Source organism: Mesoplodon mirus (assembly GCF_964341445.2).
Source record: "Mesoplodon mirus genome assembly, chromosome: 14".
NCBI classification, from domain to species: domain Eukaryota; kingdom Metazoa; phylum Chordata; class Mammalia; order Artiodactyla; family Ziphiidae; genus Mesoplodon; species Mesoplodon mirus.
In genome coordinates this window covers 43,116,759-43,257,036 of record NC_138990.1, presented here as the reverse complement: position 1 = coordinate 43,257,036, position 140,278 = coordinate 43,116,759, and the positions used below count along the sequence as shown (strand labels likewise).

At 46.8% G+C, this 140,278-nt stretch overlaps 9 protein-coding genes and 1 pseudogene across 15 annotated transcripts in view; 3 read left to right on the top strand and 7 right to left on the bottom strand.

Annotated features, from left to right (window-relative positions):
* Positions 1–3,060, top strand: part of WDCP (WD repeat and coiled coil containing) — a 20,846-nt gene extending 17,786 nt beyond the window's left edge. The window contains exons 5-6 of one of the 3 annotated variants that reach the window (XR_014295900.1): positions 1–2,328; positions 2,920–2,932. The exon at positions 1–2,328 is cut by the window's left edge and continues 623 nt beyond it. Coding sequence is in view for 1 of the 3 variants with exons in the window: in XM_082642494.1 (XP_082498620.1) it covers positions 2,242–2,249 (8 nt within the window). In the remaining 2 variants the exon portion in view is untranslated. The other 2 variants (XM_082642494.1, XM_082642492.1) reach the window with 2 other exon arrangements.
* A 4,827-nt stretch (positions 3,061–7,887) lies between these two features.
* Positions 7,888–16,364, bottom strand: LOC309815505 (sphingosine-1-phosphate transporter MFSD2B-like; the record flags this gene model as incomplete). Its single annotated transcript, XM_082642383.1, has 11 exons — positions 7,888–8,483; positions 9,296–9,466; positions 9,855–9,998; positions 10,359–10,468; positions 10,677–10,757; positions 11,068–11,151; positions 11,581–11,702; positions 12,052–12,142; positions 13,996–14,126; positions 14,216–14,294; positions 16,350–16,364. The coding sequence occupies 11 exons, from the start codon at positions 16,362–16,364 to the stop codon at positions 8,459–8,461; spliced, it is 1,053 nt and encodes a 350-aa protein (XP_082498509.1). The 3' UTR covers positions 7,888–8,458.
* A 2,452-nt stretch (positions 16,365–18,816) lies between these two features.
* On the bottom strand, positions 18,817–22,995 carry LOC309815591 (serine/threonine-protein phosphatase 1 regulatory subunit 10-like; annotated as a pseudogene). Its single transcript has one exon. The product of its transcript is annotated as a serine/threonine-protein phosphatase 1 regulatory subunit 10-like (transcript).
* Positions 22,996–32,072: 9,077 nt separating this feature from the next.
* LOC309815504 (sphingosine-1-phosphate transporter MFSD2B-like) lies at positions 32,073–41,297 on the bottom strand (the record flags this gene model as incomplete). Its single annotated transcript, XM_082642382.1, has 11 exons — positions 32,073–33,649; positions 34,462–34,632; positions 35,021–35,164; positions 35,525–35,634; positions 35,843–35,923; positions 36,234–36,317; positions 36,747–36,868; positions 36,985–37,075; positions 38,929–39,059; positions 39,149–39,227; positions 41,283–41,297. The coding sequence occupies 11 exons, from the start codon at positions 41,295–41,297 to the stop codon at positions 33,625–33,627; spliced, it is 1,053 nt and encodes a 350-aa protein (XP_082498508.1). The 3' UTR covers positions 32,073–33,624.
* Positions 41,298–45,329: 4,032 nt separating this feature from the next.
* LOC309815503 (serine/threonine-protein phosphatase 1 regulatory subunit 10-like) lies at positions 45,330–47,618 on the bottom strand (the record flags this gene model as incomplete). Its single annotated transcript, XM_082642381.1, has 3 exons — positions 47,417–47,618; positions 45,619–47,334; positions 45,330–45,551 (listed from the first exon to the last, which is right to left on the bottom strand). The coding sequence occupies exons 1-3, from the start codon at positions 47,468–47,470 to the stop codon at positions 45,330–45,332; spliced, it is 1,992 nt and encodes a 663-aa protein (XP_082498507.1). The 5' UTR covers positions 47,471–47,618.
* A 9,315-nt stretch (positions 47,619–56,933) lies between these two features.
* On the bottom strand, positions 56,934–66,470 carry LOC309815502 (sphingosine-1-phosphate transporter MFSD2B-like; the record flags this gene model as incomplete). Its single annotated transcript, XM_082642380.1, has 11 exons — positions 56,934–58,589; positions 59,402–59,572; positions 59,961–60,104; positions 60,465–60,574; positions 60,784–60,864; positions 61,175–61,258; positions 61,688–61,809; positions 62,158–62,248; positions 64,102–64,232; positions 64,322–64,400; positions 66,456–66,470. The coding sequence occupies 11 exons, from the start codon at positions 66,468–66,470 to the stop codon at positions 58,565–58,567; spliced, it is 1,053 nt and encodes a 350-aa protein (XP_082498506.1). The 3' UTR covers positions 56,934–58,564.
* A 4,252-nt stretch (positions 66,471–70,722) lies between these two features.
* On the bottom strand, positions 70,723–73,129 carry LOC309815895 (serine/threonine-protein phosphatase 1 regulatory subunit 10-like; the record flags this gene model as incomplete). The annotated part of the gene is made up of 3 exons (XM_082642988.1): positions 72,592–73,129; positions 70,849–72,509; positions 70,723–70,726 (listed from the first exon to the last, which is right to left on the bottom strand). Exons 1-3 carry the CDS (start codon positions 72,643–72,645, stop codon positions 70,723–70,725), a joined length of 1,719 nt encoding a protein of 572 aa, XP_082499114.1. The 5' UTR covers positions 72,646–73,129.
* Positions 73,130–82,115: 8,986 nt separating this feature from the next.
* On the bottom strand, positions 82,116–89,626 carry LOC309815344 (sphingosine-1-phosphate transporter MFSD2B-like). 2 transcript variants are annotated; one of them, XM_082642088.1, is made up of 9 exons: positions 89,284–89,626; positions 87,340–87,430; positions 86,870–86,991; positions 86,357–86,440; positions 85,966–86,046; positions 85,647–85,756; positions 85,143–85,286; positions 84,584–84,754; positions 82,116–83,771 (listed from the first exon to the last, which is right to left on the bottom strand). In XM_082642088.1, the coding sequence occupies exons 1-9, from the start codon at positions 89,410–89,412 to the stop codon at positions 83,747–83,749; spliced, it is 957 nt and encodes a 318-aa protein (XP_082498214.1). In that variant the 5' UTR covers positions 89,413–89,626; the 3' UTR covers positions 82,116–83,746. The 2 variants fall into 2 exon arrangements, with proteins under 2 accessions (XP_082498214.1, XP_082498213.1); XM_082642087.1 differs by lacking the exons at positions 85,966–86,046; positions 86,357–86,440 and having other exon boundaries at positions 86,870–87,430.
* LOC309815346 (UBX domain-containing protein 2A-like) lies at positions 86,896–122,159 on the top strand. Of its 3 annotated transcripts, none has more exons than XM_082642095.1 (7): positions 86,896–86,914; positions 99,895–99,949; positions 102,307–102,445; positions 107,595–107,701; positions 110,837–110,974; positions 112,151–112,309; positions 121,564–122,159. In XM_082642095.1, the coding sequence occupies exons 2-7, from the start codon at positions 99,909–99,911 to the stop codon at positions 121,607–121,609; spliced, it is 630 nt and encodes a 209-aa protein (XP_082498221.1). In that variant the 5' UTR covers positions 86,896–86,914; positions 99,895–99,908; the 3' UTR covers positions 121,610–122,159. The 3 variants fall into 3 exon arrangements, with proteins under 3 accessions (XP_082498221.1, XP_082498219.1, XP_082498220.1); XM_082642093.1 differs by lacking the exon at positions 121,564–122,159 and adding an exon at positions 116,445–118,342; XM_082642094.1 differs by lacking the exons at positions 86,896–86,914; positions 121,564–122,159 and adding exons at positions 95,830–95,852; positions 116,445–118,342.
* A 112-nt stretch (positions 122,160–122,271) lies between these two features.
* Positions 122,272–135,791, top strand: LOC309815351 (sphingosine-1-phosphate transporter MFSD2B-like). The gene is made up of 14 exons (XM_082642100.1): positions 122,272–123,439; positions 127,450–127,575; positions 128,743–128,867; positions 129,405–129,528; positions 129,844–129,922; positions 130,012–130,142; positions 131,997–132,087; positions 132,435–132,556; positions 132,986–133,069; positions 133,380–133,460; positions 133,670–133,779; positions 134,140–134,283; positions 134,672–134,842; positions 135,655–135,791. Exons 1-14 carry the CDS (start codon positions 123,152–123,154, stop codon positions 135,677–135,679), a joined length of 1,701 nt encoding a protein of 566 aa, XP_082498226.1. The 5' UTR covers positions 122,272–123,151; the 3' UTR covers positions 135,680–135,791.
* Positions 135,792–140,278: the final 4,487 nt, after the last annotated feature.

The following is a 140,278-nucleotide window of genomic DNA, read 5'->3' as shown; positions in this document are numbered from 1 at the left end:
ACTGTCCCTGGGCAGATTTCAAATGAAATTTCAAGTGCTTTGACTCCCTCTGGACCCCACTTGAGTGTGTCCTGATGTTACTAGTAGAACGCTAAGCATAGGTGAGGCCTACAGCATGATTTGTGCTGTTGCCACTCATGATTTTCTCCCTGATAGGTTACCCACCCCCCATTGTTGGGATCATTAAAATGTCCTATTTTTTTCCCAGTAATCAGCTCCCTTAAATTGTCACTTTAATTTTGATATTTTTCTTCCCCTCACCCCCCGCATTCAAGTCTTAGAGACCAGCATAGAATCTGCGAGAGAAAGTATTTCAGAAAGTTGGAGGTTTCACTGAATCTGAGATAGTTTATTGTAATTATGGGCTAAAGCACCAGCTTAGCATAGTGCAAAGAGCCCTGATTCCAGCTTCAGATAGACTCACCTTTTCTCACTGCCTTCAAACAGTCATAAGCTTCAGTCACTGCAGCATAACGAACGGCTCAGTGTGTAGCTGGTCAGAGCACATCTGCAGACAAATTGTTTCAGCCATAGGAGCTCAGATGCATAAGAGCTCAAGTGCATCTTTTTCACCCTTTCTTTTAAAATCATCTGGAAAGAAATATTTTGTACCCTTGAGGACTCCTGTTGGTCTGTTACAGTTTATGAAGGTGGAGCTGGGATAGGGAAGAAGCGAGGGCCCACTTTGTGATTGAAATGCATTAGAGGAGCTGCTGGGATAATGGAAGTGGAGCCCCCTTGTCTGGAATCAGTTGCCTGAGAGCATTGGCTGAGGACAGTCTGAGGCCTGCTTCCATTTTCAAAGAAAGTGTCCGGGTGGGGTGAAAGCACAGAACTGTGAAGGCTCAAAAGGGCGTCTGGGGTACCCCATAGTAAGATCAGTGTAGGTCGCGCACTCAAGGTGTATGTTATAATCATTTCGCTGGTTAGAATCCTGTGAATGAGTCTTCAATAAAATCACTAATGGTTGTTGTGGCTTTTGTGAATGTTTTGATGGTGTTTGCTTTGTGATTGTTGCTGGTATAAAGGAATGTTCTTTTTTTTTTTTTTTTTTTTTTTTCGCGGTACGTGGGCCTCTCACTGTTGTGGCCTCTCCCGTTGCGGAGCACAGGCTCCGGACGCACAGGCTCAGCGGCCATGGCTCACGGGCCCAGCCGCTCCGCGGCATGCAGGATCCTCCCGGACCGGGGCATGAACCCATGTCCCCTGCATCAGCAGGCGAGCTCTCAACCACTGCGCCACCAGGGAAGCCCTAAGGAATGTTCTTGATTTTACATATGTGTACGTTGTCTTTGTATTTCTTCTGGTGGACAGTTGAGAACATAAATTTTTTTTTTCCGGCAAATCTGATTCCATGACAACTCTCAAACATAAGATGTTTCCTTGGCCTTTACTATTTATAATCATTGGAATCATAGAAGATAATCCAGTATTTGTTGGTTTTGGGAGAGAAGGAAACAAGGAGAGAAGAGCTAAATTCTTTAAATTATTGTTTAATGTTACATTGAGAATATTTTGCATAAAGACATGATTTATAAATCCTATTTTGCGCCCACATTTTTAAAAACTTTGTACGGTATTATTTGATAAATGCAATAGATGTCAGGTGTAGGAAGGCTTAATAATAAAGTGAACCACCTACCACCTAATTTAAGAACCAGAACGTTACTAGGAACCATTCAAACTCCCTGTGTATCCCTCCTGGATCCTTCTGCATAGAGGTGACTCTGCCCCAGAGGTGACTATTCTCTAGATTGTTGTAAATTATCATTTCTTCATTTCTTTTCTTTTTATTTTTTATTCTTAATTTAATTTAATTTTATTTTGGCCCCGCCGTGCAGCTTGCGGGATCTTAGTTCCCTGACCACGGATTGAACCCAGGCCACCTCAGTGAAAGCGCCAAGTCCTAACCATTAAACCACCAGGGAATTCCCTCTTTCTTTTTAAAAGGGAATTTCACCATGATCACGTATGCACATTGGCCTAGATAATGTAATGTTTTGGAGCTTTATACAATGGCATTTTATTGTATGTACTCTTCTGCAACCTGCTTTTTTTTTCACTCAATATTGTTTCTAAGGTTCATACTTGTTATGGGTATGTTCTATTGCTTTCATTGTTTTAAGTTACCACAATTTATCAGTATTCTTGCTGTGCACATTTGGATTGTTCCCTGGTTCTATTTTTGCGATTATAAACAATATTGCTTTGAATATTCTTATTAAATGTCTCCTGATGCAGGTGTTTGAAAAGTCCCTCTAGGGCCTTTAATCTAGACGTGGAATTGCTGGAGCACAGGGTGTATGTAAATTCAACTTATTTTCCAAGGTGATTATATCAGTTTTCATTCCCAACAGCTCTTATTGCTCTAAGGCTCAAGGGTTCTTAATTTATGACCCTCCAATAGTTATAAATGGTTTCTCCTTTAACCTGACTTTTACTTCTGGACCAACAGTGAAATTGAGCATCTTTCACGTGTTTATTTGCCATTCCAGTTTTCTCTTTTGCAAAATGACTGTTCTTGTCTTTTGCCCAAATTTCTATTGGGTTGTCTTTTTCTTGTCGAGTTGTAGGGATTCTCTTCTTTTTTTAAATTGAAGTATGGTTGATTTACAATATTATGTTACCAAGTTGTAGGGATTCTTTATATATTCTAGATGTTGTTAGTATGTGGCTAATATCTTCACCTAGTTTGTGACTTGTCTTTTCTCTTCCTTGATGGTGTGTTTTATTGAACAAACATAGTTAATGAAGTCACGTTTTTTTATTGAAGTATACTTGATTTACAATGTAATGAAGTCACATTTATCTTTCCTTTTATGAAAGTTTTGTCTTTCACATTTCTTTCTTTTTTTTTTTTTTTTTTTTTGCGGTATGTGGGCCTCTCATTGTTGTGGCCTCTTCCGTTGCGGAGCACAGGATCCAGATGCGCAGGCTCAGCGGCCATGGCTCACGGGCCCAGCCGCTCCGCGGCATGTGGGATCTTCCTGGACCGGGGCACGAACCCGTGTCCCCTGCATCGGCAGGCGGACTCTCAACCACTGCACCACCAGGGAAGCCCTACCCTTTCTTATGTTTAAAAATTTCCTTTTCTTCTTGGTTTGTTAAGTACTTTTATCATAAATGGGTGTTAGATTTTTATCAAATGGTTCTTTCTGTATCTATTGAGACTGTAATTTTTACCTCCCTTAATCTGTTAATGTGGTGAATATCACTTGATGGATTTTTCTAACATTAAACAAACTTTGCATTGTTGGAATACACCCAATATGTTCATGATGTATTTATTTTTTAGACATTGCCAGACCCAGTTTGTTAATATTTTCTTTTGGATTCTTGCTTCTATGTTCATAAGTAAGATTAACCTGCAGATTTCCTTTCTGTTTGCTTTTGCTTGTCTAGTTTTGGTTTCGAGCTTATTCTGGCCTGGTATAATGAGTTGCTGAGTATGTCTTTTTCTATTCCCTGGAAAAGTTTTCATAAGATAGGAATAATCCTTGATTGAATGTTTGATAGACTTTGGATCTGGTCTTTTCTTTGTGGGAATGTTTTAAAATACCTATTTTATTCCTTTAATATTTATGGGACCATTTAGGATTTCTGTATATTTACACCCAGACACATATACACTCAGTTCTGTTATAACGTTTGTTTTGAAAACAAATTTGTTCCAACACAATTGTTATATTAGGGAACTACTAGAGCATAACTTGAATTTCCTGTTGCCTGTGTACCAGTTTCGTCCTTAAGAAACACTAGGTGAACACAGAAAACTGTACCCAGCTGAACTGAGTCCCACAGGGATACACAAATATACATACACATATAGACACATCTCAAACACCTAACGATCAGCTACATCAGTTTGCTGTGTGTGTTATGAGCCACACCCATCCATATCTGGTGTTACAACTTTCTGTTCAATTTCAAATAACTTCTACCATTTGATAATGGTAGAACCCACAAATTGCAACACTTTCCCTTGCTTTAATCCATACTCGGTATATATGGGGAATGGGGTGGTGGAGTGAATGGGAGAGAAAGGAAACTAAGAAGACACCAAGTTTTGGGTTCTGGTGACTGGATAGATGCTGATGTGAATTCTCCGAAAATGCAGGAGACAGAACATGGGTGGGAAGAAGGTGAGGAGTCCATTTTGGACATGTGATGTTTTAACTGCCTGGAGGACACTTAGATGGGCATCTGATCTTTGATTCTGGGGACCTGAATGTCAGCAGAGAGCTCAGGGTTAGAAATAGAGTGGGATAGAGGTGGTGGTAATGAATGAAGTCACATGGCCCTGGGAAGCCCAAGATGACCACAGAGCATCAAAGGAAGATGAAGCAACGGAAAAGTCAGAAAATGTATGGTCAGAGATGGTGGAGGAGAACCGGGAGGGAGGTAAGGGAGCCAAGGAGGACAGGGTTTTGAAGAAGCATGGTCAGCATTATGGCTACCTGTGATTGAGGTTTCCTTGGTCAGTGTTACCCCACCTAATCATTAGACCTGTCCCAACACATAGGTAACAGTGTACACATTTCTTTCAAGAAATAAATGGAGGGACTTCCCTGGTGGTCCAGCGGTTAAGACTCCGTGCTCCCAACGCAGGGGGCCCGGGTTCGATCCCTGGTCAGGGAACTAGATCCCTCATGCTACAACTAAGAGTTCACATGCCTCAACTAAAGATCCCACCTGAGGCCCGTGAGCCATGGCCGCTGAGCCTGCGCGTCCGGAGCCTGTGCTCTGCAACGGGAGAGGCTACAACAGTGAGAGGCCCGCGTACTGCAAAAAATAAATAAATAAAAAAATAAAGATCCCACCTGCTGCAACTAAGACCTGGCGCAGCCAAATAAATATTTTTTTAAAAAATGGAGGCTCAGATTTGTTTTAAAAAGTTGACTAAAACCACTAAGAGAGGAAAGCAACATACAAACTCCATTCTCCCTTTCTCTGATGCTGGAGTGCGCCTGCCAGGCTGCACTGTCTCCTCAGTGGGGAGGCAGAGGCCAAGTTCAGTGGGTTAAGGAGGGAATGGTAGGGGCTTCCCTGGTGGCGCAGTGGTTAAGAACCCGCCTGCCATTGCAGGGGACACAGGTTCAAGCCCTGGTCCGGGAAGACCCCACATGCCACGGAGCAACAAAGCCCGTGCGCCACAACTACTGAGCCTGCGCTCTAGAGCCCATGAGCTACAACTACTGAGCCCGCCCGCCTAGAGCCCGTGCTCCACAACAAGAGAAGCCACCGCAATGAGAAGCCTGCGCATGGCAACCAGAGAAAGCTTCGCAGCAACGGAGACCCAACACAACGAAAAATAAAGATTAAAAAAATTTTTTTATTTAAAAAAATCACACGCAAAAAAAGGAGGGAATGGCAGGTGAAGGTCAGGAGACAGGAGACAGCGCTGTGGAGCTGGCTGGCGGGAGGAGAGTAAACATTATTTGAAGAGGAAGAGAAAGTGAAGGGAACAGGAAAGGCTGTTTTTGTTTGTTCGAGGACGAGGGCACCATGGACATTCACTTGTTCAGTTAGCAGACATTTATCCATGTTCAACGTTCACCTCTGGGCACTGAGGATGTAGCCCTCGTGACATTTCTGTTTTAACAGGCGTATCAAGCAGTAAACAAGAAAGCCGTTGATAACTATATAGTTGTATGTGGAGGTGGGTTCTACTGAGCACAAGCAAAGTGGGTGGAGTGTAGAGAGCTGGGGGTGGAGCAGGCGATTGTGGGGAAGCAGGAAAGGCCTCCCTGAGGAAGTGATACTTCAGGAGAGACCTGATCTTGTGACACCTTGAGGGACTGTTGATGGGATGCAGGGGTGAGGCTGAGACGGCCTTGAGCAAGTGGATGGCATGCTCTCCTGGATTTAAGTGGGGATGGAAAAGGTCATGGAGAGGGAAGGGGCAAGGGGAGATGTCTGCCTTTGCTGGCGATAGGCCCTGGGCTGGCCGTGGTGGTAAGGAGAGATCTTCCTCTGAAACAGGAGGACGGGCTCTGAGGAGGGTGGGTGTCAGGAGAGGGACGTGGATATGGGGGGAGCTCAGTGGGCAAATGTGAGCCGAAGGTCGAAGAGTAGGAATAATGGAATTACAGTGGAATCGAAGCATAGCGTCAGAGGCAGGGATGCTGGCGTTTGGTTTCAGAGGAGGAGTGGTCCTGTGATACCGAAGTCCTGGGTCAGCCAAACCTCCAAAAACTATTTTAAGCCCTGGCTAGCTCCACAAGCTTTGGAATCAGGCCAACTTGGGTACAAGACCGTTTCTACCACCAACTGATCTTAGGCAAGTTGCTGAATCTCTCTAAGCCTGTTTCCTCATCTGAAAATGAGAATCTTAGTACCTGCTTCATAGGGCTGCTATGAAGAAGAAATGGAATAATACCTTTTGGCCAGCCCATGATTACCTCCTGTCTCTGAGATCTAACCCCTAACCCCCAACCCCCAGAGGTGGCCCCCTGCAGCTGTCTTTGTACAGTGAAGCTCTGATCCTTGAGACTGCTTTCCTGGGAAATAGCATAGGTAACATAAAAGGTGGCACAAGCTTCTGATCCCACCTGCGTTGCCCAGGTTTCCAGAGCACAGCATAACATAACATGGTAGAAACTACCTGGTCTTCGGTCGTACCAGGTACTGTCCCCATAGGGCCAGTGATTTTCCAGTGTGAAGAAACTGTTCTGTATGTGTGCGTGTGTGTGAGTGTGCAGTGTGTGAGGTATGTGTGTGGTGTGTGCGCCTGTGCACGGGGGGGGGGGGCAGTGAGCAGAGCTTCCTGTCAGCCCCTTCCTGAACCGGTCAGGTGGACAAGGAAGAGACACCGAGCCCAGCTCTTTCTCTGGGGCCCTGTGACCTCAAGGATCAGGTGCCCATGTCAGTGTCACGGGGCCAGAAAGTTCAGGTATCAGACAGACTGGGTCACACTCTGCACTCTCTCTCTGAGGTCAGCTTCCTTCTTGTGCTATAGCATTTGTACAGGAAGCTGAACACTTTAAGCTCTGAGGGGCACATCCTGCCTGAGTGTGTCTGAGCTCTGGCCGTCTTAGACCTCGCACCTAATCTCACACCTAAGAGGCAGCCAGAGGTCTAAAGAGGAAGGGGGCCTAGCCCTGGGCAGTGGGCTCAGGAGGGGACTGAGCTGGGGGCTGGGAGAAATCTGGGGGCAGGTCTGCACCTCCTGGTCTCCCTTGAGGTATCTGGGCTTCTCTAGGAGGAGTTGCTGGGGCATCAGGGTCCCCACACGTTGCTCAACTCTTCCCCAGGCCCCAAACCCACATGAGCCACCTGGCCACTATCGAGTCTCAACTTTTTTCTCTTCCAAAAGAAGGAAGGAACCCACCTCCCACATGGCATCTCTGGTCTGAGGAAATGGAGACTCTGGGACATGTGGCTGATGGGCCACAGCCAGTTTCAGTGACATCAGGCACCCTCCCCTTCCCTCCTCGGGACAGGGCTTTCCCAGGAGGTGGGATGAGAAGGCTGGCCACAGGCAAATTTTACAGACTCAGTAGAAGATAAACCCTTTAATTTGTTTCTGAAAAAATAAATCTCAGTGGATCTTTCTTCCCTAAAGACATGGCCTCTAGAAAACGGTGGTTCCTGTGCTTTTATAAGATAAACTTTCAGGGGACTTCCCTGGCCGCCCAGTGGTTAAGACTCCGCACTTCCACTGCAGGGGGCACGGGTTCCATCCCCGGTCGGGGAACTAAGATCCCGCATGTGGTGAGGCACAGCCAGAAAAACAAAAAGATAAACTTTCAGAAAAATATTTCCACAAAAGTAACTTTTGTTCATAAAAATGCTGGATCTTCGGTGGCTCAATATCAGTCAGTGTCCGCTTCTAGAAACAGTGTCATCCACTTAGCTGTACAAAGGGAAAGAAACACCTCGTGCCCTGCTCAGTGTATCCCCACCACTGGCCCCATTCGCTCCCTCTGGGGTCTTCTGGCCTCGCTGCATCTGTCTCTCTCCTAATTGGACAGCCCAGCATGTCCGTCTGTCCCCACTCTGCCCACTCACGTGCTGTCAGCCTCTCTCAGACATCCAGTGGAACATCAGGGGAAACGAGTTCTGTGTGTCTGTCCTGTCAGGTAGCTTTGCCATCCAAGCAGGTTGGTGGGCCTGGTGCTCCCACAGGAAGTCTGCAGACCAGGCTGGTAGGGGCTTCCTTTTTCCAGGAATAGTTGCTACTGGTATGCTTTCCAGGTCACAGGTTGCCTGGAGCTGGGTAGTCAGGGGCACAGGCCTATCTGAGATGTCCTGCAGTCAACAGGCAAGACATGACAGGTGGGGGTCCTGGAGCCCAGGCCACTCCCTTCAGGAGAGTCACCGAAGACGCCATATCCCAGGGGAAAAGACAGGTCGTGTGTAAACTGGGAAGCAGGGGTGCCGAAGGGCTGAGAAGAAAGGGGGACTTGGAGTCCAGAAGATGCTGCTCCTGCCACTCCAGCTCACACGAGTCTCAAGTTCAAGCGAGGCTGTAGCTGGTCCTCCTGTCGGAAAGGGAAGAAGCCAAAGGGAAGGAGGACGTGGGTGGGGCCCCGTGGAAGTGTCAGTGGCTGCTCCTTGTCTCTCTAGCAGCTCCTCCCCTTCTCAACCCCGTGAATGAAGCTAAAACCCTGTTCTCCCGAGTCCCACCAAGCAGTTCCCCATCCACCTGTTATTCCCCGAGTGTAGCGCATGAGCTCAGTAAGATGGGCTGGAGTCCCAGGCCGTCCACAGCAAGCAGTGAGGGACCCATGACAAAGCCACTTCCTGCCTATCGTGCGTGGTCCTCTGTATCTACATGGACTCGTGTTTGTAAACGCATGAGCGTCGGCAAAAACGTGGACAAGGCTCGTGAACGTCTGCTGGACCAGACGTGTTGATACTGCAGCGCCTGCTTGGCCTCAGGCTCTGGGCTGAGCTCTTGGGACGCAAACATGAAGAAAACAGACCCAGCTTTCAAGGTCCCCCCAGTCCACTGCGAAAGCCAGACAGTGAGCAGATCACCCTCGGGCAGTGGGATGGGGGGTGGTGGTTCGCAGGGGGAAGAACAAGGTCAGAGAGAGCTGCTCGGTGCAGCCTGCGGCGGGGAGAGCGGGAGACGGCTCCCAGGCTGGAGGGTGGTGCCATCCACCGGGCCCGAGGCACAGCAGGAGCAGCGATTGGGGAAGAAGATAAATTCGGTTTGGGGCCCATTTAGACTGACTGCCATGCTTGTGGGACATCAGGTGGAGGTGACCAAATGAGAGCCGTGCACATCTGCATGCCTCCCGGGCGTTGGCAGCCCTCCTGTGTATACCCGTGTGCGAGAGGTGCCTACCTCCCAAGGGAGCGGGAGCTGTTCCGACGTGGCACCTTTGGAGTGGGGCCGACCAGGAAGATGCACAGACCGATGAGGATCATGCAGGTGGGCATGGCACCGATGAGGACTTCGAGGGTCACCACTACCTGTTCCGCCTGCTTGCAGGCTCCTGGCTCATACCCCGCAAAGCTGGGGAAACACCATCCCATGCATCCAGCTCAGAGCCTGGCTTCCTGACGGAGGGGTCCCAAATGCCCAACCACCACGCTATCCTGAAACTTGGATAGTTTCCTGGCCACATCAGCCCAACTATGGGGGACGGAGTGTGAGGGAACAAACAGACCAGGGAGGAGTTCAGAGAAAGCTGAGAATGTGGGAAGCAGAGGCTTCAGAGGGGGTACAGCCACCAAGAAGGGCCCCTCCCAGTCATGTGCACAGAGAAAGCTAGGGTGGAGGTTCCCACACACCCTCCGGACCCACGGGTGACCCCTGGCTGGCTAAGGTGGGGGACTCTGCCCTCTGCTTCCCACGCCGCTAGTCTTTTGCGCCTCTGGTACAGCCCAGCTCTGTGACTCACTCCAGGCTGAGAGTGGAGATGCCCAGGGCGCCTGCACCTGAAAGCTTGGTGAAGAAGACATAGGATGAATAGAAGATGGTCTCCAGCCCTGGGCCGTGCTGGTGCTGCAGCTGGAATTCATCCACCACATCTGGAAGCATGGACCTGGGGGAGGGGGCTGCAGAATTATCCCTTTTATCCTCCCCACAGCCACCAGCCCAGGAGCTCTCTGGGGACAGAGAGTGAGTCAGATTCACCCCTGGGTCCCCGCTGCCCAGGACCGGCCCACAGAGTCAGGCAATATTTCCCCAACACACAGCTGTCCACCATTCCTGCCGCCTGGCGCTCTTTCGGGAGGGCTCCACAGATGGCGCTGGCAGCCTCCATCTCCCGCAAGGCGGGGAGGGCCCCTCCCCAGCGCAGCCTGTGCACAAGGCCTGGGACAGCAGGTTGATGTGAAGGAGGAGGGATACCCAGTAGGAAGGACGTGAGGCTCCCACTCCCATTTCCCTTCACCCAGCCTACCAGGGTAGCAGCAAGGACACGGCAATGCTCACGCCAGATACAAAGGTCACGACGTATGCCACGGGTGCTGTGGGCACAGCAGCCAGCAGGATTGCAAATGGCACCATCCCCTAGGGAGACAGACACACTAGCTGCTCCCTCCACCTGCATCACCCCCCCTCAACGGCTCTTTGATGCACCCACTCACCGCTCTACTGATGACCCCCTGCGCCTGGTCCCCTGCTAGGCACTGAGCACTGCCGGTCCCCAGGAGGCTCAGGCTCCCAGGTCACTGCCCCCCCCCATATCCCTCCAGGCCTTGCTTCCTGCCTCACTCACAAAGATCCCGAAGGCCGACATCCTCTTCCCAAATCGCTGCAGAACCCACTCCCACATCGGGGTGCTCAGCACTGCCGAGACCTGTGAGCGGACAGAATCATCACAGCCCAGGACACGCCCCCTGCGCCTGTGCCTGTGCCAGGCCCTCAAAGCCCTGACATTTAGGAGGGACGCTCGACGTTGACCTTGCACCCTGGCTGGAAACAGTGGCTGTGAACTTTATGACCCTGGCCCCAATTCCACCCTCGGCTGAAATGCAGGTGACCAAGACCACAGCAGAGTCCAGAACACTGACCACCGGAAGTCCGGCCACGTGTGTCACGGCAAGGGTCACACATCCCCAACTCAGGCCCCCGAGCGCCCTTGCCTCTACCGCCCCAGGTCCCCTCACCAGGATGGTTATCACCAGGCTCTGCACATGGTCATGTAGCCGGGAGGCGTGTGCACAGAACAGGACCAGGTAGCCCTGCTCCACCTGAGGAGGTCGCCAGGAAGTGGGCGTGTATGGGAAATGGCAGAAACGTGGAAGTCAAGGGCAAGGCTAGGGTCTCAAGTCTGGCCTCCCCTTTGGGACCTCAAGCGTCCGGTTCCTACCGCCATCACGCAGTCCCCTCCCCAACGAAGGACGCTTATCCCTGACACAGGTATAAATGCCATTCCTAGTCCCCCTCCCCGGCACAGCTGAGAACCACCCGAGACAGCGTCAGCTTCCTGGTGTCTGGGCCCTGACCCTCCCCAGCCCCACAAGCTCTAGGCAGGTTTCTCTCCTCCCAGCACCAGCCTCGCCAGGCGCTTGCCAGCCACTGGTTTCTCTCTGGTGCCGTGGGGACGAGAGACACCTGAACCTACGCAGGGCCAGTATGGCCAGAGCCAAGCCAGTGGGGATCAGCCTGGCCAGAGGTACCTGAACGGCTGCCGAGATGAACAGGAAGGAGATGACCAGCTTCAGGTAGGGCGGGTGCCGGACTGTGAGCCGCAGCCCAGCCAGGAAGCTCAGGCCCTGGCCGGAGGCTCGGGCAGAGGCATCTGCAACACAGGAAGGGGACATCTTGGCTTGGTGGAGTTCAAAACCCAAACCCACGGGCTTCCCTGGTGGCGCAGTGGTTGAGAGTCCGCCTGCCGATGCAGGGGACACGGGTTCGTGCCCCGATCCGGGAGGATCCCACATGCCGCGGAGCGGCTGGGCCCGTGAGCCATGGCCGCTGAGCCTGCGCGTCCGGAGCCTGTGCTCCGCAACGGGAGAGGCCACAGCAGTGAGAGGCCCGCGTACCGGAAAAAAAACAAAAACAAAAAAAACAAAAAACCCAAACCCACGCCCAAGAGGAGCCCGGCCGCAGCTTCCTCTTCCCACACCCTGCCTGCACCCCGCACCTACCCGGTCGCTCCTTCACCCCCAGGCAGAGCAAACTACTGCACACGGGGTACGTCACAGCAACCACAGTGGCTGCAATGGAGTAGAGACGAGTCTGTGGGACAGGACAGGACCTCAGTGGGGGTGATGTCTCCAACCCACGGAGGTGGGGATACCCAGGGGCCGGGCAGGAGTACCTCCCAGTGGGAGCAGAGGGACCCTCAGCCCAAGCCCAAGGATGCGGGGTGCCCCTCCTCCCAACCAGCCCAGCAGGAGAGGGAGATCTAAGGGCCCAGAGTGGTCCTTCTGCTGACCCTCTGCCTCCTGCAGGCATCCATGCCACTGTGGGTCTAAGCCCCCTTCGCCTCTCTCTCTCTCTTTTTTTAAGCAAACGTTCATTGGGGCTGACTTCTGCGTGCTAGACCCTGTGGTTACGGTGATGAATAAGTGATCCTGTGCATCCACAACAAGGGGCTTGGAGTGGGTGGGGAGACAGATCCAGGAGCAGACAGTGTGATGCATGATGACGCAGATAAATGTCAAAACCAGAACGGTGCTACCTAGCATGCAGAGGAAGACACATATGTAATAAAATACATTCAAGGCATGCATGGGAGTAACAGCCACCCAATTCAGGACAGGGGTTGCCTTTGGTGGGTGAGGAAAGAGGGAGATGGGCAGGGCTTCACCAGTGTGGAACCAGCACAGTTGCACAGGGTCCCACATTCAGAAGGCACTGCACTTGGGAGTTAATGCTCTGCTGTCTTGAAATTCGTGATGATTTTATCTATGAATTTGTGTTTCGTAAGTGAAGTCGATGGAACAACAGAGCTGGAACTACCAAGAGGCACCTGAATGCTTCTCGCCTTGGCTCACACGAGGCTCCGCCTCCCGGGAGGGGTTCTCAGCCTCCTGCTCCCTACTTCTTGGCATCCCAGGCCCTGCCCAGCTCCTGCTCTCCAACCCAAGGCCACTGCCACCCTCTGTTCCACCCTCACCCAGACAGTGACCCAGTAGCTTTGGGGAGGGCACTTGTAGAGGCCTCAGTGGGGCCTAGGCATGGAAGAGGGGAGGGTGAATCTGCAGGTCGCAATCCCTCTGATCCCAGGCTCATAGCACCATGATGGGGTTTGAGGGCAGCTGGGCAGAGTCTCTCCCCGACCCTGACTCAGGCAATCCCTAGACTGGGGCCGTGGGCCACGGGAAGGGGAGACTGACTTCCCCGCTCTCTCTGGGGCTCTACAGCTCCACTTTGCACTGTGCTCAGGCACATTCTGTAGCTGGGCTACAGGTGGGTCTGGGGATGGGGGGTACACAAGGACTTCATTGTAATGTTTTCTTACGGGTGGTGAACCATGGGTGTTGGTGGTATTATTCTCATACCATTAATTCCCAAATGTCGGTGGAGGTGAGTGATGTCATTTGCTTAAGGAGAAAGGGCTGGGGGGTGGATAGAAGATGAACTTGATGGATAAATAGAGGCACGTCCCCTAACTGCTGAAAAGGGACCTGCTTTGAGGAGACACGAAGGGGTACTAGCCCTTTCACACCGGGGGTGGGGTTGGCGTTGGCAGTCACCCGTTCAGGGATGGGTAGGACTGGTCATAGGTCAGGTTTTGCCCAGGGCTCTGCCAGGACACCAAACCGTTCTGCTGTCTCTCTCCCCTGTCCCTGCCTGTGGCCCTTCCCCACCGCATCCCTTCTCTGGGGTCCGCCTCCTCCCCTCCAGATGGCCTGCTGATCTGTTGTCTGACTCCATGTTTAGAAGGCACCCAGCAGAAGCAGAGTTAGCAGGGAGGACGGAGGGCCTGGGCTCAGCTACAGGAGCAGGGAAGGAACGAGAGGGCATAGTGTGCAGAGCTGAGCCCCCAAACCACCATGAAGAGACCTGGGGGAGAAACGGCCCTGGAAGAAACAAGTGACCCCGAAGCGGGGGTCCCAGTGGGTCTGGGTAGCCTGGGCACTCACCGCGTTGGGGGAGATGGACACTTGTCCTGGGAGCGCAGTCTGCTTGCACCTGTGGGACCCGTGGGCACCAGACACGATGAGTCCATGGACAGTGGCTCCCATCAGCGTCCCTGCCATCTCCAAGGTCATCCCTGGGACACAGCGTGGAGCAAGGTGACAGCTCGTGGGGCCAGGGGCAGAGCCATCCCACCCCACGCACCCCACGCCTGCCTGCACTCACGGTACACGGTGGCCGAGTCCCGCTCCCTGGGGCTGGGGGTCAAGAGCATGGTCAGTGCCGTGTAGGGCACCTGGAAGAACTGAGGCACCGGGCAGAGCTTAGGATGGCGCCTGCCACCAGACTGCCAACCCAGGCCAGCAGCTTATTGCTTATTGCTTATTGCTTTTTGGCCTTTTCAGTGGACAGAGCCACTATGTATTTTCTTAAGAGAAATGATAACGTTCGTAATGATGTTTCCGATTTAAAATATAGGATGACAGGATTTTTGCTTGGCTTCTTTGATTTTTATATTTCTATCTCTGTACTCTTACTCTGAAAAAAAATCTTGGTTTTCAGGGACAGATCATAATTACTTCTTTGCTTTATCTCCGGGTCTCTCAACTTCAACACTATTAACATTTTGGGCAATACTTTCTTGTGGGGGCTGTCTTGTGCCTTGTAGGATTTTCAGCAGCATCCCTAACCTCATCTACTAGATACCAGTAGCACCCTCCACCCCCGTTGTTGTGACAGCCCAAATATGCCTCCGGCCATTGCCACATATCTTCTTAGGGGCACTGTTGCCTCCTGGTTGAGACCCACTGCTTTATCTTTATACCATACTTTTCATATAAACAATACTAATATATTATTGCTAATAATATGACTACTAGAAACTTCATTTCTCCTCTTTGGGTTCATCCCACTAGGATATATGGTAAAATTACCATGTTTTAAATTTACTTGAAATAATTCCTCTCTGTCAGTTCAGTTAATTCGTTTCAGTTTTACTTTCAGTTTTTAGGGATTGCTTTTTTAAAATTTACCTTTGTTTTATATGTGCATAAAATATTTACATGGGTCCAAAGTTGATCTAAAAATCAAGATACATTCAGAGAAATCCAGTTTCTGCCCTTACTCCCTTCACCCAGTGCACTCTCTCCCACTTTATAAGTAACCTTATTATTTATTTTTTGGTTTACTTTTTCATTTTTCCCTAATGTAAACAAATATACGTATATTCATGTTCACCTCTTTCTTAGATAAACAGTACCATATCATACATATTTTTCTCCATTTTGCTTTTTTCACTTAACAGTACATCCCACTGTGTGGATTTACCATAGTTTATTCAAGAAGTCCCTATTAATGGACAAGTTGAGGTTTTTTACAGGCTTTGCTGTTACAATCAACGCTGTAAATAATACTACAGCGAATAGTCTAGTGTATTCACCTTTTTATATTTTTGGTAAAGTATCATTGGGATGGATTTTTAGATAATGGGATTTCTAGATATACGTGTCAAAGAAAAAACAGAGCTGGACAGTAGTCAAAGCAGAAACTATTGTGATAGGGGAAAAGAGACCTCAGTGTGGAACTGGACTCGATTCTGAATATAACACGGACAGGGGCTTCCCTGGTGGTGCAGTGGTTAAGAATCCGCCTGTCAGTGCAGAGGACACGGGTTCGAGCCCGGGTCCGGGAAGATCCCACATGCCACGGAGCAGCTAAGCCCGTGCGCCACAACTACTGAGCCTGCGTTCTAGAGCCTGCAATCCACAACTACTGAAGCCCACGTGCCACAACTACTGAAGCCTGTGCGCCTAGAGCCTGTGCTCCACAAGAAGAGAAACCACCACAATGAGAAGCCCGCGCACCGCAACGAAGAGTAGCCCCCGCTCGCCGCAACTAGAGAAAGCCCACGCACAGCAATGAAGACCCAATGCAGCCAAAAAATAAATAAATAAATAAAATAATTTTTTTAAAAGATGGACAACTGGGGATTTATAGTCAAAGAGCAAGGTATGGGTCAGTGGATGGAAAATTACTGAGAGATACCTCAAAGGTAAGGTGGGATTCTTGCTAAACTGAACTACAAGATTCTTGCTGAAGGCAGGCCAGGGTGATCAGTATCGTGGCGGGGTTGTGGGGGGAGTGCAGAGTGAGGAATTTGATCAGGTATCAAGGGTGGAGGGATTCTGGGTAAAGCTGCTTAACAGGATTCTTGCTAAAATTGGGCTCTACAGGAACAGAAATGGAAGCCCAAGGTCATGCCTCCTTGAGAAGGTGCCTCAGAGGAGCCTAACTACAGTTTGGTCAAGGAGAGATTCTTTGTCATATGCATAGGTGACTAGATAATGCCACATCCCCTTACCCGGATATGTGCCATTTTGCATTCCCACCAAAAATGGTTGAGGCTGTTTCCCCACACTCTCAGCAACAAAATGTGTTGCAAGACTTGTAAGTTTTTGCCAGTCTGATCGGTGAGAAATGGTATCATGATATAGTTTCAATTGCATTTATTTCATTATAAGTGAGACTGACATCTTTTCACATATTTTAGGGCCATTTGCTTCTCTCTTTCTGAGACGCCTCTGTTCATGTTTGTTGCCTTTTGATTGTTGGCCTTTTTCTTCTCTGTATCAGTTCTTTATATATTAACCTTTTAGTTGTAATGCCAGTTCCCTTTGTTTATTTGTTTGTTTTTGTTTGTCATCTGTGTTTTTACTTTGTAGAAATTTAAAAAAGTTTTTTTATTCTTACATAGTTAAATGTATCAGTCTTTTCCCTTATTGCTTCTGGATTTGAGTTATAGGAAAGTTGTCTTCTCTTCCAGGTTATAAGGGAACTTTACCATGTTCTCTTTAATAATTAAAACGTTTGCCTTTTTTAAGGTTTTTTTTATTGTGGTAAAATACCTACATATATAACATAAAATTTTCCATCTTAACCAATTTTAAGTGTACAATTCAGCAGCATTAATAATATTCACAGTGGTGTGTAACCATTAACCACTGTCCATTTCCAAGACTTCTTCATGGTCCCTAACAGAAACTCTGTGCCCGTTATGCAGTAATTCTACATTCCTCTCTTCTCCCAGTCCCTTAATGTATCAAAACTTCATTCCTTTCTTTCTTTTTTTTTTTTTTTTGTGGTACGCGGGCCTCTCACTGTTGTGGCTTCTCCCGGACCGGGGCACGACCCCGTGTCCCCTGCATTGGCAGGCGGACTCTCAACCACTGTGCCACCAGGGAAGCCCTCATTCCTTTTTACGGCTAATTAATATTCCGTTGTACGTATATACCACATTTTGTTCAGACATTCATCTGTTGATGGACATCTGGATTATTTCCACCTCTTGGCTATTGTGAGTAATGCCTCAACCACCAAATCCTTTTCTACAGCAGCTGTACTGTTTTACATTTCCACCAGCAATATTCTGGTGTTCTAATTTCTCCACATCCCTGTCAACACTTATTATTTTTGTTTTTTTTAAATAATAGCTATTCTGATGTGTATAAAGTGGTATCTCATTGGGACTAGTGATGTTGAGCATCTTTTTCATGTGCTTATTGTCTACTCATATTTCTTCTTTGGAGAAATGTCTGTTCACATCCTTTGCCCAGTTTTGAATTGGTTTGTTTTCCCTGCTGTTTTTGAGTTGTATTTTTCTTGATTCATCATTTGCTTGATAGTTGTAAACCTTTGACTACTTTCCAGAGTTCTAACTTGGTTCTAATAGTTTCTGCTTGTTTTTCAATGTCTCTGTGGGGACAGGAGCTTGGAGCTGCCTATTCTTTCATTTTGCTGACATCACCCTCAGGTTCAATTTTTAAATTTTAGATCTTGGATATATCTGGAATTTATCTTGGTAGTGGTGATTCCATATGACTGTTGAATTTATTTAAAAGTCCATCTTTTCCTGATTTTTTAAGATCTAATAGTATGGACTCCTCATGGGTTTTTGTTGTATTCAATGAGCTATAATCCATTAGTATCATTATTTACTTTGATGTTCCATTTCCCAGACTTGTCCAGTGGGAACCCCTTCAGGTGGCTTCAGTGTCCTTTTGATATGTCTTCATCATTCACTGAACACCATCTTACCTTCTGGTGCAAGATATTTCGGGCTCATTTGTTCTTTCTCTGTCCAACCCTGGAATCAGTCTTTTCTCTAAGGAGCCATAATTCCTTTTCTTGGAAAATTTTAGTTAGAAGCCAAGATGTAGGCTTTTGGTATGCTTATTGCTTCTAGTCTGTCATTGCTTCCAGGACCTCTCAAAGGGCAGATGGGGGCTTCCCTGGTGGCGCAGTGGTTGAGAGTCCACGTGCCGATGCAGGGGACACGGGTTCGCGCCCAGGTCCGGGAAGATCCCACATGCCGTGGAGCGGCTGGGCCCATGAGCCATGGCCGCTGAGCCTGCGCGTCCGGAGCCTGTGCTCCGTAACAGGAGAGGCCACAACAGTGAGAGGCCCACGTACCGCAAAAAAAAAAAAAAAAAAAAAAGGGCAGATGGCTTGGGCTCTTTTAAACATCGATTTGTTTCCTTATTTCTTGTATTATTTTTGTTGTAAGGGCAAAAGAGTATTGCAGAAAGTTTGGGAAAGAGAGAAAATAATCCACAATTTTTTATCCCCCCCCCCGAACAATAACTATTTTCACTCTGGCTTCTCTCCATTTTTTAAAAAACTGATTAATTTATTTTTGGCTGCGTTGGGTCTTTGTTGCTGTGCGTGGGCTTTTTCTAGTTGCAGCGAGTGAGGACTACTCTTAGTTGTGGTGCGTGGGCTTCTCATTGAGGTGGCTCCTCTTGTTTTTTTTAAATACTTCTCTTTCCACTGTTTCTTATTAATGTACAAAATATACAAAACCAAAAGAAAAAAGAAAATACTCATCCTCAAATCCATTGTGGCTCTAACCCAAGACCCTGCACAAAACCCAACCAATCCACTGTTTTCATAGAAAACAACCGATGCTGAGACAGGTGAAGGAGAGGGCTGGGAGAGCGCAGGTCATCTTATCGAATCCACCCAGGAAGGCACCTGGTGGGGATTCAGAGGTGGCTGACAGGTCAAGGGAGCTGGAGGCCTCACACCCACAAGGTTCCAGATGGGGGCCAGGAGCGCGCTAACTCCCAGAGGCAGTGCATGTAGTGTGACTGGCATGCCCAGCACACCGGGCTTCAGTTGAAAAGCTGGTCTCACTGAAGTGTTTTAATTTCCAGAATGAGCTGCAGGCAAGGGTGGACCACCACCAGTGGCCTCACCTATGCCAGCTAAAACTTTTCACCGGATGCCGATGTGAATTTGCCATCATTGAACCTAGCATACCCATGATGCAAACCTGGGTGTTCACGGAAGATTGCAACGTCTTACTTGAGAAAGGACTCAATGTAAAGCCTGTGTCAGGGGAGGAGTGGGGATGATGTATTCCAGAACTCAAATCCAGCCTGATTGAGTCCTGTCAGTGCAGTGGGATACACAATACCCCTTTTACCATCTCCCCACCCCATGAGGAAGCATGAATTTGGCGGGGATGATTTCATAAGTGCAGCTGATCCCGTGTCAGAGTTCTGTGTGCATGTGGAGGACCCACAAGAGGAGAGTAGAGGTGTTCTCCAGGATAACCAGCTTCATTTAGGTTCTCAGGCATAAAGGGTAATACCGGAGAGGCGCTTGGCATAAAGGGCAAATCTCCTCAAAAAGTGAAGCCAACCGGGTCTCCTCTTCAGCAGTCCAGGGTACAGAATGTGTCCAGTCTCTCTCCTCCCCATACTGGAGGAAAATATGTACATCAATGCACACCAGTGATCAGAAAACCTCCAGGAACCCAGGCAGGTGGGCACTGAGGGGGCCGGCTCCTCATCAGCTGGGGAAAGGGGAAAATGGGCCTCACAGAAGCCATAAAAGGGTGGAAGGAGCAAGGCTGCAGTTCACAGGAGTGTGGGCAGGGCGGGCAGGTGGTCCCTAGGGCAGGGGGGGCCCATGGACACCCGGGTGGTAGAAGGCACAGTTGTTCTCATAGCGGCAGTTACCCTCTTCATGAAATGTCGACAAACAGGGCGATTTGACATGTCTCCTCCATGGCTGTGGCCTCCATCATGCCCTCGGTGGCCCCCTCCGCCATGCCCAGCGCCATCATGGCCACGGTGCTCATGAGGGGGTGGCCCTCGGTGGTCGTGGCCTCGGTGACCAGGGCCATCATGAGGCCAGTGGCCATGGGGCCCCCCATGTCCAGGGCCTTCATGGGGCCAATGTCCACCACCAGCACCCATTCCTCCACCAGGGCCTTCATGAGGACGATGGCCACTGCCACCACCCATGCCACCGCCACCAGGGCCTTCGTGGGGGCGATGCCCACCGCCCATGCCACTGCCAGGGCCTTCATGGGGACGATGTCCGCTGCCACTGCTCATGCCGCCACCAGGGCCTTCATGGGGACGATGCCCGCCACCTCCGACCATGCCCCCACCAGGGCCCCCTCGTCCATTTGGAGGTCCTCCTCCAGAGCGACCTCCTCTGGCCCCTCGGAATGGAGGAGGAGGTGGTCCACTCCCGCCTCGGCCACCACGGCCTCTATGGTATGGCACCGGACCTCGTCCCCCACGCATTGGGCCACCCCACATGGGGTCACCTGGGCCATCCCAGAAGGGATCACCCCCCCAGGGAGGGGGTGGGGGACCCAGGAGATGTGGACCCACTGGCCCACCAGGACCCCCAGGGCCCCCATGGGGACCTGGCATAGGTCCGCCAGGCCCAGGGGGGAAGTGCTGCATGCCCTTGGGGCCCCCAGGGCCTCCCGGTGGGAAACCATTGGCTATGGGACCAGGGCCTAAGAGTCCATGAGGCACCGGCATCTCCTTGATCTTGTCTGAATAGTCTGGTTGCTTCAGCAGTTCCTCTGAGGGATGACTGTTAGGGCTACCCATGATGAAGGTGAGGATCTCCTGCACATTGATGCCTCCTCCTCCAGGACCCTGGGGGCTCTTCCCGGCACCCATGCTTCTCATAAGATTGGCCAGAACAGGAGGCAACTTGGAACCGCCCGCCCCATCGGGTGAGCCGCCGGTTCCCCCAGGCTCCAGGGTCTCAACATATGGGGTCTCATCCATGGAACATTCCTCATCTAGGGGGATGAGTTTGGGGAGGATAGGCTCATAGGGCTCAGGATCAGGCTCGTGAGGACTTTCCTTGCTCAGGAAGAGCTCCTGAAGGATCCCCTTCTCCCGCTCAGCCTGGATGTACCGCTCCTGGCTGTTGCTTCCAGGGGTGACAAGAGGCGAGGGCAGCACCAGGGGCCGGGGGCACACCCAGGGCACCTTCTCCTCCATGTTGTCGTGGCTCAGACGCCGGGCCGTCTCAAACTCGCGTCGGTCTGACAGTATCTCTCGCTTAGCTGCCTCGCCAAAGTCCTTGATCTTATTCACATTCACTCGTTCAGTTGCATCCAGTTCAAAATAGAAATGCTCGCCCAGTTTGCCCTCCTCAGGCCAGGTCACAGCTTTCCTCTTCCTGCCTTTCCGGGTCAGCTGGCTAGGATATCCGGGACTCTCCACTGGCTTTGCATCCAGAGCTCCTGGCTCCAAAGAGGCAGTATCCATGAGCTCTGGGACTTCAACAGGGGGAACTGGGGTCCCTGGACGTTCTGTGTCCATAGCCTCAGAAGGAGGTGCTGGCTCTGGGGAAGAAGGTTTGGCTGTGCTCGGTTCTGTGCTCGTTTTCCCTTCAAATGGGCTTGGCTTGGCAGCTGAGGCTGACAGCACCTCCTTCTTCTTCTTAATTTTGATGCCTGGAACAGGGGCTGAACTGAGCGCATACAGAAAGCCCAGGCCCTCCACAGGCTGTGGCGGGATGATCTTCACTTTGATCTCTTTGGTGGCATTGGGTGTTGTGTTGAGTGGCTTGTATTTCTTCTCTGCACGGGGCACAGCAACTCCTGCGGCAGCTGTGGAACTCTGACGCTTGAGGGGGATGGGTTTAAGGTTGTACTTGTCAGAAACCACCACTGCACTGGCATTCTTCTTCACAGGCCCCAAAGACGGGGTCTCCAGCTCTAGTCCGGTAGAGCGGAACTTGGCGTGACTGGGCGCCGTGGTTCGGAGGGACTTGGGCTTCTCCCTCTTCTTCTCCGGGGCCTCCTCGGCCCGAGTCTCAGCCTTCACCTCAGTCAACGGTCGCTCACGAGGGGTGGTTCGACTCTTTCCCTCTTCTTTCCGTTTCTTCTTAGCTTTCTCAGCAGGCCGGGTACTGCTCTGGGAGCGGATCACTGCCATCCAGTCGCTGACAAGGACTGAGGCCAGTTTCCGGAGCTCTTCATTCTCACTTGACTTGCTCAGCTGCTTCACCAGTTTGGCTGTGTTGTTCTGCTTGAGATGGTCAACAGTGAGTGGTAGGTGCTGCAGGGTCAGGAGAATTTGCTGCAGGAGGGGAATGTTGTTGGTTGTCTTTGAATATGTCAGCCAATTGTTAAGAAGCTTGTAACCACCACCATCAATAAACTTGACCAATATTTCTGGTGAACGGGTCTGCAGGAGAATGTTCAAGTAAGTGCATCGGCTCACCATCTTTCGTGCTGCCTTCATCAGACTGAAGATCTTCGAAATCCCATCCACACTCTTGACTTCCCCATCTCGGTTAAGGAAGCTATCCAGGCCCTTGAGAAGCTCTTTGGGGTCTATGGGACCCGAACCCATGATCGAGGTTTTTACCCACCTCGGGCTCACGGGGCGAGGGGGTTAAAATTTTGGAGAAAAAAAATAAAACAACCAACGAGGACCCAAAACTCAATTATTTGGGGGGCCTCATTGGATCAAAAAGTCTCCTTAAAAAAAATAAAGGCCAACTCAGTATTCATTCCCCCCCCCACCCAACTCCATGTAGGGAGGGGGGGGGTCTTAGAAAAAAAGTTCTGAGTGGATTAAAAAAAGGAAACGCTGGATGAGTGAATTTGGGTGGGTTTGGGAAGGGAGGGTGGTTGATTATTCTTGAAGTTATGTGGTGACGGTCCTTCGGCCACAGATTTCAAGTCCCAGGCAGCGTGGGCTGGTGGGGGTGGGCAAGAGAGGTGGGAAGGGCCGGAAGACACAAGTGGTTGCGCTGGTGGCTGCTGTTTTCCCTTCCCCCCTCTCTCGGGATGCTTTCAAGGGCTTAGATGTTGCTGCGGCTTGTTTCTTTTCTCCTCGTGGCCGGCCCGTCTTTCTCCGAGAAAATTCAAACCCTTCGCTCAGCCTCTTCCCCCGGGCACCCTCTTCCGCCTCCTTCCTGGCCTCCGAACGCGTGCGCTTGACCTAGCGGCCTAGCACCTCCCTTTCCTCTGCTTCCACCACTTCCGCCGTCGAGATCATTTCTCACCAACGGTTGGTAGAATCGGACCGGTGCCTGCGCAGTGAGAGAGGATCGCGGTCAAACTCGACTTCAAAACTGCTTCAAGTACAAACTGTAAGAGTGGGATCTAAGAGTCGTAGTGGCTGGTTCAGCAAACACGCAATTGTGTGGCCGAATTCGATTGTGACGGAGTTGAAACTGGCCCCTCCCTACGGCTCCCCTTTCAGGCTTCCGTCCTGACGCAGATGCGCTGCCGCCTTGTGCACTGCGGGGTCGTCCTTGGCCGAGGTGGCTCCTCTTGTTGTGAAGGAGCTCTATTTTATTCCCGTCTTGCCCCTAGGTTCTTCTGACCATTTTTTGGTCTTTTTTTCTTTCTGTTTTATTTTTAGATTCCATATATGTGTGTTAGCATACGGTATTTGTATTTCTCTTTCTGACTGACTTCACTCTGCAGACCTACTAGAGAATGGACTTGAGGATATGGGGAGGGGAAAGGGTAAGCTGGGACAAAGTGAGAGAGTGGCATGGACATATATACACTACCAGATGTAAAATAGATAGCTAGTGGGAAGCAGCCGCATAGCAGAGGGAGATCAGCTCTGTGCTTTGTGACCACCTAGAGAGGTGGGGTAGGGAGGGTGGGAGGGAGGGAGATGCAAGAGGGAAGAGATATGGGGACATATGTATATGTGTAACTGATTCACTTTGTTATAAAGCAGAAACTAACACACCATTGTAAAGCAATTATACTCTAATAAAGATGTTTAAAAAAAGAATATTGACAATAAAAATCATCTACATTGGAAAAAAAAGAATGAGTTTATATTGATTTGATATTTTGTTACTATTGGAGATTGAGTGAAATGTTTACATTCACTTTTGTTTGTTATTAGACCAAAGCATACATTATTTTTCATCATAAATTTTTTTTTTTTTTTTTTTTTTTTTTTGGCCGCGAGCACTTGCAGGATCTTCGTTTCCCAACCAGTGGTTGAACGTGGGCCCTTGGTAGTAAAAGCACAGAGTCCTAACCACTAGACCGCCAGGGAATTCCCCTCATCATGACTTTTATGAAATCTTTCTTTTGTCAGATTATCCAAATCCAAAATTTACTTTTTATTGCTTTACTTTAAGTGAAAGTGACAGCTTTGAGTTAGGTCAATTGTTCTTGAGACCCCTTTAGTGCTACTTTAGGAGTACATAATAACTTAATGGTAAAGAATCTTAATGCATATGTTGGAATGAATTTATTTAAAATACTGTATTAAGAACTTTACCTTATTTTTCTTTTTACTTTTACAGTAAGGCAAAAGAGAATGAAAGAAGTAGATAATCTTGAAAGTATAAAGGAAGAATGGTGAGTTAATTTATGCATTTTCTTTGTTATTAATGCCTTTGTTACTGTCTTTCTCTCTTTTTACGTTTCACTGACTTAGTTAAGTTTTCATGATGATTATCTGTTAAATACCAAATAGTAATGTACTTTAAAGTTTTTTTTTCCATAGCTGCATTCAATGGATTTTAGTCAAGTTTTAAATCTTTTTGTGATTAATTTTTTTAAGTGTTAAATTTCTCTCTGCCCACATATTATTTCTGTTATTTAAGAGGGAAGTTAAAGTAACTATTTATTACTTCATTAGCCTCTTGTGTTATACCATCTTGAAGTCATAGTGGAAATATAATGGCTTTGGAATCAGGTAAACCTGGGTTTGAATCCCATCTCTGTCTTAACACTACTGCTCTGGCATTTGAGCAACTTAGGTAGATTCTTTGAGCTTCAATATCTCATCTAAAAAGGAGGAGGTGTACATAGTTACCTGAAAGGTTTTTGTAAGAATTAGATAACCAATTTAAAGCACCGAGCATCATATTAGCATATAGCAGGCACCCAATAAATGGTAGATGCAAAGTCTGTCGTTCTTATTAATACAAAATTCTTTATTCTCACTTCTCTGAAGTGGAATATTTATTTTTGTATTATGTTCTGTGTTTTAAATACTTGAAAAGGTAAATATCTTTCATTCATAGTCCATTTAAGGAGACAGGTGTTTACAAGTACTTTGTGAACACTTTCTATACCGAACAAATACTATTTATTATTTTTTCACTAGAGTACTTACTGTTTTATATAAATATCTGATACTAAGTATATAATTGTGAGGTTATGTCAGGAGCCCCTAAGACTGCCTCCAGATGTGATGATTTGCTTAGAGGATTCACAGGATTCAGCCTATAGTCATACTAATGACTAAGCTTTATTGCAATGAAAAGATACTTTGCAAGGGGGTGAAGTCCAGGGGAAACCAGGCATAAGCTTCTAAGAGTCCTTGCCCAGTGCAGCCACCAGGACACACACTTAATTCCTCCAGTAATAAGTTATATAGCACGTGTGAGATGTTGTCTACCAGGGAAGTTCATTGGAAATGAGCCTAGGGTTTATACTGGGGACTAGGCACATTTTAAAATTCCATACTCATGAGAAAAGTAAAAAGGATAGCAACAGTTAGGCCTGCTACGTTAACTCTTTTCTACACAGAAATAAGTTGAATGCCTTGCTTATTTATTTATTTACTTACTTACTTACTTACTTGCTTGCTTATTTATTTTTGCCACACCTTGTGGCTTGCAGAACTTCCCCAACCAGGGATCCAACCCGTGCCCCCTGCAGTGGAAGCACAGAGTCTTAACCACTGGACCACCACAGAAGCCCCAGTTGAATGACTAATTTGTTTTTTTAATTTTCATTTATTAATTTTTGGCTGTGTTGCGTCTTCATTGCTGCGCGTGGGCTTTCTCTAGTTGCGGTGAGCAGGGGCTACTCATTGTGTGTGCGGTGCGCAGGCTTCTCATTGTGGTGGCTTCTCTTGTTGCGGAGCACGGGCTCTACATGTGTGGGCTTCAGTAGTTGTGGCTCACAGGCTCTAGAGTGCAGGCTCAGTAGTTGTGGCGCCCGGGCTTAGTTGCTCCACAGCATATGGGGTCTTCGCAGACCAGGGCTCGAACCCGTGTCTTCTGCATTGGCAGGCAGATTCTTAACCACTGCTCCACCAGGGAAGCCCTGAATGACTGAGTTTAAAGAGTAAAATTAACTTAGGACTTCTAACAGTTTTGTGGAGACGTAATTCGCATACCATATAACTCATCCATTTAACTATGATTATGACTGTTCCTCACACCTTACCACCTTTAGTTTCAAGAGTGCTTTGTGTTACCAAAAAGTACATAGTAACCCCCTTTAAAGCCATTTTGAGAGCTTTACAAAGAACACGGTTTTTTACTCTGGACCAGTGGTTTTCAACCTGGTGCAGTTTTGCCCATCCCACCCCCAGAGGCCATCTGGCATTGTCTAAAGATGTGTTTTATTATTATAACACTGGGGGGTTGGGGGTTGTCCATGCTACTGGCGTCTAGTGGTTAACGGCCACAGATGCTGCTAAACTTCCCACAGTGTACAGGACAGCCTGCCCAACAAAGAATTAACCTTCCCCAAATATCAATGGACTGAAGTTGAGAAAACCCTGCTCTGGACCACAAGTGTTAACGACTTCCCGAGGCCACATATCTCCTGTGTTAATTCAGAAGAGAGTCTCAACTGCAGGCGTGGAGGTAGCATGTCAGTTCTAGATCCTTTAACGAAAACAATTTGTGTAAATTTTTAAGAGAATTAATGGTTAATAGTGCTTATTTTTCTTTTTTGTGTGTGTGTATAGGGTTTGTGAAACAGGATCTGACCACCAACCTCTTAGTGATAATCAACAAACAAATAGTGAATATTTTGTTGACAGCCTTTTTGAGGAAGCTCAGAAGGTTGGTGCCAAATGTTTGTCTCCCACTGAACAAAAGAAACAGGTAAGTGTCCATAAATTTTTTCTTTCCCAGTGCTTCTCAACATATGGCCCTTTAGAGGTCAAAACTGTTTTCATAATAATAGTAAGATACTATTTACTGTTTTCACTGTGTTGAGTTTGCACCGATACTGCAAAAGCAGTGGTCGGCAAAACTGGCACCTTAGGAGGAATTGAGGTAGTGACACTACTCTGTACCAGTAACTACTGTATTCTTTCCTTGAACTTGCAGGGGGAAAAAACACTCGTTTCAATTAAAAATTTCCTTGATGAAGCAGTAAAATTGACACATTTCATTAATCCCCAGCTCTTTAATACACATCTTACAATATTCTATGTGATAAAATATGAAGTGTATGTAAAACATTTCTAGAATATACAGAAGTATCTTAAGGAAAAGTACCATTGCTTGAGATACAAGCTGAACACTCTGCTTTTTCATGGTGTACTGTTTTTACATGAAAGTGATTTACAGACAACTAGTTATTCAGTCTTGGATATTCTGCAGACATTTTCTCAAAATGTATGAAGTAAATCTGACACTTCAAGGGAAACAACTTACAGTATTTATTGCAAATGATAAGATACGATTTTATCAACTTTTTTAAGTGAAAGTAAGAATTTTGATAACCTGCCATCATGCACTTGACAGCTTCCCAAAACTTAAAAGATATTTCTGATAGGATTATTGTCATATTAATAAATATACCTTTAAGTTTAAGATTCCATGTTCAGATTCTCAACTAACTATTTTTTTAATAAATTTATTTTTTATTTATTTATTTTTGGCTGCGTTGGGTCTTCATTTTTGCACGTGAGCTTTCTCTAGTTGCGGCGAGCGGGGGCTTCTCTTCGTTGCAGTGTGCATGCTTCTCACTGCGATGGCTTCTCTTGTTGAGGAGCACAGGCTCTAGGCGCGCAGGCTTCAGTAGTTGTGGCACGTGGGCTCAGTAGCTGTGGCTTGCAGGCTCTAGAGCGTAGGCTCCGTAGTTGTGGCACACGGGCTTAGTTGCTCCACGGCATGTGGGATCTTCCCAGAGCAGGGATTGAACCTGTGTCGCCTACATTGGCAGGCGGATTCTTAGCCACTGTGCCACCAGGGAGGTCCCTCGACTTTTTTTTTTTTTTTTTAATTGAAGTACAGTTGATTTAAAATGTTGTGTTAAGAAATTCCCTGGCCGTCCAGTGGTTAGGACTCTGAGCTTTCCCTGCTGAGGGCACAGGTTCAGTCCCTCGCTGGGGAGCTAAGATTCCACAAGCCACGCGGCATGGCCAAAAAAAGAAAAAAGTTGTGTTAGTTTCAGATGTACAGCAAAGTGATTCAGTTTTTTTATATATATATAATATATATAATATATATAATGTATATAAAAATATATGATATATATAATATACATAAAATATATGTGTTATATATATTTTTCAAATTCTTTTTCATTATAGGTTATTACAAGATAGTGAATATAGGTTCCCCGTGCTATGCAGGAGTCCCTTGTTGTTTATCTATTTTATATGTAGTAGTGTTTATCTGTTAATCCCAAACTCCTAATTTATCCCTCACCCCACCTTTCCCCTTCAGTAGCCATAAGTTTGTTTTCTATATCTATGAGTCTGTTTCTGTTTTGTAAATATATTCACTTGTATCATTTTTTTAGATTCTACTTAAGGGTTATCATGTGATATTTTCAACTAACTTTTTTTTTTGCGGTACGCAGGCCTCTCACTGCTGTGGCCTCTCCCGTTGCGGAGCACAGGCTCCGGACGCACAGGCCCAGCAGCCATGGCTCACGGGCCTAGCCGCTCCGCGGCATGTGGGATCTTCCCAGACTGGGGCACGAACCTGTGTCCCCTGCATCAGCAGGCGGACTCTCAACCACTGCACCACCAGGGAAGCCCTCAACTAACTTTTGAGATACTACCACTTACTACATTTTGAGGTAGTATCTTGGAAAAGCTATTAAAATGCTTTTTGCAACTACATATCTGTTTGAGGCTTGATTTTTGTTTTTTTTAATGTACTTCAATCAAAATGCCATATCACAGCAGACTGAAGGCAGCAGCAATTATGAGAATCTCGCTGGCTTTTCGAAGTCAGACATGAAAGAGATCCCTTTACTCTAATTTGCCTTAAAATTTTTTCTAAATATATTTTTTATTTATTTTATTTGGTTGCACTGTGTCTTAGTTGCGGCAGGCGGGCTCCTTAGCTGTGGCATGCAAACTCTTAGTTGCGACACGCATGTGAGGTCTAGTTCCCTGACCAGGGATCGAATCCGGACCCCCTGCATTGAGAGCTCGAAGAGAGTTCTTTAGTTCTTCAGACTGAAGTCTGAAGGGCTTAGGTTGAAAAATAGCAGCCCAGTTCCTCCATGGCCATGATATCTAATTCCCAGAGGTAATCACTACCCAGAGGTAGTCTTAACTATTTCTTCTTGTATAAAGACTGTATTTCTAAGAATATACTAAAAATGATAGTTCTTGATTTTTTAGTTTTTTCAAATTATGTATTGACTTTTTTAAAATAGAAAATGAGAATTTAGCTCTTATTCTTCCTTCCCCTCATCCCCAAACCACCTCCTCTCATTTGACTAACATAATTATATCATAATTAGGGATTAAATCAATTATCATTGTTTATATCTTTATGACTTTGTAAATACTGTCCAGCATCACTGAGTCATGTAGTGTGTGATGACATTTCTTTTCCTGACTGCCTTTAAAATTTTCACTAGAATTAGTAGTTTTTTCCCTTCCAGTTTGCCTTTATTTTCTTTGTGGCTGTCATTAATTTATCCCTGAACTCTGATAGAAGGCCGTATCTATACCTTGGTATAGATTCTTTTTCATTCATTCAATACAGAAACTTGTATTTTACTCTTCTAGGACATTTTCTCATGTTGCTTCTCGATATTTTGCTCCCCTCTGTTTCCTGTCTCTCTAGAATATTTTTACTTAGATAATGGATCTCTGGGACTGAGTCTCATTATTTCTCCTGTTTTCCACCTCTTTGTTGTTTTGTTCTATTTTAATTGTAATATTTCTTCAACCTTATATTCAATCCTTTTGTTTAATTTCCATTTTAAGTTTCTAAGAGCTCTTTTGCTCCCTGAATATTCCCTCCTACTCCCTTTCAAACATCCTCTCTTATATAAGTGTATTAATTATCGTTTTTGCGTTTTTGTTTTTAAGTTTCTTCTGTTTTCCTCAGTGTCTTTTTTTTTTTTGGCCCATGCAGCTTGTGGGATAGTTCCTTGACCAGGGATTGAACCCCGGGCCCTCAGCAGTGAAAGTACCGGTCCTAACCACTGGACTGCTAGGGAATTCCCCTCCTCAGTATCTTTATGTACTCTTTTCCTATTTGTTTTGTTCTCATTCTTTTCTTTTTTTTTAATTAATTTTTATTGGAGTATAGTTGATTTACAATGTTGTATTAGTTTCTGCTGTACAGCGAAGTGAGTCAGTTACACATATACATATATCCACTCTTTTTTAGATTCTTTTCCTGTATAGGTTATTACAGAGTATTGAGTAGAATTCCCTGTGCTATACTGCAGGTCCTTATTAGTTGTCTGTTTTATATATGTGTTAATTCCAATCTCCCAATTTATCCCTCCCTGCCACTTTCCCCCTTGGTAACCATAAGTTTGTTTCCTACATCTGTGACTCTATTTCTTTTGTGTAAGTAAGTTCATTTGTACAATTTTTTTAGTTCTCTTTCTTTTCTGTGAGTACCATGAGAGCAGAGTCTTGGCAGTTTGGTTATAGGTAAAAAAAAAAAGAGGTAATATAATATAGTGGTTAAGAGTATGGATTCCAACCCCAGCTCCACCCTTACTGACCATGTGATATTGGGCAATTTAATTAATCTTTTGTGTTTCTAATTTCCCATCTATAAAAAGGATAATAATACCCACCTTGTGTGGATTTTAGGAGGATTAAATAAATACATGTAGGGAAAGTACTTTAAACAGTGTTTGGTACATGTAAGTGTACACACAAGTGCTCTCCCAGATAAGTACATAGACAGACAGACAGATAGATAGGCAGGCAGGCTAATAATATATGCTATCATTATTGTGATTGTTTTCCCTAACATCTTAGTGGAGTGTCTGTTACATATTAGGCACTCAATAAACATATGCTGAATGAATAAATGCTAGAGACAAGGGAAGGCCTCTAATAGTCTATTTTCTTAAATGGTTTTTTATAAGTCCTTCTGTGTTCAGCCTGAAGCATCCCTGCATCCTACTGTATTTCTGAACCTTTCTGTATTTCTACAGTGACTTCTTTGATTCAATGAGTGAATAAATAATGTTCTTAGGAGATGATCAACAAGATGTTGAGAGATGAAATATTGATAACAGTAACACTGATAGTTTATATTTGAAGGAATAGCCATTAATTACTCATAGTTTTTTTTCCCCCTTTATTCTTCTTAATATTCAAGTCATTTCAGAGTCATTCTCTAAACTGTTGAGAAGTCTGTTCTGGCCAGAAAGCTTTAGTGTCCTCTTAGACAGGGCACAGAATATTTTTGCAAATGACCTCTCTTAAAGAAGCTTATTAATGAATTATTTGAAAATATTATTCATTATGAACCATATTTTATGTATACATTATAATTTTTGATATTTTACATTTGAAGCTTGCTGTTAAGAATGGTATATTTAAAAAATTTGTAGCTGTGTGCGGTGGTGGATGTTAAGTACACTTCTGTAATCATCTTGCAATAGATATATATATCAAACGATTATGTTGTATACCTAAGACTAATACAAGGTTATATGTCAGTTATATCTCTATTTTAAAGAAAAGATTGATACAGAAAATATACACTGATAGAAGAAAGTTTCAAGGGGCTTTTAGTTTATTAGTACACTTCATTTATTAACATGATGCATCTTGTTTCTTACTGCTTTGCAGGCAGATGTAAGTATAAAATTATGGAAAAATGGATTCACAGTCAATGATGATTTCAGAGGTTATTCTGATGGTGCAAGTCAGCAGTTTCTGAACTCCGTCAAAAAAGGGTAAGCAGTCTTTGTAAATAGAGGGATATTTATTTATTTATTTTAAATTAATTTATTTTTGGCTGTGTTGGGTCATCACTGCTGCCCGCGGGCTTTCTCTAGTTGAGGAGAGTGGGGGCTACTCGTTGTTGCGGTGCGTGGGCTTCTCACTGCGGTAGCTTCTCTTGTTGCGGAGCATGGGCTCAAGGCGCGTGGCCTTCAGTAGTTGTGGCACGCGGGCTCAGTAGTTGTGGCTCGAGGCCTCCAGAGCGCAGGCTGAGTAGTCGTGGCGCAAGGGCTTAGTTGCTCCACGGCATGTGGGATCTTCCCGGACCAGGGCTCGAACCCGTGTCCCCTGCATTGGCAGGCGGATTCTTAACCGCCTTAACTGTGGCTGATGGGCCACAGCCAGTTTCAGTGACATCAGGCACCCTCCCCTTCCCTCCTCGGGACAGGGCTTTCCCAGGAGGTGGGATGAGAAGGCTGGCCACAGGCAAATTTTACAGACTCAATAGAAGATAAACCCTTTAATTTGTTTCTGAAAAAATAAATCTCAGTGGATCTTTCTTCCCCAAAGACATGGCCTCTAGAAAACGGTGGTTCCTGTGCTTTTATAAGATAAACTTTCAGGGGACTTCCCTGGCCGCCCAGTGGTTAAGACTCCGCACTTCCACTGCAGGGGGCACGGGTTCCATCCCCGGTCGGGGAACTAAGATCCCGCATGTGGTGAGGCACAGCCAGAAAAACAAAAAGATAAACTTTCAGAAAAATATTTCCACAAAAGTAACTTTTGTTCATAAAAATGCTGGATCTTCGGTGGCTCAATATCAGTCAGTGTCCGCTTCTAGAAACAGTGTCATCCACTTAGCTGTACAAAGGGAAAGAAACACCTCATGCCCTGCTCAGTGTATCCCCACCACTGGCCCCATTCGCTCCCTCTGGGGTCTTCTGGCCTCGCTGCATCTGTCTCTCTCCTAATTGGACAGCCCAGCATGTCCGTCTGTCCCCACTCTGCCCACTCACGTGCTGTCAGCCTCTCTCAGACATCCAGTGGAACATCAGGGGAAACGAGTTCTGTGTGTCTGTCCTGTCAGGTAGCTTTGCCATCCAAGCAGGTTGGTGGGCCTGGTGCTCCCACAGGAAGTCTGCAGACCAGGCTGGTAGGGGCTTCCTTTTTCCAGGAATAGTTGCTACTGGTATGCTTTCCAGGTCACAGGTTGCCTGGAGCTGGGTAGTCAGGGGCACAGGCCTATCTGAGATGTCCTGCAGTCAACAGGCAAGACATGACAGGTGGGGGTCCTGGAGCCCAGGCCACTCCCTTCAGGAGAGTCACCGAAGACGCCATATCCCAGGGGAAAAGACAGGTCGTGTGTAAACTGGGAAGCAGGGGTGCCGAAGGGCTGAGAAGAAAGGGGGACTTGGAGTCCAGAAGACGCTGCTCCTGCCGCTCCAGCTCACACGAGTCTCAAGTTCAAGCGAGGCTGTAGCTGGTCCTCCTGTCGGAAAGGGAAGAAGCCAAAGGGAAGGAGGACGTGGGTGGGGCCCCGTGGAAGTGTCAGTGGCTGCTCCTTGTCTCTCTAGCAGCTCCTCCCCTTCTCAACCCCGTGAATGAAGCTAAAACCCTGTTCTCCCGAGTCCCACCAAGCAGTTCCCCATCCACCTGTTATTCCCCGAGTGTAGCGCATGAGCTCAGTAAGATGGGCTGGAGTCCCAGGCCGTCCACAGCAAGCAGTGAGGGACCCATGACAAAGCCACTTCCTGCCTATCGTGCGTGGTCCTCTGTATCTACATGGACTCGTGTTTGTAAACGCATGAGCGTCGGCAAAAACGTGGACAAGGCTCGTGAACGTCTGCTGGACCAGACGTGTTGATACTGCAGCGCCTGCTTGGCCTCAGGCTCTGGGCTGAGCTCTTGGGACGCAAACATGAAGAAAACAGACCCAGCTTTCAAGGTCCCCCCAGTCCACTGCGAAAGCCAGACAGTGAGCAGATCACCCTCGGGCAGTGGGATGGGGGGTGGTGGTTCGCAGGGGGAAGAACAAGGTCAGAGAGAGCTGCTCGGTGCAGCCTGCGGCGGGGAGAGCGGGAGACGGCTCCCAGGCTGGAGGGTGGTGCCATCCACCGGGCCCGAGGCACAGCAGGAGCAGCGATTGGGGAAGAAGATAAATTCGGTTTGGGGCCCATTTAGACTGACTGCCATGCTTGTGGGACATCAGGTGGAGGTGACCAAATGAGAGCCGTGCACATCTGCATGCCTCCCGGGCGTTGGCAGCCCTCCTGTGTATACCCGTGTGCGAGAGGTGCCTACCTCCCAAGGGAGCGGGAGCTGTTCCGACGTGGCACCTTTGGAGTGGGGCCGACCAGGAAGATGCACAGACCGATGAGGATCATGCAGGTGGGCATGGCACCGATGAGGACTTCGAGGGTCACCACTACCTGTTCCGCCTGCTTGCAGGCTCCTGGCTCATACCCCGCAAAGCTGGGGAAACACCATCCCATGCATCCAGCTCAGAGCCTGGCTTCCTGACGGAGGGGTCCCAAATGCCCAACCACCACGCTATCCTGAAACTTGGATAGTTTCCTGGCCACATCAGCCCAACTATGGGGGACGGAGTGTGAGGGAACAAACAGACCAGGGAGGAGTTCAGAGAAAGCTGAGAATGTGGGAAGCAGAGGCTTCAGAGGGGGTACAGCCACCAAGAAGGGCCCCTCCCAGTCATGTGCACAGAGAAAGCTAGGGTGGAGGTTCCCACACACCCTCCGGACCCACGGGTGACCCCTGGCTGGCTAAGGTGGGGGACTCTGCCCTCTGCTTCCCACGCCGCTAGTCTTTTGTGCCTCTGGTACAGCCCAGCTCTGTGACTCACTCCAGGCTGAGAGTGGAGATGCCCAGGGCGCCTGCACCTGAAAGCTTGGTGAAGAAGACATAGGATGAATAGAAGATGGTCTCCAGCCCTGGGCCGTGCTGGTGCTGCAGCTGGAATTCATCCACCACATCTGGAAGCATGGACCTGGGGGAGGGGGCTGCAGAATTATCCCTTTTATCCTCCCCACAGCCACCAGCCCAGGAGCTCTCTGGGGACAGAGAGTGAGTCAGATTCACCCCTGGGTCCCCGCTGCCCAGGACCGGCCCACAGAGTCAGGCAATATTTCCCCAACACACAGCTGTCCACCATTCCTGCCGCCTGGCGCTCTTTCGGGAGGGCTCCACAGATGGCGCTGGCAGCCTCCATCTCCCGCAAGGCGGGGAGGGCCCCTCCCCAGCGCAGCCTGTGCACAAGGCCTGGGACAGCAGGTTGATGTGAAGGAGGAGGGATACCCAGTAGGAAGGACGTGAGGCTCCCACTCCCATTTCCCTTCACCCAGCCTACCAGGGTAGCAGCAAGGACACGGCAATGCTCACGCCAGATACAAAGGTCACGACGTATGCCACGGGTGCTGTGGGCACAGCAGCCAGCAGGATTGCAAATGGCACCATCCCCTAGGGAGACAGACACACTAGCTGCTCCCTCCACCTGCATCACCCCCCCTCAACGGCTCTTTGATGCACCCACTCACCGCTCTACTGATGACCCCCTGCGCCTGGTCCCCTGCTAGGCACTGAGCACTGCCGGTCCCCAGGAGGCTCAGGCTCCCAGGTCACTGCCCCCCCCCATATCCCTCCAGGCCTTGCTTCCTGCCTCACTCACAAAGATCCCGAAGGCCGACATCCTCTTCCCAAATCGCTGCAGAACCCACTCCCACATCGGGGTGCTCAGCACTGCCGAGACCTGTGAGCGGACAGAATCATCACAGCCCAGGACACGCCCCCTGCGCCTGTGCCTGTGCCAGGCCCTCAAAGCCCTGACATTTAGGAGGGACGCTCGACGTTGACCTTGCACCCTGGCTGGAAACAGTGGCTGTGAACTTTATGACCCTGGCCCCAATTCCACCCTCGGCTGAAATGCAGGTGACCAAGACCACAGCAGAGTCCAGAACACTGACCACCGGAAGTCCGGCCACGTGTGTCACGGCAAGGGTCACACATCCCCAACTCAGGCCCCCGAGCGCCCTTGCCTCTACCGCCCCAGGTCCCCTCACCAGGATGGTTATCACCAGGCTCTGCACATGGTCATGTAGCCGGGAGGCGTGTGCACAGAACAGGACCAGGTAGCCCTGCTCCACCTGAGGAGGTCGCCAGGAAGTGGGCGTGTATGGGAAATGGCAGAAACGTGGAAGTCAAGGGCAAGGCTAGGGTCTCAAGTCTGGCCTCCCCTTTGGGACCTCAAGCGTCCGGTTCCTACCGCCATCACGCAGTCCCCTCCCCAACGAAGGACGCTTATCCCTGACACAGGTATAAATGCCATTCCTAGTCCCCCTCCCCGGCACAGCTGAGAACCACCCGAGACAGCGTCAGCTTCCTGGTGTCTGGGCCCTGACCCTCCCCAGCCCCACAAGCTCTAGGCAGGTTTCTCTCCTCCCAGCACCAGCCTCGCCAGGCGCTTGCCAGCCACTGGTTTCTCTCTGGTGCCGTGGGGACGAGAGACACCTGAACCTACGCAGGGCCAGTATGGCCAGAGCCAAGCCAGTGGGGATCAGCCTGGCCAGAGGTACCTGAACGGCTGCCGAGATGAACAGGAAGGAGATGACCAGCTTCAGGTAGGGCGGGTGCCGGACTGTGAGCCGCAGCCCAGCCAGGAAGCTCAGGCCCTGGCCGGAGGCTCGGGCAGAGGCATCTGCAACACAGGAAGGGGACATCTTGGCTTGGTGGAGTTCAAAACCCAAACCCACGCCCAAGAGGAGCCCGGCCGCAGCTTCTGCTTCCCACACCCTGCCTGCACCCCGCACCTACCCAGTCGCTCCTTCACCCCCAGGCAGAGCAAACTACTGCACACGGGGTACGTCACAGCAACCACAGTGGCTGCAATGGAGTAGAGACGAGTCTGTGGGACAGGACAGGACCTCAGTGGGGGTGATGTCTCCAACCCACGGAGGTGGGGATACCCAGGGGCCGGGCAGGAGTACCTCCCAGTGGGAGCAGAGGGACCCTCAGCCCAAGCCCAAGGATGCGGGGTGCCCCTCCTCCCAACCAGCCCAGCAGGAGAGGGAGATCTAAGGGCCCAGAGTGGTCCTTCTTCTGACCCTCTGCCTCCTGCAGGCATCCATGCCACTGTGGGTCTAAGCCCCCTTCGCCTCTCTCTCTCTCTTTTTTTAAGCAAACGTTCATTGGGGCTGACTTCTGCGTGCTAGACCCTGTGGTTACGGTGATGAATAAGTGATCCTGTGCATCCACAATAAGGGGCTTGGAGTGGGTGGGGAGACAGATCCAGGAGCAGACAGTGTGATGCATGATGACGCAGATAAATGTCAAAACCAGAACGGTGCTACCTAGCATGCAGAGGAAGACACATATGTAATAAAATACATTCAAGGCATGCATGGGAGTAACAGCCACCCAATTCAGGACAGGGGTTGCCTTTGGTGGGTGAGGAAAGAGGGAGATGGGCAGGGCTTCACCAGTGTGGAACCAGCACAGTTGCACAGGGTCCCACATTCAGAAGGCACTGCACTTGGGAGTTAATGCTCTGCTGTCTTGAAATTCGTGATGATTTTATCTATGAATTTGTGTTTCGTAAGTGAAGTCGATGGAACAACAGAGCTGGAACTACCAAGAGGCACCTGAATGCTTCTCGCCTTGGCTCACACGAGGCTCCGCCTCCCGGGAGGGGTTCTCAGCCTCCTGCTCCCTACTTCTTGGCATCCCAGGCCCTGCCCAGCTCCTGCTCTCCAACCCAAGGCCACTGCCACCCTCTGTTCCACCCTCACCCAGACAGTGACCCAGTAGCTTTGGGGAGGGCACTTGTAGAGGCCTCAGTGGGGCCTAGGCATGGAAGAGGGGAGGGTGAATCTGCAGGTCGCAATCCCTCTGATCCCAGGCTCATAGCACCATGATGGGGTTTGAGGGCAGCTGGGCAGAGTCTCTCCCCGACCCTGACTCAGGCAATCCCTAGACTGGGGCCGTGGGCCACGGGAAGGGGAGACTGACTTCCCCGCTCTCTCTGGGGCTCTACAGCTCCACTTTGCACTGTGCTCAGGCACATTCTGTAGCTGGGCTACAGGTGGGTCTGGGGATGGGGGGTACACAAGGACTTCATTGTAATGTTTTCTTACGGGTGGTGAACCATGGGTGTTGGTGGTATTATTCTCATACCATTAATTCCCAAATGTCGGTGGAGGTGAGTGATGTCATTTGCTTAAGGAGAAAGGGCTGGGGGGTGGATAGAAGATGAACTTGATGGATAAATAGAGGCACGTCCCCTAATTGCTGAAAAGGGACCTGCTTTGAGGAGACACGAAGGGGTACTAGCCCTTTCACACCGGGGGTGGGGTTGGCGTTGGCAGTCACCCGTTCAGGGATGGGTAGGACTGGTCATAGGTCAGGTTTTGCCCAGGGCTCTGCCAGGACACCAAACCGTTCTGCTGTCTCTCTCCCCTGTCCCTGCCTGTGGCCCTTCCCCACCGCATCCCTTCTCTGGGGTCCGCCTCCTCCCCTCCAGATGGCCTGCTGATCTGTTGTCTGACTCCATGTTTAGAAGGCACCCAGCAGAAGCAGAGTTAGCAGGGAGGACGGAGGGCCTGGGCTCAGCTACAGGAGCAGGGAAGGAACGAGAGGGCATAGTGTGCAGAGCTGAGCCCCCAAACCACCATGAAGAGACCTGGGGGAGAAACGGCCCTGGAAGAAACAAGTGACCCCGAAGCGGGGGTCCCAGTGGGTCTGGGTAGCCTGGGCACTCACCGCGTTGGGGGAGATGGACACTTGTCCTGGGAGCGCAGTCTGCTTGCACCTGTGGGACCCGTGGGCACCAGACACGATGAGTCCATGGACAGTGGCTCCCATCAGCGTCCCTGCCATCTCCAAGGTCATCCCTGGGACACAGCGTGGAGCAAGGTGACAGCTCGTGGGGCCAGGGGCAGAGCCATCCCACCCCACGCACCCCACGCCTGCCTGCACTCACGGTACACGGTGGCCGAGTCCCGCTCCCTGGGGCTGGGGGTCAAGAGCATGGTCAGTGCCGTGTAGGGCACCTGGAAGAACTGAGGCACCGGGCAGAGCTTAGGATGGCGCCTGCCACCAGACTGCCAACCCAGGCCAGCAGCTTATTGCTTATTGCTTATTGCTTTTTGGCCTTTTCAGTGGACAGAGCCACTATGTATTTTCTTAAGAGAAATGATAACGTTCGTAATGATGTTTCCGATTTAAAATATAGGATGACAGGATTTTTGCTTGGCTTCTTTGATTTTTATATTTCTATCTCTGTACTCTTACTCTGAAAAAAAATCTTGGTTTTCAGGGACAGATCATAATTACTTCTTTGCTTTATCTCCGGGTCTCTCAACTTCAACACTATTAACATTTTGGGCAATACTTTCTTGTGGGGGCTGTCTTGTGCCTTGTAGGATTTTCAGCAGCATCCCTAACCTCATCTACTAGATACCAGTAGCACCCTCCACCCCCGTTGTTGTGACAGCCCAAAAATGCCTCCGGCCATTGCCACATATCTTCTTAGGGGCACTGTTGCCTCCTGGTTGAGACCCACTGCTTTATCTTTATACCATACTTTTCATATAAACAATACTAATATATTATTGCTAATAATATGACTACTAGAAACTTCATTTCTCCTCTTTGGGTTCATCCCACTAGGATATATGGTAAAATTACCATGTTTTAAATTTACTTGAAATAATTCCTCTCTGTCAGTTCAGTTAATTCGTTTCAGTTTTACTTTCAGTTTTTAGGGATTGCTTTTTTAAAATTTACCTTTGTTTTATATGTGCATAAAATATTTACATGGGTCCAAAGTTGATCTAAAAATCAAGATACATTCAGAGAAATCCAGCTTCTGCCCTTACTCCCTTCACCCAGTGCACTCTCTCCCACTTTATAAGTAACCTTATTATTTATTTTTTGGTTTACTTTTTCATTTTTCCCTAATGTAAACAAATATACGTATATTCATGTTCACCTCTTTCTTAGATAAACAGTACCATATCATACATATTTTTCTCCATTTTGCTTTTTTCACTTAACAGTACATCCCACTGTGTGGATTTACCATAGTTTATTCAAGAAGTCCCTATTAATGGACAAGTTGAGGTTTTTTACAGGCTTTGCTGTTAAAATCAACGCTGTAAATAATACTACAGCGAATAGTCTAGTGTATTCACCTTTTTATATTTTTGGTAAAGTATCATTGGGATGGATTTTTAGATAATGGGATTTCTAGATATACGTGTCAAAGAAAAAACAGAGCTGGACAGTAGTCAAAGCAGAAACTATTGTGATAGGGGGAAAGAGACCTCAGTGTGGAACTGGACTCGATTCTGAATATAACACGGACAGGGGCTTCCCTGGTGGTGCAGTGGTTAAGAATCCGCCTGTCAGTGCAGAGGACACGGGTTCGAGCCCGGGTCCGGGAAGATCCCACATGCCACGGAGCAGCTAAGCCCGTGCGCCACAACTACTGAGCCTGCGTTCTAGAGCCTGCAATCCACAACTACTGAAGCCCACGTGCCACAACTACTGAAGCCTGTGCGCCTAGAGCCTGTGCTCCACAAGAAGAGAAACCACCACAATGAGAAGCCCGCGCACCGCAACGAAGAGTAGCCCCCGCTCGCCGCAACTAGAGAAAGCCCACGCACAGCAATGAAGACCCAATGCAGCCAAAAAATAAATAAATAAATAAAATAATTTTTTTAAAAGATGGACAACTGGGGATTTATAGTCAAAGAGCAAGGTATGGGTCAGTGGATGGAAAATTACTGAGAGATACCTCAAAGGTAAGGTGGGATTCTTGCTAAACTGAACTACAAGATTCTTGCTGAAGGCAGGCCAGGGTGATCAGTATCGTGGCGGGGTTGTGGGGGGAGTGCAGAGTGAGGAATTTGATCAGGTATCAAGGGTGGAGGGATTCTGGGTAAGGCTGCTTAACAGGATTCTTGCTAAAATTGGGCTCTACAGGAACAGAAATGGAAGCCCAAGGTCATGCCTCCTTGAGAAGGTGCCTCAGAGGAGCCTAACTACAGTTTGGTCAAGGAGAGATTCTTTGTCATATGCATAGGTGACTAGGTAATGCCACATCCCCTTACCCGGATATGTGCCATTTTGCATTCCCACCAAAAATGGTTGAGGCTGTTTCCCCACACTCTCAGCAACAAAATGTGTTGCAAGACTTGTAAGTTTTTGCCAGTCTGATCGGTGAGAAATGGTATCATGATATAGTTTCAATTGCATTTATTTCATTATAAGTGAGACTGACATCTTTTCACATATTTTAGGGCCATTTGCTTCTCTCTTTCTGAGACGCCTCTGTTCATGTTTGTTGCCTTTTGATTGTTGGCCTTTTTCTTCTCTGTATCAGTTCTTTATATATTAACCTTTTAGTTGTAATGCCAGTTCCCTTTGTTTATTTGTTTGTTTTTGTTTGTCATCTGTGTTTTTACTTTGTAGAAATTAAAAAAAATTTTTTTATTCTTACATAGTTAAATGTATCAGTCTTTTCCCTTATTGCTTCTGGATTTGAGTTATAGGAAAGTTGTCTTCTCTTCCAGGTTATAAGGGAACTTTACCATGTTCTCTTTAATAATTAAAACGTTTGCCTTTTTTAAGGTTTTTTTTATTGTGGTAAAATACCTACATATATAACATAAAATTTGCCATCTTAACCAATTTTAAGTGTACAATTCAGCAGCATTAATAATATTCACAGTGGTGTGTAACCATTACCACTGTCCATTTCCAAGACTTCTTCATGGTCCCTAACAGAAACTCTGTGCCCGTTATGCAGTAATTCTACATTCCTCTCTTCTCCCAGTCCCTTAATGTATCAAAACTTCATTCCTTTCTTTCTTTTTTTTTTTTTTTTTTTTTGTGGTACGCGGGCCTCTCACTGTTGTGGCTTCTCCCGGACCGGGGCACGACCCCGTGTCCCCTGCATTGGCAGGCGGACTCTCAACCACTGTGCCACCAGGGAAGCCCTCATTCCTTTTTACGGCTAATTAATATTCCGTTGTACGTATATACCACATTTTGTTCAGACATTCATCTGTTGATGGACATCTGGATTATTTCCACCTCTTGGCTATTGTGAGTAATGCCTCAACCACCAAATCCTTTTCTACAGCAGCTGTACTGTTTTACATTTCCACCAGCAATATTCTGGTGTTCTAATTTCTCCATATCCCTGTCAACACTTATTATTTTTGTTTTTTTTTAAATAATAGCTATTCTGATGTGTATAAAGTGGTATCTCATTGGGACTAGTGATGTTGAGCATCTTTTTCATGTGCTTATTGTCTACTCATATTTCTTCTTTGGAGAAATGTCTGTTCACATCCTTTGCCCAGTTTTGAATTGGTTTGTTTTCCCTGCTGTTTTTGAGTTGTATTTTTCTTGATTCATCATTTGCTTGATAGCTGTAAACCTTTGACTACTTTCCAGAGTTCTAACTTGGTTCTAATGGTTTCTGCTTGTTCTTCAATGTTTCTGTGGGGACAGGAGCTTGGAGCTGCCTATTCTTTCATTTTGCTGACATCACCCTCAGGTTCAATTTTTAAATTTTAGATCTTGGATATATCTGGAATTTATCTTGGTAGTGGTGATTCCATATGACTGTTGAATTTATTTAAAAGTCCATCTTTTCCTGATTTTTTAAGATCTAATAGTATGGACTCCTCATGGGTTTTTGTTGTATTCAATGAGCTATAATCCATTAGTATCATTATTTACTTTGATGTTCCATTTCCCAGACTTGTCCAGTGGGAACCCCTTCAGGTGGCTTCAGTGTCCTTTTGATATGTCTTCATCATTCACTGAACACCATCTTACCTTCTGGTGCAAGATATTTCGGGCTCATTTGTTCTTTCTCTGTCCAACCCTGGAATCAGTCGTTTCTCTAAGGAGCCATGATTCCTTTTCTTGGAAAATTTTAGTTAGAAGCCAAGATGTAGGCTTTTGGTATGCTTATTGCTTCTAGTCTGTCATTGCTTCCAGGACCTCTCAAAGGGCAGATGGGGGCTTCCCTGGTGGCGCAGTGGTTGAGAGTCCACGTGCCGATGCAGGGGACACGGGTTCGCGCCCAGGTCCGGGAAGATCCCACATGCCGTGGAGCGGCTGGGCCCATGAGCCATGGCCGCTGAGCCTGCGCGTCCGGAGCCTGTGCTCCGTAACGGGAGAGGCCACAACAGTGAGAGGCCCACGTACCGCAAAAAAAAAAAAAAAAAAGGGCAGATGGCTTGGGCTCTTATAAACATCGATTTGTTTCCTTATTTCTTGTATTATTTTTGTTGTAAGGGCAAAAGAGTATTGCAGAAAGTTTGGGAAAGAGAGAAAATAATCCACAATTTTTTATCCGCCCCCCCCCGAACAATAACTATGTTCACTCTTGCTTCTCTCCATTTTTTAAAAAACTGATTAATTTATTTTTGGCTGCGTTGGGTCTTTGTTGCTGTGCGTGGGCTTTTTCTAGTTGCAGCGAGTGAGGACTACTCTTAGTTGTGGTGCGTGGGCTTCTCATTGAGGTGGCTCCTCTTGTTTTTTTTAAATACTTCTCTTTCCACTGTTTCTTATTAATGTACAAAATATACAAAACCAAAAGAAAAAAGAAAATACTCATCCTCAAATCCATTGTGGCTCTAACCCAAGACCCTGCACAAAACCCAACCAATCCACTGTTTTCATAGAAAACAACCGATGCTGAGACAGGTGAAGGAGAGGGCTGGGAGAGCGCAGGTCATCTTATCGAATCCACCCAGGAAGGCACCTGGTGGGGATTCAGAGGTGGCTGACAGGTCAAGGGAGCTGGAGGCCTCACACCCACAAGGTTCCAGATGGGGGCCAGGAGCGCGCTAACTCCCAGAGGCAGTGCATGTAGTGTGACTGGCATGCCCAGCACACCGGGCTTCAGTTGAAAAGCTGGTCTCACTGAAGTGTTTTAATTTCCAGAATGAGCTGCAGGCAAGGGTGGACCACCACCAGTGGCTAAACCAGTGGCTATGCCAGCTAAAACTTTTCACCGGATGCCGATGTGAATTTGCCATCATTGAACCTAGCATACCCATGATGCAAACCTGGGTGTTCACGGAAGATTGCAACGTCTTACTTGAGAAAGGACTCAATGTAAAGCCTGTGTCAGGGGAGGAGTGGGGATGATGTATTCCAGAACTCAAATCCAGCCTGATTGAGTCCTGTCAGTGCAGTGGGATACACAATACCCCTTTTACCATCTCCCCACCCCATGAGGAAGCATGAATTTGGCGGGGATGATTTCATAAGTGCAGCTGATCCCGTGTCAGAGTTCTGTGTGCATGTGGAGGACCCACAAGAGGAGAGTAGAGGTGTTCTCCAGGATAACCAGCTTCATTTAGGTTCTCAGGCATAAAGGGTAATACCGGAGAGGCGCTTGGCATAAAGGGCAAATCTCCTCAAAAAGTGAAGCCAACCGGGTCTCCTCTTCAGCAGTCCAGGGTACAGAATGTGTCCAGTCTCTCTCCTCCCCATACTGGAGGAAAATATGTACATCAATGCACACCAGTGATCAGAAAACCTCCAGGAACCCAGGCAGGTGGGCACTGAGGGGGCCGGCTCCTCATCAGCTGGGGAAAGGGGAAAATGGGCCTCACAGAAGCCATAAAAGGGTGGAAGGAGCAAGGCTGCAGTTCACAGGAGTGTGGGCAGGGCGGGCAGGTGGTCCCTAGCGCAGGGGGGGCCCATGGACACCCGGGTGGTAGAAGGCACAGTTGTTCTCATAGCGGCAGTTACCCTCTTCATGAAATGTCGACAAACAGGGCGATTTGACATGTCTCCTCCATGGCTGTGGCCTCCATCATGCCCTCGGTGGCCCCCTCCGCCATGCCCAGCGCCATCATGGCCACGGTGCTCATGAGGGGGTGGCCCTCGGTGGTCGTGGCCTCGGTGACCAGGGCCATCATGAGGCCAGTGGCCATGGGGCCCCCCATGTCCAGGGCCTTCATGGGGCCAATGTCCACCACCAGCACCCATTCCTCCACCAGGGCCTTCATGAGGACGATGGCCACTGCCACCACCCATGCCACCGCCACCAGGGCCTTCGTGGGGGCGATGCCCACCGCCCATGCCACTGCCAGGGCCTTCATGGGGACGATGTCCACTGCCACTGCTCATGCCGCCACCAGGGCCTTCATGGGGACGATGCCCACCACCTCCGACCATGCCCCCACCAGGGCCCCCTCGTCCATTTGGAGGTCCTCCTCCAGAGCGACCTCCTCTGGCCCCTCGGAATGGAGGAGGAGGTGGTCCACTCCCGCCTCGGCCACCACGGCCTCTATGGTATGGCACCGGACCTCGTCCCCCACGCATTGGGCCACCCCACATGGGGTCACCTGGGCCATCCCAGAAGGGATCACCCCCCCAGGGAGGGGGTGGGGGACCCAGGAGATGTGGACCCACTGGCCCACCAGGACCCCCAGGGCCCCCATGGGGACCTGGCATAGGTCCGCCAGGCCCAGGGGGGAAGTGCTGCATGCCCTTGGGGCCCCCAGGGCCTCCCGGTGGGAAACCATTGGCTATGGGACCAGGACCTAAGAGTCCATGAGGCACCGGCATCTCCTTGATCTTGTCTGAATAGTCTGGTTGCTTCAGCAGTTCCTCTGAGGGATGACTGTTAGGGCTACCCATGATGAAGGTGAGGATCTCCTGCACATTGATGCCTCCTCCTCCAGGACCCTGGGGGCTCTTCCCGGCACCCATGCTTCTCATAAGATTGGCCAGAACAGGAGGCAACTTGGAACCGCCCGCCCCATCGGGTGAGCCGCCGGTTCCCCCAGGCTCCAGGGTCTCAACATATGGGGTCTCATCCATGGAACATTCCTCATCTAGGGGGATGAGTTTGGGGGGGATAGGCTCATAGGGCTCAGGATCAGGCTCGTGAGGACTTTCCTTGCTCAGGAAGAGCTCCTGAAGGATCCCCTTCTCCCGCTCAGCCTGGATGTACCGCTCCTGGCTGTTGCTTCCAGGGGTGACAAGAGGCGAGGGCAGCACCAGGGGCCGGGGGCACACCCAGGGCACCTTCTCCTCCATGTTGTCGTGGCTCAGACGCCGGGCCGTCTCAAACTCGCGTCGGTCTGACAGTATCTCTCGCTTAGCTGCCTCGCCAAAGTCCTTGATCTTATTCACATTCACTCGTTCAGTTGCATCCAGTTCAAAATAGAAATGCTCGCCCAGTTTGCCCTCCTCAGGCCAGGTCACAGCTTTCCTCTTCCTGCCTTTCCGGGTCAGCTGGCTAGGATATCCGGGACTCTCCACTGGCTTTGCATCCAGAGCTCCTGGCTCCAAAGAGGCAGTATCCATGAGCTCTGGGACTTCAACAGGGGGAACTGGGGTCCCTGGACGTTCTGTGTCCATAGCCTCAGAAGGAGGTGCTGGCTCTGGGGAAGAAGGTTTGGCTGTGCTCGGTTCTGTGCTCGTTTTCCCTTCAAATGGGCTTGGCTTGGCAGCTGAGGCTGACAGCACCTCCTTCTTCTTCTTAATTTTGATGCCTGGAACAGGGGCTGAACTGAGCGCATACAGAAAGCCCAGGCCCTCCACAGGCTGTGGCGGGATGATCTTCACTTTGATCTCTTTGGTGGCATTGGGTGTTGTGTTGAGTGGCTTGTATTTCTTCTCTGCACGGGGCACAGCAACTCCTGCGGCAGCTGTGGAACTCTGACGCTTGAGGGGGATGGGTTTAAGGTTGTACTTGTCAGAAACCACCACTGCACTGGCATTCTTCTTCACAGGCCCCAAAGACGGGGTCTCCAGCTCTAGTCCGGTAGAGCGGAACTTGGCGTGACTGGGCGCCGTGGTTCGGAGGGACTTGGGCTTCTCCCTCTTCTTCTCCGGGGCCTCCTCGGCCCGAGTCTCAGCCTTCACCTCAGTCAACGGTCGCTCACGAGGGGTGGTTCGACTCTTTCCCTCTTCTTTCCGTTTCTTCTTAGCTTTCTCAGCAGGCCGGGTACTGCTCTGGGAGCGGATCACTGCCATCCAGTCGCTGACAAGGACTGAGGCCAGTTTCCGGAGCTCTTCATTCTCACTTGACTTGCTCAGCTGCTTCACCAGTTTGGCTGTGTTGTTCTGCTTGAGATGGTCAACAGTGAGTGGTAGGTGCTGCAGGGTCAGGAGAATTTGCTGCAGGAGGGGAATGTTGTTGGTTGTCTTTGAATATGTCAGCCAATTGTTAAGAAGCTTGTAACCACCACCATCAATAAACTTGACCAATATTTCTGGTGAACGGGTCTGCAGGAGAATGTTCAAGTAAGTGCATCGGCTCACCATCTTTCGTGCTGCCTTCATCAGACTGAAGATCTTCGAAATCCCATCCACACTCTTGACTTCCCCATCTCGGTTAAGGAAGCTATCCAGGCCCTTGAGAAGCTCTTTGGGGTCTATGGGACCCGAACCCATGATCGAGGTTTTTACCCACCTCGGGCTCACGGGGCGAGGGGGTTAAAATTTTGGAGAAAAAAAATAAAACAACCAACGAGGACCCAAAACTCAATTATTTGGGGGGCCTCATTGGATCAAAAAGTCTCCTTAAAAAAAATAAAGGCCAACTCAGTATTCATTCCCCCCCCCACCCAACTCCATGTAGGGAGGGGGGGGTCTTAGAAAAAAAGTTCTGAGTGGATTAAAAAAAGGAAACGCTGGATGAGTGAATTTGGGTGGGTTTGGGAAGGGAGGGTGGTTGATTATTCTTGAAGTTATGTGGTGACGGTCCTTCGGCCACAGATTTCAAGTCCCAGGCAGCGTGGGCTGGTGGGGGTGGGCAAGAGAGGTGGGAAGGGCTGGAAGACACAAGTGGTTGCGCTGGTGGCTGCTGTTTTCCCTTCCCCCCTCTCTCGGGATGCTTTCAAGGGCTTAGATGTTGCTGCGGCTTGTTTCTTTTCTCCTCGTGGCCGGCCCGTCTTTCTCCGAGAAAATTCAAACCCTTCGCTCAGCCTCTTCCCCCGGGCACCCTCTTCCGCCTCCTTCCTGGCCTCCGAACGCGTGCGCTTGACCTAGCGGCCTAGCACCTCCCTTTCCTCTGCTTCCACCACTTCCGCCGTCGAGATCATTTCTCACCAACGGTTGGTAGAATCGGACCGGTGCCTGCGCAGTGAGAGAGGATCGCGGTCAAACTCGACTTCAAAACTGCTTCAAGTACAAACTGTAAGAGTGGGATCTAAGAGTCGTAGTGGCTGGTTCAGCAAACACGCAATTGTGTGGCCGAATTCGATTGTGACGGAGTTGAAACTGGCCCCTCCCTACGGCTCCCCTTTCAGGCTTCCGTCCTGACGCAGATGCGCTGCCGCCTTGTGCACTGCGGGGTCGTCCTTGGCCGAGGTGGCTCCTCTTGTTGTGAAGGAGCTCTATTTTATTCCCGTCTTGCCCCTAGGTTCTTCTGACCATTTTTTGGTCTTTTTTTCTTTCTGTTTTATTTTTAGATTCCATATATGTGTGTTAGCATACGGTATTTGTATTTCTCTTTCTGACTGACTTCACTCTGCAGACCTACTAGAGAATGGACTTGAGGATATGGGGAGGGGAAAGGGTAAGCTGGGACAAAGTGAGAGAGTGGCATGGACATATATACACTACCAGATGTAAAATAGATAGCTAGTGGGAAGCAGCCGCATAGCAGAGGGAGATCAGCTCTGTGCTTTGTGACCACCTAGAGAGGTGGGGTAGGGAGGGTGGGAGGGAGGGAGATGCAAGAGGGAAGAGATATGGGGACATATGTATATGTGTAACTGATTCACTTTGTTATAAAGCAGAAACTAACACACCATTGTAAAGCAATTATACTCTAATAAAGATGTTTAAAAAAAGAATATTGACAATAAAAATCATCTACATTGGAAAAAAAAGAATGAGTTTATATTGATTTGATATTTTGTTACTATTGGAGATTGAGTGAAATGTTTACATTCACTTTTGTTTGTTATTAGACCAAAGCATACATTATTTTTCATCATAAATTTTTTTTTTTTTTTTTTTTTGGCCGCGAGCACTTGCAGGATCTTCGTTTCCCAACCAGTGGTTGAACGTGGGCCCTTGGTAGTAAAAGCACAGAGTCCTAACCACTAGACCGCCAGGGAATTCCCCTCATCATGACTTTTATGAAATCTTTCTTTTGTCAGATTATCCAAATCCAAAATTTACTTTTTATTGCTTTACTTTAAGTGAAAGTGACAGCTTTGAGTTAGGTCAATTGTTCTTGAGACCCCTTTAGTGCTACTTTAGGAGTACATAATAACTTAATGGTAAAGAATCTTAATGCATATGTTGGAATGAATTTATTTAAAATACTGTATTAAGAACTTTACCTTATTTTTCTTTTTACTTTTACAGTAAGGCAAAAGAGAATGAAAGAAGTAGATAATCTTGAAAGTATAAAGGAAGAATGGTGAGTTAATTTATGCATTTTCTTTGTTATTAATGCCTTTGTTACTGTCTTTCTCTCTTTTTACGTTTCACTGACTTAGTTAAGTTTTCATGATGATTATCTGTTAAATACCAAATAGTAATGTACTTTAAAGTTTTTTTTTCCATAGCTGCATTCAATGGATTTTAGTCAAGTTTTAAATCTTTTTGTGATTAATTTTTTTAAGTGTTAAATTTCTCTCTGCCCACATATTATTTCTGTTATTTAAGAGGGAAGTTAAAGTAACTATTTATTACTTCATTAGCCTCTTGTGTTATACCATCTTGAAGTCATAGTGGAAATATAATGGCTTTGGAATCAGGTAAACCTGGGTTTGAATCCCATCTCTGTCTTAACACTACTGCTCTGGCATTTGAGCAACTTAGGTAGATTCTTTGAGCTTCAATATCTCATCTAAAAAGGAGGAGGTGTACATAGTTACCTGAAAGGTTTTTGTAAGAATTAGATAACCAATTTAAAGCACCGAGCATCATATTAGCATATAGCAGGCACCCAATAAATGGTAGATGCAAAGTCTGTCGTTCTTATTAATACAAAATTCTTTATTCTCACTTCTCTGAAGTGGAATATTTATTTTTGTATTATGTTCTGTGTTTTAAATACTTGAAAAGGTAAATATCTTTCATTCATAGTCCATTTAAGGAGACAGGTGTTTACAAGTACTTTGTGAACACTTTCTATACCGAACAAATACTATTTATTATTTTTTCACTAGAGTACTTACTGTTTTATATAAATATCTGATACTAAGTATATAATTGTGAGGTTATGTCAGGAGCCCCTAAGACTGCCTCCAGATGTGATGATTTGCTTAGAGGATTCACAGGATTCAGCCTATAGTCATACTAATGACTAAGCTTTATTGCAATGAAAAGATACTTTGCAAGGGGGTGAAGTCCAGGGGAAACCAGGCATAAGCTTCTAAGAGTCCTTGCCCAGTGCAGCCACCAGGACACACACTTAATTCCTCCAGTAGTAAGTTATATAGCACGTGTGAGATGTTGTCTACCAGGGAAGTTCATTGGAAATGAGCCTAGGGTTTATACTGGGGACTAGGCACATTTTAAAATTCCATACTCATGAGAAAAGTAAAAAGGATAGCAACAGTTAGGCCTGCTACGTTAACTCTTTTCTACACAGAAATAAGTTGAATGGCTTGCTTATTTATTTATTTATTTACTTACTTACTTACTTACTTGCTTGCTTATTTATTTTTTCCACACCTTGTGGCTTGCAGAACTTCCCCAACCAGGGATCCAACCCGTGACCCCTGCAGTGGAAGCACGGAGTCTTAACCACTGGACCACCACAGAAGCCCCAGTTGAATGACTAATTTGTTTTTTTAATTTTCATTTATTAATTTTTGGCTGTGTTGCGTCTTCATTGCTGCGCGTGGGCTTTCTCTAGTTGCGGTGAGCAGGGGCTACTCATTGTGTGTGCGGTGCGCAGGCTTCTCATTGTGGTGGCTTCTCTTGTTGCGGAGCACGGGCTCTACATGTGTGGGCTTCAGTAGCTGTGGCTCACAGGCTCTAGAGTGCAGGCTCAGTAGTTGTGGCGCCCGGGCTTAGTTGCTCCACAGCATATGGGGTCTTCGCAGACCAGGGCTCGAACCCGTGTCTTCTGCATTGGCAGGCAGATTCTTAACCACTGCGCCACCAGGGAAGCCCTGAATGACTGAGTTTAAAGAGTAAAATTAACTTAGGACTTCTAACAGTTTTGTGGAGACGTAATTCGCATACCATATAACTCATCCATTTAACTATGATTATGACTGTTCCTCACACCTTACCACCTTTAGTTTCAAGAGTGCTTTGTGTTACCAAAAAGTACATAGTAACCCCCTTTAAAGCCATTTTGAGAGCTTTACAAAGAACACGGTTTTTTACTCTGGACCAGTGGTTTTCAACCTGGTGCAGTTTTGCCCATCCCACCCCCAGAGGCCATCTGGCATTGTCTAAAGATGTGTTTTATTATTATAACACTGGGGGGTTGGGGGTTGTCCATGCTACTGGCGTCTAGTGGTTAACGGCCACAGATGCTGCTAAACTTCCCACAGTGTACAGGACAGCCTGCCCAACAAAGAATTAACCTTCCCCAAATATCAATGGACTGAAGTTGAGAAAACCCTGCTCTGGACCACAAGTGTTAACGACTTCCCGAGGCCACATATCTCCTGTGTTAATTCAGAAGAGAGTCTCAACTGCAGGCGTGGAGGTAGCATGTCAGTTCTAGATCCTTTAACGAAAACAATTTGTGTAAATTTTTAAGAGAATTAATGGTTAATAGTGCTTATTTTTCTTTTTTGTGTGTGTGTATAGGGTTCGTGAAACAGGATCTGACCACCAACCTCTTAGTGATAATCAACAAACAAATAGTGAATATTTTGTTGACAGCCTTTTTGAGGAAGCTCAGAAGGTTGGTGCCAAATGTTTGTCTCCCACTGAACAAAAGAAACAGGTAAGTGTCCATAAATTTTTTCTTTCCCAGTGCTTCTCAACATATGGCCCTTTAGAGGTCAAAACTGTTTTCATAATAATAGTAAGATACTATTTACTGTTTTCACTGTGTTGAGTTTGCACCGATACTGCAAAAGCAGTGGTCGGCAAAACTGGCACCTTAGGAGGAATTGAGGTAGTGACACTACTCTGTACCAGTAACTACTGTATTCTTTCCTTGAACTTGCAGGGGGAAAAAACACTCGTTTCAATTAAAAATTTCCTTGATGAAGCAGTAAAATTGACACATTTCATTAATTCCCAGCTCTTTAATACACATCTTACAATATTCTATGTGATAAAATATGAAGTGTATGTAAAACATTTCTAGAATATACAGAAGTATCTTAAGGAAAAGTACCATTGCTTGAGATACAAGCTGAACACTCTGCTTTTTCATGGTGTACTGTTTTTACATGAAAGTGATTTACAGACAACTAGTTATTCAGTCTTGGATATTCTGCAGACATTTTCTCAAAATGTATGAAGTAAATCTGACACTTCAAGGGAAACAACTTACAGTATTTATTGCAAATGATAAGATACGATTTTATCAACTTTTTTAAGTGAAAGTAAGAATTTTGATAACCTGCCATCATGCACTTGACAGCTTCCCAAAACTTAAAAGATATTTCTGATAGGATTATTGTCATATTAATAAATATACCTTTAAGTTTAAGATTCCATGTTCAGATTCTCAACTAACTATTTTTTTAATAAATTTATTTTTTATTTATTTATTTTTGGCTGCGTTGGGTCTTCATTTTTGCACGTGAGCTTTCTCTAGTTGCGGCGAGCGGGGGCTTCTCTTCGTTGCAGTGTGCATGCTTCTCACTGCGATGGCTTCTCTTGTTGAGGAGCACAGGCTCTAGGCGCGCAGGCTTCAGTAGTTGTGGCACGTGGGCTCAGTAGCTGTGGCTTGCAGGCTCTAGAGCGTAGGCTCCGTAGTTGTGGCACACGGGCTTAGTTGCTCCACGGCATGTGGGATCTTCCCAGAGCAGGGATTGAACCTGTGTCGCCTACATTGGCAGGCGGATTCTTAGCCACTGTGCCACCAGGGAGGTCCCTCGACTTTTTTTTTTTTTTTTTAATTGAAGTACAGTTGATTTAAAATGTTGTGTTAAGAAATTCCCTGGCCGTCCAGTGGTTAGGACTCTGAGCTTTCCCTGCTGAGGGCACAGGTTCAGTCCCTCGCTGGGGAGCTAAGATTCCACAAGCCACGCGGCATGGCCAAAAGAAGAAAAAAGTTGTGTTAGTTTCAGATGTACAGCAAAGTGATTCAGTTTTTTTATATATATATAATATATATAATATATATAATGTATATAAAAATATATGATATATATAATATACATAAAATATATGTGTTATATATATTTTTCAAATTCTTTTTCATTATAGGTTATTACAAGATAGTGAATATAGGTTCCCCGTGCTATGCAGGAGTCCCTTGTTGTTTATCTATTTTATATGTAGTAGTGTTTATCTGTTAATCCCAAACTCCTAATTTATCCCTCACCCCACCTTTCCCCTTCAGTAGCCATAAGTTTGTTTTCTATATCTATGAGTCTGTTTCTGTTTTGTAAATATATTCACTTGTATCATTTTTTTAGATTCTACATAAGGGTTATCATGTGATATTTTCAACTAACTTTTTTTTTTGCGGTACGCAGCCCTCTCACTGTTGTGGCCTCTCCCGTTGCGGAGCACAGGCTCCGGACGCACAGGCCCAGCAGCCATGGCTCACGGGCCTAGCCGCTCCGCGGCATGTGGGATCTTCCCAGACTGGGGCACGAACCTGTGTCCCCTGCATCAGCAGGCGGACTCTCAACCACTGCACCACCAGGGAAGCCCTCAACTAACTTTTGAGATACTACCACTTACTACATTTTGAGGTAGTATCTTGGAAAAGCTATTAAAATGCTTTTTGCAACTACATATCTGTTTGAGGCTTGATTTTTGTTTTTTTTAATGTACTTCAATCAAAATGCCATATCACAGCAGACTGAAGGCAGCAGCAATTATGAGAATCTCGCTGGCTTTTCGAAGTCAGACATGAAAGAGATCCCTTTACTCTAATTTGCCTTAAAATTTTTTCTAAATATATTTTTTATTTATTTTATTTGGTTGCACTGTGTCTTAGTTGCGGCAGGCGGGCTCCTTAGCTGTGGCATGCAAACTCTTAGTTGCGACACGCATGTGAGGTCTAGTTCCCTGACCAGGGATCGAATCCGGACCCCCTGCATTGAGAGCTCGAAGAGAGTTCTTTAGTTCTTCAGACTGAAGTCTGAAGGGCTTAGGTTGAAAAATAGCAGCCCAGTTCCTCCATGGCCATGATATCTAATTCCCAGAGGTAATCACTACCCAGAGGTAGTCTTAACTATTTCTTCTTGTATAAAGACTGTATTTCTAAGAATATACTAAAAATGATAGTTCTTGATTTTTTAGTTTTTTCAAATTATGTATTGACTTTTTTAAAATAGAAAATGAGAATTTAGCTCTTATTCTTCCTTCCCCTCATCCCCAAACCACCTCCTCTCATTTGACTAACATAATTATATCATAATTAGGGATTAAATCAATTATCATTGTTTATATCTTTATGACTTTGTAAATACTGTCCAGCATCACTGAGTCATGTAGTGTGTGATGACATTTCTTTTCCTGACTGCCTTTAAAATTTTCACTAGAATTAGTAGTTTTTTCCCTTCCAGTTTGCCTTTATTTTCTTTGTGGCTGTCATTAATTTATCCCTGAACTCTGATAGAAGGCCGTATCTATACCTTGGTATAGATTCTTTTTCATTCATTCAATACAGAAACTTGTATTTTACTCTTCTAGGACATTTTCTCATGTTGCTTCTCGATATTTTGCTCCCCTCTGTTTCCTGTCTCTCTAGAATATTTTTACTTAGATAATGGATCTCTGGGACTGAGTCTCATTATTTCTCCTGTTTTCCACCTCTTTGTTGTTTTGTTCTATTTTAATTGTAATATTTCTTCAACCTTATATTCAATCCTTTTGTTTAATTTCCATTTTAAGTTTCTAAGAGCTCTTTTGCTCCCTGAATATTCCCTCCTACTCCCTTTCAAACATCCTCTCTTATATAAGTGTATTAATTATCGTTTTTGCGTTTTTGTTTTTAAGTTTCTTCTGTTTTCCTCAGTGTCTTTTTTTTTTTTTGGCCCATGCAGCTTGTGGGATAGTTCCTTGACCAGGGATTGAACCCCGGGCCCTCAGCAGTGAAAGTACCGGTCCTAACCACTGGACTGCTAGGGAATTCCCCTCCTCAGTATCTTTATGTACTCTTTTCCTATTTGTTTTGTTCTCATTCTTTTCTTTTTTTTTAATTAATTTTTATTGGAGTATAGTTGATTTACAATGTTGTATTAGTTTCTGCTGTACAGCGAAGTGAGTCAGTTACACATATACATATATCCACTCTTTTTTAGATTCTTTTCCTGTATAGGTTATTACAGAGTATTGAGTAGAATTCCCTGTGCTATACTGCAGGTCCTTATTAGTTGTCTGTTTTATATATGTGTTAATTCCAATCTCCCAATTTATCCCTCCCTGCCACTTTCCCCCTTGGTAACCATAAGTTTGTTTCCTACATCTGTGACTCTATTTCTTTTGTGTAAGTAAGTTCATTTGTACAATTTTTTTAGTTCTCTTTCTTTTCTGTGAGTACCATGAGAGCAGAGTCTTGGCAGTTTGGTTATAGGTAAAAAAAAAAAGAGGTAATATAATATAGTGGTTAAGAGTATGGATTCCAACCCCAGCTCCACCCTTACTGACCATGTGATATTGGGCAATTTAATTAATCTTTTGTGTTTCTAATTTCCCATCTATAAAAAGGATAATAATACCCACCTTGTGTGGATTTTAGGAGGATTAAATAAATACATGTAGGGAAAGTACTTTAAACAGTGTTTGGTACATGTAAGTGTACACACAAGTGCTCTCCCAGATAAGTACATAGACAGACAGACAGATAGATAGGCAGGCAGGCTAATAATATATGCTATCATTATTGTGATTGTTTTCCCTAACATCTTAGTGGAGTGTCTGTTACATATTAGGCACTCAATAAACATATGCTGAATGAATAAATGCTAGAGACAAGGGAAGGCCTCTAATAGTCTATTTTCTTAAATGGTTTTTTATAAGTCCTTCTGTGTTCAGCCTGAAGCATCCCTGCATCCTACTGTATTTCTGAACCTTTCTGTATTTCTACAGTGACTTCTTTGATTCAATGAGTGAATAAATAATGTTCTTAGGAGATGATCAACAAGATGTTGAGAGATGAAATATTGATAACAGTAACACTGATAGTTTATATTTGAAGGAATAGCCATTAATTACTCATAGTTTTTTTTCCCCCTTTATTCTTCTTAATATTCAAGTCATTTCAGAGTCATTCTCTAAACTGTTGAGAAGTCTGTTCTGGCCAGAAAGCTTTAGTGTCCTCTTAGACAGGGCACAGAATATTTTTGCAAATGACCTCTCTTAAAGAAGCTTATTAATGAATTATTTGAAAATATTATTCATTATAAACCATATTTTATGTATACATTATAATTTTTGATATTTTACATTTGAAGCTTGCTGTTAAGAATGGTATATTTAAAAAATTTGTAGCTGTGTGCGGTGGTGGATGTTAAGTACACTTCTGTAATCATCTTGCAATAGATATATATATCAAACGATTATGTTGTATACCTAAGACTAATACAAGGTTATATGTCAGTTATATCTCTATTTTAAAGAAAAGATTGATACAGAAAATATACACTGATAGAAGAAAGTTTCAAGGGGCTTTTAGTTTATTAGTACACTTCATTTATTAACATGATGCATCTTGTTTCTTACTGCTTTGCAGGCAGATGTAAGTATAAAATTATGGAAAAATGGATTCACAGTCAATGATGATTTCAGAGGTTATTCTGATGGTGCAAGTCAGCAGTTTCTGAACTCCGTCAAAAAAGGGTAAGCAGTCTTTGTAAATAGAGGGATATTTATTTATTTATTTTAAATTAATTTATTTTTGGCTGTGTTGGGTCATCACTGCTGCCCGTGGGCTTTCTCTAGTTGAGGAGAGTGGGGGCTACTCGTTGTTGCGGTGCGTGGGCTTCTCACTGCGGTAGCTTCTCTTGTTGCGGAGCATGGGCTCAAGGCGCGTGGCCTTCAGTAGTTGTGGCACGCGGGCTCAGTAGTTGTGGCTCGAGGCCTCCAGAGCGCAGGCTGAGTAGTCGTGGCGCAAGGGCTTAGTTGCTCCACGGCATGTGGGATCTTCCCGGACCAGGGCTCGAACCCGTGTCCCCTGCATTGGCAGGCGGATTCTTAACCGCCTTAACTGTGGCTGATGGGCCACAGCCAGTTTCAGTGACATCAGGCACCCTCCCCTTCCCTCCTCGGGACAGGGCTTTCCCAGGAGGTGGGATGAGAAGGCTGGCCACAGGCAAATTTTACAGACTCAATAGAAGATAAACCCTTTAATTTGTTTCTGAAAAAATAAATCTCAGTGGATCTTTCTTCCCCAAAGACATGGCCTCTAGAAAACGGTGGTTCCTGTGCTTTTATAAGATAAACTTTCAGGGGACTTCCCTGGCCGCCCAGTGGTTAAGACTCCGCACTTCCACTGCAGGGGGCACGGGTTCCATCCCCGGTCGGGGAACTAAGATCCCGCATGTGGTGAGGCACAGCCAGAAAAACAAAAAGATAAACTTTCAGAAAAATATTTCCACAAAAGTAACTTTTGTTCATAAAAATGCTGGATCTTCGGTGGCTCAATATCAGTCAGTGTCCGCTTCTAGAAACAGTGTCATCCACTTAGCTGTACAAAGGGAAAGAAACACCTCATGCCCTGCTCAGTGTATCCCCACCACTGGCCCCATTCGCTCCCTCTGGGGTCTTCTGGCCTCGCTGCATCTGTCTCTCTCCTAATTGGACAGCCCAGCATGTCCGTCTGTCCCCACTCTGCCCACTCACGTGCTGTCAGCCTCTCTCAGACATCCAGTGGAACATCAGGGGAAACGAGTTCTGTGTGTCTGTCCTGTCAGGTAGCTTTGCCATCCAAGCAGGTTGGTGGGCCTGGTGCTCCCACAGGAAGTCTGCAGACCAGGCTGGTAGGGGCTTCCTTTTTCCAGGAATAGTTGCTACTGGTATGCTTTCCAGGTCACAGGTTGCCTGGAGCTGGGTAGTCAGGGGCACAGGCCTATCTGAGATGTCCTGCAGTCAACAGGCAAGACATGACAGGTGGGGGTCCTGGAGCCCAGGCCACTCCCTTCAGGAGAGTCACCGAAGACGCCATATCCCAGGGGAAAAGACAGGTCGTGTGTAAACTGGGAAGCAGGGGTGCCGAAGGGCTGAGAAGAAAGGGGGACTTGGAGTCCAGAAGACGCTGCTCCTGCCGCTCCAGCTCACACGAGTCTCAAGTTCAAGCGAGGCTGTAGCTGGTCCTCCTGTCGGAAAGGGAAGAAGCCAAAGGGAAGGAGGACGTGGGTGGGGCCCCGTGGAAGTGTCAGTGGCTGCTCCTTGTCTCTCTAGCAGCTCCTCCCCTTCTCAACCCCGTGAATGAAGCTAAAACCCTGTTCTCCCGAGTCCCACCAAGCAGTTCCCCATCCACCTGTTATTCCCCGAGTGTAGCGCATGAGCTCAGTAAGATGGGCTGGAGTCCCAGGCCGTCCACAGCAAGCAGTGAGGGACCCATGACAAAGCCACTTCCTGCCTATCGTGCGTGGTCCTCTGTATCTACATGGACTCGTGTTTGTAAACGCATGAGCGTCGGCAAAAACGTGGACAAGGCTCGTGAACGTCTGCTGGACCAGACGTGTTGATACTGCAGCGCCTGCTTGGCCTCAGGCTCTGGGCTGAGCTCTTGGGACGCAAACATGAAGAAAACAGACCCAGCTTTCAAGGTCCCCCCAGTCCACTGCGAAAGCCAGACAGTGAGCAGATCACCCTCGGGCAGTGGGATGGGGGGTGGTGGTTCGCAGGGGGAAGAACAAGGTCAGAGAGAGCTGCTCGGTGCAGCCTGCGGCGGGGAGAGCGGGAGACGGCTCCCAGGCTGGAGGGTGGTGCCATCCACCGGGCCCGAGGCACAGCAGGAGCAGCGATTGGGGAAGAAGATAAATTCGGTTTGGGGCCCATTTAGACTGACTGCCATGCTTGTGGGACATCAGGTGGAGGTGACCAAATGAGAGCCGTGCACATCTGCATGCCTCCCGGGCGTTGGCAGCCCTCCTGTGTATACCCGTGTGCGAGAGGTGCCTACCTCCCAAGGGAGCGGGAGCTGTTCCGACGTGGCACCTTTGGAGTGGGGCCGACCAGGAAGATGCACAGACCGATGAGGATCATGCAGGTGGGCATGGCACCGATGAGGACTTCGAGGGTCACCACTACCTGTTCCGCCTGCTTGCAGGCTCCTGGCTCATACCCCGCAAAGCTGGGGAAACACCATCCCATGCATCCAGCTCAGAGCCTGGCTTCCTGACGGAGGGGTCCCAAATGCCCAACCACCACGCTATCCTGAAACTTGGATAGTTTCCTGGCCACATCAGCCCAACTATGGGGGACGGAGTGTGAGGGAACAAACAGACCAGGGAGGAGTTCAGAGAAAGCTGAGAATGTGGGAAGCAGAGGCTTCAGAGGGGGTACAGCCACCAAGAAGGGCCCCTCCCAGTCATGTGCACAGAGAAAGCTAGGGTGGAGGTTCCCACACACCCTCCGGACCCACGGGTGACCCCTGGCTGGCTAAGGTGGGGGACTCTGCCCTCTGCTTCCCACGCCGCTAGTCTTTTGTGCCTCTGGTACAGCCCAGCTCTGTGACTCACTCCAGGCTGAGAGTGGAGATGCCCAGGGCGCCTGCACCTGAAAGCTTGGTGAAGAAGACATAGGATGAATAGAAGATGGTCTCCAGCCCTGGGCCGTGCTGGTGCTGCAGCTGGAATTCATCCACCACATCTGGAAGCATGGACCTGGGGGAGGGGGCTGCAGAATTATCCCTTTTATCCTCCCCACAGCCACCAGCCCAGGAGCTCTCTGGGGACAGAGAGTGAGTCAGATTCACCCCTGGGTCCCCGCTGCCCAGGACCGGCCCACAGAGTCAGGCAATATTTCCCCAACACACAGCTGTCCACCATTCCTGCCGCCTGGCGCTCTTTCGGGAGGGCTCCACAGATGGCGCTGGCAGCCTCCATCTCCCGCAAGGCGGGGAGGGCCCCTCCCCAGCGCAGCCTGTGCACAAGGCCTGGGACAGCAGGTTGATGTGAAGGAGGAGGGATACCCAGTAGGAAGGACGTGAGGCTCCCACTCCCATTTCCCTTCACCCAGCCTACCAGGGTAGCAGCAAGGACACGGCAATGCTCACGCCAGATACAAAGGTCACGACGTATGCCACGGGTGCTGTGGGCACAGCAGCCAGCAGGATTGCAAATGGCACCATCCCCTAGGGAGACAGACACACTAGCTGCTCCCTCCACCTGCATCACCCCCCCTCAACGGCTCTTTGATGCACCCACTCACCGCTCTACTGATGACCCCCTGCGCCTGGTCCCCTGCTAGGCACTGAGCACTGCCGGTCCCCAGGAGGCTCAGGCTCCCAGGTCACTGCCCCCCCCCCATATCCCTCCAGGCCTTGCTTCCTGCCTCACTCACAAAGATCCCGAAGGCCGACATCCTCTTCCCAAATCGCTGCAGAACCCACTCCCACATCGGGGTGCTCAGCACTGCCGAGACCTGTGAGCGGACAGAATCATCACAGCCCAGGACACGCCCCCTGCGCCTGTGCCTGTGCCAGGCCCTCAAAGCCCTGACATTTAGGAGGGACGCTCGACGTTGACCTTGCACCCTGGCTGGAAACAGTGGCTGTGAACTTTATGACCCTGGCCCCAATTCCACCCTCGGCTGAAATGCAGGTGACCAAGACCACAGCAGAGTCCAGAACACTGACCACCGGAAGTCCGGCCACGTGTGTCACGGCAAGGGTCACACATCCCCAACTCAGGCCCCCGAGCGCCCTTGCCTCTACCGCCCCAGGTCCCCTCACCAGGATGGTTATCACCAGGCTCTGCACATGGTCATGTAGCCGGGAGGCGTGTGCACAGAACAGGACCAGGTAGCCCTGCTCCACCTGAGGAGGTCGCCAGGAAGTGGGCGTGTATGGGAAATGGCAGAAACGTGGAAGTCAAGGGCAAGGCTAGGGTCTCAAGTCTGGCCTCCCCTTTGGGACCTCAAGCGTCCGGTTCCTACCGCCATCACGCAGTCCCCTCCCCAACGAAGGACGCTTATCCCTGACACAGGTATAAATGCCATTCCTAGTCCCCCTCCCCGGCACAGCTGAGAACCACCCGAGACAGCGTCAGCTTCCTGGTGTCTGGGCCCTGACCCTCCCCAGCCCCACAAGCTCTAGGCAGGTTTCTCTCCTCCCAGCACCAGCCTCGCCAGGCGCTTGCCAGCCACTGGTTTCTCTCTGGTGCCGTGGGGACGAGAGACACCTGAACCTACGCAGGGCCAGTATGGCCAGAGCCAAGCCAGTGGGGATCAGCCTGGCCAGAGGTACCTGAACGGCTGCCGAGATGAACAGGAAGGAGATGACCAGCTTCAGGTAGGGCGGGTGCCGGACTGTGAGCCGCAGCCCAGCCAGGAAGCTCAGGCCCTGGCCGGAGGCTCGGGCAGAGGCATCTGCAACACAGGAAGGGGACATCTTGGCTTGGTGGAGTTCAAAACCCAAACCCACGGGCTTCCCTGGTGGCGCAGTGGTTGAGAGTCCGCCTGCCGATGCAGGGGACACGGGTTCGTGCCCCGATCCGGGAGGATCCCACATGCCGCGGAGCGGCTGGGCCCGTGAGCCATGGCCGCTGAGCCTGCGCGTCCGGAGCCTGTGCTCCGCAACGGGAGAGGCCACAGCAGTGAGAGGCCCGCGTACCGGAAAAAAAAAAAAAACAAAAAAACAAAAAACCCAAACCCACGCCCAAGAGGAGCCCGGCCGCAGCTTCCTCTTCCCACACCCTGCCTGCACCCCGCACCTACCCGGTCGCTCCTTCACCCCCAGGCAGAGCAAACTACTGCACACGGGGTACGTCACAGCAACCACAGTGGCTGCAATGGAGTAGAGACGAGTCTGTGGGACAGGACAGGACCTCAGTGGGGGTGATGTCTCCAACCCACGGAGGTGGGGATACCCAGGGGCCGGGCAGGAGTACCTCCCAGTGGGAGCAGAGGGACCCTCAGCCCAAGCCCAAGGATGCGGGGTGCCCCTCCTCCCAACCAGCCCAGCAGGAGAGGGAGATCTAAGGGCCCAGAGTGGTCCTTCTGCTGACCCTCTGCCTCCTGCGGGCATCCATGCCACTGTGGGTCTAAGCCCCCTTCGCCTCTCTCTCTCTCTTTTTTTAAGCAAACGTTCATTGGGGCTGACTTCTGCGTGCTAGACCCTGTGGTTACGGTGATGAATAAGTGATCCTGTGCATCCACAACAAGGGGCTTGGAGTGGGTGGGGAGACAGATCCAGGAGCAGACAGTGTGATGCATGATGACGCAGATAAATGTCAAAACCAGAACGGTGCTACCTAGCATGCAGAGGAAGACACATATGTAATAAAATACATTCAAGGCATGCATGGGAGTAACAGCCACCCAATTCAGGACAGGGGTTGCCTTTGGTGGGTGAGGAAAGAGGGAGATGGGCAGGGCTTCACCAGTGTGGAACCAGCACAGTTGCACAGGGTCCCACATTCAGAAGGCACTGCACTTGGGAGTTAATGCTCTGCTGTCTTGAAATTCGTGATGATTTTATCTATGAATTTGTGTTTCGTAAGTGAAGTCGATGGAACAACAGAGCTGGAACTACCAAGAGGCACCTGAATGCTTCTCGCCTTGGCTCACACGAGGCTCCGCCTCCCGGGAGGGGTTCTCAGCCTCCTGCTCCCTACTTCTTGGCATCCCAGGCCCTGCCCAGCTCCTGCTCTCCAACCCAAGGCCACTGCCACCCTCTGTTCCACCCTCACCCAGACAGTGACCCAGTAGCTTTGGGGAGGGCACTTGTAGAGGCCTCAGTGGGGCCTAGGCATGGAAGAGGGGAGGGTGAATCTGCAGGTCGCAATCCCTCTGATCCCAGGCTCATAGCACCATGATGGGGTTTGAGGGCAGCTGGGCAGAGTCTCTCCCCGACCCTGACTCAGGCAATCCCTAGACTGGGGCCGTGGGCCACGGGAAGGGGAGACTGACTTCCCCGCTCTCTCTGGGGCTCTACAGCTCCACTTTGCACTGTGCTCAGGCACATTCTGTAGCTGGGCTACAGGTGGGTCTGGGGATGGGGGGTACACAAGGACTTCATTGTAATGTTTTCTTACGGGTGGTGAACCATGGGTGTTGGTGGTATTATTCTCATACCATTAATTCCCAAATGTCGGTGGAGGTGAGTGATGTCATTTGCTTAAGGAGAAAGGGCTGGGGGGTGGATAGAAGATGAACTTGATGGATAAATAGAGGCACGTCCCCTAACTGCTGAAAAGGGACCTGCTTTGAGGAGACACGAAGGGGTACTAGCCCTTTCACACCGGGGGTGGGGTTGGCGTTGGCAGTCACCCGTTCAGGGATGGGTAGGACTGGTCATAGGTCAGGTTTTGCCCAGGGCTCTGCCAGGACACCAAACCGTTCTGCTGTCTCTCTCCCCTGTCCCTGCCTGTGGCCCTTCCCCACCGCATCCCTTCTCTGGGGTCCGCCTCCTCCCCTCCAGATGGCCTGCTGATCTGTTGTCTGACTCCATGTTTAGAAGGCACCCAGCAGAAGCAGAGTTAGCAGGGAGGACGGAGGGCCTGGGCTCAGCTACAGGAGCAGGGAAGGAACGAGAGGGCATAGTGTGCAGAGCTGAGCCCCCAAACCACCATGAAGAGACCTGGGGGAGAAACGGCCCTGGAAGAAACAAGTGACCCCGAAGCGGGGGTCCCAGTGGGTCTGGGTAGCCTGGGCACTCACCGCGTTGGGGGAGATGGACACTTGTCCTGGGAGCGCAGTCTGCTTGCACCTGTGGGACCCGTGGGCACCAGACACGATGAGTCCATGGACAGTGGCTCCCATCAGCGTCCCTGCCATCTCCAAGGTCATCCCTGGGACACAGCGTGGAGCAAGGTGACAGCTCGTGGGGCCAGGGGCAGAGCCATCCCACCCCACGCACCCCACGCCTGCCTGCACTCACGGTACACGGTGGCCGAGTCCCGCTCCCTGGGGCTGGGGGTCAAGAGCATGGTCAGTGCCGTGTAGGGCACCTGGAAGAACTGAGGCACCGGGCAGAGCTTAGGATGGCGCCTGCCACCAGACTGCCAACCCAGGCCAGCAGCTTATTGCTTATTGCTTATTGCTTTTTGGCCTTTTCAGTGGACAGAGCCACTATGTATTTTCTTAAGAGAAATGATAACGTTCGTAATGATGTTTCCGATTTAAAATATAGGATGACAGGATTTTTGCTTGGCTTCTTTGATTTTTATATTTCTATCTCTGTACTCTTACTCTGAAAAAAAATCTTGGTTTTCAGGGACAGATCATAATTACTTCTTTGCTTTATCTCCGGGTCTCTCAACTTCAACACTATTAACATTTTGGGCAATACTTTCTTGTGGGGGCTGTCTTGTGCCTTGTAGGATTTTCAGCAGCATCCCTAACCTCATCTACTAGATACCAGTAGCACCCTCCACCCCCGTTGTTGTGACAGCCCAAAAATGCCTCCGGCCATTGCCACATATCTTCTTAGGGGCACTGTTGCCTCCTGGTTGAGACCCACTGCTTTATCTTTATACCATACTTTTCATATAAACAATACTAATATATTATTGCTAATAATATGACTACTAGAAACTTCATTTCTCCTCTTTGGGTTCATCCCACTAGGATATATGGTAAAATTACCATGTTTTAAATTTACTTGAAATAATTCCTCTCTGTCAGTTCAGTTAATTCGTTTCAGTTTTACTTTCAGTTTTTAGGGATTGCTTTTTTAAAATTTACCTTTGTTTTATATGTGCATAAAATATTTACATGGGTCCAAAGTTGATCTAAAAATCAAGATACATTCAGAGAAATCCAGCTTCTGCCCTTACTCCCTTCACCCAGTGCACTCTCTCCCACTTTATAAGTAACCTTATTATTTATTTTTTGGTTTACTTTTTCATTTTTCCCTAATGTAAACAAATATACGTATATTCATGTTCACCTCTTTCTTAGATAAACAGTACCATATCATACATATTTTTCTCCATTTTGCTTTTTTCACTTAACAGTACATCCCACTGTGTGGATTTACCATAGTTTATTCAAGAAGTCCCTATTAATGGACAAGTTGAGGTTTTTTACAGGCTTTGCTGTTAAAATCAACGCTGTAAATAATACTACAGCGAATAGTCTAGTGTATTCACCTTTTTATATTTTTGGTAAAGTATCATTGGGATGGATTTTTAGATAATGGGATTTCTAGATATACGTGTCAAAGAAAAAACAGAGCTGGACAGTAGTCAAAGCAGAAACTATTGTGATAGGGGGAAAGAGACCTCAGTGTGGAACTGGACTCGATTCTGAATATAACACGGACAGGGGCTTCCCTGGTGGTGCAGTGGTTAAGAATCCGCCTGTCAGTGCAGAGGACACGGGTTCGAGCCCGGGTCCGGGAAGATCCCACATGCCACGGAGCAGCTAAGCCCGTGCGCCACAACTACTGAGCCTGCGTTCTAGAGCCTGCAATCCACAACTACTGAAGCCCACGTGCCACAACTACTGAAGCCTGTGCGCCTAGAGCCTGTGCTCCACAAGAAGAGAAACCACCACAATGAGAAGCCCGCGCACCGCAACGAAGAGTAGCCCCCGCTCGCCGCAACTAGAGAAAGCCCACGCACAGCAATGAAGACCCAATGCAGCCAAAAAATAAATAAATAAATAAAATAATTTTTTTAAAAGATGGACAACTGGGGATTTATAGTCAAAGAGCAAGGTATGGGTCAGTGGATGGAAAATTACTGAGAGATACCTCAAAGGTAAGGTGGGATTCTTGCTAAACTGAACTACAAGATTCTTGCTGAAGGCAGGCCAGGGTGATCAGTATCGTGGCGGGGTTGTGGGGGGAGTGCAGAGTGAGGAATTTGATCAGGTATCAAGGGTGGAGGGATTCTGGGTAAGGCTGCTTAACAGGATTCTTGCTAAAATTGGGCTCTACAGGAACAGAAATGGAAGCCCAAGGTCATGCCTCCTTGAGAAGGTGCCTCAGAGGAGCCTAACTACAGTTTGGTCAAGGAGAGATTCTTTGTCATATGCATAGGTGACTAGGTAATGCCACATCCCCTTACCCGGATATGTGCCATTTTGCATTCCCACCAAAAATGGTTGAGGCTGTTTCCCCACACTCTCAGCAACAAAATGTGTTGCAAGACTTGTAAGTTTTTGCCAGTCTGATCGGTGAGAAATGGTATCATGATATAGTTTCAATTGCATTTATTTCATTATAAGTGAGACTGACATCTTTTCACATATTTTAGGGCCATTTGCTTCTCTCTTTCTGAGACGCCTCTGTTCATGTTTGTTGCCTTTTGATTGTTGGCCTTTTTCTTCTCTGTATCAGTTCTTTATATATTAACCTTTTAGTTGTAATGCCAGTTCCCTTTGTTTATTTGTTTGTTTTTGTTTGTCATCTGTGTTTTTACTTTGTAGAAATTAAAAAAATTTTTTTTATTCTTACATAGTTAAATGTATCAGTCTTTTCCCTTATTGCTTCTGGATTTGAGTTATAGGAAAGTTGTCTTCTCTTCCAGGTTATAAGGGAACTTTACCATGTTCTCTTTAATAATTAAAACGTTTGCCTTTTTTAAGGTTTTTTTTATTGTGGTAAAATACCTACATATATAACATAAAATTTGCCATCTTAACCAATTTTAAGTGTACAATTCAGCAGCATTAATAATATTCACAGTGGTGTGTAACCATTACCACTGTCCATTTCCAAGACTTCTTCATGGTCCCTAACAGAAACTCTGTGCCCGTTATGCAGTAATTCTACATTCCTCTCTTCTCCCAGTCCCTTAATGTATCAAAACTTCATTCCTTTCTTTCTTTTTTTTTTTTTTTTTTTTTGTGGTACGCGGGCCTCTCACTGTTGTGGCTTCTCCCGGACCGGGGCACGACCCCGTGTCCCCTGCATTGGCAGGCGGACTCTCAACCACTGTGCCACCAGGGAAGCCCTCATTCCTTTTTACGGCTAATTAATATTCCGTTGTACGTATATACCACATTTTGTTCAGACATTCATCTGTTGATGGACATCTGGATTATTTCCACCTCTTGGCTATTGTGAGTAATGCCTCAACCACCAAATCCTTTTCTACAGCAGCTGTACTGTTTTACATTTCCACCAGCAATATTCTGGTGTTCTAATTTCTCCACATCCCTGTCAACACTTATTATTTTTGTTTTTTTTAAATAATAGCTATTCTGATGTGTATAAAGTGGTATCTCATTGGGACTAGTGATGTTGAGCATCTTTTTCATGTGCTTATTGTCTACTCATATTTCTTCTTTGGAGAAATGTCTGTTCACATCCTTTGCCCAGTTTTGAATTGGTTTGTTTTCCCTGCTGTTTTTGAGTTGTATTTTTCTTGATTCATCATTTGCTTGATAGTTGTAAACCTTTGACTACTTTCCAGAGTTCTAACTTGGTTCTAATAGTTTCTGCTTGTTTTTCAATGTTTCTGTGGGGACAGGAGCTTGGAGCTGCCTATTCTTTCATTTTGCTGACATCACCCTCAGGTTCAATTTTTAAATTTTAGATCTTGGATATATCTGGAATTTATCTTGGTAGTGGTGATTCCATATGACTGTTGAATTTATTTAAAAGTCCATCTTTTCCTGATTTTTTAAGATCTAATAGTATGGACTCCTCATGGGTTTTTGTTGTATTCAATGAGCTATAATCCATTAGTATCATTATTTACTTTGATGTTCCATTTCCCAGACTTGTCCAGTGGGAACCCCTTCAGGTGGCTTCAGTGTCCTTTTGATATGTCTTCATCATTCACTGAACACCATCTTACCTTCTGGTGCAAGATATTTCGGGCTCATTTGTTCTTTCTCTGTCCAACCCTGGAATCAGTCTTTTCTCTAAGGAGCCATGATTCCTTTTCTTGGAAAATTTTAGTTAGAAGCCAAGATGTAGGCTTTTGGTATGCTTATTGCTTCTAGTCTGTCATTGCTTCCAGGACCTCTCAAAGGGCAGATGGGGGCTTCCCTGGTGGCGCAGTGGTTGAGAGTCCACGTGCCGATGCAGGGGACACGGGTTCGCGCCCAGGTCCGGGAAGATCCCACATGCCGTGGAGCGGCTGGGCCCATGAGCCATGGCCGCTGAGCCTGCGCGTCCGGAGCCTGTGCTCCGTAACGGGAGAGGCCACAACAGTGAGAGGCCCACGTACCGCAAAAAAAAAAAAAAAAAAAAAAGGGCAGATGGCTTGGGCTCTTTTAAACATCGATTTGTTTCCTTATTTCTTGTATTATTTTTGTTGTAAGGGCAAAAGAGTATTGCAGAAAGTTTGGGAAAGAGAGAAAATAATCCACAATTTTTTATCCCCCCCCCCCGAACAATAACTATGTTCACTCTTGCTTCTCTCCATTTTTTAAAAAACTGATTAATTTATTTTTGGCTGCGTTGGGTCTTTGTTGCTGTGCGTGGGCTTTTTCTAGTTGCAGCGAGTGAGGACTACTCTTAGTTGTGGTGCGTGGGCTTCTCATTGAGGTGGCTCCTCTTGTTTTTTTTAAATACTTCTCTTTCCACTGTTTCTTATTAATGTACAAAATATACAAAACCAAAAGAAAAAAGAAAATACTCATCCTCAAATCCATTGTGGCTCTAACCCAAGACCCTGCACAAAACCCAACCAATCCACTGTTTTCATAGAAAACAACCGATGCTGAGACAGGTGAAGGAGAGGGCTGGGAGAGCGCAGGTCATCTTATCGAATCCACCCAGGAAGGCACCTGGTGGGGATTCAGAGGTGGCTGACAGGTCAAGGGAGCTGGAGGCCTCACACCCACAAGGTTCCAGATGGGGGCCAGGAGCGCGCTAACTCCCAGAGGCAGTGCATGTAGTGTGACTGGCATGCCCAGCACACCGGGCTTCAGTTGAAAAGCTGGTCTCACTGAAGTGTTTTAATTTCCAGAATGAGCTGCAGGCAAGGGTGGACCACCACCAGTGGCTAAACCAGTGGCTATGCCAGCTAAAACTTTTCACCGGATGCCGATGTGAATTTGCCATCATTGAACCTAGCATACCCATGATGCAAACCTGGGTGTTCACGGAAGATTGCAACGTCTTACTTGAGAAAGGACTCAATGTAAAGCCTGTGTCAGGGGAGGAGTGGGGATGATGTATTCCAGAACTCAAATCCAGCCTGATTGAGTCCTGTCAGTGCAGTGGGATACACAATACCCCTTTTACCATCTCCCCACCCCATGAGGAAGCATGAATTTGGCGGGGATGATTTCATAAGTGCAGCTGATCCCGTGTCAGAGTTCTGTGTGCATGTGGAGGACCCACAAGAGGAGAGTAGAGGTGTTCTCCAGGATAACCAGCTTCATTTAGGTTCTCAGGCATAAAGGGTAATACCGGAGAGGCGCTTGGCATAAAGGGCAAATCTCCTCAAAAAGTGAAGCCAACCGGGTCTCCTCTTCAGCAGTCCAGGGTACAGAATGTGTCCAGTCTCTCTCCTCCCCATACTGGAGGAAAATATGTACATCAATGCACACCAGTGATCAGAAAACCTCCAGGAACCCAGGCAGGTGGGCACTGAGGGGGCCGGCTCCTCATCAGCTGGGGAAAGGGGAAAATGGGCCTCACAGAAGCCATAAAAGGGTGGAAGGAGCAAGGCTGCAGTTCACAGGAGTGTGGGCAGGGCGGGCAGGTGGTCCCTAGCGCAGGGGGGGCCCATGGACACCCGGGTGGTAGAAGGCACAGTTGTTCTCATAGCGGCAGTTACCCTCTTCATGAAATGTCGACAAACAGGGCGATTTGACATGTCTCCTCCATGGCTGTGGCCTCCATCATGCCCTCGGTGGCCCCCTCCGCCATGCCCAGCGCCATCATGGCCACGGTGCTCATGAGGGGGTGGCCCTCGGTGGTCGTGGCCTCGGTGACCAGGGCCATCATGAGGCCAGTGGCCATGGGGCCCCCCATGTCCAGGGCCTTCATGGGGCCAATGTCCACCACCAGCACCCATTCCTCCACCAGGGCCTTCATGAGGACGATGGCCACTGCCACCACCCATGCCACCGCCACCAGGGCCTTCGTGGGGGCGATGCCCACCGCCCATGCCACTGCCAGGGCCTTCATGGGGACGATGTCCGCTGCCACTGCTCATGCCGCCACCAGGGCCTTCATGGGGACGATGCCCACCACCTCCGACCATGCCCCCACCAGGGCCCCCTCGTCCATTTGGAGGTCCTCCTCCAGAGCGACCTCCTCTGGCCCCTCGGAATGGAGGAGGAGGTGGTCCACTCCCGCCTCGGCCACCACGGCCTCTATGGTATGGCACCGGACCTCGTCCCCCACGCATTGGGCCACCCCACATGGGGTCACCTGGGCCATCCCAGAAGGGATCACCCCCCCAGGGAGGGGGTGGGGGACCCAGGAGATGTGGACCCACTGGCCCACCAGGACCCCCAGGGCCCCCATGGGGACCTGGCATAGGTCCGCCAGGCCCAGGGGGGAAGTGCTGCATGCCCTTGGGGCCCCCAGGGCCTCCCGGTGGGAAACCATTGGCTATGGGACCAGGACCTAAGAGTCCATGAGGCACCGGCATCTCCTTGATCTTGTCTGAATAGTCTGGTTGCTTCAGCAGTTCCTCTGAGGGATGACTGTTAGGGCTACCCATGATGAAGGTGAGGATCTCCTGCACATTGATGCCTCCTCCTCCAGGACCCTGGGGGCTCTTCCCGGCACCCATGCTTCTCATAAGATTGGCCAGAACAGGAGGCAACTTGGAACCGCCCGCCCCATCGGGTGAGCCGCCGGTTCCCCCAGGCTCCAGGGTCTCAACATATGGGGTCTCATCCATGGAACATTCCTCATCTAGGGGGATGAGTTTGGGGGGGATAGGCTCATAGGGCTCAGGATCAGGCTCGTGAGGACTTTCCTTGCTCAGGAAGAGCTCCTGAAGGATCCCCTTCTCCCGCTCAGCCTGGATGTACCGCTCCTGGCTGTTGCTTCCAGGGGTGACAAGAGGCGAGGGCAGCACCAGGGGCCGGGGGCACACCCAGGGCACCTTCTCCTCCATGTTGTCGTGGCTCAGACGCCGGGCCGTCTCAAACTCGCGTCGGTCTGACAGTATCTCTCGCTTAGCTGCCTCGCCAAAGTCCTTGATCTTATTCACATTCACTCGTTCAGTTGCATCCAGTTCAAAATAGAAATGCTCGCCCAGTTTGCCCTCCTCAGGCCAGGTCACAGCTTTCCTCTTCCTGCCTTTCCGGGTCAGCTGGCTAGGATATCCGGGACTCTCCACTGGCTTTGCATCCAGAGCTCCTGGCTCCAAAGAGGCAGTATCCATGAGCTCTGGGACTTCAACAGGGGGAACTGGGGTCCCTGGACGTTCTGTGTCCATAGCCTCAGAAGGAGGTGCTGGCTCTGGGGAAGAAGGTTTGGCTGTGCTCGGTTCTGTGCTCGTTTTCCCTTCAAATGGGCTTGGCTTGGCAGCTGAGGCTGACAGCACCTCCTTCTTCTTCTTAATTTTGATGCCTGGAACAGGGGCTGAACTGAGCGCATACAGAAAGCCCAGGCCCTCCACAGGCTGTGGCGGGATGATCTTCACTTTGATCTCTTTGGTGGCATTGGGTGTTGTGTTGAGTGGCTTGTATTTCTTCTCTGCACGGGGCACAGCAACTCCTGCGGCAGCTGTGGAACTCTGACGCTTGAGGGGGATGGGTTTAAGGTTGTACTTGTCAGAAACCACCACTGCACTGGCATTCTTCTTCACAGGCCCCAAAGACGGGGTCTCCAGCTCTAGTCCGGTAGAGCGGAACTTGGCGTGACTGGGCGCCGTGGTTCGGAGGGACTTGGGCTTCTCCCTCTTCTTCTCCGGGGCCTCCTCGGCCCGAGTCTCAGCCTTCACCTCAGTCAACGGTCGCTCACGAGGGGTGGTTCGACTCTTTCCCTCTTCTTTCCGTTTCTTCTTAGCTTTCTCAGCAGGCCGGGTACTGCTCTGGGAGCGGATCACTGCCATCCAGTCGCTGACAAGGACTGAGGCCAGTTTCCGGAGCTCTTCATTCTCACTTGACTTGCTCAGCTGCTTCACCAGTTTGGCTGTGTTGTTCTGCTTGAGATGGTCAACAGTGAGTGGTAGGTGCTGCAGGGTCAGGAGAATTTGCTGCAGGAGGGGAATGTTGTTGGTTGTCTTTGAATATGTCAGCCAATTGTTAAGAAGCTTGTAACCACCACCATCAATAAACTTGACCAATATTTCTGGTGAACGGGTCTGCAGGAGAATGTTCAAGTAAGTGCATCGGCTCACCATCTTTCGTGCTGCCTTCATCAGACTGAAGATCTTCGAAATCCCATCCACACTCTTGACTTCCCCATCTCGGTTAAGGAAGCTATCCAGGCCCTTGAGAAGCTCTTTGGGGTCTATGGGACCCGAACCCATGATCGAGGTTTTTACCCACCTCGGGCTCACGGGGCGAGGGGGTTAAAATTTTGGAGAAAAAAAATAAAACAACCAACGAGGACCCAAAACTCAATTATTTGGGGGGCCTCATTGGATCAAAAAGTCTCCTTAAAAAAAATAAAGGCCAACTCAGTATTCATTCCCCCCCCCACCCAACTCCATGTAGGGAGGGGGGGGGTCTTAGAAAAAAAGTTCTGAGTGGATTAAAAAAAGGAAACGCTGGATGAGTGAATTTGGGTGGGTTTGGGAAGGGAGGGTGGTTGATTATTCTTGAAGTTATGTGGTGACGGTCCTTCGGCCACAGATTTCAAGTCCCAGGCAGCGTGGGCTGGTGGGGGTGGGCAAGAGAGGTGGGAAGGGCCGGAAGACACAAGTGGTTGCGCTGGTGGCTGCTGTTTTCCCTTCCCCCCTCTCTCGGGATGCTTTCAAGGGCTTAGATGTTGCTGCGGCTTGTTTCTTTTCTCCTCGTGGCCGGCCCGTCTTTCTCCGAGAAAATTCAAACCCTTCGCTCAGCCTCTTCCCCCGGGCACCCTCTTCCGCCTCCTTCCTGGCCTCCGAACGCGTGCGCTTGACCTAGCGGCCTAGCACCTCCCTTTCCTCTGCTTCCACCACTTCCGCCGTCGAGATCATTTCTCACCAACGGTTGGTAGAATCGGACCGGTGCCTGCGCAGTGAGAGAGGATCGCGGTCAAACTCGACTTCAAAACTGCTTCAAGTACAAACTGTAAGAGTGGGATCTAAGAGTCGTAGTGGCTGGTTCAGCAAACACGCAATTGTGTGGCCGAATTCGATTGTGACGGAGTTGAAACTGGCCCCTCCCTACGGCTCCCCTTTCAGGCTTCCGTCCTGACGCAGATGCGCTGCCGCCTTGTGCACTGCGGGGTCGTCCTTGGCCGAGGTGGCTCCTCTTGTTGTGAAGGAGCTCTATTTTATTCCCGTCTTGCCCCTAGGTTCTTCTGACCATTTTTTGGTCTTTTTTTCTTTCTGTTTTATTTTTAGATTCCATATATGTGTGTTAGCATACGGTATTTGTATTTCTCTTTCTGACTGACTTCACTCTGCAGACCTACTAGAGAATGGACTTGAGGATATGGGGAGGGGAAAGGGTAAGCTGGGACAAAGTGAGAGAGTGGCATGGACATATATACACTACCAGATGTAAAATAGATAGCTAGTGGGAAGCAGCCGCATAGCAGAGGGAGATCAGCTCTGTGCTTTGTGACCACCTAGAGAGGTGGGGTAGGGAGGGTGGGAGGGAGGGAGATGCAAGAGGGAAGAGATATGGGGACATATGTATATGTGTAACTGATTCACTTTGTTATAAAGCAGAAACTAACACACCATTGTAAAGCAATTATACTCTAATAAAGATGTTTAAAAAAAGAATATTGACAATAAAAATCATCTACATTGGAAAAAAAAGAATGAGTTTATATTGATTTGATATTTTGTTACTATTGGAGATTGAGTGAAATGTTTACATTCACTTTTGTTTGTTATTAGACCAAAGCATACATTATTTTTCATCATAAATTTTTTTTTTTTTTTTTTTTTTTTTTTGGCCGCGAGCACTTGCAGGATCTTCGTTTCCCAACCAGTGGTTGAACGTGGGCCCTTGGTAGTAAAAGCACAGAGTCCTAACCACTAGACCGCCAGGGAATTCCCCTCATCATGACTTTTATGAAATCTTTCTTTTGTCAGATTATCCAAATCCAAAATTTACTTTTTATTGCTTTACTTTAAGTGAAAGTGACAGCTTTGAGTTAGGTCAATTGTTCTTGAGACCCCTTTAGTGCTACTTTAGGAGTACATAATAACTTAATGGTAAAGAATCTTAATGCATATGTTGGAATGAATTTATTTAAAATACTGTATTAAGAACTTTACCTTATTTTTCTTTTTACTTTTACAGTAAGGCAAAAGAGAATGAAAGAAGTAGATAATCTTGAAAGTATAAAGGAAGAATGGTGAGTTAATTTATGCATTTTCTTTGTTATTAATGCCTTTGTTACTGTCTTTCTCTCTTTTTACGTTTCACTGACTTAGTTAAGTTTTCATGATGATTATCTGTTAAATACCAAATAGTAATGTACTTTAAAGTTTTTTTTTCCATAGCTGCATTCAATGGATTTTAGTCAAGTTTTAAATCTTTTTGTGATTAATTTTTTTAAGTGTTAAATTTCTCTCTGCCCACATATTATTTCTGTTATTTAAGAGGGAAGTTAAAGTAACTATTTATTACTTCATTAGCCTCTTGTGTTATACCATCTTGAAGTCATAGTGGAAATATAATGGCTTTGGAATCAGGTAAACCTGGGTTTGAATCCCATCTCTGTCTTAACACTACTGCTCTGGCATTTGAGCAACTTAGGTAGATTCTTTGAGCTTCAATATCTCATCTAAAAAGGAGGAGGTGTACATAGTTACCTGAAAGGTTTTTGTAAGAATTAGATAACCAATTTAAAGCACCGAGCATCATATTAGCATATAGCAGGCACCCAATAAATGGTAGATGCAAAGTCTGTCGTTCTTATTAATACAAAATTCTTTATTCTCACTTCTCTGAAGTGGAATATTTATTTTTGTATTATGTTCTGTGTTTTAAATACTTGAAAAGGTAAATATCTTTCATTCATAGTCCATTTAAGGAGACAGGTGTTTACAAGTACTTTGTGAACACTTTCTATACCGAACAAATACTATTTATTATTTTTTCACTAGAGTACTTACTGTTTTATATAAATATCTGATACTAAGTATATAATTGTGAGGTTATGTCAGGAGCCCCTAAGACTGCCTCCAGATGTGATGATTTGCTTAGAGGATTCACAGGATTCAGCCTATAGTCATACTAATGACTAAGCTTTATTGCAATGAAAAGATACTTTGCAAGGGGGTGAAGTCCAGGGGAAACCAGGCATAAGCTTCTAAGAGTCCTTGCCCAGTGCAGCCACCAGGACACACACTTAATTCCTCCAGTAGTAAGTTATATAGCACGTGTGAGATGTTGTCTACCAGGGAAGTTCATTGGAAATGAGCCTAGGGTTTATACTGGGGACTAGGCACATTTTAAAATTCCATACTCATGAGAAAAGTAAAAAGGATAGCAACAGTTAGGCCTGCTACGTTAACTCTTTTCTACACAGAAATAAGTTGAATGGCTTGCTTATTTATTTATTTATTTATTTACTTACTTACTTACTTGCTTGCTTATTTATTTTTGCCACACCTTGTGGCTTGCAGAACTTCCCCAACCAGGGATCCAACCCGTGCCCCCTGCAGTGGAAGCACGGAGTCTTAACCACTGGACCACCACAGAAGCCCCAGTTGAATGACTAATTTGTTTTTTTAATTTTCATTTATTAATTTTTGGCTGTGTTGCGTCTTCATTGCTGCGCGTGGGCTTTCTCTAGTTGCGGTGAGCAGGGGCTACTCATTGTGTGTGCGGTGCGCAGGCTTCTCATTGTGGTGGCTTCTCTTGTTGCGGAGCACGGGCTCTACATGTGTGGGCTTCAGTAGTTGTGGCTCACAGGCTCTAGAGTGCAGGCTCAGTAGTTGTGGCGCCCGGGCTTAGTTGCTCCACAGCATATGGGGTCTTCGCAGACCAGGGCTCGAACCCGTGTCTTCTGCATTGGCAGGCAGATTCTTAACCACTGCGCCACCAGGGAAGCCCTGAATGACTGAGTTTAAAGAGTAAAATTAACTTAGGACTTCTAACAGTTTTGTAGAGACGTAATTCGCATACCATATAACTCATCCATTTAACTATGATTATGACTGTTCCTCACACCTTACCACCTTTAGTTTCAAGAGTGCTTTGTGTTACCAAAAAGTACATAGTAACCCCCTTTAAAGCCATTTTGAGAGCTTTACAAAGAACACGGTTTTTTACTCTGGACCAGTGGTTTTCAACCTGGTGCAGTTTTGCCCATCCCACCCCCAGAGGCCATCTGGCATTGTCTAAAGATGTGTTTTATTATTATAACACTGGGGGGTTGGGGGTTGTCCATGCTACTGGCGTCTAGTGGTTAACGGCCACAGATGCTGCTAAACTTCCCACAGTGTACAGGACAGCCTGCCCAACAAAGAATTAACCTTCCCCAAATATCAATGGACTGAAGTTGAGAAAACCCTGCTCTGGACCACAAGTGTTAACGACTTCCCGAGGCCACATATCTCCTGTGTTAATTCAGAAGAGAGTCTCAACTGCAGGCGTGGAGGTAGCATGTCAGTTCTAGATCCTTTAACGAAAACAATTTGTGTAAATTTTTAAGAGAATTAATGGTTAATAGTGCTTATTTTTCTTTTTTGTGTGTGTGTATAGGGTTTGTGAAACAGGATCTGACCACCAACCTCTTAGTGATAATCAACAAACAAATAGTGAATATTTTGTTGACAGCCTTTTTGAGGAAGCTCAGAAGGTTGGTGCCAAATGTTTGTCTCCCACTGAACAAAAGAAACAGGTAAGTGTCCATAAATTTTTTCTTTCCCAGTGCTTCTCAACATATGGCCCTTTAGAGGTCAAAACTGTTTTCATAATAATAGTAAGATACTATTTACTGTTTTCACTGTGTTGAGTTTGCACCGATACTGCAAAAGCAGTGGTCGGCAAAACTGGCACCTTAGGAGGAATTGAGGTAGTGACACTACTCTGTACCAGTAACTACTGTATTCTTTCCTTGAACTTGCAGGGGGAAAAAACACTCGTTTCAATTAAAAATTTCCTTGATGAAGCAGTAAAATTGACACATTTCATTAATTCCCAGCTCTTTAATACACATCTTACAATATTCTATGTGATAAAATATGAAGTGTATGTAAAACATTTCTAGAATATACAGAAGTATCTTAAGGAAAAGTACCATTGCTTGAGATACAAGCTGAACACTCTGCTTTTTCATGGTGTACTGTTTTTACATGAAAGTGATTTACAGACAACTAGTTATTCAGTCTTGGATATTCTGCAGACATTTTCTCAAAATGTATGAAGTAAATCTGACACTTCAAGGGAAACAACTTACAGTATTTATTGCAAATGATAAGATACGATTTTATCAACTTTTTTAAGTGAAAGTAAGAATTTTGATAACCTGCCATCATGCACTTGACAGCTTCCCAAAACTTAAAAGATATTTCTGATAGGATTATTGTCATATTAATAAATATACCTTTAAGTTTAAGATTCCATGTTCAGATTCTCAACTAACTATTTTTTTAATAAATTTATTTTTTATTTATTTATTTTTGGCTGCGTTGGGTCTTCATTTTTGCACGTGAGCTTTCTCTAGTTGCGGCGAGCGGGGGCTTCTCTTCGTTGCAGTGTGCATGCTTCTCACTGCGATGGCTTCTCTTGTTGAGGAGCACAGGCTCTAGGCGCGCAGGCTTCAGTAGTTGTGGCACGTGGGCTCAGTAGCTGTGGCTTGCAGGCTCTAGAGCGTAGGCTCCGTAGTTGTGGCACACGGGCTTAGTTGCTCCACGGCATGTGGGATCTTCCCAGAGCAGGGATTGAACCTGTGTCGCCTACATTGGCAGGCGGATTCTTAGCCACTGTGCCACCAGGGAGGTCCCTCGACTTTTTTTTTTTTTTTTTTAATTGAAGTACAGTTGATTTAAAATGTTGTGTTAAGAAATTCCCTGGCCGTCCAGTGGTTAGGACTCTGAGCTTTCCCTGCTGAGGGCACAGGTTCAGTCCCTCGCTGGGGAGCTAAGATTCCACAAGCCACGCGGCATGGCCAAAAGAAGAAAAAAGTTGTGTTAGTTTCAGATGTACAGCAAAGTGATTCAGTTTTTTTATATATATATAATATATATAATATATATAATGTATATAAAAATATATGATATATATAATATACATAAAATATATGTGTTATATATATTTTTCAAATTCTTTTTCATTATAGGTTATTACAAGATAGTGAATATAGGTTCCCCGTGCTATGCAGGAGTCCCTTGTTGTTTATCTATTTTATATGTAGTAGTGTTTATCTGTTAATCCCAAACTCCTAATTTATCCCTCACCCCACCTTTCCCCTTCAGTAGCCATAAGTTTGTTTTCTATATCTATGAGTCTGTTTCTGTTTTGTAAATATATTCACTTGTATCATTTTTTTAGATTCTACATAAGGGTTATCATGTGATATTTTCAACTAACTTTTTTTTTTGCGGTACGCAGCCCTCTCACTGTTGTGGCCTCTCCCGTTGCGGAGCACAGGCTCCGGACGCACAGGCCCAGCAGCCATGGCTCACGGGCCTAGCCGCTCCGCGGCATGTGGGATCTTCCCAGACTGGGGCACGAACCTGTGTCCCCTGCATCAGCAGGCGGACTCTCAACCACTGCACCACCAGGGAAGCCCTCAACTAACTTTTGAGATACTACCACTTACTACATTTTGAGGTAGTATCTTGGAAAAGCTATTAAAATGCTTTTTGCAACTACATATCTGTTTGAGGCTTGATTTTTGTTTTTTTTAATGTACTTCAATCAAAATGCCATATCACAGCAGACTGAAGGCAGCAGCAATTATGAGAATCTCGCTGGCTTTTCGAAGTCAGACATGAAAGAGATCCCTTTACTCTAATTTGCCTTAAAATTTTTTCTAAATATATTTTTTATTTATTTTATTTGGTTGCACTGTGTCTTAGTTGCGGCAGGCGGGCTCCTTAGCTGTGGCATGCAAACTCTTAGTTGCAACACGCATGTGAGGTCTAGTTCCCTGACCAGGGATCGAATCCGGACCCCCTGCATTGAGAGCTCAAAGAGAGTTCTTTAGTTCTTCAGACTGAAGTCTGAAGGGCTTAGGTTGAAAAATAGCAGCCCAGTTCCTCCATGGCCATGATATCTAATTCCCAGAGGTAATCACTACCCAGAGGTAGTCTTAACTATTTCTTCTTGTATAAAGACTGTATTTCTAAGAATATACTAAAAATGATAGTTCTTGATTTTTTAGTTTTTTCAAATTATGTATTGACTTTTTTAAAATAGAAAATGAGAATTTAGCTCTTATTCTTCCTTCCCCTCATCCCCAAACCACCTCCTCTCATTTGACTAACATAATTATATCATAATTAGGGATTAAATCAATTATCATTGTTTATATCTTTATGACTTTGTAAATACTGTCCAGCATCACTGAGTCATGTAGTGTGTGATGACATTTCTTTTCCTGACTGCCTTTAAAATTTTCACTAGAATTAGTAGTTTTTTCCCTTCCAGTTTGCCTTTATTTTCTTTGTGGCTGTCATTAATTTATCCCTGAACTCTGATAGAAGGCCGTATCTATACCTTGGTATAGATTCTTTTTCATTCATTCAATACAGAAACTTGTATTTTACTCTTCTAGGACATTTTCTCATGTTGCTTCTCGATATTTTGCTCCCCTCTGTTTCCTGTCTCTCTAGAATATTTTTACTTAGATAATGGATCTCTGGGACTGAGTCTCATTATTTCTCCTGTTTTCCACCTCTTTGTTGTTTTGTTCTATTTTAATTGTAATATTTCTTCAACCTTATATTCAATCCTTTTGTTTAATTTCCATTTTAAGTTTCTAAGAGCTCTTTTGCTCCCTGAATATTCCCTCCTACTCCCTTTCAAACATCCTCTCTTATATAAGTGTATTAATTATCGTTTTTGCGTTTTTGTTTTTAAGTTTCTTCTGTTTTCCTCAGTGTCTTTTTTTTTTTTGGCCCATGCAGCTTGTGGGATAGTTCCTTGACCAGGGATTGAACCCCGGGCCCTCAGCAGTGAAAGTACCGGTCCTAACCACTGGACTGCTAGGGAATTCCCCTCCTCAGTATCTTTATGTACTCTTTTCCTATTTGTTTTGTTCTCATTCTTTTCTTTTTTTTTAATTAATTTTTATTGGAGTATAGTTGATTTACAATGTTGTATTAGTTTCTGCTGTACAGCGAAGTGAGTCAGTTACACATATACATATATCCACTCTTTTTTAGATTCTTTTCCTGTATAGGTTATTACAGAGTATTGAGTAGAATTCCCTGTGCTATACTGCAGGTCCTTATTAGTTGTCTGTTTTATATATGTGTTAATTCCAATCTCCCAATTTATCCCTCCCTGCCACTTTCCCCCTTGGTAACCATAAGTTTGTTTCCTACATCTGTGACTCTATTTCTTTTGTGTAAGTAAGTTCATTTGTACAATTTTTTTAGTTCTCTTTCTTTTCTGTGAGTACCATGAGAGCAGAGTCTTGGCAGTTTGGTTATAGGTAAAAAAAAAAAGAGGTAATATAATATAGTGGTTAAGAGTATGGATTCCAACCCCAGCTCCACCCTTACTGACCATGTGATATTGGGCAATTTAATTAATCTTTTGTGTTTCTAATTTCCCATCTATAAAAAGGATAATAATACCCACCTTGTGTGGATTTTAGGAGGATTAAATAAATACATGTAGGGAAAGTACTTTAAACAGTGTTTGGTACATGTAAGTGTACACACAAGTGCTCTCCCAGATAAGTACATAGACAGACAGACAGATAGATAGGCAGGCAGGCTAATAATATATGCTATCATTATTGTGATTGTTTTCCCTAACATCTTAGTGGAGTGTCTGTTACATATTAGGCACTCAATAAACATATGCTGAATGAATAAATGCTAGAGACAAGGGAAGGCCTCTAATAGTCTATTTTCTTAAATGGTTTTTTATAAGTCCTTCTGTGTTCAGCCTGAAGCATCCCTGCATCCTACTGTATTTCTGAACCTTTCTGTATTTCTACAGTGACTTCTTTGATTCAATGAGTGAATAAATAATGTTCTTAGGAGATGATCAACAAGATGTTGAGAGATGAAATATTGATAACAGTAACACTGATAGTTTATATTTGAAGGAATAGCCATTAATTACTCATAGTTTTTTTTCCCCCTTTATTCTTCTTAATATTCAAGTCATTTCAGAGTCATTCTCTAAACTGTTGAGAAGTCTGTTCTGGCCAGAAAGCTTTAGTGTCCTCTTAGACAGGGCACAGAATATTTTTGCAAATGACCTCTCTTAAAGAAGCTTATTAATGAATTATTTGAAAATATTATTCATTATGAACCATATTTTATGTATACATTATAATTTTTGATATTTTACATTTGAAGCTTGCTGTTAAGAATGGTATATTTAAAAAATTTGTAGCTGTGTGCGGTGGTGGATGTTAAGTACACTTCTGTAATCATCTTGCAATAGATATATATATCAAACGATTATGTTGTATACCTAAGACTAATACAAGGTTATATGTCAGTTATATCTCTATTTTAAAGAAAAGATTGATACAGAAAATATACACTGATAGAAGAAAGTTTCAAGGGGCTTTTAGTTTATTAGTACACTTCATTTATTAACATGATGCATCTTGTTTCTTACTGCTTTGCAGGCAGATGTAAGTATAAAATTATGGAAAAATGGATTCACAGTCAATGATGATTTCAGAGGTTATTCTGATGGTGCAAGTCAGCAGTTTCTGAACTCCGTCAAAAAAGGGTAAGCAGTCTTTGTAAATAGAGGGATATTTATTTATTTATTTTAAATTAATTTATTTTTGGCTGTGTTGGGTCATCATTGCTGCCCGCGGGCTTTCTCTAGTTGAGGAGAGTGGGGGCTACTCGTTGTTGCGGTGCGTGGGCTTCTCACTGCGGTAGCTTCTCTTGTTGCGGAGCATGGGCTCAAGGCGCGTGGCCTTCAGTAGTTGTGGCACGCGGGCTCAGTAGTTGTGGCTCGAGGCCTCCAGAGCGCAGGCTGAGTAGTCGTGGCGCAAGGGCTTAGTTGCTCCACGGCATGTGGGATCTTCCCGGACCAGGGCTCGAACCCGTGTCCCCTGCATTGGCAGGCGGATTCTTAACCGCCTTAACTGTGGCTGATGGGCCACAGCCAGTTTCAGTGACATCAGGCACCCTCCCCTTCCCTCCTCGGGACAGGGCTTTCCCAGGAGGTGGGATGAGAAGGCTGGCCACAGGCAAATTTTACAGACTCAATAGAAGATAAACCCTTTAATTTGTTTCTGAAAAAATAAATCTCAGTGGATCTTTCTTCCCCAAAGACATGGCCTCTAGAAAACGGTGGTTCCTGTGCTTTTATAAGATAAACTTTCAGGGGACTTCCCTGGCCGCCCAGTGGTTAAGACTCCGCACTTCCACTGCAGGGGGCACGGGTTCCATCCCCGGTCGGGGAACTAAGATCCCGCATGTGGTGAGGCACAGCCAGAAAAACAAAAAGATAAACTTTCAGAAAAATATTTCCACAAAAGTAACTTTTGTTCATAAAAATGCTGGATCTTCGGTGGCTCAATATCAGTCAGTGTCCGCTTCTAGAAACAGTGTCATCCACTTAGCTGTACAAAGGGAAAGAAACACCTCATGCCCTGCTCAGTGTATCCCCACCACTGGCCCCATTCGCTCCCTCTGGGGTCTTCTGGCCTCGCTGCATCTGTCTCTCTCCTAATTGGACAGCCCAGCATGTCCGTCTGTCCCCACTCTGCCCACTCACGTGCTGTCAGCCTCTCTCAGACATCCAGTGGAACATCAGGGGAAACGAGTTCTGTGTGTCTGTCCTGTCAGGTAGCTTTGCCATCCAAGCAGGTTGGTGGGCCTGGTGCTCCCACAGGAAGTCTGCAGACCAGGCTGGTAGGGGCTTCCTTTTTCCAGGAATAGTTGCTACTGGTATGCTTTCCAGGTCACAGGTTGCCTGGAGCTGGGTAGTCAGGGGCACAGGCCTATCTGAGATGTCCTGCAGTCAACAGGCAAGACATGACAGGTGGGGGTCCTGGAGCCCAGGCCACTCCCTTCAGGAGAGTCACCGAAGACGCCATATCCCAGGGGAAAAGACAGGTCGTGTGTAAACTGGGAAGCAGGGGTGCCGAAGGGCTGAGAAGAAAGGGGGACTTGGAGTCCAGAAGACGCTGCTCCTGCCGCTCCAGCTCACACGAGTCTCAAGTTCAAGCGAGGCTGTAGCTGGTCCTCCTGTCGGAAAGGGAAGAAGCCAAAGGGAAGGAGGACGTGGGTGGGGCCCCGTGGAAGTGTCAGTGGCTGCTCCTTGTCTCTCTAGCAGCTCCTCCCCTTCTCAACCCCGTGAATGAAGCTAAAACCCTGTTCTCCCGAGTCCCACCAAGCAGTTCCCCATCCACCTGTTATTCCCCGAGTGTAGCGCATGAGCTCAGTAAGATGGGCTGGAGTCCCAGGCCGTCCACAGCAAGCAGTGAGGGACCCATGACAAAGCCACTTCCTGCCTATCGTGCGTGGTCCTCTGTATCTACATGGACTCGTGTTTGTAAACGCATGAGCGTCGGCAAAAACGTGGACAAGGCTCGTGAACGTCTGCTGGACCAGACGTGTTGATACTGCAGCGCCTGCTTGGCCTCAGGCTCTGGGCTGAGCTCTTGGGACGCAAACATGAAGAAAACAGACCCAGCTTTCAAGGTCCCCCCAGTCCACTGCGAAAGCCAGACAGTGAGCAGATCACCCTCGGGCAGTGGGATGGGGGGTGGTGGTTCGCAGGGGGAAGAACAAGGTCAGAGAGAGCTGCTCGGTGCAGCCTGCGGCGGGGAGAGCGGGAGACGGCTCCCAGGCTGGAGGGTGGTGCCATCCACCGGGCCCGAGGCACAGCAGGAGCAGCGATTGGGGAAGAAGATAAATTCGGTTTGGGGCCCATTTAGACTGACTGCCATGCTTGTGGGACATCAGGTGGAGGTGACCAAATGAGAGCCGTGCACATCTGCATGCCTCCCGGGCGTTGGCAGCCCTCCTGTGTATACCCGTGTGCGAGAGGTGCCTACCTCCCAAGGGAGCGGGAGCTGTTCCGACGTGGCACCTTTGGAGTGGGGCCGACCAGGAAGATGCACAGACCGATGAGGATCATGCAGGTGGGCATGGCACCGATGAGGACTTCGAGGGTCACCACTACCTGTTCCGCCTGCTTGCAGGCTCCTGGCTCATACCCCGCAAAGCTGGGGAAACACCATCCCATGCATCCAGCTCAGAGCCTGGCTTCCTGACGGAGGGGTCCCAAATGCCCAACCACCACGCTATCCTGAAACTTGGATAGTTTCCTGGCCACATCAGCCCAACTATGGGGGACGGAGTGTGAGGGAACAAACAGACCAGGGAGGAGTTCAGAGAAAGCTGAGAATGTGGGAAGCAGAGGCTTCAGAGGGGGTACAGCCACCAAGAAGGGCCCCTCCCAGTCATGTGCACAGAGAAAGCTAGGGTGGAGGTTCCCACACACCCTCCGGACCCACGGGTGACCCCTGGCTGGCTAAGGTGGGGGACTCTGCCCTCTGCTTCCCACGCCGCTAGTCTTTTGTGCCTCTGGTACAGCCCAGCTCTGTGACTCACTCCAGGCTGAGAGTGGAGATGCCCAGGGCGCCTGCACCTGAAAGCTTGGTGAAGAAGACATAGGATGAATAGAAGATGGTCTCCAGCCCTGGGCCGTGCTGGTGCTGCAGCTGGAATTCATCCACCACATCTGGAAGCATGGACCTGGGGGAGGGGGCTGCAGAATTATCCCTTTTATCCTCCCCACAGCCACCAGCCCAGGAGCTCTCTGGGGACAGAGAGTGAGTCAGATTCACCCCTGGGTCCCCGCTGCCCAGGACCGGCCCACAGAGTCAGGCAATATTTCCCCAACACACAGCTGTCCACCATTCCTGCCGCCTGGCGCTCTTTCGGGAGGGCTCCACAGATGGCGCTGGCAGCCTCCATCTCCCGCAAGGCGGGGAGGGCCCCTCCCCAGCGCAGCCTGTGCACAAGGCCTGGGACAGCAGGTTGATGTGAAGGAGGAGGGATACCCAGTAGGAAGGACGTGAGGCTCCCACTCCCATTTCCCTTCACCCAGCCTACCAGGGTAGCAGCAAGGACACGGCAATGCTCACGCCAGATACAAAGGTCACGACGTATGCCACGGGTGCTGTGGGCACAGCAGCCAGCAGGATTGCAAATGGCACCATCCCCTAGGGAGACAGACACACTAGCTGCTCCCTCCACCTGCATCACCCCCCCTCAACGGCTCTTTGATGCACCCACTCACCGCTCTACTGATGACCCCCTGCGCCTGGTCCCCTGCTAGGCACTGAGCACTGCCGGTCCCCAGGAGGCTCAGGCTCCCAGGTCACTGCCCCCCCCCCATATCCCTCCAGGCCTTGCTTCCTGCCTCACTCACAAAGATCCCGAAGGCCGACATCCTCTTCCCAAATCGCTGCAGAACCCACTCCCACATCGGGGTGCTCAGCACTGCCGAGACCTGTGAGCGGACAGAATCATCACAGCCCAGGACACGCCCCCTGCGCCTGTGCCTGTGCCAGGCCCTCAAAGCCCTGACATTTAGGAGGGACGCTCGACGTTGACCTTGCACCCTGGCTGGAAACAGTGGCTGTGAACTTTATGACCCTGGCCCCAATTCCACCCTCGGCTGAAATGCAGGTGACCAAGACCACAGCAGAGTCCAGAACACTGACCACCGGAAGTCCGGCCACGTGTGTCACGGCAAGGGTCACACATCCCCAACTCAGGCCCCCGAGCGCCCTTGCCTCTACCGCCCCAGGTCCCCTCACCAGGATGGTTATCACCAGGCTCTGCACATGGTCATGTAGCCGGGAGGCGTGTGCACAGAACAGGACCAGGTAGCCCTGCTCCACCTGAGGAGGTCGCCAGGAAGTGGGCGTGTATGGGAAATGGCAGAAACGTGGAAGTCAAGGGCAAGGCTAGGGTCTCAAGTCTGGCCTCCCCTTTGGGACCTCAAGCGTCCGGTTCCTACCGCCATCACGCAGTCCCCTCCCCAACGAAGGACGCTTATCCCTGACACAGGTATAAATGCCATTCCTAGTCCCCCTCCCCGGCACAGCTGAGAACCACCCGAGACAGCGTCAGCTTCCTGGTGTCTGGGCCCTGACCCTCCCCAGCCCCACAAGCTCTAGGCAGGTTTCTCTCCTCCCAGCACCAGCCTCGCCAGGCGCTTGCCAGCCACTGGTTTCTCTCTGGTGCCGTGGGGACGAGAGACACCTGAACCTACGCAGGGCCAGTATGGCCAGAGCCAAGCCAGTGGGGATCAGCCTGGCCAGAGGTACCTGAACGGCTGCCGAGATGAACAGGAAGGAGATGACCAGCTTCAGGTAGGGCGGGTGCCGGACTGTGAGCCGCAGCCCAGCCAGGAAGCTCAGGCCCTGGCCGGAGGCTCGGGCAGAGGCATCTGCAACACAGGAAGGGGACATCTTGGCTTGGTGGAGTTCAAAACCCAAACCCACGGGCTTCCCTGGTGGCGCAGTGGTTGAGAGTCCGCCTGCCGATGCAGGGGACACGGGTTCGTGCCCCGATCCGGGAGGATCCCACATGCCGCGGAGCGGCTGGGCCCGTGAGCCATGGCCGCTGAGCCTGCGCGTCCGGAGCCTGTGCTCCGCAACGGGAGAGGCCACAGCAGTGAGAGGCCCGCGTACCGGAAAAAAAAAAAAAACAAAAAAACAAAAAACCCAAACCCACGCCCAAGAGGAGCCCGGCCGCAGCTTCCTCTTCCCACACCCTGCCTGCACCCCGCACCTACCCGGTCGCTCCTTCACCCCCAGGCAGAGCAAACTACTGCACACGGGGTACGTCACAGCAACCACAGTGGCTGCAATGGAGTAGAGACGAGTCTGTGGGACAGGACAGGACCTCAGTGGGGGTGATGTCTCCAACCCACGGAGGTGGGGATACCCAGGGGCCGGGCAGGAGTACCTCCCAGTGGGAGCAGAGGGACCCTCAGCCCAAGCCCAAGGATGCGGGGTGCCCCTCCTCCCAACCAGCCCAGCAGGAGAGGGAGATCTAAGGGCCCAGAGTGGTCCTTCTGCTGACCCTCTGCCTCCTGCAGGCATCCATGCCACTGTGGGTCTAAGCCCCCTTCGCCTCTCTCTCTCTCTTTTTTTAAGCAAACGTTCATTGGGGCTGACTTCTGCGTGCTAGACCCTGTGGTTACGGTGATGAATAAGTGATCCTGTGCATCCACAACAAGGGGCTTGGAGTGGGTGGGGAGACAGATCCAGGAGCAGACAGTGTGATGCATGATGACGCAGATAAATGTCAAAACCAGAACGGTGCTACCTAGCATGCAGAGGAAGACACATATGTAATAAAATACATTCAAGGCATGCATGGGAGTAACAGCCACCCAATTCAGGACAGGGGTTGCCTTTGGTGGGTGAGGAAAGAGGGAGATGGGCAGGGCTTCACCAGTGTGGAACCAGCACAGTTGCACAGGGTCCCACATTCAGAAGGCACTGCACTTGGGAGTTAATGCTCTGCTGTCTTGAAATTCGTGATGATTTTATCTATGAATTTGTGTTTCGTAAGTGAAGTCGATGGAACAACAGAGCTGGAACTACCAAGAGGCACCTGAATGCTTCTCGCCTTGGCTCACACGAGGCTCCGCCTCCCGGGAGGGGTTCTCAGCCTCCTGCTCCCTACTTCTTGGCATCCCAGGCCCTGCCCAGCTCCTGCTCTCCAACCCAAGGCCACTGCCACCCTCTGTTCCACCCTCACCCAGACAGTGACCCAGTAGCTTTGGGGAGGGCACTTGTAGAGGCCTCAGTGGGGCCTAGGCATGGAAGAGGGGAGGGTGAATCTGCAGGTCGCAATCCCTCTGATCCCAGGCTCATAGCACCATGATGGGGTTTGAGGGCAGCTGGGCAGAGTCTCTCCCCGACCCTGACTCAGGCAATCCCTAGACTGGGGCCGTGGGCCACGGGAAGGGGAGACTGACTTCCCCGCTCTCTCTGGGGCTCTACAGCTCCACTTTGCACTGTGCTCAGGCACATTCTGTAGCTGGGCTACAGGTGGGTCTGGGGATGGGGGGTACACAAGGACTTCATTGTAATGTTTTCTTACGGGTGGTGAACCATGGGTGTTGGTGGTATTATTCTCATACCATTAATTCCCAAATGTCGGTGGAGGTGAGTGATGTCATTTGCTTAAGGAGAAAGGGCTGGGGGGTGGATAGAAGATGAACTTGATGGATAAATAGAGGCACGTCCCCTAACTGCTGAAAAGGGACCTGCTTTGAGGAGACACGAAGGGGTACTAGCCCTTTCACACCGGGGGTGGGGTTGGCGTTGGCAGTCACCCGTTCAGGGATGGGTAGGACTGGTCATAGGTCAGGTTTTGCCCAGGGCTCTGCCAGGACACCAAACCGTTCTGCTGTCTCTCTCCCCTGTCCCTGCCTGTGGCCCTTCCCCACCGCATCCCTTCTCTGGGGTCCGCCTCCTCCCCTCCAGATGGCCTGCTGATCTGTTGTCTGACTCCATGTTTAGAAGGCACCCAGCAGAAGCAGAGTTAGCAGGGAGGACGGAGGGCCTGGGCTCAGCTACAGGAGCAGGGAAGGAACGAGAGGGCATAGTGTGCAGAGCTGAGCCCCCAAACCACCATGAAGAGACCTGGGGGAGAAACGGCCCTGGAAGAAACAAGTGACCCCGAAGCGGGGGTCCCAGTGGGTCTGGGTAGCCTGGGCACTCACCGCGTTGGGGGAGATGGACACTTGTCCTGGGAGCGCAGTCTGCTTGCACCTGTGGGACCCGTGGGCACCAGACACGATGAGTCCATGGACAGTGGCTCCCATCAGCGTCCCTGCCATCTCCAAGGTCATCCCTGGGACACAGCGTGGAGCAAGGTGACAGCTCGTGGGGCCAGGGGCAGAGCCATCCCACCCCACGCACCCCACGCCTGCCTGCACTCACGGTACACGGTGGCCGAGTCCCGCTCCCTGGGGCTGGGGGTCAAGAGCATGGTCAGTGCTGTGTAGGGCACCTGGAAGAACTGAGGCACCGGGCAGAGCTTAGGATGGCGCCTGCCACCAGACTGCCAACCCAGGCCAGCAGCTTATTGCTTATTGCTTATTGCTTTTTGGCCTTTTCAGTGGACAGAGCCACTATGTATTTTCTTAAGAGAAATGATAACGTTCGTAATGATGTTTCCGATTTAAAATATAGGATGACAGGATTTTTGCTTGGCTTCTTTGATTTTTATATTTCTATCTCTGTACTCTTACTCTGAAAAAAAATCTTGGTTTTCAGGGACAGATCATAATTACTTCTTTGCTTTATCTCCGGGTCTCTCAACTTCAACACTATTAACATTTTGGGCAATACTTTCTTGTGGGGGCTGTCTTGTGCCTTGTAGGATTTTCAGCAGCATCCCTAACCTCATCTACTAGATACCAGTAGCACCCTCCACCCCCGTTGTTGTGACAGCCCAAAAATGCCTCCGGCCATTGCCACATATCTTCTTAGGGGCACTGTTGCCTCCTGGTTGAGACCCACTGCTTTATCTTTATACCATACTTTTCATATAAACAATACTAATATATTATTGCTAATAATATGACTACTAGAAACTTCATTTCTCCTCTTTGGGTTCATCCCACTAGGATATATGGTAAAATTACCATGTTTTAAATTTACTTGAAATAATTCCTCTCTGTCAGTTCAGTTAATTCGTTTCAGTTTTACTTTCAGTTTTTAGGGATTGCTTTTTTAAAATTTACCTTTGTTTTATATGTGCATAAAATATTTACATGGGTCCAAAGTTGATCTAAAAATCAAGATACATTCAGAGAAATCCAGCTTCTGCCCTTACTCCCTTCACCCAGTGCACTCTCTCCCACTTTATAAGTAACCTTATTATTTATTTTTTGGTTTACTTTTTCATTTTTCCCTAATGTAAACAAATATACGTATATTCATGTTCACCTCTTTCTTAGATAAACAGTACCATATCATACATATTTTTCTCCATTTTGCTTTTTTCACTTAACAGTACATCCCACTGTGTGGATTTACCATAGTTTATTCAAGAAGTCCCTATTAATGGACAAGTTGAGGTTTTTTACAGGCTTTGCTGTTAAAATCAACGCTGTAAATAATACTACAGCGAATAGTCTAGTGTATTCACCTTTTTATATTTTTGGTAAAGTATCATTGGGATGGATTTTTAGATAATGGGATTTCTAGATATACGTGTCAAAGAAAAAACAGAGCTGGACAGTAGTCAAAGCAGAAACTATTGTGATAGGGGGAAAGAGACCTCAGTGTGGAACTGGACTCGATTCTGAATATAACACGGACAGGGGCTTCCCTGGTGGTGCAGTGGTTAAGAATCCGCCTGTCAGTGCAGAGGACACGGGTTCGAGCCCGGGTCCGGGAAGATCCCACATGCCACGGAGCAGCTAAGCCCGTGCGCCACAACTACTGAGCCTGCGTTCTAGAGCCTGCAATCCACAACTACTGAAGCCCACGTGCCACAACTACTGAAGCCTGTGCGCCTAGAGCCTGTGCTCCACAAGAAGAGAAACCACCACAATGAGAAGCCCGCGCACCGCAACGAAGAGTAGCCCCCGCTCGCCGCAACTAGAGAAAGCCCACGCACAGCAATGAAGACCCAATGCAGCCAAAAAATAAATAAATAAATAAAATAATTTTTTTAAAAGATGGACAACTGGGGATTTATAGTCAAAGAGCAAGGTATGGGTCAGTGGATGGAAAATTACTGAGAGATACCTCAAAGGTAAGGTGGGATTCTTGCTAAACTGAACTACAAGATTCTTGCTGAAGGCAGGCCAGGGTGATCAGTATCGTGGCGGGGTTGTGGGGGGAGTGCAGAGTGAGGAATTTGATCAGGTATCAAGGGTGGAGGGATTCTGGGTAAGGCTGCTTAACAGGATTCTTGCTAAAATTGGGCTCTACAGGAACAGAAATGGAAGCCCAAGGTCATGCCTCCTTGAGAAGGTGCCTCAGAGGAGCCTAACTACAGTTTGGTCAAGGAGAGATTCTTTGTCATATGCATAGGTGACTAGGTAATGCCACATCCCCTTACCCGGATATGTGCCATTTTGCATTCCCACCAAAAATGGTTGAGGCTGTTTCCCCACACTCTCAGCAACAAAATGTGTTGCAAGACTTGTAAGTTTTTGCCAGTCTGATCGGTGAGAAATGGTATCATGATATAGTTTCAATTGCATTTATTTCATTATAAGTGAGACTGACATCTTTTCACATATTTTAGGGCCATTTGCTTCTCTCTTTCTGAGACGCCTCTGTTCATGTTTGTTGCCTTTTGATTGTTGGCCTTTTTCTTCTCTGTATCAGTTCTTTATATATTAACCTTTTAGTTGTAATGCCAGTTCCCTTTGTTTATTTGTTTGTTTTTGTTTGTCATCTGTGTTTTTACTTTGTAGAAATTAAAAAAATTTTTTTTATTCTTACATAGTTAAATGTATCAGTCTTTTCCCTTATTGCTTCTGGATTTGAGTTATAGGAAAGTTGTCTTCTCTTCCAGGTTATAAGGGAACTTTACCATGTTCTCTTTAATAATTAAAACGTTTGCCTTTTTTAAGGTTTTTTTTATTGTGGTAAAATACCTACATATATAACATAAAATTTGCCATCTTAACCAATTTTAAGTGTACAATTCAGCAGCATTAATAATATTCACAGTGGTGTGTAACCATTACCACTGTCCATTTCCAAGACTTCTTCATGGTCCCTAACAGAAACTCTGTGCCCGTTATGCAGTAATTCTACATTCCTCTCTTCTCCCAGTCCCTTAATGTATCAAAACTTCATTCCTTTCTTTCTTTTTTTTTTTTTTTTTTTTTGTGGTACGCGGGCCTCTCACTGTTGTGGCTTCTCCCGGACCGGGGCACGACCCCGTGTCCCCTGCATTGGCAGGCGGACTCTCAACCACTGTGCCACCAGGGAAGCCCTCATTCCTTTTTACGGCTAATTAATATTCCGTTGTACGTATATACCACATTTTGTTCAGACATTCATCTGTTGATGGACATCTGGATTATTTCCACCTCTTGGCTATTGTGAGTAATGCCTCAACCACCAAATCCTTTTCTACAGCAGCTGTACTGTTTTACATTTCCACCAGCAATATTCTGGTGTTCTAATTTCTCCATATCCCTGTCAACACTTATTATTTTTGTTTTTTTTAAATAATAGCTATTCTGATGTGTATAAAGTGGTATCTCATTGGGACTAGTGATGTTGAGCATCTTTTTCATGTGCTTATTGTCTACTCATATTTCTTCTTTGGAGAAATGTCTGTTCACATCCTTTGCCCAGTTTTGAATTGGTTTGTTTTCCCTGCTGTTTTTGAGTTGTATTTTTCTTGATTCATCATTTGCTTGATAGCTGTAAACCTTTGACTACTTTCCAGAGTTCTAACTTGGTTCTAATGGTTTCTGCTTGTTCTTCAATGTTTCTGTGGGGACAGGAGCTTGGAGCTGCCTATTCTTTCATTTTGCTGACATCACCCTCAGGTTCAATTTTTAAATTTTAGATCTTGGATATATCTGGAATTTATCTTGGTAGTGGTGATTCCATATGACTGTTGAATTTATTTAAAAGTCCATCTTTTCCTGATTTTTTAAGATCTAATAGTATGGACTCCTCATGGGTTTTTGTTGTATTCAATGAGCTATAATCCATTAGTATCATTATTTACTTTGATGTTCCATTTCCCAGACTTGTCCAGTGGGAACCCCTTCAGGTGGCTTCAGTGTCCTTTTGATATGTCTTCATCATTCACTGAACACCATCTTACCTTCTGGTGCAAGATATTTCGGGCTCATTTGTTCTTTCTCTGTCCAACCCTGGAATCAGTCTTTTCTCTAAGGAGCCATGATTCCTTTTCTTGGAAAATTTTAGTTAGAAGCCAAGATGTAGGCTTTTGGTATGCTTATTGCTTCTAGTCTGTCATTGCTTCCAGGACCTCTCAAAGGGCAGATGGGGGCTTCCCTGGTGGCGCAGTGGTTGAGAGTCCACGTGCCGATGCAGGGGACACGGGTTCGCGCCCAGGTCCGGGAAGATCCCACATGCCGTGGAGCGGCTGGGCCCATGAGCCATGGCCGCTGAGCCTGCGCGTCCGGAGCCTGTGCTCCGTAACGGGAGAGGCCACAACAGTGAGAGGCCCACGTACCGCAAAAAAAAAAAAAAAAAAGGGCAGATGGCTTGGGCTCTTATAAACATCGATTTGTTTCCTTATTTCTTGTATTATTTTTGTTGTAAGGGCAAAAGAGTATTGCAGAAAGTTTGGGAAAGAGAGAAAATAATCCACAATTTTTTATCCGCCCCCCCCCGAACAATAACTATGTTCACTCTTGCTTCTCTCCATTTTTTAAAAAACTGATTAATTTATTTTTGGCTGCGTTGGGTCTTTGTTGCTGTGCGTGGGCTTTTTCTAGTTGCAGCGAGTGAGGACTACTCTTAGTTGTGGTGCGTGGGCTTCTCATTGAGGTGGCTCCTCTTGTTTTTTTTAAATACTTCTCTTTCCACTGTTTCTTATTAATGTACAAAATATACAAAACCAAAAGAAAAAAGAAAATACTCATCCTCAAATCCATTGTGGCTCTAACCCAAGACCCTGCACAAAACCCAACCAATCCACTGTTTTCATAGAAAACAACCGATGCTGAGACAGGTGAAGGAGAGGGCTGGGAGAGCGCAGGTCATCTTATCGAATCCACCCAGGAAGGCACCTGGTGGGGATTCAGAGGTGGCTGACAGGTCAAGGGAGCTGGAGGCCTCACACCCACAAGGTTCCAGATGGGGGCCAGGAGCGCGCTAACTCCCAGAGGCAGTGCATGTAGTGTGACTGGCATGCCCAGCACACCGGGCTTCAGTTGAAAAGCTGGTCTCACTGAAGTGTTTTAATTTCCAGAATGAGCTGCAGGCAAGGGTGGACCACCACCAGTGGCTAAACCAGTGGCTATGCCAGCTAAAACTTTTCACCGGATGCCGATGTGAATTTGCCATCATTGAACCTAGCATACCCATGATGCAAACCTGGGTGTTCACGGAAGATTGCAACGTCTTACTTGAGAAAGGACTCAATGTAAAGCCTGTGTCAGGGGAGGAGTGGGGATGATGTATTCCAGAACTCAAATCCAGCCTGATTGAGTCCTGTCAGTGCAGTGGGATACACAATACCCCTTTTACCATCTCCCCACCCCATGAGGAAGCATGAATTTGGCGGGGATGATTTCATAAGTGCAGCTGATCCCGTGTCAGAGTTCTGTGTGCATGTGGAGGACCCACAAGAGGAGAGTAGAGGTGTTCTCCAGGATAACCAGCTTCATTTAGGTTCTCAGGCATAAAGGGTAATACCGGAGAGGCGCTTGGCATAAAGGGCAAATCTCCTCAAAAAGTGAAGCCAACCGGGTCTCCTCTTCAGCAGTCCAGGGTACAGAATGTGTCCAGTCTCTCTCCTCCCCATACTGGAGGAAAATATGTACATCAATGCACACCAGTGATCAGAAAACCTCCAGGAACCCAGGCAGGTGGGCACTGAGGGGGCCGGCTCCTCATCAGCTGGGGAAAGGGGAAAATGGGCCTCACAGAAGCCATAAAAGGGTGGAAGGAGCAAGGCTGCAGTTCACAGGAGTGTGGGCAGGGCGGGCAGGTGGTCCCTAGCGCAGGGGGGGCCCATGGACACCCGGGTGGTAGAAGGCACAGTTGTTCTCATAGCGGCAGTTACCCTCTTCATGAAATGTCGACAAACAGGGCGATTTGACATGTCTCCTCCATGGCTGTGGCCTCCATCATGCCCTCGGTGGCCCCCTCCGCCATGCCCAGCGCCATCATGGCCACGGTGCTCATGAGGGGGTGGCCCTCGGTGGTCGTGGCCTCGGTGACCAGGGCCATCATGAGGCCAGTGGCCATGGGGCCCCCCATGTCCAGGGCCTTCATGGGGCCAATGTCCACCACCAGCACCCATTCCTCCACCAGGGCCTTCATGAGGACGATGGCCACTGCCACCACCCATGCCACCGCCACCAGGGCCTTCGTGGGGGCGATGCCCACCGCCCATGCCACTGCCAGGGCCTTCATGGGGACGATGTCCACTGCCACTGCTCATGCCGCCACCAGGGCCTTCATGGGGACGATGCCCACCACCTCCGACCATGCCCCCACCAGGGCCCCCTCGTCCATTTGGAGGTCCTCCTCCAGAGCGACCTCCTCTGGCCCCTCGGAATGGAGGAGGAGGTGGTCCACTCCCGCCTCGGCCACCACGGCCTCTATGGTATGGCACCGGACCTCGTCCCCCACGCATTGGGCCACCCCACATGGGGTCACCTGGGCCATCCCAGAAGGGATCACCCCCCCAGGGAGGGGGTGGGGGACCCAGGAGATGTGGACCCACTGGCCCACCAGGACCCCCAGGGCCCCCATGGGGACCTGGCATAGGTCCGCCAGGCCCAGGGGGGAAGTGCTGCATGCCCTTGGGGCCCCCAGGGCCTCCCGGTGGGAAACCATTGGCTATGGGACCAGGACCTAAGAGTCCATGAGGCACCGGCATCTCCTTGATCTTGTCTGAATAGTCTGGTTGCTTCAGCAGTTCCTCTGAGGGATGACTGTTAGGGCTACCCATGATGAAGGTGAGGATCTCCTGCACATTGATGCCTCCTCCTCCAGGACCCTGGGGGCTCTTCCCGGCACCCATGCTTCTCATAAGATTGGCCAGAACAGGAGGCAACTTGGAACCGCCCGCCCCATCGGGTGAGCCGCCGGTTCCCCCAGGCTCCAGGGTCTCAACATATGGGGTCTCATCCATGGAACATTCCTCATCTAGGGGGATGAGTTTGGGGGGGATAGGCTCATAGGGCTCAGGATCAGGCTCGTGAGGACTTTCCTTGCTCAGGAAGAGCTCCTGAAGGATCCCCTTCTCCCGCTCAGCCTGGATGTACCGCTCCTGGCTGTTGCTTCCAGGGGTGACAAGAGGCGAGGGCAGCACCAGGGGCCGGGGGCACACCCAGGGCACCTTCTCCTCCATGTTGTCGTGGCTCAGACGCCGGGCCGTCTCAAACTCGCGTCGGTCTGACAGTATCTCTCGCTTAGCTGCCTCGCCAAAGTCCTTGATCTTATTCACATTCACTCGTTCAGTTGCATCCAGTTCAAAATAGAAATGCTCGCCCAGTTTGCCCTCCTCAGGCCAGGTCACAGCTTTCCTCTTCCTGCCTTTCCGGGTCAGCTGGCTAGGATATCCGGGACTCTCCACTGGCTTTGCATCCAGAGCTCCTGGCTCCAAAGAGGCAGTATCCATGAGCTCTGGGACTTCAACAGGGGGAACTGGGGTCCCTGGACGTTCTGTGTCCATAGCCTCAGAAGGAGGTGCTGGCTCTGGGGAAGAAGGTTTGGCTGTGCTCGGTTCTGTGCTCGTTTTCCCTTCAAATGGGCTTGGCTTGGCAGCTGAGGCTGACAGCACCTCCTTCTTCTTCTTAATTTTGATGCCTGGAACGGGGGCTGAACTGAGCGCATACAGAAAGCCCAGGCCCTCCACAGGCTGTGGCGGGATGATCTTCACTTTGATCTCTTTGGTGGCATTGGGTGTTGTGTTGAGTGGCTTGTATTTCTTCTCTGCACGGGGCACAGCAACTCCTGCGGCAGCTGTGGAACTCTGACGCTTGAGGGGGATGGGTTTAAGGTTGTACTTGTCAGAAACCACCACTGCACTGGCATTCTTCTTCACAGGCCCCAAAGACGGGGTCTCCAGCTCTAGTCCGGTAGAGCGGAACTTGGCGTGACTGGGCGCCGTGGTTCGGAGGGACTTGGGCTTCTCCCTCTTCTTCTCCGGGGCCTCCTCGGCCCGAGTCTCAGCCTTCACCTCAGTCAACGGTCGCTCACGAGGGGTGGTTCGACTCTTTCCCTCTTCTTTCCGTTTCTTCTTAGCTTTCTCAGCAGGCCGGGTACTGCTCTGGGAGCGGATCACTGCCATCCAGTCGCTGACAAGGACTGAGGCCAGTTTCCGGAGCTCTTCATTCTCACTTGACTTGCTCAGCTGCTTCACCAGTTTGGCTGTGTTGTTCTGCTTGAGATGGTCAACAGTGAGTGGTAGGTGCTGCAGGGTCAGGAGAATTTGCTGCAGGAGGGGAATGTTGTTGGTTGTCTTTGAATATGTCAGCCAATTGTTAAGAAGCTTGTAACCACCACCATCAATAAACTTGACCAATATTTCTGGTGAACGGGTCTGCAGGAGAATGTTCAAGTAAGTGCATCGGCTCACCATCTTTCGTGCTGCCTTCATCAGACTGAAGATCTTCGAAATCCCATCCACACTCTTGACTTCCCCATCTCGGTTAAGGAAGCTATCCAGGCCCTTGAGAAGCTCTTTGGGGTCTATGGGACCCGAACCCATGATCGAGGTTTTTACCCACCTCGGGCTCACGGGGCGAGGGGGTTAAAATTTTGGAGAAAAAAAATAAAACAACCAACGAGGACCCAAAACTCAATTATTTGGGGGGCCTCATTGGATCAAAAAGTCTCCTTAAAAAAAATAAAGGCCAACTCAGTATTCATTCCCCCCCCCACCCAACTCCATGTAGGGAGGGGGGGGGTCTTAGAAAAAAAGTTCTGAGTGGATTAAAAAAAGGAAACGCTGGATGAGTGAATTTGGGTGGGTTTGGGAAGGGAGGGTGGTTGATTATTCTTGAAGTTATGTGGTGACGGTCCTTCGGCCACAGATTTCAAGTCCCAGGCAGCGTGGGCTGGTGGGGGTGGGCAAGAGAGGTGGGAAGGGCCGGAAGACACAAGTGGTTGCGCTGGTGGCTGCTGTTTTCCCTTCCCCCCTCTCTCGGGATGCTTTCAAGGGCTTAGATGTTGCTGCGGCTTGTTTCTTTTCTCCTCGTGGCCGGCCCGTCTTTCTCCGAGAAAATTCAAACCCTTCGCTCAGCCTCTTCCCCCGGGCACCCTCTTCCGCCTCCTTCCTGGCCTCCGAACGCGTGCGCTTGACCTAGCGGCCTAGCACCTCCCTTTCCTCTGCTTCCACCACTTCCGCCGTCGAGATCATTTCTCACCAACGGTTGGTAGAATCGGACCGGTGCCTGCGCAGTGAGAGAGGATCGCGGTCAAACTCGACTTCAAAACTGCTTCAAGTACAAACTGTAAGAGTGGGATCTAAGAGTCGTAGTGGCTGGTTCAGCAAACACGCAATTGTGTGGCCGAATTCGATTGTGACGGAGTTGAAACTGGCCCCTCCCTACGGCTCCCCTTTCAGGCTTCCGTCCTGACGCAGATGCGCTGCCGCCTTGTGCACTGCGGGGTCGTCCTTGGCCGAGGTGGCTCCTCTTGTTGTGAAGGAGCTCTATTTTATTCCCGTCTTGCCCCTAGGTTCTTCTGACCATTTTTTGGTCTTTTTTTCTTTCTGTTTTATTTTTAGATTCCATATATGTGTGTTAGCATACGGTATTTGTATTTCTCTTTCTGACTGACTTCACTCTGCAGACCTACTAGAGAATGGACTTGAGGATATGGGGAGGGGAAAGGGTAAGCTGGGACAAAGTGAGAGAGTGGCATGGACATATATACACTACCAGATGTAAAATAGATAGCTAGTGGGAAGCAGCCGCATAGCAGAGGGAGATCAGCTCTGTGCTTTGTGACCACCTAGAGAGGTGGGGTAGGGAGGGTGGGAGGGAGGGAGATGCAAGAGGGAAGAGATATGGGGACATATGTATATGTGTAACTGATTCACTTTGTTATAAAGCAGAAACTAACACACCATTGTAAAGCAATTATACTCTAATAAAGATGTTTAAAAAAAGAATATTGACAATAAAAATCATCTACATTGGAAAAAAAAGAATGAGTTTATATTGATTTGATATTTTGTTACTATTGGAGATTGAGTGAAATGTTTACATTCACTTTTGTTTGTTATTAGACCAAAGCATACATTATTTTTCATCATAAATTTTTTTTTTTTTTTTTTTTTTTTGGCCGCGAGCACTTGCAGGATCTTCGTTTCCCAACCAGTGGTTGAACGTGGGCCCTTGGTAGTAAAAGCACAGAGTCCTAACCACTAGACCGCCAGGGAATTCCCCTCATCATGACTTTTATGAAATCTTTCTTTTGTCAGATTATCCAAATCCAAAATTTACTTTTTATTGCTTTACTTTAAGTGAAAGTGACAGCTTTGAGTTAGGTCAATTGTTCTTGAGACCCCTTTAGTGCTACTTTAGGAGTACATAATAACTTAATGGTAAAGAATCTTAATGCATATGTTGGAATGAATTTATTTAAAATACTGTATTAAGAACTTTACCTTATTTTTCTTTTTACTTTTACAGTAAGGCAAAAGAGAATGAAAGAAGTAGATAATCTTGAAAGTATAAAGGAAGAATGGTGAGTTAATTTATGCATTTTCTTTGTTATTAATGCCTTTGTTACTGTCTTTCTCTCTTTTTACGTTTCACTGACTTAGTTAAGTTTTCATGATGATTATCTGTTAAATACCAAATAGTAATGTACTTTAAAGTTTTTTTTTCCATAGCTGCATTCAATGGATTTTAGTCAAGTTTTAAATCTTTTTGTGATTAATTTTTTTAAGTGTTAAATTTCTCTCTGCCCACATATTATTTCTGTTATTTAAGAGGGAAGTTAAAGTAACTATTTATTACTTCATTAGCCTCTTGTGTTATACCATCTTGAAGTCATAGTGGAAATATAATGGCTTTGGAATCAGGTAAACCTGGGTTTGAATCCCATCTCTGTCTTAACACTACTGCTCTGGCATTTGAGCAACTTAGGTAGATTCTTTGAGCTTCAATATCTCATCTAAAAAGGAGGAGGTGTACATAGTTACCTGAAAGGTTTTTGTAAGAATTAGATAACCAATTTAAAGCACCGAGCATCATATTAGCATATAGCAGGCACCCAATAAATGGTAGATGCAAAGTCTGTCGTTCTTATTAATACAAAATTCTTTATTCTCACTTCTCTGAAGTGGAATATTTATTTTTGTATTATGTTCTGTGTTTTAAATACTTGAAAAGGTAAATATCTTTCATTCATAGTCCATTTAAGGAGACAGGTGTTTACAAGTACTTTGTGAACACTTTCTATACCGAACAAATACTATTTATTATTTTTTCACTAGAGTACTTACTGTTTTATATAAATATCTGATACTAAGTATATAATTGTGAGGTTATGTCAGGAGCCCCTAAGACTGCCTCCAGATGTGATGATTTGCTTAGAGGATTCACAGGATTCAGCCTATAGTCATACTAATGACTAAGCTTTATTGCAATGAAAAGATACTTTGCAAGGGGGTGAAGTCCAGGGGAAACCAGGCATAAGCTTCTAAGAGTCCTTGCCCAGTGCAGCCACCAGGACACACACTTAATTCCTCCAGTAGTAAGTTATATAGCACGTGTGAGATGTTGTCTACCAGGGAAGTTCATTGGAAATGAGCCTAGGGTTTATACTGGGGACTAGGCACATTTTAAAATTCCATACTCATGAGAAAAGTAAAAAGGATAGCAACAGTTAGGCCTGCTACGTTAACTCTTTTCTACACAGAAATAAGTTGAATGGCTTGCTTATTTATTTATTTATTTATTTACTTACTTACTTACTTGCTTGCTTATTTATTTTTGCCACACCTTGTGGCTTGCAGAACTTCCCCAACCAGGGATCCAACCCGTGCCCCCTGCAGTGGAAGCACGGAGTCTTAACCACTGGACCACCACAGAAGCCCCAGTTGAATGACTAATTTGTTTTTTTAATTTTCATTTATTAATTTTTGGCTGTGTTGCGTCTTCATTGCTGCGCGTGGGCTTTCTCTAGTTGCGGTGAGCAGGGGCTACTCATTGTGTGTGCGGTGCGCAGGCTTCTCATTGTGGTGGCTTCTCTTGTTGCGGAGCACGGGCTCTACATGTGTGGGCTTCAGTAGTTGTGGCTCACAGGCTCTAGAGTGCAGGCTCAGTAGTTGTGGCGCCCGGGCTTAGTTGCTCCACAGCATATGGGGTCTTCGCAGACCAGGGCTCGAACCCGTGTCTTCTGCATTGGCAGGCAGATTCTTAACCACTGCGCCACCAGGGAAGCCCTGAATGACTGAGTTTAAAGAGTAAAATTAACTTAGGACTTCTAACAGTTTTGTGGAGACGTAATTCGCATACCATATAACTCATCCATTTAACTATGATTATGACTGTTCCTCACACCTTACCACCTTTAGTTTCAAGAGTGCTTTGTGTTACCAAAAAGTACATAGTAACCCCCTTTAAAGCCATTTTGAGAGCTTTACAAAGAACACGGTTTTTTACTCTGGACCAGTGGTTTTCAACCTGGTGCAGTTTTGCCCATCCCACCCCCAGAGGCCATCTGGCATTGTCTAAAGATGTGTTTTATTATTATAACACTGGGGGGTTGGGGGTTGTCCATGCTACTGGCGTCTAGTGGTTAACGGCCACAGATGCTGCTAAACTTCCCACAGTGTACAGGACAGCCTGCCCAACAAAGAATTAACCTTCCCCAAATATCAATGGACTGAAGTTGAGAAAACCCTGCTCTGGACCACAAGTGTTAACGACTTCCCGAGGCCACATATCTCCTGTGTTAATTCAGAAGAGAGTCTCAACTGCAGGCGTGGAGGTAGCATGTCAGTTCTAGATCCTTTAACGAAAACAATTTGTGTAAATTTTTAAGAGAATTAATGGTTAATAGTGCTTATTTTTCTTTTTTGTGTGTGTGTATAGGGTTTGTGAAACAGGATCTGACCACCAACCTCTTAGTGATAATCAACAAACAAATAGTGAATATTTTGTTGACAGCCTTTTTGAGGAAGCTCAGAAGGTTGGTGCCAAATGTTTGTCTCCCACTGAACAAAAGAAACAGGTAAGTGTCCATAAATTTTTTCTTTCCCAGTGCTTCTCAACATATGGCCCTTTAGAGGTCAAAACTGTTTTCATAATAATAGTAAGATACTATTTACTGTTTTCACTGTGTTGAGTTTGCACCGATACTGCAAAAGCAGTGGTCGGCAAAACTGGCACCTTAGGAGGAATTGAGGTAGTGACACTACTCTGTACCAGTAACTACTGTATTCTTTCCTTGAACTTGCAGGGGGGAAAAACACTCGTTTCAATTAAAAATTTCCTTGATGAAGCAGTAAAATTGACACATTTCATTAATCCCCAGCTCTTTAATACACATCTTACAATATTCTATGTGATAAAATATGAAGTGTATGTAAAACATTTCTAGAATATACAGAAGTATCTTAAGGAAAAGTACCATTGCTTGAGATACAAGCTGAACACTCTGCTTTTTCATGGTGTACTGTTTTTACATGAAAGTGATTTACAGACAACTAGTTATTCAGTCTTGGATATTCTGCAGACATTTTCTCAAAATGTATGAAGTAAATCTGACACTTCAAGGGAAACAACTTACAGTATTTATTGCAAATGATAAGATACGATTTTTATCAACTTTTTTAAGTGAAAGTAAGAATTTTGATAACCTGCCATCATGCACTTGACAGCTTCCCAAAACTTAAAAGATATTTCTGATAGGATTATTGTCATATTAATAAATATACCTTTAAGTTTAAGATTCCATGTTCAGATTCTCAACTAACTATTTTTTTAATAAATTTATTTTTTATTTATTTATTTTTGGCTGCGTTGGGTCTTCATTTTTGCACGTGAGCTTTCTCTAGTTGCGGCGAGCGGGGGCTTCTCTTCGTTGCAGTGTGCATGCTTCTCACTGCGATGGCTTCTCTTGTTGAGGAGCACAGGCTCTAGGCGCGCAGGCTTCAGTAGTTGTGGCACGTGGGCTCAGTAGCTGTGGCTTGCAGGCTCTAGAGCGTAGGCTCCGTAGTTGTGGCACACGGGCTTAGTTGCTCCACGGCATGTGGGATCTTCCCAGAGCAGGGATTGAACCTGTGTCGCCTACATTGGCAGGCGGATTCTTAGCCACTGTGCCACCAGGGAGGTCCCTCGACTTTTTTTTTTTTTTTTTTAATTGAAGTACAGTTGATTTAAAATGTTGTGTTAAGAAATTCCCTGGCCGTCCAGTGGTTAGGACTCTGAGCTTTCCCTGCTGAGGGCACAGGTTCAGTCCCTCGCTGGGGAGCTAAGATTCCACAAGCCACGCGGCATGGCCAAAAGAAGAAAAAAGTTGTGTTAGTTTCAGATGTACAGCAAAGTGATTCAGTTTTTTTATATATATATAATATATATAATATATATAATGTATATAAAAATATATGATATATATAATATACATAAAATATATGTGTTATATATATTTTTCAAATTCTTTTTCATTATAGGTTATTACAAGATAGTGAATATAGGTTCCCCATGCTATGCAGGAGTCCCTTGTTGTTTATCTATTTTATATGTAGTAGTGTTTATCTGTTAATCCCAAACTCCTAATTTATCCCTCACCCCACCTTTCCCCTTCAGTAGCCATAAGTTTGTTTTCTATATCTATGAGTCTGTTTCTGTTTTGTAAATATATTCACTTGTATCATTTTTTTAGATTCTACATAAGGGTTATCATGTGATATTTTCAACTAACTTTTTTTTTTGCGGTACGCAGCCCTCTCACTGTTGTGGCCTCTCCCGTTGCGGAGCACAGGCTCCGGACGCACAGGCCCAGCAGCCATGGCTCACGGGCCTAGCCGCTCCGCGGCATGTGGGATCTTCCCAGACTGGGGCACGAACCTGTGTCCCCTGCATCAGCAGGCGGACTCTCAACCACTGCACCACCAGGGAAGCCCTCAACTAACTTTTGAGATACTACCACTTACTACATTTTGAGGTAGTATCTTGGAAAAGCTATTAAAATGCTTTTTGCAACTACATATCTGTTTGAGGCTTGATTTTTGTTTTTTTTAATGTACTTCAATCAAAATGCCATATCACAGCAGACTGAAGGCAGCAGCAATTATGAGAATCTCGCTGGCTTTTCGAAGTCAGACATGAAAGAGATCCCTTTACTCTAATTTGCCTTAAAATTTTTTCTAAATATATTTTTTATTTATTTTATTTGGTTGCACTGTGTCTTAGTTGCGGCAGGCGGGCTCCTTAGCTGTGGCATGCAAACTCTTAGTTGCGACACGCATGTGAGGTCTAGTTCCCTGACCAGGGATCGAATCCGGACCCCCTGCATTGAGAGCTCGAAGAGAGTTCTTTAGTTCTTCAGACTGAAGTCTGAAGGGCTTAGGTTGAAAAATAGCAGCCCAGTTCCTCCATGGCCATGATATCTAATTCCCAGAGGTAATCACTACCCAGAGGTAGTCTTAACTATTTCTTCTTGTATAAAGACTGTATTTCTAAGAATATACTAAAAATGATAGTTCTTGATTTTTTAGTTTTTTCAAATTATGTATTGACTTTTTTAAAATAGAAAATGAGAATTTAGCTCTTATTCTTCCTTCCCCTCATCCCCAAACCACCTCCTCTCATTTGACTAACATAATTATATCATAATTTGGGATTAAATCAATTATCATTGTTTATATCTTTATGACTTTGTAAATACTGTCCAGCATCACTGAGTCATGTAGTGTGTGATGACATTTCTTCTCCTGACTGCCTTTAAAATTTTCACTAGAATTAGTAGTTTTTTCCCTTCCAGTTTGCCTTTATTTTCTTTGTGGCTGTCATTAATTTATCCCTGAACTCTGATAGAAGGCCGTATCTATACCTTGGTATAGATTCTTTTTCATTCATTCAATACAGAAACTTGTATTTTACTCTTCTAGGACATTTTCTCATGTTGCTTCTCGATATTTTGCTCCCCTCTGTTTCCTGTCTCTCTAGAATATTTTTACTTAGATAATGGATCTCTGGGACTGAGTCTCATTATTTCTCCTGTTTTCCACCTCTTTGTTGTTTTGTTCTATTTTAATTGTAATATTTCTTCAACCTTATATTCAATCCTTTTGTTTAATTTCCATTTTAAGTTTCTAAGAGCTCTTTTGCTCCCTGAATATTCCCTCCTACTCCCTTTCAAACATCCTCTCTTATATAAGTGTATTAATTATCGTTTTTGCGTTTTTGTTTTTAAGTTTCTTCTGTTTTCCTCAGTGTCTTTTTTTTTTTTTGGCCCATGCAGCTTGTGGGATAGTTCCTTGACCAGGGATTGAACCCCGGGCCCTCAGCAGTGAAAGTACCGGTCCTAACCACTGGACTGCTAGGGAATTCCCCTCCTCAGTATCTTTATGTACTCTTTTCCTATTTGTTTTGTTCTCATTCTTTTCTTTTTTTTTAATTAATTTTTATTGGAGTATAGTTGATTTACAATGTTGTATTAGTTTCTGCTGTACAGCGAAGTGAGTCAGTTACACATATACATATATCCACTCTTTTTTAGATTCTTTTCCTGTATAGGTTATTACAGAGTATTGAGTAGAATTCCCTGTGCTATACTGCAGGTCCTTATTAGTTGTCTGTTTTATATATGTGTTAATTCCAATCTCCCAATTTATCCCTCCCTGCCACTTTCCCCCTTGGTAACCATAAGTTTGTTTCCTACATCTGTGACTCTATTTCTTTTGTGTAAGTAAGTTCATTTGTACAATTTTTTTAGTTCTCATTCTTTTCTGTGAGTACCATGAGAGCAGAGTCTTGGCAGTTTGGTTATAGGTAAAAAAAAAAAGAGGTAATATAATATAGTGGTTAAGAGTATGGATTCCAACCCCAGCTCCACCCTTACTGACCATGTGATATTGGGCAATTTAATTAATCTTTTGTGTTTCTAATTTCCCATCTATAAAAAGGATAATAATACCCACCTTGTGTGGATTTTAGGAGGATTAAATAAATACATGTAGGGAAAGTACTTTAAACAGTGTTTGGTACATGTAAGTGTACACACAAGTGCTCTCCCAGATAAGTACATAGACAGACAGACAGATAGATAGGCAGGCAGGCTAATAATATATGCTATCATTATTGTGATTGTTTTCCCTAACATCTTAGTGGAGTGCCTGTTACATATTAGGCACTCAATAAACATATGCTGAATGAATAAATGCTAGAGACAAGGGAAGGCCTCTAATAGTCTATTTTCTTAAATGGTTTTTTATAAGTCCTTCTGTGTTCAGCCTGAAGCATCCCTGCATCCTATTGTATTTCTGAACCTTTCTGTATTTCTACAGTGACTTCTTTGATTCAATGAGTGAATAAATAATGTTCTTAGGAGATGATCAACAAGATGTTGAGAGATGAAATATTGATAACAGTAACACTGATAGTTTATATTTGAAGGAATAGCCATTAATTACTCATAGTTTCTTTTCCCCCTTTATTCTTCTTAATATTCAAGTCATTTCAGAGTCATTCTCTAAACTGTTGAGAAGTCTGTTCTGGCCAGAAAGCTTTAGTGTCCTCTTAGACAGGGCACAGAATATTTTTGCAAATGACCTCTCTTAAAGAAGCTTATTAATGAATTATTTTAAAATATTATTCATTATGAACCATATTTTTTTTTTTTTTTCTTTTTGCGGTATGCGGGCCTCTCACTGTTGTGGCCTCTCCCGTTGCGGAGCACAGGCTCCGGACGCGCAGGCCCAGCGGCCATGGCTCACGGGCCCATCCGCTCCGCGGCACATGGGATCCTCCCAGACCGGGGCACGAACCCGTATCCCCTGCATCGGCAGGCGGACTCTCAACCACTGCGCCACCAGGGAGGCCCAATGAACCATATTTTATGTATACATTATAATTTTTGATATTTTACATTTGAAGCTTGCTGTTAAGAATGGTATATTTAAAAAATTTGTAGCTGTGTGCGGTGGTGGATGTTAAGTACACTTATTCTGTAATCATCTTGCAATAGATATATATATCAAACCATTATGTTGTATACCTAAGACTAATACAAGGTTATATGTCAGTTATATCTCTATTTTAAAGAAAAGATTGATACAGAAAATATACACTGATAGAAGAAAGTTTCAAGGGGCTTTTAGTTTATTAGTACACTTCATTTATTAACATGATGCATCTTGTTTCTTACTGCTTTGCAGGCAGATGTAAGTATAAAATTATGGAAAAATGGATTCACAGTCAATGATGATTTCAGAAGTTATTCTGATGGTGCAAGTCAGCAGTTTCTGAACTCCATCAAAAAAGGGTAAGCAGTCTTTGTAAATAGAGGGATATTTTATTTATTTATTTATTTATTTAAAATTAATTAATTTATTTTTGGCTGTGTTGGGTCATCATTGCTGCCCGCGGGCTTTCTCTAGTTGAGGAGAGTGGGGGCTACTCTTTGTTGCGGTGCGTGGGCTTCTCACTGCGGTAGCTTCTCTTGTTGCGGAGCACGGGCTCTAGGTGCGTGGCCTTCAGTAGTTGTGGCACACGGGCTCGGTAGTTGTGGCTCGAGGCCTCTAGAGCGCAGGCTGAGTAGTCGTGACGCAAGGGCTTAGTTGCTCCACGGCATGTGGGATCTTCCCAGACCAGGGCTCGAACCCGTGTCCCCTGCATTGGCAGGCGGATTCTTAACCACTGCACCACCAGGGAAGTCCAAGAAGAATATTTTAGATATATTTCATTTAGAAGATTCCTTTTAATGTTGTTCACATGTTCCTGTGCATTCAAAGACACTTTTTCTTTTATAAATTCAGATTTTTTCATAAGATGAGTTTTCTTAAAAGAACCACAGCTGTAATTTTGAAGGGTCAGGAATTTGAATTCTGACCAACCAAAAGCTGACTTAAATTAATTCACTTTTTTGTTTGTTTGTTTGTTTTTGTGGTACGCGGGCCTCTCACTGTGGTGGCCTCTCCCGTTGCGGAGCACAGGCTCTGGACACACAGGCTCAGTGGCCATGGCTCACGGGCCTATCCGCTCCGCAGCATGTGGGATCTTCCCAGACTGGGGCACGAGCCCGTGTCCCCTGCATCAGCAGGCGGACTCTCAACCACTGCGCCACCAGGGAAGCCCTACGTGTCTTTTTTTTTTTTTTTTTTAGCTGCATTGGGTCTTCCTTCCTGTGCTCAGCTTTCTCTAGTTGCGGTGACTGGGAGCTACTCTTCATTGCAGTGCGTGGGCTTCTCATTGTGGTGGCTTCTCTTGTTGCGGAGCACAAGCTCTAGGCACGTGGGCTTCAGTAGTTATGGCACGCGGGCTCAGTAGTTGTGGCTCACGGGTTCTAGAGCTCAGGCTCAGTAGTTGTGGCATGTGGGCTCAGTAGTTGTGGCACACAGGCCACAGGGCCTTGAAGATATTGCTCCTATGTTTTCCTTTTCTTTTCTTTGTTTTTTAAATATTTATTTATTTTATTTATTTGGCTGCGCCAGGTCTTAGTTGCAGCATGTGGGATCTTTAGTGGCAGCACGTGCAATCTTTAGTTGATACATGCTGGATCTTTAGTTGCAGCATGTGGGATCTTTTAGTTTTGGCATGTGGGATCTAATTCCCTGACCAGGGATGGAACCTGGGCCCCCTGCATTGGGAGCGTAGAGTCTTAACCGCTGGACCACCAGGGAAGTCCCTTACTCCTATGTTTTCTTATAATTAAAGTTCTAACAGAACCTCCGATTACTCTTTCATGTTAGATTGATAGAAAGAAAATTAATGAATAAAAAGCATGAACATTCTTTCTGCAATTGATGCTCATATTCATGCTCTTGCTTTCCTAAAAAGATACACAAAATTAAATATCTGTCCTATGGCACTGTCCTTAGCACATGATTTTATGTGTAACATCAATTTAATGGTGTAATGTACTTATTTTGGTCAGTTTTTATTTCAGAAGGGTTGATAGTATTCTACATCTAACCAATTTTCAATATATACATACACATATAGGTCTGTATGTATGTATATGTACAACGTATATACAGATTTTAAATGGCTCTATATTATATAATATAATTAATTTGGAATCTTTTTCAAACTAATACAAAAGTTGCAAGTGTGGTACAAAGAACTTCTGTAAAAGCATTTGAGAGTAAGTTGCTAAAGTGATGCCCCATCATCCTGAATACTTTAGTTTGTATTTTTATTAAAAAGGAAATATATTTTCCTATGTAACCACAATACAACCATCTATTGATGTATAATATTATTACCAATTATTCCTCAGAATGTATTCAAGTTTCACTTTTTATCTTAATATTATCCTTTATAGCAAAAGCATCCAATTCAGAATTACACATTGCTTGTAAATGTCATGTCTCTTTAGTCTCCTTCAGGAGGGAACAGTTTCTCAGTTTTTGTTTTTGTCTGTTTTTAATGACCTTGACACTTGAAGATTATGGGCCCAAATTATATAGAATGTCTCTCAATTCAGATTTATCTGATTTCGTCCTCATGATAAGATTAAATTACACATTATTTGTAGTAATATCACAGAAGTAACGCTATCCTAACTTCAGTAGTAAGTTGGTCTTTGCTTTTCTTTATGGTTTTTTGCTTTTCTTTATAATTTTTTCATTTTATCTGTTTTTTTGAACTATGTAAATGCAATGTGTTTATTTTTTGTGTCTACTCAACTTATTTCTCTGGGATATTCATCCATGTTGTTGCATATAGCTATAGTTGGCATGAATCCCAGAAGCAATATAAGAAAGATAAATTTGATTATGTAAAATGCCAAACTGGGAATACTTGTTTCATATATATCCTGTAAATGGAATATATACATATTTCTTACAAATCAGTAAGAAAAAGATGAAAAGAGTATTTTATATGTTTGTACCATTTGATCTACTTTATAACAGAATAACAATGTGCATGTGGTAAAAATGAATGACATATATCCATATACTAACATGAGAAGATTTCTGTGGTATATTGCTTTTTTTTTTTTTAAAGCAGTTTGCAAAATACAGAATAGTGTGCATAGAATGATACCATCTTTGGAAAAAATATAATTATTATGTGGAATTTTACTATATAGAGAGAGAAAATTTAGGAGATACACCGCAAAGTTTTTTATTAGAGTGAGAGTGGAATTATAAGGACTGTCACTTTGGGGGTAGGGGGCTGTCATTTTCTTTCTTAAGTCTACATGTGTTTACATTTTTTTATGTCTTGTTTTTCTAGAACCAGCCTGTAGCTATATTTTCATTTTAAAGAATGAAATAAGAGCTTGATTTTTCTCTAACTGTATTATTTTAAATACATTTAGTTTTTATTGTATAGAATATATATGCCTCTTATTTCTGTATATTTTTCTATTCTTTTTACATGCACAGTATGTTTTTCAGAGAAAGAAAAAACATATTAGGGGCCTTATCACTTTCTTTCTTTACTTTCCAAGGGAATTACCTTTAGAATTACAGGGAGTTTTTGATAAAGAGGAGGTCGATGTTAAAGTTGAAGATAAGAAAAATGAAGTATGTATGTCAACGAAGCCTGTGTTCCAGCCCTTCTCAGGACAGGGTCACAGACTGGGAAGGTGAGTAGGCTCATGATCTGTAATTTCCATAAGCAGAGGTTTGACTAATATTCAGCTTGTCATTATTTTACTATGTAGACCACACATATAGAGTTATCATTTCTCCCATTGGAAATGAGATTTTTCATGTTAACTTTTATGAGAACTTCTAAGTCATATTCACCTTAGTGTAAATTAACATATGCTGGCACTATACTAAAAAGTCATGGTGGCTTTTTTGGTTTTGTCCGATCAAAAGTGCCTGGCTTAGTGAGGACGTTGGGCAAAATTGGGTGGATAAATCATTTTTTCTCCCTTGCACCCACCACTTGAGCTTTGCCATTAATGTCACAGAGTACATAGGCTAGCTTTTGGATATAAGGTTCTGTATTATAGTTACCAATGCCTTCAGCATTGTGTCCTCTGATCAGCATCTGAATTTTGAGGTAATAAAAGTGAAATAATGCCTGATAAAGTTAGTATCAGTATCAGAGCCTTTAATTATTGGGTTGGCCAAGAAGTTCGTTCGGGTTTTTCATACGCTCTTCCAAAAAACCCGAACGAACTTTTTGACCAGCCCAATATTTTCAAACTTTGCAGTATTCATCTTATCTAATTATGCCTATGGAAGAATATGCAAAGAGGTTAAATATAGGATTGCTTTCATTTTTATGAATTCTCATATATTAATTATGAAGATTGGTAAGGTATATAAATGCATATTCATCCACACATGGAAAAATATCCCAATGTGACTTTCAGAGTGATGAGGGAATACTTTGTTTCCTTTCATTTCCTTTATAACCCAAGGACTGTTCTCTACAGAGAACTTACAATTTCTTTTAGAAATTTTAACCTGGGGAGTAGGTAAAGGTAAAGTCCACGGATCTGTCAGCACTATAAAATTGTTCTGTAAGGCACGATTCAAATACATAAGTACACTCTTCAGGTATACTTACATAACAGTCCACAAGCTTACAAATTACTTAGATGTGCATAATTTTATTAGATTCCTATGATCATCATGTATGATGGATATAACTGATACTAATATCTTTTTCTGTTAGGGAACAGCTGTGACTAGCCAAAATCTTCCGAAAAGCTATACTCACTGTAAAGTTTTTATAGTAATTGTTTAATGATAAAGTTCTGCTTAATGAAAAACATGCATCTGACTTGTTGTCTGGATTTTCTTAGTGCTACACCAAAAATTGTTTCTAAAGCGAGGACTATTGAAGTTGAGAATAAAAATAAGTTGTCTACTGTCCCACTAAACAGTCTGGAACCCATCACTAATATACAGATCTGGTTAGCCAATGGGAAAAGGATTGTCCAGAAATTTAACATTTCTCATAGGTGAGTCTTCCATTTCATTATTTGTCTGATTTGTTCCCTAAGTTTTAATTGTATTTCTTCTTTTCGGGTCAGTCAACAGCTATTTTTAAGAACTAAGGATCTTAATAAATAGTTCTCTAAGCATAATGTTTCATGACAATGGAAATTCTTGGACATTAATGAAGTATTTTCAGTCTGTTTTATGGATTATCATTTCATTAGTTTTCCTGTTTACCTAGATACATAATTTTGAAAGAATTATTTTTAGTATGTTTTTAAGTTGATCATTAGCATTATGTGTGTATTTTTCTGTTAATTGTAGAAAAGGAATGATAATGCAGGAAAGTACTGAAAGAAATTGAAATCAAGTTAAATTCCGTCACCCAGAGATAATCACTACTACTAGTTTGATGGATTTTTCCAGTCTTTTATCTCGTCTTAAAATGTTTTTTCATTTTAATTAAAGTAGGAACATATTGTATATAGGTTTCCAAGTCCCTGGGACCTCCTTTAAACTTTTTACATCTTCCCATCATTCTCTGAGCATTTTCTTGTTTATTGGCACAAAATATTTTTTCAGGTTCATTCTGTACGTTTTCTAAGAAGCCCTGGTTCTTTTTAGTGGCCAAGGGTATTGAGGATCTGGTTACTAGGTATACTTATTGCCACCATTCCAGGCCCTCTGCGTGGAAAGAGCTACAGGTGTCTCTACATACATACACATATGCATATATATACACAAACTAACACACATTGACAAATGTATTTCTATATCTTTGCGTAGCGAAAACCATGAGTTCACATAGATAGCTCTAATTTCAATCCACCACCACAGGGTTTATTCTAGTTTTCCCCTTTCCATATTTGTAATTAACTTCTTCACTTTCTTCAGTTTAACTTCCTTCAGTGAGAAACCTGGCTCCAGTTATTCTCAATATATTTATTATTATTTTTTAAAATGTTTATTTATTTATTGGTTGCGCTGGATCTTAGTTGCAGCAGGTGGGCTCCTTAGTTGCGGCTTGAGGGCTCCTTAGTTGTGGCATGTGAACTCTTAGTTGTGGTATGCATGTGTGACCTAGTTCCCTGACCAGGAATTGAACCTGGGCCCCCTTCGTTGGGAGCACAGAGTCTTAACCTCTGCGCCACCAGGAAAGCCCCCAATATATTTATTTATTGATCAGTTCTCCTACATGTAACCAGTCTCCTTCTTCTACTGCTGCCTCCTCCCCAGCCTGGAAGCCTCCCTCTTCCTGCTGGGTCTCTTGACACATCACATCATGCCAATGCCCTGTTTGCCTTCCTGGGCTCTGGCAGTCAGTGCTGCCTATCTTCCCCCATGAGTGGTCACTTTCCACCTCTTTCTGGTTCTGACACACTGCAGTTGGCCCCTCCTCTGTATGAATGCTCTTTTTATTCTGCTTGAGACAGCCTGCTGTGTACCACCTCTCCTATATTCCTAACCCATCTTGGCTTCTGACACTCTGCACTGAACACCTCTTCTGTGTGGACACACTCCTAACCCTGCTCATACTGCAACCGTCCCCACCTGCCTTCCTCTACATGGGCGCCCTCCTCCTGCTGGTCAGACTCTGTCTGACACCAGGAAGATGGGCCGCTTTCCTGTACAGATGTCCTCTTCACCCAACCTGGACTCGGATTCCCTGATCTGGGCCACCACAACTCCCTCTCATATCTGGCCTGTATGCCAGTAGGTTCTCATTATTATCTATTTTATACATAGTAGTGTATATATGTCAATCCCACTCTCCCAGTTCGTCTCACCCTACCCTTCCCCCATTGGTAACCACAAGTTTGTTCTCTACAACTCAGGTTTGTTTCTTTTTAGGGAAATAAAATATTTTAATCCCAACTTCTTTGTCTAGAAAAATACTTCTGGCATTTTCAATAACAATTAGTTACCTACCATTTTTTTTCCCTGAATGACTTGAAGCATTTAAAAACCTTTGACTGGCCAACGGTATTTATTAAGTGATAATTAAGCAAGCTTTGTATTTTAATTGGACTGTTTAGTCCAGTTTTTGTAATGTTGTATAATATCCTGAACTAGTTAGGTTTAAGGCTACCATCTTGCTTTTTGTTTTCTCTTTACCCCATGTCTTTTTATTCTTCACTCCTCCTTTCTTGCCTCTTTTTGAGCTTAATGAGTATTATTTTTTATCCTCTCATAGCTTTTTAGATTGGCATTTCTTTATTCTTGTAGTAGTATTGTAGAGATCACAGTACACATTTTTAATTTTTACTGCACAGTTCCTTTAATCTTTATTGGGTTTTTTAAATTTATATTCTTTGCCATAAGCTTCAGCCTTTCGTTATCCAATTGTTGGTACCCCAATAAATACAAGTGACCATTTTCTTGATTTTTTTGGTAACCTGCACAGATTAACAGGGTGGCAACTGGTGAATTTGATTGAATGGGAAAATTCTGTCTTTGATGATGTCATATTTCATTAATTCTTGTTTGCACATTTTTTCACATTTTAGCATCTCTGAAATGGGGATGCATCCTTATAATTTCTTGTTGGCCATATGGCAGTCATGACACAATTGACTTTGCCTTGGCATCTGCCTCAAAGCATGCAGAACAAGCGTCAGCTCGATGAAAGATCATCCCAGAGACAGTAGTGGAGAACTTTTCAAAGTACTGCTGTATCATCAACACACCCGATGATACAGAAAGGAGTATTATATGGAAAAACATGTACATCAATGACTGAATCAGAAGTGATTTGAAGGATCTGAGTCTGAATAACGTTCAACTGTTAGGAATGACTTCACCATTTTATTCTAATCTTATTACGGAGGAAAGTGATTTGATGAATGTTTGTGTGAAAATTAGTTAAAAGTGCTCTTTCAATAAATATAAAAATTCTTAGTGTTTAAGAAACTATTTTGTCATAATCTGGATTTTTTACAATTTTAGTAGTATATAAAATGACAAGTCTTAGAATCAGTGGCATCTCAGGGGGGTTTTTTTGGCCGTGCCGCCTGGCTTGCAGGATCGCAGCTCCCCGACCAGGGATTGAACCCAGGCCATGGCAGTGAAAGCCCGGAATCCTAACCACTAGGCCACCAGGGAACTCCCAGTGGCCTCTTAATTTCGATGAACTGTATACGTACTTTCCCTTTCTAAATACACACGCATATACTTACATGAACATAACTTTGAGCTACCTTCAAGATTGCAGTGATTGGGAGGACTTCCCTGGTGGCGCCGTGGTTAAGAATCCGCCTGCCAATGCAGGGGACACGGGTTCGAGACCTGGTCTGGGAAGATCCCACATGCCGCAGAGCAACGAAGCCCGTGCACCACAACTACTGAGCCTGCACTCTAGAGCCTGCGAGCCACAACTACTGAGCCCATGTGCCACAACTACTGAAGCCCACACACCTAGAGCCCATGCTCTGTAACAAAGACAAGCCACCGCAATGAGAAGCACGTGCAATGCAACGAAGAGTAGCCCCCGCTTGCCGCAGCTAAAGAAAGCCCGCGTGCAGCGACGAAGATCAAATGCAGCCAAAAATAAATAAATAAATATTTTAAAATCACTGTTATTAAAAAAAAAAAGACTGCAGTGATTATATTACACTATAGTGTTCATTATACTAACTGAAAGTCTACGGGCACTGGGTTAAGAATTTTCTTAACTAGATTTGAAGCACAGCCTGACGTGTTATTGAAGAGATACAGCCTGTGTCTGTGTAGGATTACTGGTTGGACCATTTCTGATCCATTCAGAGCAAGATATATAGATTTTTCTGTTATAGAAACTTGCAGGCATATGCAAAAGCAAAGAGAGGATATAATGATCCATCATCACTCAGTTCCCACTGAACTATGTTAAGCAAATCCCAGACTTCATATAGTTTCATAGGTAGATATTTCAGAGTGTGTTTCTAAAAAATAGAGACTCAAAATGTAACTATAATACCCTTGTCACATCTAAGATAAGGAATAGTAATTCCTGACTATTATCAGGGGTGAACCTTTAAAAGGTAGCCCAAGTGAGTACTTACATCATCATAATTTGATTATTCTGTATTAACATAGCCAGGTATCATCACAAGTTATTACCTTAAATTAACTAATTCGGGTCTTCATAAAATTATATTAATAGTTTGTGCTATTTTGCAGGGTAAGCCACATCAAAGACTTCATCGAAAAATACCAAGGATCTCAAAGAAGTCCTCCCTTTTCCCTGGCAACAGCTCTTCCTTTCCTCAAATTACTAGATGAAACACTCACACTGGAAGAAGCCAATTTACAGAATGCTGTAATCATTCAAAGACTCAAAAAAACCGCTGAACCTTTTAAAGAACTTTCATAACATTGATTTTTGATACACTGAGTGGAAAGTTTCCAGAAAAATGATGGTCATAAGTGGACATGCACACCAAAATGAGGGGGAAGTCAGATTTGCTGGGCTTTGCACTATTTAACTCCCTCCTGATGAGAAGATTTTAAAATAAGTACAAGTTAGGAAAATAAACTATGACTGGAAACTATATTCAGTGAACTTTTCCCAGAAGGCTACTCAGAAAGAAAAATAGACTTATTTTCAAATACCAGTTATTTAACGTAAGATATATTAAATAACTATATCATTTAAAATCTTAATACGGCATAAATTAGCAAATACGTTCATAGCATCTTTCATTCAAACATCATTCCCAAACAGCAGTGATTTGTTTAAATGTTAGCTGTCTCAGACTTTTTTAAATAGCAATACATTAAAAAATTATACATGGCAGGTTAAAAACATCAATGCAATTTTTTTATATCTGAGATACAATCAAAAGGCTGGAAGGAACTGCTTTCACCACAGCTATGCCTCAACCTCAGAAGTGTTCCCAATTAGCATTATCTCATGGTAAGATACACTCAAATATTAACTTGGCAACAGTATCTGGGATGTATTTTCATTTAAGAATAAAACTGTGTAGCTTAGTATAAGCCAGTATCAATCTGCTGACATACATTTCAACATTTTCGAGACGTATAAATTTAAAAGAATTCTTTTTTCTCTAGGAACCGCAGTTTATCCCCTACTTTATTTTCTTTCAAAAATTAGGGATTTGGGGGCTTCCGTGGTGGCGCAGTGGTTGAGAGTCCGCCTGCCGATGCAGGGGACACGGGTTCGTGCCCCGGTCCGGGAAGATCCCACATGCCGCGGAGCGGCTGGGCCCGTGAGCCATGGCCGCTGAGTCTGCGCATCCGGAGCCTGTGCTCCGCAACGGGAGAGGCCACAACAGTGAGAGGCCCGCGTACCGCAAAAAAAAAAAAAAAAAAAAAAAATGAGGGGTTTGTTCTTCGTTAACGTGCGGAGTGGACCGTTTGTTTGCCTCACGTAGAACCTAATGCTAGTGTTGTCATGTTACTAATTAACATTTTTAAATGCGCCGTGTAAAGTATGGTTTTCTACTTCATACACCACACAGCTCATTTATATATTACAGGAGTAGTTATTACATTCTGATGTCACTAAGGAAAACATGCTAGTTTTTTTTTTTTTTTTTGCGGTACGCGGGCCTCTCACTGCTGTGCCCTCTCCCTCCACGGAGCACAGGCTCCGGACGTGCTGGCTCAGCGGCCATGGCTCACGGGCCCAGCCGCTCTGCGGCATGTGGGATCTTCCCGGACCGGGGCACGAACCTGTGTCCCCTGCATCGGCAGGCGGACTCTCAACCACTGCGCCACCAGGGAAGCCCAAACATGCTAGATTTTTAACTAAAACTGGCTACACTCAGTATTTCCCTGTCAGATTAAATCCCCTTGCCTGACAATAAGTTTAAGAAGCTTTTTGCAGACGATCTATTGAATCATATTTAAAGTGAAATATACATTGAATGTGCCAAGGCACTAAGTGGCCATGCCTAACAGCAGTAATGTTCATAGGGTGCTGGATGTCTGCTGGAAAGAGCAGTTCTCAAACTTTTTGGTCTCAAGACCTGTTGCTTATGTGGGTTATAAATACTAATATTATATTTAAAATAAAAACTTATAAAATATTCATTAAAAATAACATGTTACTATAAAGAACATTTTTATGAACAGTGTCTCTTTTCCAAAATTTAAAAAGATTTAGTGAGAAACGTGGCATTGTATTTCATTTTTTGGAAATATCTTTACTGTCTGATTTAAAGAAGACAGATGGAATCTCATCTGCTTCTGTATGTCTGTTGCAGTATCACACATCATGTAGCCTATAGTAAATGCTACTGTACATTCATGAGAAAGTGAAAAAAAGCAAATAACATCTTAGTATAATTATGAAAATAGTTTTGACCTTGCAGGACCCTTGCAAGAGCTAATCTTATAAAAGCAGTGATTTGCAGTGATTCTCAGGCCTTAATGTGTAAGAATCACTTGGGAAGCTTTTCAGAATGTCTATTACCTGCCACCTACCACACACATTTTAACGGTTCATTGTATTTGGGATGGGTTCCAGATGTCTACATTTTTAATCCCAAGTAATTCTTAGGTATGTAGTAGGAGAACCAGTCTTCAGGAAATCCTGCACTAAGCTTCCACCCTAATAAAATAAAACCTGTGTGCTGCATCATGGACAGTGCAAGACTCAACTGAAATCGGACTGTTAGACCTTTAAATTTTATTGTAATCCACCAGTTTGTTCTTAGACTGTCCTCCCACCCTTTAATTCTGAACTAATCATGAGATAAACCTGTGCTTTATCTTCTGTAAGCACAGCTGAGACAAGGCTGCAACATTTTTTTTTTTTTTTTGGCGGTCTGCGGGCCTCTCACTGTTGTGGCCTCTCCCGTTGCGGAGCACAGGCTCCGGATGCGCAGGCTCAGCGGCCATGGCTTACGGGCCCAGCCGCTCCGCGGCATATGGGATCCTCCCGGACCGGGGCACGAACCCGTATCCCCTGCATTGGCAGGCGGACTCTCAACCACTGCGCCACCAGGGAGGCCCAAGGCTGCAACATTTAAATGAGTTTTTTATTAAAGGCTCAGGGACAACAAAAGGGAAATAAACACATAACTAGATGACCTGATTTATAAGGTATACCTTATGTTTGAAGTTCATTTTAAGAATGCTTCCTTTTCTAGCTCGCAGCCTTCTAGGTGGTAGAGGTCTTTTTATCAAGAAGAGAGGGAGAACAAAGGAGAGCCTTTTCCTTTTGTCATATACCCTCAGAAATGAACAGATATATAATAGAAAATATTTATTGTCTGTAACGTTTACGGCTGTGGTAGAGTCGTCTCTTTAGTAAAACAAAAATAATGGCATTCTTAAAAAAATGAGAGGATGGTAAAATCAGATATAACGTAAGTCATTGTTAATATATTTTCAAGAATCTAAGAAAATGTTTCATATAGGCCTATCATGAAGCATTTTATAATTTTCATTTGCATAAATATAAGTCAATTTTTGATTCTCCATATATTTCTATAAAGGGGCTTCTTGTTGGAAATATTTTTCTTGTACATATAAAAAGACCTCCTTTGTGGATTTTCCAGTTTATAGTAATAACCAAAAGACACATTAGAGATTTTCTTGTGTGTACATGCAGAATACACCCCAGTGAGAAGTTCTGTAGAGAAAGACCTGCCATCAGCAAGAACCCTCATTTTTGTAACTGTGAAAACTCTGATTAATGTGGATGATATACTTAAAGGTTTTCTAAAGTGAGAACCATCTGATAAAGCTTTTTACATTAAAGTTTAAAATTCTAAAGTTGTTAGTTAAATATGTAGAATACCCAAAACATGTTGACTTTAGAAAACAAACCGAATTTAGCAAGGGAAGGCAAACTTGAAAATAAAGCCAGCATCTTAGATGTGGAATACAGTTTGACCTAAGTAGTTTCAAAAGTGGCATCAATCAGTGTAAAACCATTGTTGGGGGTGATATGCAGAAGTACATATCTAATTTTACAGATTCTAATTTATTGGTTAAATTACTATGCATTATCCAGGTTATAAAGATGATCTTATTTATTTTATATACTTCTGTCATTCAGAATACTTTTCATTATACTTAATTGTGTTGAAATTATGTATGCATCTATTTCAGTGCCTTGAAGTATTTTGAAAGCAATCTTGCTAATGGTTAAAGAACTGTTGTCTTAAAGATGAAATACTTACTGTTCATTAAAAGGATCAGTGAGACAATTTACATTTGTTTGTTATGAAATAGTTACATAGGGATGCATTTGTCATTTTTATTTGGCAAAGTCATTCAGTTTGAGAATCAACAAACATTTATTAGGTGCTTTCTGTTTGCCAGGTACTTTAACCAATGTTACTTTCATTTAGTACTCAGAAGTGTTAAAATGTGATATTTTTAATACTAACTCAATGGTTGTGTTTACTTCTTACACCATCCTTTGTGTCCTTAGTTGAACTAGCATGAAGACTCCTTAGTAAGATTTACCCCTTTGCTCTTAGTACAAACCATTTAATTTAAACATTGCTCATCACACTGAATCTTCAAATAGAAGTGGCTTATTCAGTAGACTAATATTTGGCTCTTTGTCACTTGATTTAAATGTATGTTTTTTGCACAGATAATTCATATTCATTGGAGAAAATTATACAGTTATGCTAAAATGATCTTTAGCTCACCTGTTATTCCACCCTTCAGAGATAACCACTAATAACGTATTGGTGTGCATCCTTTCAGATGTTTTTAAGTGTATCAGTCTTTAGTTTTGTTTCCAAAGGCAGGCTTCTTGATTATTGTCGGCCTGTTTTATTTATTGAAGTCTATTTGTCTTTAAAAATTGCATTAGGAATATACTATCACTTTAAGCAGAACAGTAACTGTTAGGGGAAAAACTGCCTTTTAGTTACATTTCTGTGCAAAAAAGAGAGGGAGGTGTTTTTTGTTTTTTTTCTGTTGCCCACTTCCCTTCAAAAGTAAAATTGTGGTAGTACATGCAACACAGTATAAGTATTGTAAGTGAAGTGTTTCCAAACCTGCAGAAATTGCATATAAAGTGTTGTGCTCAAACATAAATTATCCAAAGAAACTCACCTTGAGTTTGTTTAGTTTCCAAGAAATTAAATATTTAACACATGCATTACCTAGTTATCTTTGCACTGTTTGCTAGGGCTGCAATCAAGGAAACTGAAGGTACCCGTTTTCTAGATTAAGGAATTGAGGCATAGAAAATGGGATGACTTGCTTTATACCGGGTAGTGTATACTTTCGGGTTAGATTTAGCTGTAATAGGAAATCCAAAATAATGGCTTACAGAATACATTTTATTTTATTTCCCATGCAGAAGTCCGGAGGGAAGCAGTTCAGAGCTGCTAGATCAAAAGTCATGACTCCAGTATTGTTAATCTGCGGATCTCAGCACCAGTTAACTTAAGGTCTTCAGATAGCCTGTTGGCACCAGCCATCACATTTGCATTTCATCATTTCATCCAGTAGAAGCATATCCATTCCCTTTTTAAAAAAAGCTATTGAGATGTAATTCACATACCTTACAATTCACCCATTTAAAGTGTACAACTCAGTGTTTTTTTAGTATATTCACAGGATTGTGCAGCCATCACAATCTGATTTTAGAACATTTTTATCTCTAAAAGAAACCCCATTAATAGTCTTTCTCCACCCTCAGTTCTAGACAGCCACAAGTCTACATTCTTCCTATAGGTTTATTTATTTGGACATTTTCATGTAAATGGAATCAACAATATGTGGTCTTTTGTGACTGGCTTTTTTCACAACATAATGTTTTTAAGGTTCATCCATGTCGTTTTTATTGCTGAATAATAGTCCATTGTATGAATATTCCTAACCTAAATAGCCATTAGCTGATGGACATTTGGGTTGTTTCCACTTTTTAGCTATTAAAAATAGTGCTGCTATGAACATTTGTGTTCAGGTTGTTGCGTGATCATGTTTTCATCTCTGTTGCCTCCTCAGGAGTGGAATAAATGCTGGGTCGTATAATTTCATACTTAACTTTTGAAGAACTGCCAAACTTCTCCAAAGCACCGGCACAGTTTACATGCCCACTAGCAATGTATGATTTTCCACATTCTCCCCAGCGCTTGTTACTGTCTTTTTATATAATTATAGCCCTCCTAGTGGAGTGGTATCTTGTAGTTTTGCATTTCCCTAATGACATGAGTATCTTTTCCTGTGCTTATTGCCCATTTGTCTATCTTGGAGAAATATCTATTCGGATCCTTCACCGAATTTTTAATTGGGCTATCTTCTTACTGTTTAGTTTTGAGTTCTTTATATATTCCGGAACAAATCCTTACGATTTGCAAACATTCCTCGCATTCTGTGGGTTGTCTTTTCACTGGTTGCATAGGTTACAACACAAAGGTTTTCATTTAGATGTAGTCCAACTTATGCTTGTGGCGTCCTGTCTAAGAAACATTTGTCTAACCCAAGATTATGAAGATATGCTCCTGCTTTCTGCTAAGAGTTCTATAGTCTTAGCCTTTACACGTAGGTCTGTGATGGGTTTTCAGTTAATTTTGTATGTGATGTGACCCCTTCCCTTTCTTTTAAGGACCTTTCTGGGAAATTGCCTACACCACTCAGCTTTTATTCACTGGCCGGGACTTAGTTACATGGCCATACCCATTGTCTGTATGAGGTTGGAGAATGTGTATTTCGGGCATCCTGTATCAATTTTTTAAAGAGTGTTGTAAGCCTCCTCAGCCACAATCTTAGTCTGAGCAGGTCAATTCTATTGCTTCGTTTTTCTAATGAATTTGTTTGTCGGCTTTCACGAGGATTTAGCAGGCGAGTTTAGCGCGAACGGCCGCTGGCTCTCACTCCCTCCCTCGGAGACCTACCCCAAGGAAAACGGTCCCGAGTGACTTGGCCAGCCTTTCCCCCGGCAAATGTGGGCTCTGGCGTTTTTCACTTTGGGAAACCGAACCCGCGCACTTCGCGGCTTCCCCGTTTTCCCGCGCGTTGCCCCCGGCCCGGGGCGCGCCCGCCGCCCCGCCCCTCTTCGCGCCGCGCCCTCTCGGCCCGGGAGCCGCCCTCCCCGCGGGGGCGGCCGGCCGGGCGATAACACCGAGAGCGTGCAGCCGTGCGCCATGGCAGTGTCCCCCGAAGGGATCCCGGCCCCGCCAGTCGACACGCCGCCACCCCCGCCGGAAGCGCACACCTTGGAGCCCGGTTCGGTGAGCGCAAAGCGAGGGGCGCGAGGGGCTTGGAGGCTGAGCCGGGCGCAGAGCGGGCGCTGGGCCGGACGGGCCCCGGGACCTTCCGGGCGTCTGGGCGTAGGCCTTCAGCCAGCCCCGGCAAGCCTCCAGGTTGTTGAACTGCCCCTGGTAGGGTTTGACAGTTGAGAGCCGAGAGGCTTGAGGGTGTTCGGGAGCCCCAAAGGGAACAGGATGGGAAACCGAGTCCTAGGCAAGCGAAGTAAGCTGCTGATTCCTCCACCTAGTGAGGCCAGGGCCAGTCTAGGGCTCTTGTCCACCGCACTCCAGGTCTTCCCCAGGCCCCCTGCACCCTGGGCAGGCAGGACGCTGAGTGGTGCGTGAGGAGGCTGCCTCCCTTCCCCAGTCTCCGGGCAGGTGCTGCGGGCAGCCACAGCGACCCTCTCAAACCCGGCTTCCTCCAGGCGCCGGGCTCTCCTTGAGGAGACTGCCTCTAGAGATGTCCTTCCTGGCAACCGGGCTCCCAAGTGAGGGTGGCGGGCAGGCGGGAACCTAGGGGCGCCCTCAGCCCCTCGCATCCCCCCTCCCCCCATCCCCTGGATGGGGCTGGGGTGCATGTCATTCAGGGTGGCTGTGTTGGAGAGGAGTTAGGACGTCTCAACTTTCCCGCCGAGTGCAAAAATCCACTGCCCGCCCTGTGCTCAACGCGTTCATTCTGTCTGTGGCTTCAATTCCCTATGCTGACTCAGTGCTTCCTCTCCCGGCACCTCGGAGCAAAAGATTGTGGCCTCCAAGAAAGCAAGCAAGATTAAGAGGCCCTCTGGGGACTCTCACTTCCCAGGGAAATTTAGAAATTCAGGGTGAGATGAATGGCTAGAGGGGAAACATGGTCCATGAAATGCTAGCATTTCATTCTCATACCAACTCTATGAGGTGTATTATCCCCATTTCAAATGTGAGGAAATGAAGCTCGGCACACTGAGTACCTTGTCCTGGTCACACAGCTAGAAATGGCAGACAGAGTTTGCATTCAAATGTGTCGAATTTGTCTAAATCTCAAACTTGATCTCAGTTGACTGTGAAGGGCTTATGATTTAAGTAGGTAAAACTGTCTTCCTCAAGATTCCAAGATTGTATCATATACCTAGTTTCAGCTGGAATGTCTGTTTCAAGTGCCTTCTATGTATCAGAAACTTGATAGGTATGTTTAGTGGGAAACCAGGGTCCCATTATGGAGGGGGCAGGGTGGGGGGAGAGTTATCATGTTGGATTCTGCCTGTTGTTAAGCTTTCTGGAAGTTGAAATAGTGTTCACAAAAATATCAGAAAAGAAGCCCACATCCTGCCTCATGTGTGGGTAGGCAGAGTGCAGAGGACTGGATAAACCCTTATCTGGGAAGACCTTCCTTTCCTTTGGGGTGTCTGGCAAGATACAAAAATGGGTGAAACCACGGGCCTCGCCACTTCCCCTCCCATCCCCGGGCAAAAGATGAAAGAGAAGGATTCCCAGCGTCTTTGGAAGAAATAGCACTTGCCACAGTGTCTTCATGGCATTTATTCTTTTAACAAATATATATATTGTCTATATGCCCAGCATTGTTCTAGGTACTGGGGACATGGTGGTGAATCAAAGTTATATAGCTCATGCTCTCAGAGAGTGTATATGCTGGTGGGGAGAGGCAGAAAATGAATAAGAATATATCCTGTAGTTAGTACAACTGAGAGAGAGATTTGGGTGGTCAGGGAAGGCCTCTCTAAAGAGACGACATTTAGGCTTCAGCCTGAATGGCAAGGAGTCAGCTCTTGCAAAGACCTGGAGGAAGAGCCTTCCAGACAGAAGGGACAGGAAGTGCAAAGGCCCTGAGGCAGCAACAGAAAAGGTCATTTTGAGTAACAAGAAGGAGGAGGCTACCATGGTAGAGGAGAGCTATCTGAAGTGAGGTGGGAAAGGGAGTGGGGGCTGATTGGGTGGCCTCCTGTAGGCAATATGGGAAGGACTTGGAGTTTTATTCAGACTGTAATGGCAAGCTGTTAGAGGGTTTTAAGCAGAGATGAGACACAATCTGATTTATGTTATGAAAAGATCAGTTGGGCTGCTGGATGGAGAGTGGATAGTAGGGAACGAGAGTAGAAGCAGAGAAGCCACTTAGGAGGCTGTCACTGATAGATTAGGGGAATTGGGAAAGAGGAATCAGGGATGACTTCTAGGTTTGTGGTCTGAGCTGCTGAGTGGACACTGGGGCTATTTAATGCCATGGGGACGGGACGACAGGGTTAAGAGGTTAAGACAATGGGATGGAAATCAGGAGCTGTGGTTTTTTTTTTTTTTTTTTTGGCGGTACGCGGGCCTCTCACTGCTGTGGCCTCTCCCGTTGCAGAGCACAGGCTCCGGACGCGCAGGCTCAGCGGCCACGGCTCACGGGCCCAGCCGCTCCGCGGCATATGGGATCCTCCTGGACCGGGGCACGAACCTGTATCCCCTGCATCGGCAGGCGGACTCTCAACCACTGCACCACCAGGGAGGCCCAGGAGCTGTGTTTTGACCATGCTAAGCTGAAATGCCTGTTTGGCAACCATGTGGGGCTGTGAGTAGACAGTTTAGTTTGAGTCTGGAGTTCACTGGGTAGCTTAGGGATATATATATAGGGATACACACACATATTATTTGGGGTCATAAGCGTTACTTCATTTTAGTGGTGGGTTGGTAAACAGTCTCTCCAGAAAAGAAACTCTGATTTTTGCTGTTTACTGATTTCTGTGGTGTAAATACTCTCACCATGGCCAATTTCAGGCTGCCAGTAATCACTGGCTTGCAAAAGTCCCGAATATTTAACAATCAGCTCCCGGAGCCATTGCCTCATTTGCTCATCAAAACATCCGGCACATATATACAATGGAATATTACTCAGCCATAAAAAGAAACGAAATTGAGTTACTTGTAGTGAGGTGGATGGACCTAGAGTCTGTCATACAGAGTGAAGTAAGTCAGAAAGAGAAAGACAAATACCATATGCTAACACATATATATGGAATCTAAGGGAAAAAAATGTCATGAAGGGCTTCCCTGGTGGCGCAGTGGTTGAGAGTCCGCCTGCCGATGCAGGGGACACAGGTTCGTGCCCCGGTCTGGGAAGATCCCACATGCCGCGGAGCGGCTGGGCCCGTGAGCCATGGCCGCTGAGCCTGCGCGTCCGGAGCCTGTGCTCCGCAACGGGAGAGGCCACAGCAGTGAGAGGCCCGCGTAACGCAAAAAAAAAAAAATGTCATGAAGAACCTAGGGGTAAGAAAGGAATAAAGACGCAGACCTACTAGAGAATGGACTTGAGGATATGGGGGGGGGGCGGGAAGGGTAAGCTGTGACAAAGTGAGAGAGTGGCATGGATATATACACTACCAAACGTAAAGTAGATAGCTAGTGGGAAGCAGCCACATAGCACAGGGAGATCAGCTCGGTGCTTTGTGACCACCTAGAGGGGTGGGATAGGGAGGGTGGGAGGGAGGGAGACGCAAGAGGGAAGAGATATGGGGATATATGTATATGTATAGCTGATTCACTTTGTTATAAAGCAGAAACTAACACACCATTGTAAAGCAATTATACTCCAATAAAGATGTAAAAAAAAAATCCCTTGAAGTTGGCAGGAATATCCATTTGACAGATGAGGCTTAGAGAGATAAAGTGATTTATTCAAAGTCCACACAGGAAGCTGGTGGCAAAGTTAGGGGCCTCCCGACCCCCAGTTCACTCTGGCTTGCTGACTTGGAGAATAAAACAGACTGCAGCAGGAAGCACTGTGGGGAAATATAAGGAAGAACTTCCCCCTGGAAATGCTTAGAGGTCATGGTTTAGGATTTTTTTTTTTTTTCCTTTTTCTGTCTCACTTCCTTTTAAGATGATTTGGGACAAATTAGGACTGAGAGGTTGCTGGAAAAGCCTTCAAGACATAGGGACCTCAGGATGCTTTTGGAAGTCAGGGGGCTGGAGGGAGCTGTTGGGTGTCTGTGGGGGCTTAGCTCCTGTGTCTCCCCCAGGACAGCGGAGCTGGTCGCCTCTCATTCTGTACGAAGGTGTGCTACGGCATTGGAGGGGTCCCCAACCAGGTGGCCTCCAGCGCCATAGCCTTTTACCTGCAACTTTTCCTGCTCGATGTGGCACAGGTGAGTGTGGGCAGCAGCCTCGGGGCCCCCTGCTTCCGTCTGCCTTGGTGTCTGGTCCTTTCACCCCACCTTTACTTCCACCCCCATCATGCTTGGTAGATGGTACTTCTGACCCGAGCCTGAGAAAAAAACAAATGCTATTGAGGGCAACCTCCTCAAGGATGTTTACTGCAGGCTGTTTGTAGTGGAAAAGTGGGAAGCAACATGAATGCCCCAAAATATAGAAGTAGTTGGAAAATAAGTTGGGCTTTATCCACATAATGGGCTACTGTGTAGTCACTCAAAAGAATGAGTTAGATCTATACCAGTTGACTCAGAAGGATTTCCATGATGCACTGTCAAGTGAGAAAAGTTAGTTTTAGAGAAGGGTATATAAAATGATCCTATTTTAGCAAAACAAAAACATGCCCCATATATGTGGGTGCATGGGTATATGGATGTATATATGTCTGTACATGATTAAAGGATGAGCATGGGGAAAGTAAATTCCGGAAGGATATCCGCCAGAGTGTTAATGTTGGCTATAGGAGGGAATGGTGGAGGATAGAGGGTAAACAAAAAAGGACTTATTAATAAGGTATCCATGATTTATTTATCTTTCTGTGATTTTTTAAAATGACGCTGATACGATCCCATTTGTGTAAAATTATAAATTGCAGATGCACATAAGGAAACGCAGGACAGGATGATCAAAACACTCCTGGCAGTTGTCTCAGCATGGTGGGATTTCAGATGAGCTTTGCTCAGTATTTTTCTGTACTGTTTGAATGTGTTTATAATGAGTGTATCATTTATGTAATCAGAAAAATCAGTAAAATGTTTTCACTGTGAAACACAAGGTCTGCCTTTGACTGTCAGCTTCAGTGCACGCTTCTTGCACTGAGCCCTTCAGGGGAGGATCTCTCAAGTCTTCTCTGAAAGTGACCAGGCATAAGTATAACAGGAATGTGCTAGGGAACAGCTATCACTCCCTCCCCCTTCTCTACTGGTACACATATGCCCTCGGAGCTCTCTGGATTCCCGTCTTGGGGAAGAGACCAAAAAACCTTTGCACTGTGGCTCTGGCCCCTGTCAGTTTCCCAGATCTTCCTCCTGATGGGCGGGCAGGCCTAGACACCCTCTCTGACTCTGCCGGGCCTTGGCTATCCCCTCCCTTGTCCCTTTCAGATCCCTGCTGCCCAGGTGTCACTTGTCCTGTTTGGAGGGAAGGTGTCTGGGGCAGCTGCCGACCCTTTGGCTGGGTTCTTCATCAACAGAAGCAGGAGGACAGGGTCTGGACGACTCATGCCCTGGTGAGCAGCCCCATGGTCCTCAGGATCCTGGCACCCACCCCTGGCTTGAGGTCACTGTGTTTGTCACATCTGCTGCTTAGTGGATGGTTAGAGGACAAGTCTGAACAGTAGGTGACAGGAGTGGATTGGGTCTGACTGAGTCATGCAGGTGTTCATAGACCTCTCCCTCACCTGGTGGCACGGAGCTGGACAAACCCTCCAAGAGTCGCAGGCCTGGCCCTGGGGGTCTAGGAGTGCAGCCAGGCTGAGCTGGGTGTCTTGGAAGGTCTCACAGAGAAGATGTGACTTGCCTGTGGCCCCGGGAACAGGGAATGGCACCACCCAGCCACTAAGTGCCCCAGCCCCTACTCCTGGCTACCTCCTCACCCTCGGCCACCTCGCGCCCTCCATGGCTCCCACCTACCCTGAGAGCCCCAGCCCAGGGCTTCTCCAGGGGCCGAGAGCTTGAACCCAGAGGGGTGAGGTTGCTCCAGGCCCACCCTTTGCATCCTCTGTCCTGACGCCACGGGGCGCTCCACCTGGGCTGTGCTTCCACAGGGTGCTGGGCTGCACGCCGTTCATTGCCTTGGCCTCCTTCTTCCTGTGGTTCCTGCCCCCCTTCACCAGCCTGCGCGGCCTCTGGTACACAGCCCTCTACTGCCTGTTCCAGGCCCTGGCCACGGTAAGCAGGTGGCCCCCTTCCTCGGCCTGGACTCCTGGAACCCCAGTGCTGGCTGGAGGCCCCTCTGAAGTGTGTGTGTGCTGGGGATAGGGGTCCAGGTCCCTGCTGCCCACCCGCTTACCAGTTGGCCAAAGACCATTAGCTTTTCTCGTGGGCTCCAGGCTGGGTGCCCCTCCTGTCCCTCAGCCCCTAACTCCTGGTTGAGGGGATCAGTAGGGACGTGCCAGCCTGGCGCAGGCCTGGCCTCAGGAAGCTGCTGGCCTGGGTTGGCAGTCTGGTGGCAGGCGCCATCCTAAACTCTGCCCGGTGCCTCAGTTCTTCCAGGTGCCCTACACGGCACTGACCATGCTCTTGACCCCCAGCCCCAGGGAGCGGGACTCGGCCACCGTGTACCGTGAGTGCAGGCAGGCGTGGGGTGCGTGGGGTGGGATGGCTCTGCCCCTGGCCCCACGAGCTGTCACCTTGCTCCACGCTGTGTCCCAGGGATGACCTTGGAGATGGTAGGGACGCTGATGGGAGCCACTGTCCATGGACTCATCGTGTCTGGTGCCCACGGGTCCCACAGGTGCAAGCAGACTGCGCTCCCAGGACAAATGTCCATCTCCCCCAACGCGGTGAGTGCCCAGGCTACCCAGACCCACTGGGACCCCCGCTTCGGGGTCACTTGTTTCTTCCAGGGCCGTTTCTCCCCCAGGTCTCTTCATGGTGGTTTGGGGGCTCAGCTCTGCACACTATGCCCTCTCGTTCCTTCCCTGCTCCTGTAGCTGAGCCCAGGCCCTCCGTCCTCCCTGCTAACTCTGCTTCTGCTGGGTGCCTTCTAAACATGGAGTCAGACAACAGATCAGCAGGCCATCTGGAGGGGAGGAGGCGGACCCCAGAGAAGGGATGCGGTGGGGAAGGGCCACAGGCAGGGACAGGGGAGAGAGACAGCAGAACGGTTTGGTTTCCTGGCAGAGCCCTGGGCAAAACCTGACCTATGACCAGTCCTACCCATCCCTGAACGGGTGACTGCCAACGCCAACCCCACCCCCGGTGTGAAAGGGCTAGTACCTCTTCGTGTCTCCTCAAAGCAAGTCCCTTTTCAGCAATTAGGGGACATGCCTCTATTTATCCATCAAGTTCATCTTCTATCCACCCCCCAGCCCTTTCTCCTTAAGCAAATGACATCACTCACCTCCACCGACATTTGGGAATTAATGGTATGAGAATAATACCACCAACACCCATGGTTCACCACCCGTAAGAAAACATTACAATGAAGTCCTTGTGTACCCCCCATCCCCAGACCCACCTGTAGCCCAGCTACAGAATGTGCCTGAGCACAGTGCAAAGTGGAGCTGTAGAGCCCCAGAGAGAGCGGGGAAGTCAGTCTCCCCTTCCCGTGGCCCACGGCCCCAGTCTAGGGATTGCCTGAGTCAGGGTCGGGGAGAGACTCTGCCCAGCTGCCCTCAAACCCCATCATGGTGCTATGAGCCTGGGATCAGAGGGATTGCGACCTGCAGATTCACCCTCCCCTCTTCCATGCCTAGGCCCCACTGAGGCCTCTACAAGTGCCCTCCCCAAAGCTACTGGGTCACTGTCTGGGTGAGGGTGGAACAGAGGGTGGCAGTGGCCTTGGGTTGGAGAGCAGGAGCTGGGCAGGGCCTGGGATGCCAAGAAGTAGGGAGCAGGAGGCTGAGAACCCCTCCCGGGAGGCGGAGCCTCGTGTGAGCCAAGGCGAGAAGCATTCAGGTGCCTCTTGGTAGTTCCAGCTCTGTTGTTCCATCGACTTCACTTACGAAACACAAATTCATAGATAAAATCATCACGAATTTCAAGACAGCAGAGCATTAACTCCCAAGTGCAGTGCCTTCTGAATGTGGGACCCTGTGCAACTGTGCTGGTTCCACACTGGTGAAGCCCTGCCCATCTCCCTCTTTCCTCCCCCACCAAAGGCAACCCCTGTGCTGAATTGGGTGGCTGTTACTCCCATGCATGCCTTGAATGTATTTTATTACATATGTGTCTTCCTCTGCATGCTAGGTAGCACCGTTCTGGTTTTGACATTTATCTGCGTCATCATGCATCACACTGTCTGCTCCTGGATCTGTCTCCCCACCCACTCCAAGCCCCTTACTGTGGATGCACAGGATCACTTATTCATCACCGTAACCACAGGGTCTAGCACGCAGAAATCAGCCCCAATGAACGTTTGCTTAAAAAAAAGAGAGAGAGAGAGGCGAAGGGGGCTTAGACCCACGGTGGCATGGATGCCTGCAGGAGGCAGAGGGTCAGCAGAAGGACCACTCTGGGCCCTTAGATCTCCCTCTCCTGCTGGGCTGGTTGGGAGGAGGGGCACCCCGCATCCTTGGGCTTGGGCTGAGGGTCCCTCTGCTCCCACTGGGAGGTACTCCTGCCCGGCTCCTGGGTATCCCCACCTCCGTGGGTTGGAGACATCACCCCCACTGAGGTCCTGTCCTGTCCCACAGACTCGTCTCTACTCCATTGCAGCCACTGTGGTTGCTGTGACGTACCCCGTGTGCAGTAGTTTGCTCTGCCTGGGGGTGAAGGAGCGACCGGGTAGGTGCGGGGTGCAGGCAGGGTGTGGGAAGAGGAAGCTGCGGCCGGGCTCCTCTTGGGCGTGGGTTTGGGTTTTTTGTTTTTGTTTTTGTTTTTTTTTCCGGTACGCGGGCCTCTCACTGCTGTGGCCTCTCCCGTTGCGGAGCACAGGCTCCGGACGCGCAGGCTCAGCAGCCATGGCTCACGGGCCCAGCCGCTCCGCGGCATGTGGGATCCTCCCGGATCGGGGCACGAACCCGTGTCCCCTGCATCGGCAGGCGGACTCTCAACCACTGCGCCACCAGGGAAGCCCGTGGGTTTGGGTTTTGAACTCCACCAAGCCAAGATGTCCCCTTCCTGTGTTGCAGATGCCTCTGCCCGAGCCTCCGGCCAGGGCCTGAGCTTCCTGGCTGGGCTGCGGCTCACAGTCCGGCACCCGCCCTACCTGAAGCTGGTCATCTCCTTCCTGTTCATCTCGGCAGCCGTTCAGGTACCTCTGGCCAGGCTGATCCCCACTGGCTTGGCTCTGGCCATACTGGCCCTGCGTAGGTTCAGGTGTCTCTCGTCCCCACGGCACCAGAGAGAAACCAGTGGCTGGCAAGCGCCTGGCGAGGCTGGTGCTGGGAGAAGAGAAACCTGCCTAGAGCTTGTGGGGCTGGGGAGGGTCAGGGCCCAGACACCAGGAAGCTGACGCTGTCTCGGGTGGTTCTCAGCTGTGCCGGGGAGGGGGACTAGGAATGGCATTTATACCTGTGTCAGGGATAAGCGTCCTTCGTTGGGGAGGGGACTGCGTGATGGCGGTAGGAACCGGACGCTTGAGGTCCCAAAGGGGAGGCCAGACTTGAGACCCTAGCCTTGCCCTTGACTTCCACGTTTCTGCCATTTCCCATACACGCCCACTTCCTGGCGACCTCCTCAGGTGGAGCAGGGCTACCTGGTCCTGTTCTGTGCACACGCCTCCCGGCTACATGACCATGTGCAGAGCCTGGTGATAACCATCCTGGTGAGGGGACCTGGGGCGGTAGAGGCAAGGGCGCTCGGGGGCCTGAGTTGGGGATGTGTGACCCTTGCCGTGACACACGTGGCCGGACTTCCGGTGGTCAGTGTTCTGGACTCTGCTGTGGTCTTGGTCACCTGCATTTCAGCCGAGGGTGGAATTGGGGCCAGGGTCATAAAGTTCACAGCCACTGTTTCCAGCCAGGGTGCAAGGTCAACGTCGAGCGTCCCTCCTAAATGTCAGGGCTTTGAGGGCCTGGCACAGGCACAGGCGCAGGGGGCGTGTCCTGGGCTGTGATGATTCTGTCCGCTCACAGGTCTCGGCAGTGCTGAGCACCCCGATGTGGGAGTGGGTTCTGCAGCGATTTGGGAAGAGGATGTCGGCCTTCGGGATCTTTGTGAGTGAGGCAGGAAGCAAGGCCTGGAGGGATATGGGGGGGGGGCAGTGACCTGGGAGCCTGAGCCTCCTGGGGACCGGCAGTGCTCAGTGCCTAGCAGGGGACCAGGCGCAGGGGGTCATCAGTAGAGCGGTGAGTGGGTGCATCAAAGAGCCGTTGAGGGGGGGTGATGCAGGTGGAGGGAGCAGCTAGTGTGTCTGTCTCCCTAGGGGATGGTGCCATTTGCAATCCTGCTGGCTGCTGTGCCCACAGCACCCGTGGCATACGTCGTGACCTTTGTATCTGGCGTGAGCATTGCCGTGTCCTTGCTGCTACCCTGGTAGGCTGGGTGAAGGGAAATGGGAGTGGGAGCCTCACGTCCTTCCTACTGGGTATCCCTCCTCCTTCACATCAACCTGCTGTCCCAGGCCTTGTGCACAGGCTGCGCTGGGGAGGGGCCCTCCCCGCCTTGCGGGAGATGGAGGCTGCCAGCGCCATCTGTGGAGCCCTCCCGAAAGAGCGCCAGGCGGCAGGAATGGTGGACAGCTGTGTGTTGGGGAAATATTGCCTGACTCTGTGGGCCGGTCCTGGGCAGCGGGGACCCAGGGGTGAATCTGACTCACTCTCTGTCCCCAGAGAGCTCCTGGGCTGGTGGCTGTGGGGAGGATAAAAGGGATAATTCTGCAGCCCCCTCCCCCAGGTCCATGCTTCCAGATGTGGTGGATGAATTCCAGCTGCAGCACCAGCACGGCCCAGGGCTGGAGACCATCTTCTATTCATCCTATGTCTTCTTCACCAAGCTTTCAGGTGCAGGCGCCCTGGGCCTCTCCACTCTCAGCCTGGAGTGAGTCACAGAGCTGGGCTGTACCAGAGGCACAAAAGACTAGCGGCGTGGGAAGCAGAGGGCAGAGTTCCCCACCTTAGCCAGCCAGGGGTCACCCGTGGGTCCGGAGGGTGTGTGGGAACCTCCACCCTAGCTTTCTCTGTGCACATGACTGGGAGGGGCCCTTCTTGGTGGCTGTACCCCTTCTGAAGCCTCTGCTTCCCACATTCTCAGCTTTCTCTGAACTCCTCCCTGGTCTGTTTGTTCCCTCACACTCCGTCCCCCATAGTTGGGCTGATGTGGCCAGGAAACTATCCAAGTTTCAGGATAGCGTGGTGGTTGGGCATTTGGGACCCCTCCGTCAGGAAGCCAGGCTCTGAGCTGGATGCATGGGATGGTGTTTCCCCAGCTTTGCGGGGTATGAGCCAGGAGCCTGCAAGCAGGCGGAACAGGTAGTGGTGACCCTCGAAGTCCTCATCGGTGCCATGCCCACCTGCATGATCCTCATCGGTCTGTGCATCTTCCTGGTCGGCCCCACTCCAAAGGTGCCACGTCGGAACAGCTCCCGCTCCCTTGGGAGGTAGGCACCTCTCGCACACGGGTATACACAGGAGGGCTGCCAACGCCCGGGAGGCATGCAGATGTGCACGGCTCTCATTTGGTCACCTCCACCTGATGTCCCACAAGCATGGCAGTCAGTCTAAATGGGCCCCAAACCGAATTTATCTTCTTCCCCAATCGCTGCTCCTGCTGTGCCTCGGGCCCGGTGGATGGCACCACCCTCCAGCCTGGGAGCCGTCTCCCGCTCTCCCCGCCGCAGGCTGCACCGAGCAGCTCTCTCTGACCTTGTTCTTCCCCCTGCGAACCACCACCCCCCATCCCACTGCCCGAGGGTGATCTGCTCACTGTCTGGCTTTCGCAGTGGACTGGGGGGACCTTGAAAGCTGGGTCTGTTTTCTTCATGTTTGCGTCCCAAGAGCTCAGCCCAGAGCCTGAGGCCAAGCAGGCGCTGCAGTATCAACACGTCTGGTCCAGCAGACGTTCACGAGCCTTGTCCACGTTTTTGCCGACGCTCATGCGTTTACAAACACGAGTCCATGTAGATACAGAGGACCACGCACGATAGGCAGGAAGTGGCTTTGTCATGGGTCCCTCACTGCTTGCTGTGGACGGCCTGGGACTCCAGCCCATCTTACTGAGCTCATGCGCTACACTCGGGGAATAACAGGTGGATGGGGAACTGCTTGGTGGGACTCGGGAGAACAGGGTTTTAGCTTCATTCACGGGGTTGAGAAGGGGAGGAGCTGCTAGAGAGACAAGGAGCAGCCACTGACACTTCCACGGGGCCCCACCCACGTCCTCCTTCCCTTTGGCTTCTTCCCTTTCCGACAGGAGGACCAGCTACAGCCTCGCTTGAACTTGAGACTCGTGTGAGCTGGAGCGGCAGGAGCAGCGTCTTCTGGACTCCAAGTCCCCCTTTCTTCTCAGCCCTTCGGCACCCCTGCTTCCCAGTTTACACACGACCTGTCTTTTCCCCTGGGATATGGCGTCTTCGGTGACTCTCCTGAAGGGAGTGGCCTGGGCTCCAGGACCCCCACCTGTCATGTCTTGCCTGTTGACTGCAGGACATCTCAGATAGGCCTGTGCCCCTGACTACCCAGCTCCAGGCAACCTGTGACCTGGAAAGCATACCAGTAGCAACTATTCCTGGAAAAAGGAAGCCCCTACCAGCCTGGTCTGCAGACTTCCTGTGGGAGCACCAGGCCCACCAACCTGCTTGGATGGCAAAGCTACCTGACAGGACAGACACACAGAACTCGTTTCCCCTGATGTTCCACTGGATGTCTGAGAGAGGCTGACAGCACGTGAGTGGGCAGAGTGGGGACAGACGGACATGCTGGGCTGTCCAATTAGGAGAGAGACAGATGCAGCGAGGCCAGAAGACCCCAGAGGGAGCGAATGGGGCCAGTGGTGGGGATACACTGAGCAGGGCATGAGGTGTTTCTTTCCCTTTGTACAGCTAAGTGGATGACACTGTTTCTAGAAGCGGACACTGACTGATATTGAGCCACCGAAGATCCAGCATTTTTATGAACAAAAGTTACTTTTGTGGAAATATTTTTCTGAAAGTTTATCTTTTTGTTTTTCTGGCTGTGCCTCACCACATGCGGGATCTTAGTTCCCCGACCGGGGATGGAACCCGTGCCCCCTGCAGTGGAAGTGCGGAGTCTTAACCACTGGGCGGCCAGGGAAGTCCCCTGAAAGTTTATCTTATAAAAGCACAGGAACCACCGTTTTCTAGAGGCCATGTCTTTGGGGAAGAAAGATCCACTGAGATTTATTTTTTCAGAAACAAATTAAAGGGTTTATCTTCTATTGAGTCTGTAAAATTTGCCTGTGGCCAGCCTTCTCATCCCACCTCCTGGGAAAGCCCTGTCCCGAGGAGGGAAGGGGAGGGTGCCTGATGTCACTGAAACTGGCTGTGGCCCATCAGCCACAGTTAAGGCGGTTAAGAATCCGCCTGCCAATGCAGGGGACACGGGTTCGAGCCCTGGTCCGGGAAGATCCCACATGCCGTGGAGCAACTAAGCCCTTGCGCCACGACTACTCAGCCTGCGCTCTGGAGGCCTCGAGCCACAACTACTGAGCCCGCGTGCCACAACTACTGAAGGCCACGCGCCTTGAGCCCATGCTCCGCAACAAGAGAAGCTACCGCAGTGAGAAGCCCACGCACCGCAACAACGAGTAGCCCCCACTCTCCTCAACTAGAGAAAGCCCGCGGGCAGCAGTGATGACCCAACACAGCCAAAAATAAATTAATTTAAAATAAATAAATAAATATCCCTCTATTTACAAAGACTGCTTACCCTTTTTTGACGGAGTTCAGAAACTGCTGACTTGCACCATCAGAATAACCTCTGAAATCATCATTGACTGTGAATCCATTTTTCCATAATTTTATACTTACATCTGCCTGCAAAGCAGTAAGAAACAAGATGCATCATGTTAATAAATGAAGTGTACTAATAAACTAAAAGCCCCTTGAAACTTTCTTCTATCAGTGTATATTTTCTGTATCAATCTTTTCTTTAAAATAGAGATATAACTGACATATAACCTTGTATTAGTCTTAGGTATACAACATAATCGTTTGATATATATATCTATTGCAAGATGATTACAGAAGTGTACTTAACATCCACCACCGCACACAGCTACAAATTTTTTAAATATACCATTCTTAACAGCAAGCTTCAAATGTAAAATATCAAAAATTATAATGTATACATAAAATATGGTTCATAATGAATAATATTTTCAAATAATTCATTAATAAGCTTCTTTAAGAGAGGTCATTTGCAAAAATATTCTGTGCCCTGTCTAAGAGGACACTAAAGCTTTCTGGCCAGAACAGACTTCTCAACAGTTTAGAGAATGACTCTGAAATGACTTGAATATTAAGAAGAATAAAGGGGGAAAAAAAACTATGAGTAATTAATGGCTATTCCTTCAAATATAAACTATCAGTGTTACTGTTATCAATATTTCATCTCTCAACATCTTGTTGATCATCTCCTAAGAACATTATTTATTCACTCATTGAATCAAAGAAGTCACTGTAGAAATACAGAAAGGTTCAGAAATACAGTAGGATGCAGGGATGCTTCAGGCTGAACACAGAAGGACTTATAAAAAACCATTTAAGAAAATAGACTATTAGAGGCCTTCCCTTGTCTCTAGCATTTATTCATTCAGCATATGTTTATTGAGTGCCTAATATGTAACAGACACTCCACTAAGATGTTAGGGAAAACAATCACAATAATGATAGCATATATTATTAGCCTGCCTGCCTATCTATCTGTCTGTCTGTCTATGTACTTATCTGGGAGAGCACTTGTGTGTACACTTACATGTACCAAACACTGTTTAAAGTACTTTCCCTACATGTATTTATTTAATCCTCCTAAAATCCACACAAGGTGGGTATTATTATCCTTTTTATAGATGGGAAATTAGAAACACAAAAGATTAATTAAATTGCCCAATACCACATGGTCAGTAAGGGTGGAGCTGGGGTTGGAATCCATACTCTTAACCACTATATTATATTACCTCTTTTTTTTTTTACCTATAACCAAACTGCCAAGACTCTGCTCTCATGGTACTCACAGAAAAGAAAGAGAACTAAAAAAATTGTACAAATGAACTTACTTACACAAAAGAAATAGAGTCACAGATGTAGGAAACAAACTTATGGTTACCAAGGGGGAAAGTGGCAGGGAGGGATAAATTGGGAGATTGGAATTAACACATATATAAAACAGACAACTAATAAGGACCTGCAGTATAGCACAGGGAATTCTACTCAATACTCTGTAATAACCTATACAGGAAAAGAATCTAAAAAAGAGTGGATATATGTATATGTGTAACTGACTCACTTCGCTGTACAGCAGAAACTAATACAACATTGTAAATCAACTATACTCCAATAAAAATTAATTAAAAAAAAAGAAAAGAATGAGAACAAAACAAATAGGAAAAGAGTACATAAAGATACTGAGGAGGGGAATTCCCTAGCAGTCCAGTGGTTAGGACCGGTACTTTCACTGCTGAGGGCCCGGGGTTCAATCCCTGGTCAAGGAACTATCCCACAAGCTGCATGGGCCAAAAAAAAAAAAGACACTGAGGAAAACAGAAGAAACTTAAAAACAAAAACGCAAAAACGATAATTAATACACTTATATAAGAGAGGATGTTTGAAAGGGAGTAGGAGGGAATATTCAGGGAGCAAAAGAGCTCTTAGAAACTTAAAATGGAAATTAAACAAAAGGATTGAATATAAGGTTGAAGAAATATTACAATTAAAATAGAACAAAACAACAAAGAGGTGGAAAACAGGAGAAATAATGAGACTCAGTCCCAGAGATCCGTTATCTAAGTAAAAATATTCTAGAGAGACAGGAAACAGAGGGGAGCAAAATATCGAGAAGCAACATGAGAAAATGTCCTAGAAGAGTAAAATACAAGTTTCTGTATTGAATGAATGAAAAAGAATCTATACCAAGGTATAGATACGGCCTTCTATCAGAGTTCAGGGATAAATTAATGACAGCCACAAAGAAAATAAAGGCAAACTGGAAGGGAAAAAACTACTAATTCTAGTGAAAATTTTAAAGGCAGTCAGGAAAAGAAATGTCATCACACACTACATGACTCAGTGATGCTGGACAGTATTTACAAAGTCATAAAGATATAAACAATGATAATTGATTTAATCCCAAATTATGATATAATTATGTTAGTCAAATGAGAGGAGGTGGTTTGGGGATGAGGGGAAGGAAGAATAAGAGCTAAATTCTCATTTTCTATTTTAAAAAAGTCAATACATAATTTGAAAAAACTAAAAAATCAAGAACTATCATTTTTAGTATATTCTTAGAAATACAGTCTTTATACAAGAAGAAATAGTTAAGACTACCTCTGGGTAGTGATTACCTCTGGGAATTAGATATCATGGCCATGGAGGAACTGGGCTGCTATTTTTCAACCTAAGCCCTTCAGACTTCAGTCTGAAGAACTAAAGAACTCTCTTCGAGCTCTCAATGCAGGGGGTCCGGATTCGATCCCTGGTCAGGGAACTAGACCTCACATGCGTGTCGCAACTAAGAGTTTGCATGCCACAGCTAAGGAGCCCGCCTGCCGCAACTAAGACACAGTGCAACCAAATAAAATAAATAAAAAATATATTTAGAAAAAATTTTAAGGCAAATTAGAGTAAAGGGATCTCTTTCATGTCTGACTTCGAAAAGCCAGCGAGATTCTCATAATTGCTGCTGCCTTCAGTCTGCTGTGATATGGCATTTTGATTGAAGTACATTAAAAAAAACAAAAATCAAGCCTCAAACAGATATGTAGTTGCAAAAAGCATTTTAATAGCTTTTCCAAGATACTACCTCAAAATGTAGTAAGTGGTAGTATCTCAAAAGTTAGTTGAGGGCTTCCCTGGTGG

What these genes read in the sequence shown, in the direction of transcription:
- LOC309815344 (XM_082642087.1), bottom strand. Translation starts at nt 89,412, where the DNA reads ATGACCTTGGAGATGGCAGGGACGCTGATGGGAGCCACTGTCCATGGA. An exon ending in ATCTCCACTCTCAGCCTGGA is followed by an intron (nt 84,755 to 85,142) that starts GTGAGTCACAGA and finishes GTGTTTCCCCAG; the next exon opens with CTTTGCGGGGTATGAGCCAG. An exon ending in AGCTCCCGCTCCCTTGGGAG is followed by an intron (nt 83,772 to 84,583) that starts GTAGGCACCTCT and finishes CCTTTCCGACAG; the next exon opens with GAGGACCAGCTACAGCCTCG.
- LOC309815346 (XM_082642093.1), top strand. Translation starts at nt 99,909, where the DNA reads ATGAAAGAAGTAGATAATCTTGAAAGTATAAAGGAAGAATG. An exon ending in CCACTGAACAAAAGAAACAG is followed by an intron (nt 102,446 to 107,594) that starts GTAAGTGTCCAT and finishes ACTGCTTTGCAG; the next exon opens with GCAGATGTAAGTATAAAATT. An exon ending in AAATTTAACATTTCTCATAG is followed by an intron (nt 112,310 to 116,444) that starts GTGAGTCTTCCA and finishes GCTATTTTGCAG; the next exon opens with GGTAAGCCACATCAAAGACT.
- LOC309815351 (XM_082642100.1), top strand. Translation starts at nt 123,152, where the DNA reads ATGTGGGCTCTGGCGTTTTTCACTTTGGGAAACCGAACCCGCGCACTT. An exon ending in TCATCTCGGCAGCCGTTCAG is followed by an intron (nt 132,557 to 132,985) that starts GTACCTCTGGCC and finishes CGACCTCCTCAG; the next exon opens with GTGGAGCAGGGCTACCTGGT. An exon ending in GTGTCCTTGCTGCTACCCTG is followed by an intron (nt 133,780 to 134,139) that starts GTAGGCTGGGTG and finishes CCCCTCCCCCAG; the next exon opens with GTCCATGCTTCCAGATGTGG.